Genomic DNA, 121,896 nt, shown 5'->3' on the forward strand with positions numbered 1-121,896 from the left:
TGTGTTGATTAGCCTCATTAAAAGTCCAAGATCTAAGGCTGGTTTTTCAAATATTTGGAAATGAATTAATGCGTACCAATCATTATATCTTAATCATTATTGCAAAGTAGTTGGAAAAGGAGATCAAACCTTGTTCTGGTTTGATAAATGGCTAGAAGACCTTGCTCACTAAGATTCTTTTGCTGAGGTTTTCTCCAAAGTCAATAATCCTTTGGCCTCAGTGAAAGATCTCAGAGGCGTTGATTTTACTAATATTGTTTGCAAGTACATGAGGGCTTTCTTTCATGAGTTCCAATTGCTTATAAATTTGTTGCATAATTTTTTCTATTCCCAATAAAGATGATCAATTGGTGTGGGAATTCACAGCTTCAGGGGATTTTTCAGTTAAGTTTGTCTATCGATTGTTGTATGAGGAGACTCACAGAGCAACTGATAATAGTTTAGCAAGAATATGGAATTTGTAGGTGCCGCTCAAGGTTCAGTTATTTTTATGGGTAGCTTTTCAAAAAAACTACCTATTGTAGATAACCTTCATAAGAGAGGTTTCATAATTGTCAATATTTGTAGCCTCCCTTTGACGGATATCAAAAGTGTGGACCATATTTTTTTACATTGCCCTTTCAATCTAAGCATGTAGGATTGATGTAGAAAGTTGTTGAATCTAAATACTTTGGTCCCACAAAGCCTAGAGTTTCTCCTCTCTCAACAGATGAACTCTAGTTTGTCAAAAATTGGCACTATAGTACGAAAGCTTTTTAGGTGAGCGCTCTTTAGAATACTTGGATAGAGAGAAATAGAAGAACCTTTGAGGGGACACAACTGTGATATTGAAGTATTGAATTCTCACCCCTTAGCAACATCAGCTTAATGGTTTTCAACAAACAAGGATTGTAAGTTTATTACAAAGTCACATATTTTTTAGAACCCATCTGAAGTTGCTAAGCTTAATAATATCGATAGATTTGTAATGCTATTTGGATGCTTCCTCATGAAAATTTCGTAAAACTCAACTTTGATGGAAACTCGAATGGTAACCCAGGCCTAGCAGGTTATGGCAGTAGTATTAGAGATCATATGGGTAATTACAAATTCACCTACTCGGGACCATGTGGAGATACAACATTGAACGAATTTGAGGCAAGAGCACTTTTGGAGGGTTTAAAGATAATAAAGAATCCTGATGCTAAATGAAGCCATCTTGGACATTATGCAGCATTTTCGACATAATCTTTTTTATTTTAAATAGTGGTTCTTTTGAGTTATATCATTATTTTAGACAGGCTAATATGGAAGCTGATACTTTAGCAAAGGGTGGTGTGCACCAGCATTCATTGGTAGTTACATCCTTTTATTCTTGAACCTCCTTGTAACTGAGTTAAAAAAAATAAAAAATCATCTTGAACATATCATTTATCTAAGTCCTTCGTTGCTAACCATATGTTTTCTCCATGTAAGTCCTCACTCTATAACTATATACATCTTTTCTAATTGCTAAAGAATTCTAGAGAGAGAAAGGAACTTTTGAGAAGATAATTGTGCCCCACATTGATTTCTTCCAAAAACACAGGTTCCTTAAAAACACCATGCAGGAAAGCATTTTTTACATCAAGTTGTTTGATAAGTCAATGGTGCACAATAACTATGATGAGCACAATTCGAATACTAACAGGTTTAATAAAAGGACTGAATGTTTCAAATAAATCAATTCCAGCAACCTAATTGTATCCTTTAGCAACTAATCTGGCTTTAAGTATCTTTGACTTTCATCAGAGTTTAATTTAGATATAAATCCAATAACAACCAATAACATTCATACCTGGAAGGCGTGGAACTAGCTCCCAAGTTGAATTAACATATAGGGCTTTAATTTCCTCTTCCATAGCACGATGCCAACCCAAATGACCTAAGGCAAACTTAATGGTTTTAGATTCATAAGGGATAATTTCAAATGTAGGAACCCTTGATATTGCTACCATCGATAGGAGAATTTGAGGTCTTCGAGTATCATCTTGAGATCTTGTAACCATATGATAACGAGGATGATCAAATATTGGTAAAAAATTAGATTAATTGGTTTCTTGAGCAGCAACATTTTCATCACCATGGTTGTGTGATGCATCATCCTGGATATGTTAGATCGGCGTTGCAGTGGTGACATCTCCCTCCTCAAGAGAAGTTGGAGAGCTATCATTGGTGATGGAGCTAGATACATCAAGGGAGTCATGCATCGATGGTTCATATGGAACTGATAAATCAAAAGAGGAAGGAGCTTGTATGTCAGGCTCAAAACACTCAGACCATTCTGCATAGGTAGATAACTCCCCTTGAACCTGAGCACTATCAAACAAAGAATTGAGATTAGCATAAGGAAATATATTTTCATCAAATACAATATGTCTAGAGATATAGACGCGTCCTGTGGGTGGATGTAGACATATGTAGCCCTTATGCTGGACACTACAGTTCAAGAATACACATGAAAGATATTATGGACTAAATTTGTTTGCACCATAGTCTCGAAGATATGGAAAACATCGACAACCAAATATTCAAAGTGAGGAGTAGTCTGGTAAGCGTCTAAACAATAATGAGTATGGTGAATCCATTTTAAACTAGTAGAGGGAATTTTGTTGATAATAAATATTGCAGTATGAAAGACTTCAACCCAAAATCTTTTATGAATTCTTGCATGAAACATATTGTAAGGCCCAATTCTACAATATTTCGATGTCTCCTTTCAGCTATTCTATTTTGCTCAGGGGTTCTCGGACATGATGATTGTCGCAAGATACCATTGTCATTAAAATGATCAATAAATTCTTTCTTAGCAAATTCGGGTCACCTTTGTTGGCTCCAAAAAAAATTTGTTATCCAACAAAAGCCATATTTTGATTTGGATATGAGTGTCTGTCAGAGATATAGGATTGATTTCTAATCTCATGACTTTAAAGAAGAGGTATAATTTCAGAATATGAAGGAATCAGAAGCTTAAGCATAGTGGTCACAAAACTCTCATATTTTTTACCAAGTCCACTAAGAAGCCAAAATACCTTATTTTCATCCAGCACAGGTTTTCCAATAGCCACTAAATCATCACAAATATTATTGAATTTACATATGTATTATGACATGGGTGAATTCTCTTTCTTGCAGATCACAAATACTATTGAATTTACATATGTATTCTGATAGGGTTGAATTCTCTTTCTTGTAGATTTGGAGCTGCTGAGTAAGTTGAAACTCTCTAGCTTGAGAATTACCTACAAAGGTATTCTTCAGGTATTTCCAAACTTCTGCATAAGTCTTAAGGCCAACAACAATGTTAATGCTATTTTCTAAACTTCTGCAAAAGTCTTAAAGCCAACAACGATGTTAATGCACTTTTCTAAACTTCTGCAGAAGTCTTAAGGCCAACAACAATGTTAATGCACTTTTCTGATATTGTCACTATCTATGATCCAGGCTTTAAGAAGCCGGTCGGACTTTAGCCATAATTTGTAATCTGGATTTTCGATTTCACTCTTACCATCAAGAGAGTCTATTGGAGCATAAAGATTTTCGATAATAGAGAATAATTGATATTTTTTTTTGTTTTGAGGTTTCGGGTGTGTAAGAGTATGGGTGTTGATGTTATAGATACTCTTTATATGGGACGTGAAGACAAACATGTTGTGAAGGTTTATGTAGACGTGAAGACAAATAAATGATCAAAAAGACTTGAAGACAAATAAATGATCAAAAAGTTTATGTAGTGACGGCACCTATCAATGAAGGGAAGCAAGGAGAGCGAAAGGATTTTTTTTATTTAGGAGACAGGGAGAAATACTAGATGGGAAAATTAAGGACGAATTGAGGAAGAGGATGGGACTGACCTTTAAAGACAAATAAAAACGGAAATACTTGATTCCTCTCTAAATTGTCTTTCTATGTCGACTCTACTTCACGGATCGATTGCGCGCTAGCAACAACTACTTTGATACCATATATAAAGAATTTTAGGGAGATACCATAAATAATTATAGAGAGAGAAGAACTTTTGAGAAGATAATTGTGCCCCATATTGATTTCTTGTGTTTTTTTTATTGTATATATAATAGTAATACAATGGTAATATATTTTTTTACTAACTGCAACTGTAATATCACTCTATCAGTTTTTCTTTCCTTAAATATTACATCCTTTCAGTATGATGATATAACCAAAAAACCATGAACACGTATCCGTATTACATAGGTGCCCAACTTTCAAAAAACAATAAACTTTGATTCTTTTGATTTAAATAATAAGAATGAAAAAACCTACAAAAAAAAAAAAACTATAATGAAGAGAAGAAATGAGAATTAATCATTATATTATAAATTGGGCTATAATGGTTTACATATAAACCCTTACAGGTTTCTTTGCCCATTACAAAAGAGTGGTGTATGCCCTTTAACCTAAGGTTCCAAGCTTGAAGATTGTGATCCAAAGCCTCCAATCCAATCCCTAAAAGGTGATAGAGAGAGAGAGTAGTAATGGATCAAAGGTGAGAAAGAGAGAGAGACAGAGAGAGAGAGTAGTAATGAATCAATCGAGGCATGGCTTGGGAATGACTTGGCCTTTGGCTGAGCCAAAGGCATTGAGGCAATAAGACACAGTCTTCTCCCCATCAACTGTTTTCAGGTCTATGCCATCAAGAAGGATATTAGTGCAAGCCACACTCTTAGAGCAAGCCAACGTCACTGCCTCTGGTCTGACTGAAGTTCCCCTTACTCCAATAAATTTCACCCCTTTCACTTGAACAGCTGATGTCTATAGAAAACCAAACACAAGATGAACAGTCATTCCGAACTGAAACAATATTTTATAAAGAGAAAGTATCGAGAAGATGGTTTTCTTTTGTAAAATATATCACAATCATTTCTAGCTGTCAAAATGAAGTGCGGCTATTGCCGATGTGCCACTCACCACACTCAAAATCCGAGAAAATATTTCTCATAAAAATGATACCCCACCTACCTGATTTCACATCTAACGGCTGAGAGTGATGGTAAGGTAAACATTCTTATACTTACAATCTCTTCTAAGAGATTGCACTCATCTATATAAATTCAATGTATATCACAAGCTTAATGTTGCAATTTACCAATTTTAGTCAATAATTATTTTAGATGATAAATTAAAGTTTGTGAAGAGAGTTTATGACACTCACTTTATTTTGGCAACGATAATTAGAATCACAATAGTATTGATCAATAATGATCGGACGGTCCACATTGTCCATGGTTATTCTTTCAAAGGTGATGTCACTTACCGTCCCAGCCCCTCCCTAAAAGAAGAAAGAAGTTAGAACATGTTAGTTAATAGCTTATTATAGAATATAGACCTTTATGGTGCTGCTGTGATTTGTTCGTGAGATTGTGGCAATTGTGTTTTCTGGTTGTGCATTGTTTAATTGTCAATTAAGGGAAAAGGGAAAATTAGGGAAGGGATTTTCATGCCTGAATACAATTTATTTATTTGAAGATCTACAATTGTTTGATCTCTATAAAACAGTTGAAAGTGAATTAAAACCAATGTTACACACTGATGCCATTTGCAGTAGACATTGTTGTTAATTCAATCCCGGGTATTTCATCAAAATTAGGGCTGGTACAACATGTCTTGGGTTATGCCAAAGCTGGCGTAGGTTCGTAGAGGAGGCGATAAATGGCCATCCGAGCTTCGCCTTTGGCCAAATTTTGTGCCGCCAGCCCAAGCCATCCAACCCATTGTTAGCCCTAATCAAATTGAAATAACTGCATGTCTCTTGTCACATAATTTTATTAATTTTTATAAATTATATGTGTATAGAGGTACATACAGAACCCCCTCCTAACTGATTTACCAAAAAAATTCACTTCGATAATTAATCTTACCTGCCACGTCTTAATACGGACTCCATTTGTTGTTCCTGTCATGTTAACGTCTGTCACGTGCACACCTTGAACGTTTGCTTTTTCTGTTCCCTTCCCCAAACTTCCAATACTGTGCATACACAGAGAAATCGTTCTTAAAATGTTGACCCATTTAAAGATGAGCACGGCCACATTATTGACTTACTCCATCAGGGAAAAAGTCCTGCCCTATCAATGGGGATTTTTATTTTTTAGAATCATCAGATGAGTATTACTTTATAAAAAAAACGAGATTCCTACAAACAGCGTCGGATATGACCATTCAAACCTTGGATCGCCTTTATTTAATCTGAGACGGTTTTTCATGCACAGGGAGAGTATGTTTTATTTTTTTCTTTTTCTTGCTGAAAAAAAAAAAAAAAAGCTTGTTCCACAATGAGATGTATAATATAAAAATATATATATATAGATATTGAGTATTAGAAATAGTGCATCTTGTAAGATATTATCTAGATAGTCCGTTTTTAATATTTTCATACGTTTACATATCTACTTGACTTTAATCATTTTTTGAGTTTAAAATTTTATAATTAGATATAACAATAGATTTTCAGATCAGCCTAAGAAATTTTTTGAGCCAAAATTATGTGTTATGATAAAATTTAGAGGTGGGGCTTAATTGGATTGTTTAAAGATACAACCTGATGGAAACCACACCCTTAAAATATTATTACTACGAGCGACGAAGTAAATGTACATTATGCTCACAAGTATTTGAATTTAACAGTTTAGTACTTATTCCATTGACGGCCAAAATTCATTTACACTTGCGCTTAAAAAAATTTCCCACCAACCGCAGGAGCATGTAATCTTTTGCATTAAAAGAGTCTTAGTTCTCTCCTTTTGTTTTTCCAAAATCCAAATTGTAGAATGAGCTGTGATAGAGAGAGAGAACAAAATTTGCTTTCAAAGAATTGTGAAGAGAGAGAGAGGGAGGGACCTTATGCCATGACCAGGGCCGCAAACTATGTGAGAGATATTGAGATTGGAGCTTCCAGGTCCAATAGAGATGCAATCGTCTCCTGAAAAGTGAATAGCTAGATATATTAGAACTTATATTGAAATTTTTAACGAAAATTGCAAAAATTATGAAAAATCAAGAGACTCTGGCCATTGAATTGAATAAGCCCTTATGGAAGGGTTTTTTGCCCCAAATTTGCTGGGCTCCGGATTTCGAATCCGTAACTGGCTATTTTTAAAACAATGTAATCAACAAAATTAAAACCACAAACCTGTTCCTATGTTGCAATTCTCTATGGTTACTGAGCTAGAGCCCTGTATGTGAATCCCATCTGTGTTAGGGCTATCTCCTGGTGCCCTTATGGTGAGATGAGATAAAGTAACAGATGTGGATTGCTCTATGCCCATATGCATTTGTTGGCTGTTCACAATATTGAGCCCACTCACCCTCACATCACTTGAATACTCTACCGTAAGTGCCTGTGATCAACATTATAATGATTGTTATGTTCATACTTGTTAGAGCCCATAATGAAACGAATAGGAATACAATGAAACAATTTTCAAAAACCATGTTGAGGTCCAAGTGCCTGTGATTAATTATGTTAATATTTGTTAGAGCTCATAATGAACCTGTTGTATAGTAACATAATGATACGATCTTCAAAAATCATGTTAATGCCATCATTTGTTTGATCCAAATTTTAAAATATATACTCTTTTCATTTAAATGGAAAATTAGAAAACAAAACAAAAAAAACAAAAACAAAAAAAAAGAAAACAAAACAAAAACAATGTAGAAAGTGTTTTTTAGCCCAATTAACGTAGGCCGTCCATTTTGGTTAGATACTTAGATCTAGGCCTTAAAAGTATATTTTTTCTTTCCAAGTTTTTTAGATAGCTTTATTATCATTAGATTTAAAACGTTAACAATAAACAATTGATTTTGAATTCATAAAGGACTAGATCTTGAAATTCATCAAATGGACGATCTAGATTCATTGTTGGAAGGGACTCATTTTGACCATATATAAGGTGTAAATTAAATGTTTTTTTAGATAAAAATGTGTGTGTCAAATTTTATATCATGCAAAGTTGAAATTGCTGAAATGGTTAAAATGTTAAATAGTTGATAAATTACGTGTATTTTGTATAAATTTTCCTTGTTCGTAATGATGATAGTATGTAAAATATTAGTGGGAAAAAAATAAAATAAAAGGGGCCTCAGACCTAATCTTTGATCATTTCCATCTGGTTTATTAGCTGATTAGTAGATACTTAAAAAGACGGCATATTTCTATAGGGAGAATTCCAAAAGGCAGGCACAATCTTGCATTTAATGAAATGGATCATGAGAAAATAAAGTTAGGAATGAAATTAGGTAACGATTAATTGTGACAAAAATGTTTTGTTGCAAAAATAACTGGCACTTCTAGCTGTCAAAGGCTACATCCGTAGCTTCCTCCAAGGAAAGGGCACTAACCGTTGGATTTGCACATATCTGCAAAAAAGAAAAAGAAAAATACCAAGAATTAAAAACTATTAAGCCAAGTAATTTTATAGAGTGACTTTTCTATTTACTTCCACATACATAATCATTTATATGCCTTTCAGTTAGGGGTGGCAATAGATCCGGACTCGACCTGGACCCGTCGGGTATACTCGATACGGGTCCGGGTATGGATCCAACATTTGGACCATGTGGCTCAAGTCCGCGTCCAAACCCTGGACTCGAACATTATTCAGGTCCAGGTCCAGTTGAACCCGATCCGTACCCATAAACCATTGGAGATAAGATACTTCAAGCCCTATCCGTTTGGGTTTATTAAACATCATAAGTAGTAAGAACTCGTAGTCATCTTTAACTATTAAATGACAAATCAGATGGTTTGAAATATAATGGCAGGTGATTGTGACTTTGTTGCCAATAATATAGATATTTGTTGTCAATAATATTATATGATGTAAAAAAAAAAACTAATTCTCAGGATGGCAATGGATTGGACCCGAGACCCGGCGGATATGGGTATGAGACAAGTGGGGTCCGGGTCAAAAACAGGGACCCGAATAGTATTCGGGTCTGGATCGGGGTGACCTGACCTATTGCCACCTCTAGTTTCGGTAGATCTAATTTTTTGATTAAAAAAAAGCAACTTGAGAATAAGGTGACAATAATATCACAAATTTGTTATGACCAAGCAAACACCTCTACCGAGGTCTACCGAAACTAGAGGTAGATCTAATTTGATTAAAATAAGGCAACTTGAGAATGAGGTGACGATAATATCACAAATTTGTTATGACCTAGCAAATCTAATTTGTGGGAGCCTGTAATATTGTTTTTCAAATGAAATAACCATAATACCCCAGACACAACAATCTATACGTGCATGTCGACGAACACCAAAAAGATTAGCTTTCTCTATGTAATTCTTCAAATGAAATAACCATAATAAAAAATAATGCATAGACACTTACGTCTCCCTTGTTCTGTCTACAAGCCTGAGCCCACCAAGCAGGGCCATGACCATCTATTTTTCCAGACCCATCAACTATAAGCCCATTAACATGGGAGAATACAAGCCATGTTTCTTTACTAGCACCTTTCCATGAAGAAGGAGGTGGCCCCACAATATCTCCTTCCACCTACACAAAAATTTCAATATTCATTACTTTTGTAACAAAAAGGTTTATGACAAAAATATACTATACAAAATGTACCTAAGAGATGAACTATTTAGTCTTGTACTCATATTTTTTATTTAATTTCAAAAATCTCTTCAAATACACATGATCTTGAAATAATTGAAAATGACTAAAATGTCAAAAAAAATCAATAAGCTTGGTGTATTTTGATAAATTTCTATAATTATAACTTAAAGCATACAAATGTGGAAAGTGTACTATAATATATGGAGTGAGTCCACAGTATTGGAAGAAAGTTATATGTATTTACAGTAACATGAACATGATTGGATTCACATGGTCCTGTAAACTGAATTGGTCCAACCCTGAACAAGTTTCCTGATGGAATTATCATCTCTGGTGAGCCTTTTGCACTGCAAGCTGCATTCCATGCCTTGGCAAATGCCTGTAAAAACAACAAATGTGAGTCCCAAGTCAATCAAAATGAAGCAAGATTTTGAGTTTTGGAGTTTGGACATTGTTTTAAAACTTGGTCAAGTCAACTCGGACCTATTTGGGCTTGGCAGGGTGCTGGGAGCGTAAAAGAACCAGTCAGACTCAGCCGGTTCTTACGGTTTAACATTACTCGGCCGAGTCTATAAAGAAGACACAGACTCAGGACCCTGTCGTGTCCCAAGTCTGAGCCATTTTTTAAAGTATTTATATTTGGATGAATAGATGTCAAGAAATGGTAGAAAATTTTGAGATTTGGAAGAGTAAATGTATATGAAAGCATGAGTTAGAACATACATCAGTGTCATCTTTCATGCCATCACCCTTGGCTCCATAATCCATGACATCAAAGCTCTTGGAAGTAGAAGTAGAGTCCGATAAGGGAAGAGTCCTAGCCCCACATAGACCAGCCAAACCCCAACACATGAATAGAGCAAAAATTGAGTATTGAGCCTGCAAGAGAGAGAGAGAGAGTTAAAACCCCATATTAGAGAGAGAGAGAGAGAGTTAAAATACCATATTAGAGTGAGAGAGAGAGAGAAGAGTAAATAATTGGAATCTGAAAACCAAGCAAAATTGCCAAGTTTTTAAGCTCCAAAAACACCATCTCTCAATGTAGAGTGGCACTAAAATGAATGTGGGCAGGAAGAAACAACACTAACCATTGAAAACAATGAGAGGGGAAGAGTGAGAGAGGCAAAAGTAGAGATAGAAAAAGAAGAGAGAGATAGAAATCAATAGCTCTTAGTTGCATGAACTAAAGGTTGAAAGGATCACCATTATATAGAAGCATGGACTGCACAGCCATATCCTAAGTATAGGGACTTAGATACCCAAATTTAGCAAAATCAGTTATTTGGTATACATATGCAGGCTGGAGATTCTACATGACCAAAATACCCTTTTGTTTAATTTTGAAATGACTAACTTTCCCCAGCCTTTTTCTTAATTAATTTCTTAAATATAGCTTAATGACAATGATTATTAACTAAGAAGGTATTTTGATAATTTGGCCCCTTTGATGTTGACTAACCGTCAAATTTAATAAACGATAGTCAGGACGTTAATCTAGTAATCAATCGAATTGAAAAATAAGCGGTTAATCCGGGATGTTGATCTAGTGCTCAACCAAAATGGGCCATTCAGTGCTAAAAAGGGTTGCATTTTCTCTAAGGAAAGCTGGACCGCATGATTGCATATGCGGTTCAAAAAAATGTAACGCATCCATCTTTAAGATGGATGCAAGTAGATGTTTCATCTAAAAACAATGGAAACTAACGGTCCAAATGTTTTCTTACTAAAAGTATTATATCTAGTTTTTAAAATTTATTTATTTTTGTATATTCATGATCTTCTTGTTAGAGATTACATGTCCTTAAAAATTAAGTCCAAAAATCCATCTCAAAAATAGATTTATTAAGAAATCCGCATTACTACATATACGAGCTTGGCCGCATAGAAATCGGGTCCTTACTCTAATGGGGGTTGATCAAGAATGGGTTGATTCAAAATTTAAATTTTATTTTTATTAAGTGCATAGTAAGAATGGGTTGATTCAAAATTTAAATTTAATTTTTTAATTAATTTTAAGTTTTTTTCTATAGAAGATATGAAGTGGCTTAAATTTTGCAAAAGTCCACTCTTTATGCAGGAAGGTTGAATACGTTTTGTTTTGTAGGGGTAGGGTTGAGGTAGGTTCGTCTTTAAGGATTAGAGGCCTACCTCTTAACACTACCGTGTAATTACCGTGAAAGGAAGGTTTCATTCTTAGTTGGAAAATCTTTATACATATATCCTTTTTAGAGGAGGAAGAGAATTTGTTTTAAAAGATTGGACGTTAGGAAAGTGGCCGGGTATGGTAGCATCCCAATATCTACTTATCACGGTTTTCATTTCTGCTGAAACTATCCATTCACACCTTCAAAAAACAAAACTCTCTCCCTAATGTATATGAAAAAATGGGTAGGGGCTGTCTTCCCGATTGAATTATCAAAAATAAATATATAAAAAGATTGGAGGTTATCTATTTAGGTAAGAGGTAGAAGCAGTGTAGGAAAAATAGAATCGGAATAGTTAACCGGATATGGGCTCAAAAGCGGTTCAACTGGCATGACCGTTAAACTGGCCAGTTCAACCGTTCTAACCGGACAAGTCCCGAGTGGTCAAAAAAGTGTTTAAAGCAAAACAAATCTAATAAAATATGAAAAGTATAATTAAATAATGATCTAACGGGCAAGTCCCGAGTGGTCAAAAAAGTGTTTAAAAAAAAATAAATCTAATAAAATATGAGAAGTATAATTAAATAATGATTAAAAAGCACATCTAAATGAAGTTGAAAATTAATGAAAAAAAATAGATTTTAAAGAATCGATTTGTGTTTAAAGGTATTTTTAAAATTTTTCAAAAAAGATGAAAAAATATAAAATAAGTATTAATAGCCAAAAATATTTCCAGTCTATGCCAAAATGATTAAAAAAAAATACATTAAGATATATTACAAACAAAGCTCCTTTTTTTTTGGAATTTTATATATTTTTTTATTTTATTTTTTTAAAATACCCAGCCGATCATCAAAATCGATCGAAACCAGAACCAACGTGTGGCCGATCCTGATCAAAACAGGCAGCTATCGGTTAGACAGATTGAGTTTTCCTTCAATGGGTAGAAGTATAGAGAGAGACCTTGTAGTGTACTGGAGAAGCTCACATCTCCCCGCAGTTTTACTATTTTCTTGTGGATTTCTTGTCAATTGACTTTTTCTCTCTCTAAAACATGATTGTATTTGGTTGTTCGTTGCCGGTGAATTTTCAGTTACGTCAGGTGGTATAAAAGCGTCGGTTCTTGTGGGATAGTAGTGTTTGTCAATAAGGCATCATGGTTGGTGGACACAGTCGATAGGCCGATACTTGGAATGAGCCCATCCATCGAGAACAAAAACTCCAAGACATTAAAATAAAAGATTTGATAAGGCAAGTTGAGGAGTTATGGCGCAAAACCGTGCCCACACACTCCACGTCGGGAGCCTCATATTCAAGATAACATATTATGGGATGTAATTGATCGACATGATTTGAAAACAAATGAGGTTAATGCTAACATAGGTTACATAAAATTCAACAGGTTGTGGATTGGGTTCACCTCTAATGTTTGATATTTACTTAGATGAAGAACAACATTTTATAAGATATCTAATTTACAATGATGATCAAGATTTCATGGTTAAACTGATATTTGACAAACAAAACAAAAGACTCAAAGAAGAACCAATAAGTAAAGTTAGTTCAGTTATCAAAAGAGCTCATCTCAAAGATACTCTGTTGTTATGTTTTAAAAGTCCTATCTCGAAGATGCTCCGTTGTTTGTTGTTTGTTTTAGGGTTGAGCATAAAAACATTAAACGGATTATATGGATGAACTAATTATATGGCTGAATATAATCTGTTGTCATACAAGGATCCTTTGTTGGAGGGTTTCTCAGTTTTGATATAAAATCATTGTATTTTGATTAGTGCAATAACCCACAAGTCACAATTATGTTTTCAATATTTGAGATGAAGAACGTTATGGGACTAATACAAATTTATCTCCGAGTTTTTTCCAACCAATAGAGAGTAATACATATCAATAATGGGTTGAATCAAAATTAAAATTTTATTTTTTTACTTTTTTTATTAAGTTTTGTTTTAGAATATATGAATTGGCTTAAATTTTGAAAGAAATCATTTTTTTAATATAGGAAGGTTGAGCACGTTTTTGTTTTTTGTTTGTAGGAGTTGGGTTTAGGTAGGTTCTATCTTGAGGATTAGAGGCCTACCTTTAATATTACCGAGAAAGGAAGGATTTCTTTAAGCAGGAAGGATTTCGTTTTTAGGGAGAAGATGTTGATATATATAATGGAGGTTATCTAATTGGTTAGGAGGTAGAAGTTTCTTAGATGATAGAAATAGATTTATGGGGCTTGTTTTTGTATTAAAAAAAAAACAGTTTGACGTGTATAGGGAGACCATTCTGTGGTTTTTTACCTTCTCTTTTTTTTATTCTTGTGGTGCGTAGGGGAGGTCTTGACCGCCCGTGTTTTGTACCCTTTTCTTGCGGATTTTTTTCTCAAGACACTATTTCTCTCTCTTTCACATATTGAGGCCCCATTTAAATGTCCAAGTAGTGATACCCCAGCCTCATCTTTACTAGCCTTATGCCACAAGCATGAAATTCCAAACTTTATAATTACCCTAACCAGTGCTGCCCTCGCCCTTTCTTGTTACCGGTAAAAGAGGTAGGTTTCTTTTTGTTGGTATTCACAAAAGAGAGTATCAATCGTCAAGTTATACCCTGAATAGTAGCGAGCCAAACTAATGCATCACGCATTCTGATGTAACTCCACGAGGAACCCCATCTGGATAGGCTTTGATGTGACAAAGAGTTGAAATTCGATATTTTTTGCTCCATAACTGTAGAGAAAAACAGATGTCACAACACCATAACAATTCGCTTCTCAATTAATGTAATATTATCATACTAGTCCAAAACTCATTACCAAATAGAAAAAAAAAGAAGAACCAAAAAAGTTGGAAGAAAAAACTAATCTTTCGTTCAAGAAAAACATGGCCTACACGAAGGCATCACAATCTTGACATCCAAGATTAACACAGGTGACGCGGATTACAGAAAGACGTTACAATCTTGATATCCAAGATTACCCTTAAACATATGTTCTAATTTTCCCACCACAAACCTCTTTTTTAAATAGATGTTTTTACGACCATAATTCCTACAATAACTACCCATTTATAACTGTAACTACTAACCTACACCAATAACTACTAACGACCTAATAGTTTCCCAACTTCTTATTACACAAACTCACAAGTACAACGTCACTACATCATTGATAATGAAATAACATAAAAATTAATATACTTTCTAGAAAATAAACTTTAACAATTTTAACATCCCCTCTTAAAGTGATCATTTTAGAAAACTAGACTATGTGTACACGATTATCTTCATCATTTCCCGAAATTGAAAATCCGGCCATTTAGCAAGACACCAAAAAGATTCTCAGATTCCACCAAGTAGAGTTGCATAACCCACCCTAGAATAGAGGTAACGTTGAGAATATATTCCCTCTTTAACCTGCCTCCAAATAGGTTCTTCCGCATCAAACCATTAGACCTTCCACTGAATCCATTTTCAAGGAGAAAATTGATCTTTTTCACCGAGAAAATCAAAGCAACATAACCACCACCATGTGGCTCTGATACCATTTAGAGAAGATGGATGACAAAACCCTGGAACAATCCGCTCCTCAATTAGTGTAACATGGTACACTAACTCAAAACTCACAACCAAATAGAAAGAAGAAGAATAACTAAAATGAGGTGGAAGAAAAACGAATCTTTCATTCAAGAAAAACATGAAGTACACAAAAGCATTATAATTTTGACACCCAAGATTAACCTTAACACATGTGACCCCGTGGTACATAAAGGCATTACAAGCTTGACACCCAAGATTAACCTTCAACATGTGTCTCAATTTTCCCACCACAGACCTCTCTTTTAAATAGAGGCTTTTACAACCATATTTCCTACAATCATTGTCCACTTATAATTATAACTACTAACCTACAACAATAACTACTAACCACACAGTAGTTTCACAACTTCTTATTACACAAACTTACAAGTACAACTTCACTACATCATTGATAATGAAATAACATAAAAACTAATATAATTTCTAGAAAATAAACTTTTAACAATTTTAACAATAACTCTTACCTTTCCCAAGACACTAAAAGGCCATTTGGCTCCCCGGATTTTTCAATCATGTGGAAAAGTGTATCCTGAAATTGGTATTTAGTGAAATTAGTATTTCCTGGAATATAGTGTATACTATTTGGATTGCACCTCGTAGAAACCATAAAAAAGTAGAGTTCATTGTTTGGATTGCCTGAAATATTTTTTTAAAAAAAAAATGCAAATCCTCTCTCTCTCTCTTCCCCCTCTCTCTCTTATTGCTTCCTCCATGCAATGTCAAGAAGCGGTCTTCCTCCCTTTTCAAACACCAAGCCCAAGCCAGATATCTCTCACTCCAGAATAACACCAACATAGATAACAAAATTTTATATAATTTCTCTCTCTAAAACTCAAAATTTGAGATAGTCTTTCTTTAAAAATTTGATATAGTTTCTCTCTATAAAATTTGATGGGGTTTTTTCCCTAAAATTTTAATACACTTTCTATTTCTAAAACTTAAAATATAAAATAGTTTCTCTCTCTAAAAAATTTAGATAATTTCTCGCTCTAAACATTTTAAATATTCTTTCTCTAAAATTTGATATTGTTTCTCTCTCTAAAATGTTAATACAATCTCTCTTTCAAAAACTTAAATTTTAAAATAACTTCTCCCTTTACAATTTTGAGTTTGTGTAGAGCTGCAACTCAAATCTCATTGAAAAGATACGTTCTGGCACTATAAAATTCTTAAGTCGATCATATCAACCTCAACAAATATAGATCTAATATATATATATATATATATATATATATTTCAAACCCTAAAATAGTATATCTTTTTCGGTAAAAAAGTAGTATATCTTGTTACTCATTGTTTGGACTGTAGCTTTGTAACAATCCTAAAATTTCAAAAAAAAAAAAAAAAAAGGGGGGAAATGATGCTTTTAATAGGTGATGGTCTGATTGAGTATGATGGTCCTTGGGGACCATCACTATTTTCAAAACTTTTGCTTTGGATTAACTTTTGCTTTGCCTTTACTTTTTTCCTTTGCCAGCTTTTGCCCCATGCTGCTTGCAGCTGGCAGCGTCCTTTAGCGGACGTGGTTTTCGTACGATAAAAGTCTGCTTTTAACGCGACACCTCAGGTATGAGGTAGAGCGTAATAAAATAATATAATAATACGTTATAAGAATTTAAATAGGGGAGGTGAGCACTTTTACCCTAGAAAATTTTGAGATCTCTCTCTCTCTAGCAGAATTTTATCGATGTTCCCTCTCAAATATTTGTGGGTAAGTGATATCGTCTTCCTGAAAAATAGTATATTTTTAATAAATAGTGATATTTCCGTCTAGGATCTTTATTTTATCAGTTTTGTGTGTAAGTGACCTCATTGTCTCGAAAAATAATCCATTCTTTTTAAAAATAAAATGAAATAATTATTTCTGCTTATTATCATGAATTTTAGGCGCGATAAATTTTATGCGCACGTGACCTCATTATCTTGAAAAATAATCTTTTTAATAAACATTGTGATATTTTATCTATGTTAGAAATTTTGAATGCTGTAAATTAGAAAAATAAATTTATTTATTTTTCTTGTCTATTGTTAGAAATAAATGTGATATTTCTGCTTTTAGTAAAATTGTGATATTTCTTTCTACTGTATTGAATATTTAGACATTGTAAAATTCATGTGCCAATGACTGCCTTATTATTTAAAAATTGACATTTTTGCAATTAATTATAGTATTGTTGTGAAATGTTTATTTGTGAATTGATATTCCATAAATTGTGATAATTCCGTATTCTTGAATTTTTATAAGAGTTTTTCTATACATATTAAATTGGCAATTATGCTAGAATGCCTTTACAAACTGCTACCTTTCTAAATTTGAGCCCAAAATATTTGATTGGTTATTTTTGAAATATTATAGAGAGTGACTGTTATTAATGGTTTAAGTGAAATTCATATTAATGGTTTCAGTGATATGTTGAGTACATGATATTGCTGCTTTCGAATGTTTAAAGAGATTTAGAAATAATTTAAGTATGCAAGTGGACTCATCCGGTTCGTCGGTGAGGTATAAGTGGACCTATCCGGGACGTCGGTACGGATTAAGTGGACTCATCCGGTACGCCGGTGAGGTATAAGTGGACCTGCAAGGATTAAGTGGACCTATCTGGGACGTCGATAGGGATTAAGTGGACCTATCTTGGACGCCGATAGGGATTAAGTGGACCTATCAGGACGCTGATGGGGTATATAGGTGACCTACTTGGGACGCCAGTAGGGTATTTTGTGAAATCCTTTGAATTATGCATTGACGCGTTAAAGTGTTATGTGCATTTCAATTATTCGGATTATACTTAATTATGCATTTATTGAAAGTGAAACTGTTGATGCATTTCTGTTAATAGATCTTCTTTTTGAAAATATTGATATCTTTCAACCATGATTATTTTTAGAATTATGATGATCACTTACTGAGTAGCCAAACTCATCAAACAATGGTAAACATTTTTCAGGATAACTGCGGTTTCATTTGTGTCCTCGTCAAGATCAACTTTGGGAAGATATTGTAGTTTTGCTTAAACCTTCTTTTGTTACTTTGTAAGACCTCGCCACTGTAAATTTATCCTATCAATAGATGTATATATGTTTTGTCTGTCACATTTCGGGGTGTGACAAGCTTTCACAAAGCCACCCAAATTTAACCCATTTTGAAACATTAGATTTAAGTTAACAATTCACAATGGACATATAGTTACTGGCATGGCTTTGAGCCGCGGCTCCACTTTTGTTGTAAGACCGCGGTCTCACTTTCATTAGTGAGGTTGCGGCCTGGGGCTGGGAATGGGCCCAAATCCACCCGAATCTAGATTTAGGTCCGAAAGGCATATAAAAGATCCAGATAGATACAAAATAATATATAAAAAAATATTATACAGCATATATACATATATATAAAATAATATAATATATTAAAAATTAAGTTGAAGTTTTGTGAGATCCATCTATATTCAAATCCAAATCTGAGTTATCGGATCCAAATCTTGGATCCATACCCAGATCCAAATAAAACCTAATCTGACGATGGTAAATATATTCTTACACAGGGTAGATTCTCAGCCCCTTAAGCTAATTGAACCACGGTCAATATATTCTTACACAATGCACGTGTAAACTCACACGTTTGCACCATGCTCTCTCTCCTCCCTCCTCGCTGCATTTATTCCCTCTCCATTTGCAGGCCTCCAAAGGTAATTTCCCATTGTTCTCCTCTGAAAATTTCTAGGACTTTCACTGTGAAGGCCATGAATTCTATCAAACCGGAGGAGAAGGAGAAAAGTCCATCAAAAATTGAAGAAAAAGACCCTCTGGTTCAGTACGTGGTTTTGAGAAGAGACCTCATTGATTCATGGCCGCTTGGTAGCGTAGTAACTCAGGGTTGCCACGCCTCTGTTTCCGCCATTTGGTGTTTCAGGGATGACCCATTAACCAGTCGATATTGTGCCCCTGATGATATTGATCACATGCGTAAGGTTAGCTCTTTCTCTCTTTCTCTATCTATCTAGGTAAAAATTCCCCTCATTCTCTGACATACACTCTCTCTACAATCATTTTCTTGTTTTCTCTCTCTAGAATGGGTCCTCTGATTTCTAGGACATGGTTAATGGGTTTTCTGATTTTTGTGTTATGGTTTCTCAAGTAGTGACATTTATTATGAATAACAGTGGCTAATTCAGAGTATTTGATTGTGGTGAGATTATTAGTGTTTTTGGTATCAATTTTTCAATTTTTTGGAGAACTTTAGGGCTCTAGGTTTTATGACAAGGTTTGTGAAATTGTCTAATTTATGCATACAAGAAAAAAAATGTGAATGTAGCTAATGTGCATTAAAAAAAATGAAGAATAAAAATAAAAGGTATATACTTGCCATTTGGTCTTTTTTTATTCTTGTTTTTTACTTATTGGGGATCTTTTTTGGTGATGTTGGGGGGTTTCCATAAAAAAAATTTGAAATTTTTTAGTACACAGTAAAATTTTGTTTACCTCAAAACCTTACATTTCACTGTCCTTTTGTTGCTTATCCTGGTGAAAACTAGTAGTGATAATGTTAAATAAACTGATATTTAGAAGTAATCCAATAAGCAATTTGCAATTGAGTTTTTGTACATTGTGAAAATTGAATCCAAATTTTTGTTGATATCACATATGGTATTGTTTCTTAACCTTGACCTAGTTTCTTTGCAGTAGCCTTCATCTCATGATTTAGTTACCTTCTAATCTTGCTTATTATTTCTTTGGTATGCAACCATACAAGGATAGAAGAGAAGAAATTATAGTGCATTTGTTTATGTTTTGTGGAACAACTAAGTAGTATAAGTTGGGAGATTTTAGTTAAATGAAAATTTGAGCTATGCCTTGCACCCCAATTGAAGTTTGAAACAAGCATTAAATATGAAGTTGAGGATCTATTTTGTAGAGAACTTGAGCTTCCTTAGTTGAGTTAGTTGGAGATGGATGGGATCTAGTGTTACACACAGAGTAAATATTAAGTTTTGGCGTTTGTGATGAGAGGATTATTAAATTTTTTGGATAGACTCGTCATCATCATTAGAACCTTTTTCCTAAGTATTTGGGGATAGACTATTGAGAATAAAGTTTTATTCTACTTATTTGAAGAAATCGTTACTGCTTATTATCCGAAAATCTTATATAGTTTAGAAGGTTATAGATCTATTTCCCCCAAATTTCCAATTGTCATAAAAGATGGTCTAGATTTGTCCTTGTGAGAACCTCATATTTTAGTTATGAGATATTTCAGCTAAATCCTCTTGCCATTCCTGTTATCAAGCCTTTGTAGGTAAGGCACACCGTTCTTACAATGAACTAAAAAGTTATGGAATGATAGAACACTTTGTTGGTAGAATTTTTTAACTGATCCGTTACCCTTGCATCAGCACCTTAGAGACCCACTTGAAAAATGTCACATTTATCTGGCCTTGAAAGAAATTTTAAATTCCATTTTGGTAAAAGATAGTGTGTTTTCATTCATTTCTAGAATTCATTTGCACTTACCTTTGGTTTGACCATAAAGTTGTGGTATGAAATCTCGGATTTTTATGGCAGATGTTTGATGCGTTAAAGAAAAAGGTGCTACAAAAGCCCCATCTGCTACATGTTTGACACTAACTTGAGATGAACTTCATAAATCCTTAGTGAAGGTTTAATTTTTTGTTGCTGAGACTTGAGGACCTAAAACTTCTTCAGAACTATGTTCAAGGACACGATATGAGAATCCATCACCTAACCTTGCTTTTCACATCTAATGGCTAATGGTGATTGTGAACTCTTTGCATCAAAAGTGAAAGAAAAACAATGCACTTGTCCAATTCATTGACACTCGGCCCCAATGGTGCAGAGACATGTCTTACAAAAGGACATGCATGTCTTACAATGCGGACACGCGTTTTACAAATGGGGGCACTTGTCTTGTTTGTCCAATCTGTGGACTCACTGGTCCAGATTGCAGAAATGTTGTGTTCCCCAATCCAGAAAATTAACTTTCCATAATAAAAATGCAGTCATTTAAAAAAATGTGAATCCAAAAAATGACAATTTTTTGAGACACATATCCACACAGATTTCCCATGTTTGTATGTATATGTTGCATGTTGACACGTGTGTCTGGTGCATTGCTGTGTTTGATTCTCCTAAGTACACGCAACACACATGTCATTGTTACATAGCTTAGTAATATGCTCATTATAAGCAACAAACAATCTATATCTTATGCTACTCTTTTTCCTATCAAGTCTCTCTTGAAAATCAGAAAACTGGAACTCTCACTTTAGGCCAAAAGAACATCCTTTACATAAATTGCATGTTTTTCTTGTCCTGAATGTTTGGATAGAAAACACGGATCCTTGGATTTCCTTACTGTCTATTGCTTATCCAACAAGAAAAAGATGAAAAGAATAATCAAGTAGACATAAGTTAACTTTATGAAGAAACAGATCAAACATTAGCTTTATATGTGTCACCTTGCAGGTCACTCTTGAGGTGAAAGGAGAATCCCAAATCCTGAATTTATCCGAAAAGCTTAAAGCTGGTGGAATCGACCATAAATTGTGGATCGAGCAACCCGAAAACATTCCCACCTGTCTGGCTACAAAGCCTTATCCTAAATCTGTAGCTTCTTCATTCTTCAAGAAATTGAAGCTCTGTAAGTGACTAAATTATTACTTAAAATTTTGAGCATATATCCTTGTCAACATTGAAAAGAACTCGAGCTTCAAAGCTGAAGATTCAACCTGAATAACTAGGGAAAGAAAACATTTTGAGAGGTCATATTTCATTACTCTCTCTGGGTCTTTCTCGTTCCTTCGAATGCTCTGCTGCATGATTCATTTTGAATAGATGATGCACCTTAAGAGGTGGTTGCTTTGTGGTGTTCCTCCAAAATCTCATCTGAGTTATAATGGAATATTCAGATTGTATCGTAGAGCTTTAGTACCATTTTTGCGATGACTCTTTTTTCTTTTGGAACAAGTGTTGTCAAGGTCAGTTGTTTATATGTCATGGTTTTTCAACTATCCGTTTTCCAGTTCTAGCTGAGATTTTAACTTTGATTGGAAATATTCGTTGACTAAAATTGTACGAGATTCAAGATTTTCTTTTCTTTCTTGTTTTGGTGATCCACTGAGATTATTTAATAACTCAAATGTTAGGAACAAAAATTAGTGAAATCATGAATTGAAATATGAATTCAATGTTAGGAAATCAGGCAAAACTTAAGCGATAATTCATTTTTGCACCAGTGTTCATTCTTTTTCAAGTGAATTACCATTTGAGAGCGACTGATCAGCTTCTATTTAAACATATGGGGATTATCATTTTTGGTTACTCTTTTGGTACAAGAAATTAATTTGTTTTCACTCATAAGAAGAAACTAGTAAAGGAGCATGAGAATTATGACCACATTGTATGTAAAGCATTCTCATTTAGAAACCGTGAGGGTGCTGATCTCCACTATCCATCATTTCGAACTAATTGGTGTCGGTTATATGAATCATGGTATCCCATTCTACTCTATCTCCACTATGCATCAATTACTTTAAATATTAATAACTTTTGTCAAGCTGTAACTAAAGTTGCATGGCCTTTAGTCAAAATTTCATCGTGTGATGGTGGACAGTGGAGGTCATATGGGATTGTATACAATGAGACTGTTGCCTCTTGTGCGTAAATATAAAATATGCAAACACCTCAAGCTATCAAATGAACTATTCGACAATTGGGGCCTGTTATTTCCCTGTAATAAATTTGAGGAAAGTTCCTTAAACTTCAAGCATGACTAGAGGTGCACACTATCTGATGACTCTGACCTGTAAACCATCTCTTATTATATACATTCGCTTTTCATTTAAGATTTTTCATTTTTTCTTGTATAAGAAGTTCCCTTGTCCTAATCAAACCATATATTAGTCAACATTTCTCAAAAAATCAGCCATATATTATATGGAGATAAAGGAGTCTTAAGTTAAAGGATGCCTGATATTCTTTGAGGTTATCTTAAACTACAAGTATAACAAAGCAGTGCTTAAGTTTGGTAAATATTTATGTGCCTTCATAGGCAATATATTTTATGTGTTTAGAGACTCGCAGTTGTTTGATTTTAATTGGATGGTTATGAGTGAACCGATGATAATGTCACGTGCTTCAACTACATATATTTATGAGTTAAAAAATTTTTGGGACAAATGAAAAAAAAAAAAAAAAAATTTAAAAATAAAATATTATTTTATGTCAAGAAGTAGTGAAGACTTTAAATTTTGACTTAATTCAAACCCTGATAAAAGAGCTGGGTTGTGTTAGGCAAAACAACCAACATAAAACTTTGTCAAAATTTTCTATGAATCTTGAATCTATGTTATCTATTTATGCTAGGGTTTTTTTATAGCCTCACTGAGGGTATATCTTTTAATAGAGCAGAATGGCAGACTAGGATTCATGTAGCTGCTCTCAAATAGGTAGAAAAATGTTATGATGATGATTATTTTAATATCAGAAATTAAATGAGTGATAAACAACAAAGAGATGAAATGATGAAGTTCATTTTTTTGGTTTTAGGCGGCTATCGCTATTGATGAGGACGCCCACGCCCAAGTGGTGAATTCAAAGGGCGAGCTATTAATTTCTTAAATATATGATTTAGGGAAATTTTTCTAAGTTGCAGTAACATATCAACTATTTAATATTTTTATCTTTTTCAACTGTTTCATGTGTATTTTGATAGGATTTTAAAATAAATTGGTAAACTATTAAATATGGAGGAAAAGGTTTCTATACTTCCCCTACAACATAGAAGAACTATCCTCCCCTACCATCCAGCTGTTCAATTTTGATCAAGAGAGCCACTCACCGTTTGATCATAGATCCTACGTCTCAAAGTATTTTATTTTTCTTTTTTTTTTAATACAAGTTATATGAATATGAAATTTGGTACGTGCTATTTTTTCATTGGGGCACACCTATGAAAAAATCATTTTTTGATAAAATATAATAACCAAAATACCTCTTGAAATTTTTAGAAGTATTTTAGTCATTTTATTTTATTGGAAATATTTTTTTTATATTTTTCGCTAGTGCGAGTTTAATAGATGATTGGATGTCCAAAATTTGGTGTCAAAATAGTTTATAGAAAAAAAATTAAAAATAAAATAGTTTAGAGTCGTGACATTGTGATTAGGGTAATCTTAGCCCTCCATTTAGAGTGGATGGTTGGATAAGGGGAAGTATATAAGTTTTATACCGTAGGAGAAGCATAGAAAGCTTGCCCAAATATGGAGGGGCATTTTGATAAACTTTCCTATAATTTATGTTACAGTCATTCAATTTTGATAAGACAAATAGCAGTCGGCCAATAATAATTTTACAAAGTAATTGCAGTTTAACAAAAGTAATTCACACTAATCTCTTACATTATTTGCAGCTCACTGCCTATCGTTTAATCAAGAATAAGTTGTCGTCACCCTTCACAAATGTAAACTATATAGGTATAGAAAACCAACAAATTAAAGGGAAAGTATACAATGCGATCGTTTATCTTTTGTACAAAGTGAGCACAATTAATCATGACCTTTAGATGTGAAATTATTTCACTAACCACAAAGTTTAAAAGAAAATTTCTTGAACTTTATAACACACTCAAGCTATCAAATTTCATAACGGATGGTTACAAACAATTGTGACTTCTTTGTACAATAGTCGCATTGTATCCAATCTCATAATTAAATCGCCTGCAAAATTATAATTTCTTGTCTATTAAGAATAAACTCAATGTTTAAACCTTGTTACCCACCCCCAACTATAAAAAATAACATAAATGCATGTATCTATAATTTCCTCCAACATGTGCTCTGAAGAAGTAATCTCGGTGGTCATCTGCCCACAGTAGTGAATACTGCTCAATTTCCTCACTTTTGGGGATAAAAAACTTATGAACTATTGACAATCTATATATTATACAAATATATATCATGTTGGGTCGACCCGGACCTTGAGCTTGCTATACCCGATGAGCTCTTGGATTGACCCAGATCCGGTCGTGTCTAATATCTAGACTCCAGGCCTAGTCGGGTCAACTCATCAATCAAAGAGACCTGATTTTAACCCCTGTACAGAGGATTAAGTATGAAGTCATTAAGAAAAAATATAGACTTATTATGTTAACTAATCGTAATAAAGTTTTATAATATAAATTTTTTTTTAGACCTTTAGAGAATTTTTAAAGATTGCAGTTCACATAGTTAAACTTCATACCACCATGAGATAAAATGTTATAATTTTTATAATATTTTCAAGTGGCCTGAATCCTAAATAGGTTGGATATAGCTCGGATGTGGACAATGATTTAATTGGGCCAAACCAAACCATGACTTAAGGGATAACATTTTCTTAACATATTTTTTTGAGAAATTAAAGCTCGAAACATCCGTTATGACGAGATTTGCCCCCGAAATTTTGTATTTTACATTCATACTCATTTTTTCTACAATACCTTGATTTAGACCTAAAAATATATATATGAAAAAAGTTTATATAAAGATGCAACCTTGTAATGTAGAACTATGGATGCCCCAAAAAATCCATCGGAAAATGTAGTTTTAATGTTGAAAAACCTTTTGATTGATCATCTCGACTTCGAGATGTATGACTATGAAAAATAAAAAGAATTTAAATCTCATAAATAATGCGTCTTACAACATATTATCTACACCGTTCATTTTCAAGATTTTCATATGTTTATAGATCTACTTGATTTTTACCATTTTTAAAATTTAAAATTTTATAACTAAATATAAAAATAGATTTTGAGATAATCCTAAGAACATTTTACATCAAAATTATGTACCATAATAAAATTTGAAGGTACATCATACCTCTACACCTGTATGCCAACTGCACCATATATATATATATTTATTTATTTATTTATTTATTGAATCTTCATTATCCAAAACCAAGTTAAAAATCTTGACTTCCAATCGTTTATCCGAAGTCCAGACCCAAAACTCACTTCAAAACTTAAAGGTCCTGACTTATAGTAAAAACATACTTTGTTGATCTCGATATGAAGTCCTTGTCACTTTGGACCTATTCCAAACAAAATAAAAAATATATAAAATTGAAATACGAAAGTTTGAGAAAAAATTGTAATAATTGATATAGGGCGGACAAGAACGTAAATTTCTAAAAAAAAAAAAAATTAAGGATTAGGAGGTCATATTCCAAGTCGAAATTTCGATACCGAAATCGATCTTCCGCCGAAATATCGGAATCACTGAACGCTATAATTTTGGGCCCAGCTCCCCTTTCTTGGTTTCGCTTCTGCCAAGCTCTCTCTTCCTCTTCCATTCTCCATGGCTCCCAAGGCCGAGAACTCTTCTCTCTCTACTTCTTCAGACACCGAATCCATGGATCCCCTTCTCCATCTCTTGAAGATCCTCCCTTTCTCTTTCCTTAGAGTCCCAAAACTCAGGCTGAAGCTCCCCTCTCTCTCTCTGCCCTCGTCCATGACTGTCTTCTCTCTGGTTTTGCTCACTTACTTCCTGGTTATCTCTGGTTTCGTCTATGACGTTATAGTCGAGCCTCCTGGCATAGGAAGTACCCAAGATCGAGCTACTGGTGCAGTGAAACCAGTGGTTTTCATGTCAGGTAGGGTTAATGGCCAATACATTATAGAGGGCCTTTCTTCTGGCTTCATGTTCGTCCTTGGAGGAGTTGGGATCATTTTAATGGACCTCGCGCTGGATAAGAACAAGGCTCGGAGCGTTAGGGTTTCTTTTGCAGCGACTGGTATCACATCGGTGCTGATTGCCTATGTTATGAGTATGCTCTTTATTCGTATCAAAATCCCTGGATATCTCAGATAGAGAAGAGAAATGGTCATGTTCCATGTTTTGGTTAGGGTTTCTGCCCTAGAAAATGTGGTGGATTCAGGAATTTTACTCTTTTACCTGTGTTTTACATGTGTTATTAGGGTTTTTGAAGCCTTTTGTGTTCTCTGAGGCAAATTTTGGTGATTAAGAAATGCTTACCTTTCATTTATTTGTTAGTTATTTTAGCATATGCAGTGAAAGGTGATAGGAAACCCTAAATGTAGGTTTTCTTGATTGGGAACGGATGAATAATACACTGAAAAAATTGTAGGTTGTTGGGTTGTTACTGCTTCTTTTTCTCACTAAATAGTGTGGTATTTCTCCGCTTGTTATGAGATCTTTATATCCTGCATGTTTTTTGTTGAGAAATTGGGGTTTTCTTGCCTTTACTGTACCTACTAAGAAATTATTTGAATTCATTTTTGCAATTTCCTCTCAGCATGTGTGATTTGTGGAAATGATACTCATGATAGGCTTAAATAAGTAAGATTGTTATCTTGTTCCTTTCATGGGATTGAATTTTCTATACAGAGTAGTAACCTATAGGTTTTGTATTAGTTTTTCTTAACGTTAACTGTTAGTAGTGTGTTAGCAATTTTTGAAACCATTAGTAGTTTTCGAAAGGGGTTAGCATTGTTAGGAACGGAAACGAAGACTTGTGGATCTTTATTCGAAATCATGGATTGCTTCTAGTAATGAAACTAATTTGGGGTGTAATTCTATCTTTGATTTTTGTTTTGAGGCTGGTAAAGTTTAGTCGATGTCATGTAAAAGACATCTGGATACCTGATAGTTGCTTTGTTATATATTTCTTTTGAGAATGTTAACTTTTGTAGTAATAAAAAGAGGCAATTACATGAAGAGGAGACTACCAACGGCATCCCACATATTGGGTGCTCAAATTGCATTCAAAACAAACAGAAAGAGCAAAAAGTGCTCACGGGGGAGAAAGAGAAGGTTTCTTTATTATATATTTGTTGCGATTATTTTACTGTGGTGCAATGTGTGTGTTTGTTTATTTCAGGTTTTACGCATACTAGTAACCTGAAAATTACTTAGTCCCTTAAAGCTATGAGTAGGATTAATGGAATAGTAGGTTTCCACAATTGGTCACACAATCATCACTGAGTGTATTTAGTATGCACTTTTTAAAAACCTGGATCAGCTGGGTGGATTAGCTATCTAGACAACGATCCGGATCGGTGGATTAGAGATACAGATCGGTGGGATCAGCTCGACCAGACCGATACGGCATTAAAAGAATTAAAGAAGTTCTTAAAAATCGTTCCATATATTGTCTTGGGGTTTTTGAAAACAATGGGGGTAATGCATTATGGATTTTTATTATTTTGCAAAAATACACGAATATTGAGAGGTGGTTTCTTGTTTGAATGTTTGTTGACCATTACATTCTTTTCATAGTAAAAATTGAACATAATGTTATCTTGATTATGAATTATACATGGTAAAAAATAGAGTATTAAAATATGACATGGTAAAAAATAGAGTAACTTTAAATATGTGTTCTTCCTCTCGATGACATTATCTCCACTAGTTGAATTCTTGAGACAATTCATTGTGTCGGTTAATGTGTGACCTTGATGGTTTAGAGTCATTAGTAGCCAGCTGACTATTCCCAAAACCCCTGGGATTGGTGACGGCTCTCATAGCCCGAATATTTTGATATAAATATTTTGTTTGAAATGATCCTCACTCATCTCTTTACAATATTTTGAATCAATTATGTAGATATCAATCTGTTACTATGCAGATCTTGCTGGAAAAAAAATCTCTGGTTTACGGTTTTTGCTTAATGTTTTTTTCTTCTTGTCATCATCTGCCATAGAAGAAAAATCTTTAGACTTAATGTGTTTATCTTGACATTGATTTGGGTATTTCAATCTAGGAGTTCTTCTTTCATCTAAAGTATGGATCTCTAATTTTCAATTATCTATTTTTTTACGAAATTGTTTTCTTGGGTTTACCTATTCCTATTGATTTTTTCATTATCTTGGCACAATCCAGCATTTGGCAAATTTCATGATGGATTTTGAACCAAATTTGTGCAAATTTTGATCAAAATGATCTTCATTCGCCCCTCTACAATATTTTTTAATCAATTTCATAAGTCTAAACCTATTACTATGTGGATCTAGGGCAAAAAAGCAAGCTTTTTTTTTTTTCATGTTAGGGTTCTTGAGTTAAAGTTGAACCATTTTTTTAATGTTGGACTAATAAAAAAAGGGACTACCCAACGCCTAGGCGGTCCAGAAGGCTTGGGCGCATCACTCAAGCCTAAGCGGTCAAACTAGGCGGTCTTCCTTGGGCGGTCGCCTAGGCAGTACGGAATCCACCAGGCGAGCCACCTAGAGCCCAGCCCTGGGAGGCCGTCCCGCCCAGAGCCGAAAAACTTTTTTTTTTTTTTTCATTTTTTTCAAAGATATAAAAGTTAAGAATGATGGATTTTAGGTTCATTTGAACCCTAAACCCATCAAAACCCCTTTTAGAGTAACAAAAACCTCCAAAAAACTACATTTCATTGGATCGAATTATTGAAGTGTTTCCCAAAGTTTGAAGCTCAAGCAACCAAAGTAAGTGCATTTTTTAGATTGCTTGTTTTATTTTGAGATGTCTTCTTCAGGAGTTAGTTGAAGTGGAGATCCGCGTTGGAAATATGGATACAACCCGAATTCAAATGACAAAAGTTGCATTAGAAGCAATTTTGTAAAAAAAATACAAAAAGAGGCAGAAACCGGTTTAAAAAACATCTTGTCAGTATTAAGGAGGATGTTGCCCCTTATAAAAATGTTCCTGAAGCTATTAAGGAGGAGATTAAGCAATTTTTAAGTTTTGGAAAACAAGAATAAAATTATTGTCATAGATCTATTTCTGCTACTCCTAGAAAAAGTGATCCGGGTTGGAAGTATGGGTACAACCCAAAACCAAATGATAAAAATTGTATAAGGTGTAATTTTTGTGAAAAAGATAGCAATGGGAGTATTAGCCAATTAAAAAAACACCTTACTGGTGTTAGAGGCAATGTTGTTTCTTGTACAATGGTTTCGGAAGCAGTTCGAGATGAGATTAGACATTTTCTGAATTTTGAAGAACGAAACAAGAATGAAAATAAGCCTTGTTCTATGGAAGTATCTTCTCCAGTTTTTCTAGTTGGAGTGGTGATCCGAGTTGGAATTATGGTTATAACCCGAATCCAAGTGATAAAAATCGTATTAAATGTAATTATTGTGGAAAGGATACTAATGGGGGTATTTACCAGTTTAAAAAACACCTTGTCGGTATTACGGGGGCTGTTGCCCCGTGTAAAAATGTTCCTGAGGCTATCAAGGAGGAAATTATACAATATTTGAGTTCAGAGAAGCACAAAAAAAAAGGGTAGAGTAGCCAAGACTCTTAGGGCCTCATTTGCACAGACTGCACATACTAGTAAGAGGAAGGTAGAAGAAGATGAGGATGAAGAGGCATATTCAGAAGAAACAGAGGAGGACGAGCATTATATTGAAGAGGGAGATGACTCTGATGATGATGGCCTCGATTGTGATGCATATGATGAGGCTTGCCTTATTGATATTTTTTCTGATGATGATGACTGAAGACTCTTGCCTCTTGGTGCTGACTGTTGAGAGTTGAGTCTGTTGACTGTTGTGTTGAGTCATGAGTGTTGACTTTTGTTAGACTGTATATTTTCTAAATTTCTGTATATTTCTGTTGTATGGAGTGTTGACCGTTGACTCTTATATCCTACACTTGTATGGTTTTACAGTTTACTGTTTTAACAATATGGATAATCAAAATGCTCTTCTCGACTTCTATCTTCTTCTTTTTTTTCAACTTGGAATATGGTATATTGGGATTTTTACTTTTTTTTTTCAACTGGGCAGCCGTCCAGGTTCTGGGAACTCGCCTAGGTGGCCTGGACCCCCCAGGCCGCCTAGCGCTTTTTGATACACTGCTGATATTACAGTTTCTTTTAGTTTAATGTTATTTATTTGTTTAATTTTTGTAATTTAAATTTTTTATTTAGGTCCCATTTATTTAAAAAAACATATTTATTGACATTTAAATTTTGTTCTAATTTTGTTAGAAAGTAAATATGATTTCTTTTAATCATTTTGTTATGAAGAAAATGAAATTTGTGTAAAAAATAAATTAGTAAGGATTTTGTAGTTTCTAATTAAGAGAATATTTATATTGAAATATTCGGGCGAGGAGAGCAATTCACCAGCCTTGGGGATTTGGGTATAGTCAGTGGACTACTAATGACTTTGAACTCGAGACTCGTACATTAACCAACTCAATGAATTATCTCAATAATTCAACCATTGGAGATAACATGATCTTGAGGAAGAACGTCGTCGTCGTTTGTTTTGGTATCAGATTGTATCTTCATATTTGTAAGCTCCATTTCAAACATTACAACCTCTCATTATTCACATATTTTTGTAAAATAATGAAAATCCATAATGCATTACCCTTTTTTTTGGACAACCGAAAAGCAATATTTATTACTATTTTAAAGAATTTTTTGGAGTTCTTTTAAGGCGGATCCAGCCAATCCATTGATCCAAACCAGTTTTCTGTACAGCCATTCCGGGTTTTTAAACACTGGTTATACTGATTAAATTGCTTGTGGAGATTTTATTTGAAACCACATTAGCTTATCCCTTCAAACCTATCCATGTAGTGGCCTGTACATTGATTTGCTAGATGGTTTTAATTATAATCGCAGTAAACATGTGCTTTATGAATGTGGTGATCAATTTTGTATGCAGACAATGTATCATCATGTTTATTAGTGTGCTATTGTTTGAGTTGCCTATGTTTCATTGAACGGGATGAGTTCCAAACAACTAAATCGGCAGATTGTACACTCCAAGATATTGTCTAGGCCTCGTAATTGGGTCTGTTTGGTCCAAATCTGGCTCTAGGTCCAAAAGCATGCCCCCGACTATATCCTCAGCTTGGTCTAGGTAGACCCAACCCAAGCTGACCAGGGTGTGTGTACATACTTTTATTCCAATTTAAAGCCGGCAACTTTATCAAACGAAAGAAAAGAAATAAAAAAAAACAAAAGAAAACTTTCATTCTAGATAGACAACTGATCTCTTATGACTTGTGGCTAAACTGACTTCCTCGCTATGTGCACTGTACATATTTGATGTTGTGGAGGCATCGTGTTTTCGTAACCAATCTGTAAAGGAAATTGATCAGTGTTAGATTATTTTGATGGCCCGAAGAAAGTTTATATGACAAGTATGGAAACTTCTCCAAATTTTGGTAATTTGTTTATCTATGGTCTACAAAAGTTATTTTGATATTTCATCAAGGATGGCTATTTTTATTATTTATTAACTGGGTGTATAATGATTCGTAACATAGTGTCACAGTGTACCTTGCAAAACCATCCATATTTCTGCTCTGGATGAGGGTTAAGGTTGTTTTGATATTTATTTTGTTTCGATACTTGTTTAGTTTCCAAAGGCTTACTGGCACTGTGTTACTCGAAACCTATTACGGTTCTTTTCATCATAATATACATAGCTTTCAACTGCATGACCAGACAAAGGCGGTGTCCTAGTTGGCTGGATTTTCTTGTCCATAACGCCTTCTTTTCAGCCACTCTATCGAGAGTCTAGTTGATGGTGGTTAGTTTGCTTATGTATGGTGAAGCTAGCACTAGGAAGTCATAATTCAACTAAGTGTGACTAATGGTTGGAGCTCTTAGGATCTAAGTGAGAGATAGTCTAGAATGTATCTCAAGACAAAAATTTGAACAATGTTCTTTCCAAATAAAAAAAGACAACAATGTGGGGTGCTTTTAATTTGGAAGGTGTGTCATTCATCACTAGTATGAAATGTGGTAAGCTACCCAACATCCACCTTCCATTCCTAGCGGTGGATAGTGGATATTATCCATTATCAGATACGTTCTTCAAAAAGAACTTTTTCTAGATTGCTTCTAGGTATTTCGCCATTAGGTACGGGTAGATTACTCGGGCATTTTGCTGCTAGACTTGTTGTACAGTGTGAGGGATTGTTTGCTGATTTAGGAACTATGTTACATTGGAAAATATCCAGCAAAAGATAGAGTAATTGGACAATTGGAGCTTTCGCATTTCCAGATGAACTCAATGCATTATTACCTTTGCTTCTTCGCTTGTTAAAGAAGTCCTTGATTGTGTGGGCACTCTTCACTGACAATGCTCCTTGTGCATTTTTATAATAACTTCTCCTTCCATATATAGGAAAGCCACCTACCATCTTCTTTAGCTGATAATGAGTTTGAGATCTACTTAAATTATTGTTTTGATCATGGCTTCATCAAGGTGACTATCTTATGATCTTTCTTTGGAAAACATTTAGCTTTGTTATTGTTTGATTATTCTTTTATCTATCTGGAATGATCAATAATTTGGACCTTCGTGAATGGTCTATGCTGTTTGATTCCGACGTCACTACAATAAACAATTAGTTTGAAGATCCACCCTCTCTAGTACTTCCTTGAAATCTCTCCGGGGCGGAATGATATGCCATGCAGTTCTTTCAGACTCAGGCGAGTCAACTCAAACTCCAAGCCCAAGGCCGTCCCGAACTTGGGGTAATATATAAGTGATCTATAATTATAATGGGTTGATAATGATTTAATCATTAAATAAATCAATTATTGTTAAGAGCATCAAAAAAAATAAATCAATTATTGTTAGCAGAATATAAATAAATAAATCAATTATTGTTATAATTAATTTCCTGTATATTTTTATGGATCTACGATTTTTAATATTTTTCTTATTTATTTCTGTTTTTTGAGAAACTGATAGTTAACAGTTCTCTTTCTTTTACATTTTGGAAACTTTTTTTTCATCTTCTATATACTGCTTCTTGTGTTTATTATTTTTTTCCTGATTTTTACTGATTATACAGATATTTTCTTTTTTTTTTCCAAATTTCTTTGCTCTTTGACCAGCTTGGGGTGGATTGGATGAGTCAACTTGGCTTGACCGTGTAACACCTTCAGGCTAGAGCCCAAGTTCCAGGCATGAGCCAAGTTAAAAATATTGATAGTATGAGACTATTAACCTTTGGTAGAATTTAGTCACAATGACCCCTAGTTAGCAAATGTGATCCCAGGCGGCTGTGGGTGTGCCATTGACAGCTTTTGGATGATTGTGACTTTCTTATATACCAAAGGTAAACGGTCTTGTTGTACACTTTCCATTTTTTTCATAACTCGCATCTTTTTTTTGTATTAGACTTCTTAATGTCCCAACTCCTAGCATCTTTTTTTGCTCTACTGCCAGTAAGTTTCTTTTGAAGATTATTGGTTAGGGAAGAGAACATGTGGAGATCTTTGACTCTCACACGGTAATAGATTCTACAATTCTGTCTTAAATTTCCACCCATGAAAAATAAAACCATCACTTCTTTGGTGACTTGATTCTTGAGTAGGCTTTGCTGCATATGGTTTGTTCTAATCATGCGAGTTTATTTCCTATTTGCGGATAGATTCTTGAGCATACTAATCTAAATTTCTAAAATGTGTTAGAATTTTTTCTTTTTCTGATGGGTAAGCTGGGATTTGAACATCGGAGATCAGTGCTGTGTAGGCCTGCTGCCTGACTACTCAGTCATGAGGTCAAAATCCAATTCTGTTTATCCTCTCTAAACCTTTTCTCATTCTCCTACTCTAGAAAAACTTATCTTCTCCTCTTCGAAAATAGAACAAAGCAAATCCGACGATCTCAACTTGTATACCCTTCATGGTCCTAAGAAAACATCATGTAATTGCTTGCAATTGCCAAGCTTTAGTAGCATCTGCTTATGCTAGAATTTTTTCTTTCCTGGTGTTCTTGGACGATCATGAATTCATGTTGTGTTTTTGGATGAAAGACAATAAATCAATACTTCCACTTTAATGAGTGGAACGCCACCATATATCTTACAAAGTATAAAACAGGAATGAGTGGTCAGCTTGATTGCGTTTGTGGTCATTATAAATGTTGTGTGTAATTCAGCTTCTTCTTTTTTGGGTTGTGATTATAGCTGTGGTATAGGTTCAATGGTTAATATGATCTGGCAGATTGGAAAATTTGTTTACTCTTTCTCTTGATACAAACGTTAACAGATTCAAGGTGGGGGGGGGGGAGAGAATAGATTAGAAAAATCATCTGTTGCATTTTCTTGAAGGCTTTCTATTGGTTAATGCAATTTAGTTGGACAAAAATGCCATTCAATTTGAGTGAGTACGGACTATTTATTTTTTGTACGAAGTCACAATCATTCTTGTCCCTTAAATTTTGAAATGGGCAGTTGTATCAAGAATGTCATAATGGCATTGAATAAACAAAAAGTTCCAAAAAAATTTTGTCAGATTTCATATTTCCTTCCAAGCCACAATTTGACATCTAATGAGTGGGAGCTTCCAAAGCTTCCAAGTGTGAAAGATAGAAGGTCTCTTTGTAGGTTATCCTTAATAAAATTTCACCATAATGGATATGGTCATTACAAATTTACAAATACATGGAATTGCTATTTATGCTTGCCATTTGCAAATATCATTGCCCACTTTGTAGTAACTAGTGTGAAAAATGTGCCCAAGTAATGTGCATAGGGTGAGTCCTTTTGCAAGAACACTAAAAAAGTGGGGTTTTTATTAACATTCACCATATGTACTTACAATTCACCCTAATATTATAGATAAAAATTAATTTGAGGTGTAGGGGTATTACTATTTAATATAACAAAAATTTGAAAATATTACTAATTGCACATTGGCTTTTTGATTTAGTGCCACATTAATCACACATTAAATGTTTGGAGCCCCATTGTCCATGAGAATTATTGCATTTATCCTCTGTGAGTGAGAGAGATATTTTCCTTTCAAATTTTTTTTCCTCTTTCAATTCCTTAATAAAGAAGCAAGTCTAGGCAGAGGCTGACTCAAACTAGAAACCCAAGCCAGCATGCGATAGTTCAAAATAAATCATCTATGAACTTGTTCATCTCACAAGCTAAACCTAAAACCACAAAGTATAAAACAAATTCCACAGACCCAAAACCAAATCATAAGTCTAACAACAGTGTAAATGCATAATATTGACACCCAACATGCTAAAAGAAAACCCCCATTCTCACTCTGCACATTCTCTCTCTAACCCCAACAAATCTCTCTCATCTTGCAAAATGATGCCTTGGAGAAAAGAGCCTCTTAGGAGAGAACATCCCCAGGTAACCAGGTGAAGAGAGCCCATCAATTGATCTATAATCCTTCGAAGGCAAAAACCCTTCTTTCCCTGTAGCATTCAGCATGGATCCATTGAAAGTCCCACACTTAACCAGCTTTCCAATCCATGACTTCTTGGCTTCTTTTCCGTTACCATTCATTTTATTCAGTAGATACTCTTTCACTGCCTCAATGCTTTGCTCTGTGACTACAATGGGAGGAGAAACCAGAGGGTTCCCTAGAACACACAGCTTCTGCAACTTCGTCAACCCGGCTATCGATTCGGGCAAAACCTTAATTTTGTTGTAGCTGACGTCGAGGTCTCGAAGAGAGAGCAAGAGACCTATAGAATATGGCAAGGTTTCTAAGTACTGAAAGTTTTGGCTCACATTTAAGACCTCTAAGTTTACTAGGTTTTCCAGGTCTTGGGGTAAAGATCTCAGGCAATTGAGGCGGATGTCGAGAACTCGTAGGGAGGTGAGGTGAGAGGTGGAGTATGGAAGGTGGGGGAGCTTGTTTGAGCTCAGGGAGAGCTTCCGCAAGTTTAGGAGCTCGAATCCGATGGTGTCAGGGAGCGTTGTTATGTTATTGAAAGTGGCATTCAGGTCTTCCAATGCCCTGAGGAATGTCAGAGAGAGAGAGAGCAGTGAATAGCTGTTCCTTGTGTGTGTATGAGAGAGAGAATAGATGTGACTGAGAGCAAGAGCGGTTATGACGTGTTCGTGCGTGAGACAGAGATGTGAGAACCAGAAAGAGGGTGATAGCAAGAACATTGATGTGCTTGTGTGAGAGTGAGAATAGATGTGTGTGTCTTGGGGGGAGAGAGTAGATGTGTGTGTGCTCTGTGTGAGAGAGATGGATGGTTTGTGTGTATGTGTGAGAGGGATGGATGGTGTGTGTGTGTGAGCAAGCAAATAGATGTGTATGTGTGTGTTAGAGAGAGCAAATAGATATGTGTAGATGTGTGAGAGAGAGCAAATAGGTGTGTGTATGACAGTATGAGAGAGAGAGAGAGGTAAGTTTAGATAAGATTGTACCAACAATAGTAATGGAGATTGAAAATTTACTTGCAATTTTCAATGGTTTTTGGGAGTGTTTCTAGTAGGTTCGCAGAAACATTGAGGACCTTGAGCTTAGACAAGCATCCAATTGAATTTGGCAGCAACCTCAACTGGTTTGAGTGCACATCCATTATAGCCAAATTTAGCAACCTCGCTATTAATGACTCGGGAATGCTCTGAAAATACAACAAAAAAATCATTACTTCTCAGTATAAACATGTACTAGAAAAACCATTTTATTTTCGATATATATCTCAATTATCCCTGTTATTTATACAGGTCACAATGGGTTGGGTCGGGATCCATCGCCACCCACACTTATTTACTGTCTCTCTCCCTCTAAAATAGTTGAGTTATTTGTCGTTTGTGGAGGAAAATCCCAAATGGCATGCAAAAACGTAGGGTATCCTGTCTTCTTTATGGGGGCTGCCATTTTCAGATTCGGGACCAGAAAAACCAAAAGCAAAATACAAGAAAAAAGGTAATTAAAGAAGGCGGTGTATAGGCAAACGAGATGAACCCAAAAACACCGGAAAGTTTATATACGTGCCGAGGTTATTTTATTTTATTTTATTTATTTTTATTTTAAGAATAGGGAGTGAGTAACGATATTTAGGTGGGTATGGGTTTATTTTGTGTTTGAATTATATTGATTAATTGGGTTGGTTACTTTGTAAAAATATATATATATAAATAGCATAAAATCAAATCTAAGGGTTAAAATCTAAAAAGAGGTTTTGGATAAATCGTGGGCTATTTATTTAAAAGCAAATCTCTTTGGCACGTGAAGTTAAGAGAGAAAATAAATTAAAAAAAAAAAGGAGAGATAAAATAAGATAGTTTGTTTTAGTTATTATTTTATTTAAAAGATATCTTTTTTTTTTTTTTAGTCTATTTAAGGGAGATCTTCTTTTATTATAAAAAGGAGTGAATGAGTTGTTAGAATTAGAAAGGGTTTCTATGTTTCCCCTACAGCATAGAAGTTCTATCCTCCTTTTATTATTTGATCAAGAGAGCTACTCATTGTTTGGTCTTAGATATGACGTCTCAAAATATTTTATTTTTAATTTTTTATTCAAATTGTATGAATATAAAATTTGGTACATGCCAAATTTTCATTGGGGTGCACCTATAAAAATATTAAAAATTATTTTTCGATAAATAAAATGACCAAAATACCCCTTGAAACTTTCAAAGGTATTTTGATCATTTTATTTTATTAAAAATATTTTTTTATATTTTATGAATGGCCATCCAAAATTTGTGTCAAAATAGTTTATAGAAAAAATAAAAAATAAAATAACGTAGAGGCATGACATTGTGATTGAGACAATCTTAGCCCTCCATTCAGAATGAAGAGTTGGATAAAGAGGAGGATAGTTCTATGTTATAGGGGAAGCATAGAAAGCTTGCCCATAAAAATTTTTTCTGAGATTGCTTTTGGGATAGATTTATTGCTTTTGGGATAGATTTACTTGTAAGGTATACTTTTTTAAATCATTTTTTTTTGGTAGATTCCCTCTCAATGGGAGGGGTAAGGTATATTTTTTAAATCATTTTTTTTTGGTAGATTCCCTCTCAATGGGAGTGGTATATTGTGGTTCCCTCTCAATGAAAGGGGTATATTGGGGTTTTTTCTCTCAATGAAAGAGGTATATTCTGTTAACTTTTTTTTTTTGGTTTTTTATGGTTTTATTTTCTCTGCATCAATTGGTATCACAACAAATTTGATACCAAAAGCCATCAATAATCAAGCTAACCATGTTCATTGTTGGGGACGAGCTAATCCTGCTAATCGTTGGGGACGAGCTACAGAAATTTGACTAAAGCCCTAAAGGATTTCGATCGGAAGTACTCAATTGGTGTCACGAATTTGGCCGATAAATTTCTTTGTTATGCTAAATCAACACTCAAGGTTTGTCGTGGTGTTACAGACGCAAGATTAATAAGGATGTGAATATCTTCTTCATGAGGTAGATTTTTCTCCAACTGTTTGGATCTTTAATTTATCTCTATGTGAGTACCTTCTTAACAAAACCGCCGGATCGAAATCCTCTAGGGCTTTAGTCAAATTTCCGTATCGAAATCCTCTAGGGCTTTAGTCAAATTTCTGTAGCTCGTCCCCAACGATGAGCATGATTAGCTTGATTATAATGGCTTTTGGTATCAAATTTGTTAAGTATTATTAAGTGAGGATTTTATGGAATAGATTAAGAATAATTAAAGATCATGCGAGAATGAGGTAGCTATTTTGGAAAAGTTGGTGAGATTTAGAGATAAAATAGGGAGATAGCATGTGAGGAGATAGGGAGGAGATTTATGTGGAAGTTTGAGAGCAAAAGAGATAAGAGAAAATGGTACGGAGACTTTTAGAGAGATAAAAGAGTTTATTTATAGAGAGTTTATTTATTATGGATTTTTTATTTGTTTTTTTTTTAAAGTCTATTTAAAGTGAAGAAGTCCTTTTATTATAAGGTAGTGAATGAGTTTAGTATAATCCTTCTAGACTTTTGAAAGAGTCCTTTCTTTTTTTTTATTTAGCCTGAGGAAGAGATTGTTTTTTTAGGTGGATTCTTTCCGGATCTTTCAGATATGGTATATTCTCTCAATTTTTTTACGGTTATTTTTATTTTGAGAGAGAATATATTCTCTGAACCTTTCTCATGGGATCAGAGAGGCTCTAAACATATAAGGCCGCCTCAAAAAATTTCACTAGAAGAGATTGTTTTGATGCCCAAATATCACCAAATTGAATTCACCTAAAAAAAAATTGGTGCAAACTCACCCAAAAAATAATAATCATCAAATTGAACATCTTATTTGAAGATATTGAGGTCAAGATGTATAGACATAAGAAAAAAAATTAGATTTCAAGTTTCGATAATAATGTATTTTGTAATGTATTTTTGGACGGTCAATTTTCAGGATTTACAAGTTTTCATAGATCCGTTCAATCTACACTATTTTTAAAGCTTTAAATTTTATAATTAGATATAAAAATATATTTTCAAAATATCACATAGATTTTCATAACGATAACCACATTTTTTTACTTTTTTTTTACTTTAATCGTTAGGTGACCACATTTTTTACTTTAATTGTTTAGAGGCTCAGCCTTATACAAACCGCATAAAAAAACAAACAAGACAATACAAGAGAGAAGGTCAAAGATAGAGAGAGAGAGAAAGGAAAAGCCAAAAATAGAGAGAGAACCCACTTAACTGACAGCAGTAGAGCGTGTCAAGCGGACCACCCCAAGAGAGAGTAAGAGAAAAATACAAAAGCAAAACATAGAGAGAGAACCCACTTAACTGATCGCATGAGAGTTTCAAGCAGACCACCCAAGAGAGAGAGAGAGAGACCACATACATGAAGAGAGAGGGAAAGAGAGAAAAATGCCACATACATGGAGAGAGAGAGAAAGAAAGAGAGACAAATACCACATACATGGAGAGAGAGAGAGATGGACATGGGCAACATGAAAAGATAAGCGTGTCTATAAACTGCACTAGATTCAAAAAATGATACTGGAGAATTTTCATCTTTTTCTACTAATGGTGATGCTTTATTGGTTTAAAATCTTTCAATTTTTTTACAACTTAGAAGAGAGAGAGAGAGATTGCACTCTCCACAAATGCTGCAACAAAACACCAATTATCCACTAGAGATACAAAAAAAATAGAAATGCTAGAAAAATCTCTCTCTGAAATTTTTTCTTAAAAAATGGAACTCCACAATGAGAGAGAGGATGCCAAAAAAAAAAAAATGAAAAAAAGAGCCAAGGAAACAGACAAGTACCTCTAAATTATTATTAGAGAGGTCCAATTTACTGATGACTGCCAAATTAATGGAGGGGGATGAGGGAACCTTTTCCAGCCCCAAGCCGCTCATATCCATGGCCTCCAATTCCTCCTCCAAAACCCTACTGTTTCTCTCTCCTCCTCTCATCTCCACCTTCACTTTTTTCTTAATTTCTCCCATACACGGCCAAAAAAAACGCACACAGAAATACAGGAGAGTTACACAGAGAGATAAAAAGGCAGCTGGGGGGTCGACTGGAAAACCAAGAGACCCTAAAAAAAACAAGAGAAAGAAAAGCCCAAAAATTGAGAGAGAGAGACGAAAACAAAGAGAGATACAGAGAGAAAACCTGAAATGACTATGAGAGATATGGCGAAAGACTGAGATAGAGAAATGCTCTGAGAGAGAGTTAAAAAACTACGATAGAGGAGAGAGAGGGGTGAAAAACCAGAGGGAGAGTTAGAGAGAGAGAGAGGCTGAACGACCAATTGAGAGATGCAGAGGCTGAAAAGCCATGGACAGAGGAGCTGAAAACCCAAAGAGAGCTAAAGCTAGAGAGAGAGAATGCTAGAGAGATACAGAGGCTGAAAAAGCAAGAGAGAGAGAGAGAGAAATGGAGACTGAAAAAGCAATAGAGAGTGGAGAGAGAGCTGAAAAACCAGAGTGAGAAAGCTAGAGAGAGAGAGAGAGAGAGAGACTGAGAGGAAGGTGAAGAGGGATTGAATGGCCCTCCCTATCATCCATCGTATATAAGCAGTTCGTACGTATTGAACCTTGCAAGTACAACCGTACACGTGTTTCTGACGTCATTACGGATAATGTACAGGCCGTAGAGGTTGCATGTTGCGCCACGTGGATAACAATGTCAACTCCCTCGGTTGTGGCAATCGACGGCCCTCCGTGAATGACGGCGATGGTTACCTTCTCTCATCTTATTTCGCGTGCCGTTTTAAATTGGAAGTTAGGACAATGACAAAACTGCCCACTAGGAGCAAGTCTATTTCCCTAGATGAACCTCCTTTTTTTAAAAAAATGGAAAATTAGAATTGTAATTAAAAAATATTGGAAAAAAAAAACACTTGGTTTTAGATTAGAGAAGCGACTTATGGAGATGATTCTATGGGCCGACTGGCCGATAGCACACTGTAGAGCAAGTAGCCAAGATTGAAGAAAACAGATGATGGGCTGCTTCAGTCATTCCTAACAAAAGTTTCTGTTGCCTATCTAATACAACCTTCATTCTTTCTCATTCGGGCTTAGGACAATTGGTTTTAGATTAGAGAAGAGAAATATGATCCAAAAGTGAGAGATGATTCTTTGGGCCGATAGCACACTGTAGGTCAAGTAGCCAAGATTTAACAAAATATACGAAATGTGTAGTTGAGTCATTATTATTAGAATTCATAACAAAAATTTTATGTTAACTGCCAATCTAATACAACTTTTTTTTTATCGAAGCTTGGGATCGGCAATGACAGAATAATGATATGACAATTTTCTCCTTTTTCATCGAGGCTTGAAATTCCTTTCAAGAATAATGATATGACAATTTTCAAGAATAGATAGGTTTTGAGTTGCTAAATAGTTAGATTTAAACCTCTTTAAAATTAGATAACATATGCTCAATCTGAGGTGTATATATATAGTGGCATTTAATGTTATATGTGGGTTATGCATACCCATGTAGATGACATCACATCTCTGCTAATTATTAAAAATGCTTTTATTAAAAAAAGCTCTATATATAAAATAAGGGTTTGTATGTGTCCAAATTTTGTAGAGTATAATGATACACCCTAATACATGTTATTTTATTTTATTTTTCATGTTGATCACTATATTGAAGATGACGCATTTCAAATAGAAACCACAACATGATAACTAGGTGCTACTACCACAACCTCAACCCTTTTTCCAAAAGGGAGGGCTTTCTATGTGATCCCACCCACATATATAGTATTAGTGACCCCGGTTTCAACCATCAGATCTGAGTAGATGGCTGAGATGACTTGAGTCACAATGTCACAAGCTAGCACTTAACCGTCAGATCCTAACTAGGCGGCTCATAGTGTTTTATTTTTATTTTTATTCTACAAATAATTTTGAAGCAAAATTTGGGGCATATATAGATCTAATAAAGGTGCACTTGACAAAAATATTAAAAAAAAAATATTTCCGGTGATAAAAATTTACCATAATACGCCTGAAAATTATAAGGGCATTTTGGTTATTTAATTTTACATAAAAATATTTTTGTTTTATTTTTTCCATGTTCACCCTATTTGTCTAATGGGACGCCCAAAATTTAATATAAAATTTTTTATAGAAAAAAAATGAAAAATAAAATAGTGTTTGACGTGATATTGTAGTACGAATCATTGTAATAAATGGGTCACATTTAACTTATATATTGTTCGGCCACATATAAACATTTTCTTTCCAAAAAAAAAAAAACTGGATAAGATAACTTCACTTTGTTGACGTATTGGAAGATAGACACCACTTAAATAGTTCTGACTTTGTATAAAATTTATCCACTCATTTATTGAAACATTCTAAATACACATCTGTACGTCAATTTTGGAAGTAAATACTCATGCGAAAACAAATAAGAAAAATTTATATCAAAACAATCCTCAAAGATGAAGATTTTTAAATTTAATTTCAAATTACCCATCAAATACACATGATCATTACTTCAAATAACTGCAAATGGATAAAATGTGAAATAATTTATAAATTATATATATATATTGATAAATTTCTCAGTAAATAAATATGCTCCCGCAGGACTAGATAATTTTTTGGTTTTTCCTAATAATATTTTTATCCATTTAATTGTCTTTTGGCTTTGAGTTCGTAGGTTATTTATTTGGTTTTTATATCTATTTTTTTGTCCTTTAATTACATTCCCAAAGAAAGAGAATCTATTATGTGACATGTCTTCATTGACTTCTCTTCATTGCCGAGTCCTAGAAATGCCACGTGTCATTATGAATATGATACGTGGTGTTATCGATTATCGCCGTACATTCAGCGACGACTTTTCCCTCATTCTTTGATCGGCTCGGCTCTGGAAATAAATAAACGGAAAAGTTTTTATAGAGGCGAGGCTCTAAACAATCAAATTACAGCCACTTCAAAAATTCCACTAGAACTGATTCTTTTGATGCTCAAATATCTTCAAATTGATTATCTTGGCATCAAAATACACGGACAAGAGAAAAAAATGGATTTCAAGTTTTGGAAGTAGTGCATCTTGTAACGTATTTTTGGACTGTCAATTTTCATATATTTTTTCAAGTTTTCATAGATCTGCTTGTCCTACACTATTTTTGAAGCTTTAAGTTTTATAATTAAATATGAAAATATATTTTAAGGTTATCACAAAAATTTTCAGTATTGAAACAACATTTCTTGATACTATTTGAAGGTGGGCTTTTATATTTTGATTGTTTAAAGCCTCGGCTCTATAGGAACCACACCCATAAATAAATAGATAAATAAATAAGAGGCACAACATGTGTGATTTTGTTAATAATTATATATATGTATAGAAAAATGGGATTGTATATAATGAGACTATTTACCTTTGATAAAAAGTTTTCACAATTATTTACAACCATTCGTAGTGAAATTTGATTACTTGGGTCTGTCACAAAATTCGAGAAATTTTCTTTTGAAGTTTAAGTTTGGTTAATGAAATAAATTCAGCCACATAATTTCACATCTAATGATCAAGATTAATTGTGACCACCTTATACTAAAGGTAAAAAAATTCTATGCCTTTCCAAAAAAAATTTGCATAAGGTGGATACCTAAAATTAAGGTGTATATATACATATAAGCTATTTTATGAGGATAAGTATTGGATAATTATCAATTAAATGATCAAATCAACCTAAAATTATTAAAGTAGTTAAATTTCACTTCACAGTCAGAGCAATTATTTTTTAAATTTCTAATCCAAGCAACTACCTTTTTTAAAAAAGGATGAGAAATAATCAAAGTGCCTATGTTTAGGATTGTCAACCTTAAACAAGTAAAATATTTGGTGGTTTGGCCCACTTAAGAAGCCCAAATCACGTAACATAAACACCCCTAATTGTTCGAAGAATACTGTATCTTAATTTCAAATTTTGAAAAATAAATTTCAATAACAATACGTTTTGGGTTTGAAACCCATAACAAATGAAGGTAAGTCATCTTGCTGGTCCAACTTAAATATTTGTAGGGCGTTTGACCATCTTAATAATATTGTCTAAAGCGTGCATTCATTTAAGGTATTAGCCTTAAAAAAAAAAAAATATGAAATTAAGATGCATCTTCAAACTTTATTAGAAGATGTACTTTTGGTGTCGTAGGTACCTAAGACGACCTCTAAATCTATTTTCACCCTAAATCTAAAATTTAAAGTTACAAAGATGGTAACAATTGAGCACATCTACAAACACTTGAATGTCTTGAAAATAGAATGTTTAAATAATATATCATAAAATGCACTAGTTTTACAACTATTATTTTTTATTTTTATATCTATGTACGTCAAGGTCAACATAATCATTTAAATTCTTAAGCATCAAAACAACGTTTTATTATAGATTTTTAAGGTGCGGTTATTATTATTGCCCAAGGTTGACGCCTTGTATATATATTTTTTGTCGAAAAGATAACAAAAAGAAAAAATGGGTCGAAGGATTAAAAGATTCGCTTATTTTTAGTACAAAGAGATCATAATCATTATTGTTCATTAGATTTCAAATCAAATAGTTGTGAGTGAACTGTTGGCTAGATTCAAAGTTTAAAAATAAAATTCTTGAATTTTGTGACACAGCTTAATACATTCAATTTAACATCTGATGGCTATGAGTAATTGTGACCTCCCTAATAAAGATAAATCATTAATGCACAATCCCAACAAATAAAACAACATTCAAAAAGTAAATAAAATAAAACAAGAAAAATTGTTTCGTGCGGGCTAGACTGCATTTCTACATATACGGTTCCGAAAGTGGGTGTTCCATCTAAAAACAATAGAAACTATCGATCCAAATGTTTTTTTACTAAGAATATTATTTTTACTTTTTAAAATTTATTTATTTATTTATATTTATTATCTCCATGTTAGAGATTGCATGTCCTTAAAAAAACTAAGTCTTGAAATCCATCTCAAAAATAGATTTATTAAGAGGCCAGGATTTCTACATATGCAAGCTTGACCGCAGCTCTACATATGCAAGCTTGGCCGCCTAGAAACCGTGTGTGCTTCTTGCTTGGGCCAAGCCTAGAGCCAGTGGGCAATATTATTTTGGAATTTTAAAAATGAAGTTGGTGAAGATTCGTTTACTCAAAGGCACGGAGCCGTACTGATTTTTCCACCTCGTTATGTGTATAAAATTTATTGCATTATTTATTTTGTTCCTTAAATTTATTATTTCTTAAAAGGGCACCTCTTTCTTTAGGTTTAAGGTTTCGAGTACAGCTACGATATGTGAATGCATCCAATCCGTCGCGACAAAGGATGAGAGGAGTACGTAGAATCATAGTGTGGTCCCGCATGATCATATTGTATAATTACTCCTTCAAGTAAAGAAAATGAAGTTCTTTTTTGTTATGTGAAATTTTAAGATCCATATCAGAACATAAGATGATTATTTTTAGAAAAAAAAGAAAATCCAAGTACTGTAGTACTTGGATCTTGCCTTTCAAAAATTGGATAGGCCATGTTCAAATTTTGGGACTTTTTTCAAGCACAATTTGAATTTTTCTTTAGGATTTAGAGGTTACGCCCCCAGATTTTGTTGTCAAAGAGTACTCTTTAGGTGGGTTCTGCGTGAGTGAGTAAATTGACATTTTGCTCTAGAGGGAGCATGAATTCTCTATAGATTTTAAAAAGTACAAGAGAGAGAGAGAGACTTTTGTTTTTTTATTTTATTTTTGGGTAAGCCTTTCAATGCTTCCCTTCCATCATAAAACTTAAATGTTTATCCCTATCCATCTGTTATCCATCTGCCCATTCTAAATGGACGATTAAGATGACCGTAATCACAGTATCACGTTTATGCTACTTTATTTTTAATATCCTTTCTACAAACTATTTAATACCAAATTTTAGGCATCCACTCCTCTTTTAAAGTCATACCTATAAAAAAATATTCTCAATAAAAAAAAATGAACAAAATACTTTCAAAGTTTTAAGAGGTCTTTTGTTCAGTATAATTTATCAAAAAGATGTAAAATTCTTTTAAGTTCGTCACAATGAGATGATGGCATGTACCAAGTTTCATATTCATATAATTTATATAAAAAAAATAACAACAAAATACACCAATACGACGGATATAGATCAAACGGTCAATGGCTCAGTTGACCTAAATTGGACGGCTGGATGACGGGGAGAAGCATAAAACTCGCTTGACCTAAATTGGGCGGCTAGATGAGGGGAAGAAGCATATAAGTTCTATGTAGTAGGGGACATATAGAAACCTTTCCTTTTTTTTAATTGTAAATGTAAATAACTTTTCAAAGTATCGAATCTACAGTATAGGTCCAATAAATCTTTAACTATACACTTGCTCCTGGTCACCCAACCTGTTAACTAACAAAAATGCTTGGTTAGTAGTGGGTATTTTAGGGTCGTTGAGAAAAAGTTGAGAGAGAGAGAGAATTGCATTATGCAAGTTGTTGTAGGTGAGGAGAGGTGTACAGCCACATATAAGGGGAATATTATATTTTAAGGTGTGGTGTATAATGAGACTTTTTATTTTGTGTTCTCACTTGAACAAATTATACATTTGTTCCCTCCGCCAAACAACCAGTTTAGAATGACACTTCGAGAGTACGTTTGATTTCGGGAAGATGCATGGCATCCTCTCAAAGTTCGGAAATGACAGCTTCCACGGCGAGCATCAAGGCTGCAGTTCCCATTTTTCGTGTTATTTTGGAAGTCGCAGGAAGTGGCAACTTCCAAAACTCCGTGGCACTTCCCAAAATCAAACGTTGGAAGCGCTACATATTCGGGAAGTTGTGGCTTCCAGAGCCGCATCCACCAGAAATCAAATGTACTTTTCTTTAAGGTTGGTAACTAGGTTGAGTAGATCATATGCCCAAAATTTGGGGGTCTTACAAACACTCCTGGCGATTGCTTTGAGGGAGGGAGCAAACATACATTTTGCTCCTGCCGGAGAATAAAATATTTTTATATAATCGAAATTTCTTTAAATTTTTGAACAAGTTGTTAGTTGGTCAATAAAATATCTTCAAGGACATGAGGAACCTACAAAACAAGTTGTTCATTTTTTAATTTCTTGATAATTTATTTTAAATAAAGTTAAGGTGATTTTATTATCATCACAAAGTAAACCTTGAGAAAGTGTGTTCCCTTGAAGACTAGGTAGATGAGGCCTGAGAGTGACCTCCACGAGTGGAAATAGGAAGAAAACAAAACCCTACTTGTCTCTTGGGGTTTGACTATACTAGGGCAAATAATATCTCCTTTGGATTGCTTGCATTGAAGTGGCGTACATTATGAGTCAGGACAAGGTGGCCTGCACCAAGAATAAATCAACTTGGGGAGTATGATGGAAAAGCTTGACCTTTGGTTCATGTCTGACTCATGCATTTGAGTACAATACAAAAAGGTCGGTAGATTTAGGGGTTATAAAGGAAAATATGGTTTTTGTATGGAAAATCTTGAATGTAAATATGTTTTGTTTTGTAAAATTTGAAGATCAAAAAATGATACACATTTGTGAAAACTTGACAATTTTGAGGTTCCAATACCCGTGGCAAATTTATTTGATTTTGTTTCAAATGCATTATTACATAGAAAATGCATTTTTTGATGCGATTTGAGGTACAAATCTATAAATCCATGGTCCTACATAATGCTTTATTTTTGGAAAAAATAAAAATATACAATGTGACTATTGACCTTTGGTACATCACAATTAATCTTGAAAATTGGACGTGAATTTGGGAAGCTACATTTATTTCATTCATCGAGCTCAAAGTTCAAAAAAAAAGTTTCTTGAACTTTGTGATACATCCAAACTATCAGTCCCTATATATAATTATGATCTTTTAGTACTAAAAAAAATAGTTTTATTATATACAATCTCTTAAAAAAATGGCACCAAAATCAGCCTAATATTTTGCAAGGACAGATGCAACTGAAATCATCTTTTCCTTTTTCCCTTGTCCAAATTGAGTTTTGATTCTACAAGGTTTGAACTTTGAAGCCCTTCCAAAACCTCTCTTACCTACCCAATTAAAATACAAAAAATAAAGAAATATGAAAAGAAGCCAAAAAAAGAAAAAACATAGAATGCCCCTAGTGCATTAGACCTCTAGGTGATAATGAGTGTTTACCTCATTTGCAATTAATTAAGCACAATGTTTTGTCCATCATTTTCACTCAAGTATAGTTTTTGGTGAGCAAAGGTGTAAACCATGTCCACATAAGGTCCATTCATCAAAGTTGTGGTTGAAATTGTTTTAAAGTTTATTTTTGAATCCTGAAGGATTTTTCTTTGAGTGGAAAGTATATTGTAAAACCATATTGCAAAACTTTATAAAAATTGCAGTTTTGGGAATGGAAACTTGTAATTTGCTCATCTCCCCCTTATCATCATGAATTATAAGAAAGTATGGATTCCAAACCCTAAAATTAGTCAATCTTGAGATACTTTTATCTGGCCTGACTATTTTGAAGCCTTCACAAATTTGTCATATCTCTACCATTTTTTTGAAGCTTAATACTCCACAGGCAAACAAATTTGTGGGAGCCGCTTTACCATATTTCATGAACCCGAGGTCTTACGAGGAATACACCTTTCTTTGAGGGCAGGGACAACAAAGTCCACTTATTTCCAAGAATATAGCAAGTTACCATACTGATATATTATATGACTAGTGCTAGGGGTGCATATATTCTTGTTAGACCATCTTTTAAAGTTGAGAAGGGAGCACAAAGAAAAACACAAAGAAAGTATTATATGAGGCTGAAAACCACACCTCAAACATTGCAAATAAACTATAGGTCACAAAACCGAAAAACCTGCATAACGATCTTCTTGATCTCAACAATCACATATTTGGGAAAGACAAAAGATTTCAAGCTTTAATAATGGTTTATTTTGTAACAAGTTTTCTACTCTATCATTTCAAGTTTAGTAGATTATTTCTGGTGCCAAAGTTGTGTTTTTTGTCAAGGTTTTGAGGTGCAATTATATTGAATATCGAACAGCTACACCCGACAAAAATGTATCTACCTTCTTTTAAGTTAGTTCCAAAAATCATGTATAATGATTGAAACTCATAGTTTTCATGGAAAAACCCTAGAAACATGAAGTTCTTTTGTCATATCTTCCTACCTAGGGTTTGAGAAGAAAGAGAGACGTTTCATCTTCACATGCTTTTTATAAGAATCTTTATTAATCGATGTCAAACAAGTTTTAGGAAAAGTTTTCTAGGGCAGTCTTTATATGAGAAGAATTCTACTTTCTCAAGTTTTCTTTTTGTGGAAGATGACTCCACCTGCACTCATGCTTTCACTTTGAACTGATTTTATCTTTGTCTCTGAAGGGTAACTCAAATATAGTGGGGAAAATTATATATACCCCCTGGATCATACTTTGTGGGCATGCTTACCACCACTATGTTTTAATTGACTAACATCAATATTATTTATTTTTGCATCTAACCCTTAGTATAAAAATAATTTTTTTTAGAATAAAAATGCCCACAATGCATAAACACATATTCATTCCGATTCTTTCATTCCCTCTGGGGCTTTTAAATTTGTATAAAGTTTCTCTCTTCAAAAACTTGAAATTCGAGATAGTTTCTTTCTCTAAAACAATTAAAGCTAGTTTTTCTTTTGAGAATTTGAAATTTAAGATAGTTTCTATATTTAAAAATTTTAAGGTAGTTCATCTCTCTCTAAAAATTTGAAATTTGAGATCGTATCTTTCTAAAAGTTTTGAGATAGTCTCTTTCTAAAATTTCAATGGTAGTTTCTCTTTCTAAAATTTCAAGTTTTTAGAGAGAGAAACTATCTTAAATACATTGACGTGTTTTCATCCTAAAAAAATTACTTTTTTATTTTGGCGGGTTGGATGCAAAAATGAAATAATATTAAAGCCAATCGTGTAGTATCAAAAGTATAGGGGCTTTAAAAAGTGTGGTCATTGGGGTATCTATAATTTTCTTATTTATGTTCCAGGCAGATAATAAGAATGCATTAAATTTAGGAGATTTGTTCTATCCATGTATCTGTCTCTCCCCGTGATTACATTAAATTTAGGAGGTTTTCTCTGGCACACTCTTCCCTCTCTATCCATTAAATTTAGGAAGTTCTATCTGTCTCTTTAGCATTAAATTTGGAGATTTATCTCCATGTATCTATCTCTCTCCACCCCCAAAAATACTACGTCTCTCTCTCATTATTTTTAGGAGCCTTTATCTCTTGTGTCCTATTTGGGAAGCACCTACCCTACAATCTCTCTACATATTCTCTAAAGCTTGAACCCTATATTCCAAATTAGAAAATGTAGATCTCTCTTGTGTCTATTATTTGGGCTACATGTGACTATTTTTTAATATTATTTTGTATCTTCTCTCAAAATAAAAATAGGAAGTGAATGGTACAATTTGGCCTAAATTGTTTGAATGTGTAGGATATCTACCCTTTCTCTTCAACTCAAGATAGGGTTCATTTTTATTATTTTTCTACTTGTCAACCACATTAGGAGGTTTCTTTCACTCTCTCTTCTCTCTTTATCCATTAAATTTTAGAGTTTCTATCTGCCTCTTTAGCATTAAATTTGGAGATTCAGCTTCATGTATCTATCTCTCTCTACCCCGAAGATACCACATCTCTCTCTTATTATTTTTAGGAGCCTTTCTTTCTTATGTCTTATTTGGAAAGCACTACCTTACAATCTCTCTACATATTCTCTAAATCCTGAACCCCATTTTTCAAAATTAGAAAATGTAGATCTCTCGTGTCTACCATTTGGGGTATGCGTGGCTATTTTTTAATATTGTTTTGTATATTCTCTACAAATGGGAAGTAAATTGTAAAATGTGGACTAAATTCCTCAAATGTCTACCATACCTAGCCTTTCCTTTCACTCATGATATGGTCCCTTCTTATTCTTTTGCCATGTGTCCACCCCTTAACTCGCTTAATAATGTAGTATAGATATAGATAAGGTGCTAACTTTAGAATATACAAGTTAGGCACACCTCAAAAATCCATCGAAAATTCTTGTTCTTTTGCCATATGTCCGTCCCGTAACTCTAGCTTCATAATGTAGTATACATATAGATAAGATGACTATATAAGTTAGGCACACCTCAAAAAACTATTAAAAATTATTGTTTTTTGTGTTAAGAAACCTTCCAACTGATCATCTCGGCCTCGAGATGTGTCGAAATGAAAAAAAAGTAATTTTAGGATATTGAAAATAGTACATCTTTAAACGTAATATTTGGACCATCCATTGTTTAGATTTTCAATTCTTTATAGATATGCTTGATTTGCAATATTTTAAGAGCTTTAAATTTTATAATTAGGCGTGAAAATAGTTTTTTAGCTATTGTAGGCATTTTTTGGTCCAAAAATATATATTTTTTTATATGATTTGGAGGTGCTCCTTACTTTGATTATTTAAGATTGAGACCTTCTATAAACCACACCTTTAAAAGAATCCACAAATTGGATCAAATTTCCTCTTGAAATCGGAAATTAATCTATTCTCTACTAAACCAATTATTCCTCTTCTATAAAATTAAATCTATTAGTCCCCTTCTACAATATGATGATTTGAATCAAGGTTTAAAAAAACGAATCGGTGACCTGGATCGACCACCCTAAAAATCGTGTCGGATCAGCGGATCGACAATCCTGATCGGAGAATTGGTCAGTTTCAGCCTAAATGTTTTTTAAAAAAGTATTATAATTTCTCAAAAATCTAGTTTTTTAGGTTTCTAAAAGAAATAACGGAAATTATATTGTGATTTTTCATTATTATGTAAAAAATATGTAAATACTGAGAACATGTCTCTTGTTGAATGTTTATTGTCTATTAAATTCATTTTATAATAAAAATAAAGTTTAAAATGTAACATGAAAATAAAATAAATCTCTCTAACTCACTTTATTTATTTCGTTATTGTATTAACTTAAGAGTTTTGATTTATTAAAAAAGCAATATGGAATAAATTTAATGGAAGATGTTGTTAGTATAGAGAGAGAGAGAGATAGAGAGAGAGACTTTTAGTGGAATTGTTTGTGGATCGGACAATTTTGATCTAGATTGTCAACTCGATCTAGAATCAAACGATCCAGATCAAGAATCAATTGGATCGTCTCGGATCCAGCCATAAAATGGGATTCGTTGATTTCTCAGTACAGACTCGGTGTGCTGACATCACGACATGGCAATTTGGTGTGCTGATATCACAACACTGCAATTCTGTAGAGTGAATCGCTAAGTCCACTGATTCCACTACAATGAACAGAGAAAGAATTTCAAAATGAGAGTGAATTATTGATCATTTTACAACCTTTTATTGCATTATAAACGAATCTCTGCTTGATTTGAGATCACAAATTCAATTTGCATTCATAATTTTTGAAGAACAAATAACTGTTTTTTTTTTCACCATTTAATCGATTCCAATCAATTTTGGATAAATTTTTGGTTCATATCAGAAGGTTCATATTCTCGATAGTGTTGTTGAACAGATATTGTGACCTTTTTTCATGATTTTGGTCGATTGTTGGTCGATTTTCGATTTCAAGTGACGTTTTTTGAAGAATATGTAACTTTTTTCCCCTCTATTTAATCGATTCCAGTCGATTTTGGGCAAATTTTTTGCTCATATCATAGGGTTTTTGTTTATGATAGTGTTCGCCCTTTTTCGTGATTTTTGGTCGATTGTTGGTCAATTTTCGATTTCAAGTCACATTTTTTGAAGAACAGTTAATTGTTTTTATTTTTCTGCCAGTTAATCGATTTTTAACGAATTTGGGAAAAATTTTGGTTCATGCCATAGCGTTTTTGTTCTTACTAGTGTTCTTGACCAGATAGTGTCGCCCTTTTTCGTATTTTTTGTCGATTGTCGGTCGATTTTCGATTTCAAGTCACATTTTTTGAAGAATAGTTAGCTGCTTCTTTTTTTCCGTCATTTAATCGATTACAGTCTATTTGGGACAAATTTTTTGTTCATATATCCCTTTTCCGTCATTTAATCAATTACAGTCTATTTGGGACACATTTTTTGTCTCATAAATTTTTATTTTGTTTTTTTATATGATTTTTTTATTGACATGCTCTATGGTTTGAAATCCAATTTAGGGTTTTTAAATAATTACTTTTAAATTGCCGATTCTCTTTTCTAATCTACCGATCCAACAATCTGACATGGGCATTGGTGTGAACGATTCGGGTCACCGATTTGTTTTTTATGTTATAGATAACGAGGATGATCAATACCGATTTTTTGTTTTCCTTTATTTTTACTTTGGAGAAAATTACCAAATTACTCATAATAGATGGACAATTTAATATTGAGTAATGATCCTATGAGACCCTCCCACGCCTGTGTGCAGGACGCCAAAGGATTACCATTAAATTGGTACAGATCTCTAAAAAAATTATCACATGGGTATGAGACTTGACTTTTCTAGATATGTGTGCTAAATTTAATGGTGATCCTTTAAGGTCCTACACACATGGGTGTGGAAGGGTTTCATAGGATTATTACTTTTTAATATATTAGCCATATTTTTCATTTAATTTCAGAATAATCATAGAAAAACACATGGCCTTGAGTAGGAATCATTGCAAGTGGGTAATCATAAAAAAAAACACATGGCTGCAAGGCAAAATGCTAAGTATTTCATCATTTATGGGTATTTTGATAATTTTCCTTTATTTTTTGTTTTTTTTTATTTTTTGCTGGATTGCCTATTCGATCAAAATCAAATGATTGGGTTTACCTGAATACCGATCCACACCCATCGAATTGTGTTCTTAAAACCCAATATATAATTAATAAACTGCAAATTGTGTTCTTAAAACCCAATATATAATTAATAAACGGCCCTTGACTATAAATTATTTTATTTTATGTATATTTTTTATTTTATTTTATTGATATATTAAGGGTGAGAATGGAGGGTAGGACATTGTGTTGAGGCATCACCCCCTGCTTTAATCGCCTTTCCTTATATATGTTTCTCCCTTAGAAAAAAAAGAAATCAACAAAGAAAATTGTTAATTTGTAACATCTATGGAAAACTGTGGGTTTCGTCTTAGTGTTTAGGTGTAAGGACGCCAAGGCAATTTCCTTTCATTTCTCGGCTTACTTACCCTAAAGAAATCATATACATAACAAAGTTTATGATCACTTGAGAATATATCCAATATACATAACAAAGATGGGCAAGCTTTCTATGCTTTTCCTACAGCATAAAACTTATATACTTTCCCTTATCCAACCGTTCATTCTGAATGGAGGGTTAAGATTGCTTGAATCACAATGTCACATTTCTATACTATTTTATTTTTATTTTTATTTTTATAAAATATTTTTGACACCAAATTTTGGACGTCCAATCCTCTATTAAACTCGCAATAGCAAAAAATATAAAAAAAATATTTTCAATAAAATAGAATGACCAAAATACCCCTAAAAGTTTCAAGGGGTATTTTGGTTCTTATTTTTTATTCTCAATTTATTTTTAATATTTTTTATAGGTGTGCCCCAATGAGAAGATGACACGTACCAAATTTCATAATCATAATAATTGTATAAAAAATAATAATTTGAGACATCAGATCTAAGATCAAACGATGAGTGGCTCTCTTGATCAAAATTGGACGGCTGGATGGTAGGGGAAGCATATATCTTATATGATGTAGGGGAAGTATAGAAACCTTTCCCGACAAATATGATCACTAAGGAACATATCCAATAAAGGTGGCATGATCATCTAGAGACTCCAAGTGGGCCCCACAATCCCATATGCATATCCTATACAGATCTATGGTGTGTCCCATACCAAACATGCTTTATAAAAATATAAAATTGACTTTTAAAATATAGAAAATAAAATTGTCTCCTGGATGTTTAAATATTGAAAATTGAATATCTCCATTTATAAATCTATGTTGTTAAAATAAAATATCTAGACACTCACAAAAATTCAAATAATCAATCTAAAAATCATTAATCATTAAAATAATTAAACCCATATAATTTAGATGGGAATCGGATCCGTCTAGATCTAGGGATTATAATATTATTGAAGCACTTCATCTACTACTGTAGACTATAATCTACATTTGCTTTCTTAAACTGACCCAGCATTCCCATGATCCATAAACTATGGCATGGGTTCATGATTGGGCTACCAAGGTCAGCCAATGGGCAAGAGGACACAATCCCAGTATACGGATTGTAAGATTTCCCTTAGAGACGAGTCTAAAGTCCGATAAACCTGATGCAACCACAGCTCTATAGTGCATAGGGGTAATCTCTCGTGTATGTACGTGTTTCACCCGCAATGGTGACTCGCTTTTTCGATATGACTTTCATATGTACATGTCATGTGATGGTTCAATGATGAGGCTTTGGCCCTTGTTTCTAAAGGCCAATCATCACACGCAATGGTCACATAGTCACTTCACTCATACACCGAGGCAACTCTGACCTCATCAAGGGGTAACCCATAAAACCCTCTTCAGTTTTTATTTTATGTCCAAGTAACAAAGGTAGCATATCAAGTCAAGTTTGATTATCGGCAAATAACATTTGCCTATCTCGGTCCCTTTAGATTATAATCTCTTGGTCCTTTAGGATTATATTCTCTTGGTCCTTTAGGATGATATTCTCTTGGTCTCTCAAGACCACAGTCTCACTAGAGTTTTTGTTTCACTATATCAAATGCTGATTGTGTGCTTTTATAAGGCCTTTAATGGCCACATAAACCCGACAATTGTATACAATGAGACCATTTATGTTTGATATAAGGAGGTCACAATTGCTTACAACCATGCAATGTGAAATCTGATAGTTTAATTGTGTCACAAAGTTTGAAAAAATTTCTTTTGAAGTTTGAGCTTGGTCAATGAAATAAATACGACCGTCTAATTTCACATCCAAATGTCAAGGTTAATTATGACCACTTTGTACCAAAGATAAATAGTTTCATTAAAAACAATCACTCTAGAGCCTCGATGTAGCACCAATATTTTAATTGATACTACTACATCTTCTTTATCCTCGATTTTTTGAAAATTTTAATTTTACGATCTTCTTCTTTAACACCAAGAGGATTTGTGCCCCAATTTAGAGCGAAACAAATGCTCCCAAGGCCCCCAAAATGGAGGAGCATGAATACTATCCAATCATATTTGGTAACTAGGACAACAAGGAGAAAAACCTGGTTTTTCAAATTCATATAGCTTTCTCCTGATTGATACAAGAATGTTACAACCCCCCTTTAGCCATTAGGTATGAAATCAGATGGTTGAGTTCGTTATTGACTATGCTCTTAAAGATTTCACATCAAATGACTAAGAATGGTTAAAACCTTTAGCGCTATACCTAACCAATATTGCAATAAATATACAAGCTTATGTTATTGTGTTTATGTGCATGTAGAAGTGAAGGTTTGCACAAGAGAGAAGGTGAGTTCAATTAAGCCAAAAGATATGATAATCCTGTAGGTGCATACTGCTCATTTACTCTCTTGGGTATTCTGAAGCTAGGTATATTTTTAGGACATGTAACCAACCTCCCGAAAAGATTTATGAAGGTAGGTATATTTCTAGACTGTAGCAACCAACCTCAATTTTTTTTTTTTTAGATTGAATGATCTATATGCTTAAAAAAGATAAGAACTTGAGATTTAGCAAGGAGAACCCAATGAGATCTACGTATTGAAGGACTCAAAATCCACTTTTTTTCTTCTTGTTCTTGTGAAAATAATCATTTGGTTTTCCGTAGTTAGATCCCAAAAATTTGAAAAATAAAATAAAATCCAAAGCATCTCTTTTACCTAGGGAGTTAATGTATAGTATGCTCCCATGTGAGAATGCTATACTCACTCCATTTAAAGCACATCATAAATGACTTGTGAATCGAGATTAGATTTCTCCTTTTTTAAAAAAAAAGCAAAAATAAAACATCCTTTAACTTTTGATATTTTAAATCTAAAGAAGTCCCTGAGTGTAAAAAATGACCTTTTTCATGTTAACCATAAATAAAAACTTTTGATATTTTAAATCTAAAGAAGTCCTTGAGTGTAAAAAATGACCTTTTTCATGTTAACCATAAATAAAAAATAGAATAATGTGGGCCTTAATCATCATCAAAATCATAGTATCTATTAAGAGCAAAGAGTTCCTTCAAGATCGCAAAAATATTAAATTTAAAAGAAAAAAGGGCATTTTCCATATCGGAAGATATTGGATCAGAATGGGCATATTAAGATGGATTTTGGATCGAAAATTTCACATATTTATTGTTTCCACTAACAGCACCATAATAACTCTAGAAATAAAATAAAATATAAGAGCCTTTAAAATAATAACTTTTGTAATATTTTTGGATAAATATCATCAAATCTTTTTTTTTTTTTTTTTGACGTTAACTAGAGCTTCATTGAGAATGAAATGGAACAAACAAACAAAATAAAAGGCCAAAGAAAAAAGAAAATTCTAGTGAGAAAAGAGCAAGGGACAAGTAAAAAACTCTATGACTCAAGAAACAAAGCCAAGAAAGATGGTCGTTTTAGCTAGAATATCTGCTTGATTCTGCTCCAAGTTCATAAAGCAACTGCTCCAAGTTCATAAAGCAATTCGGTGTATCGGCCGATCAGAGGAAGATTTCGGAATTTTTTTTAAAATATAATATAAATACTGTATATATTCATATATAAAAATATATTAAAATTATAAAAAAAATTAATTTAAAAATTCAAATAATAATAATAAATTAATAATAAAGATAATCATGTGCTTCGGCCTATATTTCCAAATTAGACCGAATTAGTCCGAAACACATAATTGTATTAAAAAAATACAATTTTGTACTTCGGCCAAAGAAGTCTAATATTTAGTCGAAGAGGCCGAATCAGACGGAAGCGGCTCGTAGCAAGCTGAAGCTGATGCACTTCTCTTCACTTGGGTCTAAGCTGAAAATCGAGTGAAAGTAAGTATTGAATCTCATCAGATTTTTTATATTTTTATAGGTCAAATTTCATATATTATGAACTAAAATAGACTTCCAGTGATTTAGGATGTGTTTGAGTCCTAAAACCATTGAAAACCGCAAAGACCGCATTAGCCCTTGCAAAAACTTTTCAACATTCATAATTCATCGACATTTATTTTCTAAAAAATATAATGACTATAGAAAATTGTGGTTTTCTAAATTGTAGAAAATCATGACTTCAGGCACGCTCCACATCTTGCTCATGATGCCCCCATTTGGGGAATATAATTTGTGCACAGGAAAGGGCCACCAATAAATAAAAAGTAAAAAACCAATCATGGGGCAAAATGGTCCACTCAGAAAGTAAGGGCATCCAAGTCATTTGAAGTACGGAAAAGTTTTCATAGAGCCGAGGCTCTAAACAAACAAATTTGAGCCTACTTCTAAAATTCACTAGAAGAGGTTATTTTGATGTCCAAACATCTTCAGATTGATCATCTTGAACAAAAAGAAGAGGTTATTTTGATGTCCAAACATCTTCAAATTGATCATCTCGAACAAAAACTCATCTCTCTAAATTATAAGAAGATTATCTATTCTATTCGTCATGATAAATATTGGGTTAATTCAATTTTCATCTTTTTAGAAAGGAATTGTCTATTCCATATACCCATAAACACTTGAAAAAATACACACCATATCAATAGCAGAAAACCAGAGAAAGTTTTAGGAGAATAGAAATAGAAATAAAAATTTCATAAAATTTAGGAGAATAGAAATAGAAATTTCATAAAACAAGAAAGAGCTATTGAACTTTCCAAAAAAATAAGATGATTATCTCTCTAAATCATAAGATGATTATCTATTATATTCGTCATGATAAGTATTGGGTAGGTGAATTCAATTTTCATCTTTTTAGAAAGGAATTGTCTATCCCATATACCCATAAACACTCGAAAAAATATACACCATATCAATGGCGGAGAACCTGATAAAGTTTTAGGAGAATAGAAATAGAAATAGAAATTTCATAAAATTTAGGAGAATAGAAATAGAAATAAAAATTTCATAAAACTGAAAAGAGATATTGAACTTTCCAAAAAAAATGAGATGATTATCTCTCTAAATCATAAGATGATTATCTATTCTATTCGTTATGATAAGTATTGGGTAGGTGAATTCAATTTTCATCTTCTTAGAAAGGAATTGTCTATCCCATATATCCATAAACACCCGAAAAAATGCACACCATATCAATAGCGGAGAACCAGAGAAAGTTTTAGGAGAATAGAAATTTCATAAAATTTAGGAGAATAGAAATAGAAATAGAAATTTCATAAAATAGGAAAGAGATATTGAACTTTCCAAAAAAATAAAACGATTCTCTCTAAATCATAAGATGATTATCTATTCTATTCGTCATGATAAGTATTGGGTAGGTGAATTCAATTTTCATCTTTTTAAAAAGGAATTGTCTATATCCCATATACCCATAAACACCCAAAAACCTATACACCATAACAGTTGCAGAGAACCGAAAAAAATTTTAAGAGAATAGACATCGAAATCAAAAATTTCATAAAATTTAGAAGAATAGAAATATAAATAGCAATAGGAATTTCATAAAACAAGAAAGAGTTATTGAACTTTCCGAAAAAATAAGATAATTATCTCTCTAAATCATAATATGATTATCTATTCTATTCGTCATGATAAGTATTAGAAAGGAATTGTCTATCCCATATACCCATAAACACTCGCAAAAATACTCACCCTATCAATAGCAGAGATATTTAGAAGAGTAGAAATAGAACTAGAAATTTCATAAAACAGGAAAGAAATATTGAACTTTCCAAAAATAATAATCAGAGTATATTAATAAGAAAGATTTTATCTCTTTCCAAATAAATAAACAGAGTATATTAATAGGAAAGATTTTTTGAAACGATTTTTTGAAAATTTGAAAAAATCACGTTTTAAACTTTTTCCTGAAAAAATTGCATATTTTTACCGATCTATTAAAAAAGTCCCAGATTAAATCATTTTTCAAAAAAAAAAAAAACGCGGCCTTTTAGAAAAAGTCGCCTTTAAATGGGCAACTTGCTAACTATGGTCGGACCTAATTTATCGGGTCCTAAAATTAGAACCATACCAGGGCCCGAATTCGGTTCTACGCGTTGAATTGTGCGTCTAGTCGAGTCTATTGCCCCCCAAATCAAAAGTGCGAAAAAGACCATTTTAACGCGAATCAAGGAGCTCTATCGTTTTCCTACTGAGGTGTCGATGCAATAAACAACTAAGGAAGCGAGTCCTACAATGACTCTGCAACCTGTAAAAGAACCATTTGAGCTAAAAATAAACGCATTTTAATGGAGAGTAAAATTAGGGTTTTTTTGGGTTTTCTGGGCTCCATTGAAGTGAGGTGTCACTTGTCCTGTACCATTTGTATAGCTGGTTAGAGAGAGAGAGAGTGTGTGGAGAGCGAGGTGTGATCTGGTTTAAAATGCCTGGATCTGGCTAGATAGAGAGAGTTTTAGAGAGAGAAAGAGGTGGGGTTTTGGTTTTGGGATTTGGAAATGGCTGTGGATCCGAGGCAGGTGGTGGGCGCTTTCTTGACGCTGTCCATGTTTGCAATGTTGGCGAATATGATAAAGAAAGATCATTTTGATACAATGGAGGTGAGTCTCTCTCTCTCTCTCTCTCATTCTATCTCTCTCTATGATGAAGAAAGAGAGTTTTGATAAAATGGAGGTGAGTATGTTTACTCTCTTTTGCACAATTGAGTGTGCAGGTCTATCTCTGCATAGTGGCACCTTCTCTCTCTCTAGAGTCTTTGAGTCTGGCTCAGTCTCTCTCTTTAGTACAGTTTGCCGCAGTGCACGCACGTACACAGTTACAATCAATTGTTGTCTCTCTCTCTATAACACATTTTACACAATTAAGGCTCTCTTTCTCTCTCTCTCTCTCTCTCTCTCTCTCTCTAAAAGAGGGGCATTTCCTTTCCATTACTGAGTTCTAAGGGGTTAAATTGATGTGTTTTCAAATTCAGGTGAAGCTACCAGGGACCTCAGGTGTGCACCTTGATGTGTTCCCTTCTGTTGCAGAGGGTAGAATAGAGACCATCCACACTGCAAATATTGTGAAAGGGCCATGGAAGCAAAGCAATTTTTTGAAGCCTTGTTGGACCAATCCTGGATCAAGTATTGTTTAGTTCATTTCCTTTTTTTATAATTTCATTTTTCAATTCATTTGAACCTCTTATTTTTTTAAATTTGAATGCAAATTTTACTACATAATTATTGTTTGTCTCCCCTATAAATTGATTAATTTTTTTTTAAGAGGATTCAAATTTCCTAGTATTTGAAGCTCATATTTGGAACTTGAGTGCATGTTTTATTAAGCTATGTTTCCCTCACACCCTCTCTTACTAAAAATTTATTGTTTATCTCTCTACAAATTGATAAGTTTTGCAGAGTTAATTTTCCTAGTAATTAAAGCTCATGTTTCGGAATTTGAACGAAAAATTTATTAAACTCTTTCTCTCTCTCTCTCTCTCTCTCTCTCTCTTAAAGGTATTGTTTCTTTCTTTATAAATTGATAATTTTTCCAGAAGAGCCAATTTTGCTACTATTTAAAGCTTATATTTTGGAATTTGAAAGCAATTTTTATTGAACTATACTTCTCTCTCTAACTCAATTCCTCTTTTCTCAGAAGAAGGAGATCAAGCAAAGGGTTTTATCACATTCTCTTTATCACATGGTCCACATTACCATGTCTCTCAGGTATCTCAATTGGGTTGCTTGCTGATTCCAATTTGATATTTTTTAGTAAAAATGACCTATACATCTACCAATAAAAAAGAGAAAAAATCAGACTCTATGGTGTAGCAAACTGTAAAGTCTATCACTGCCAGTCATGTATAAGTAGTTAACTTGCTTGGATATGATTTACTATTTGATAATGCAAATACTAGTCTCTTTTTTTTTTTGAGCAAATAATGCAAAGACTGTCATCGTTAGGCTCTAGTTAAAGTTTGCAAAGACTATCACCACAATCAAACAATGTTTTCTACTTGAATGAATTGCTCTGTTTTCCTTCTTTTTTTTTCCCTCTATATTTCTAGTAACATGGCTAAAGAGTACTAACCTTCCCCTTAATTTGTGTTTCCTTATTTATTTAGTAATTTGCAATTCAAAGCTTTGTATTCCTTTCTCCTACCTAGGATAATTTAAAGGTAGAATTGAAGCTTTGAGTTTTGGATTTAGAGTGAGGCGGGGATTGTCATCCACCTGTTAATTTGATTTTAATTCTTATCCAGGTTGCAGATGCAGTAGTCGTAGCTAGATATTTAGGTGCAACACTGGTAATACCTGACATTAAGGGGACGAAAACGGGGGACAAAAGGTAATTATCTTGATACACACTTAAGCTGTTCATTGAAGACTTATTTGATTGCTTTTTGTTATGGGGGTGAGATGATAGTGATAATCTGTGACTCTGACATGAGAGTATATATTGGTAAGTTTATTAGATTATATATAGGCTTTTTGTGTTTGTTGTGAGCCCTTAACGTATTGTATTGTTTTAAGCTAATTTAGCCAATTTATAAAATTTATAAAATTTTTAATGATGTAATTGGGATAATCAATTATACATTCTTCATATAATGCTCATGGTGTGGCTTAGATATATTTGAGAGTTTGGCTTCCGTAATCCTTTAGGATTACAGAATAAATGAAATCAGAATTCTTTGTCAATTATGCCAAGTTAAGATATGGACTTTGAATGTTTTTTATACTTTTTCTCAGGAATCAAGGATCTTCAGTCAATTTTTACTATAAAAAAACTTTCATATCATGGATATTGGTGATCTTGACTAGCTAAACATTCATGCACTTGGAAATGACATCGCAATATAGAGCTTTATGCCAGTCTTGATACTCTTCGGCTTCTTTTTGTAATTCTGTAACAGTGTCCATTTTATAGATGTTCAATTACTATCAGGAAAAAATAAAATACATTATAATCCTTTTATGTACATGACATTTTTTTTTCTCTTGGTTAGTAGAATGCACTATGCAGGTCCATGTCACTGCAGATATGCTTTTTCTTCTGCAGCAATGTTGCTCCTTGTTGCATCAAATCAATTCTGATCTTCATTGAACTATTTAATATTATACAAGGAAATTCTTGTAATTTGAACAAATTCACATCTGCCTACTTTGGATTCATTTGCCTTACTTTTAAGTCATGGCTATCTTTTTTGATATCATCAAAAGCCCCAATGATGACAGTATTTGATTCTCAAAATCGTCTCGTTGCAGTCTACGTCTTTCTCATTTGTTTCCGCCACTCTCAAAATAATTTTGAAGACAAAAGAAAATTATACACTGTAAAAGTAGGAACATGGCTGAAGTTACTAAAATTCCATAAAGACAATATCTCTATAAGAAGATTCACTAAACAATCCTCCCTTCTACCCAAAATTTTGATACAAGTAAGTAAGGGTATTTTATCTATTTAAAGCTAATGGTGAGCTGATGTCATAGCCATGGTAAACAAATCTATATGTGTTGGTCTATATATATGAGAGGAAGTGTGATTAAGGTTAACCTTTTTCTTTTCTTTTTCTTTTTTTAAGTATGATAATGCTAGCTGTAAGTCACTCAAAAGTATGAAAGATCCGACAAGTGGAGAACCAGACGATACCCTCTGGTCATAGTGAGTGTTTTTTCGGAATTGGTTCTTCTCATGGTCTTGAACCTTATATTTGTGATGGGGTGATGCCTACCTATTGTTAACATTTGAATCTATCTAGATTACTTTCAAGTCCATCTTGAATCATGATTGCTCTGCTGATGATAGAGAGTTTTAAATTGACAAGATATGACAGAACAAACCTGCAAATCTTAAGAATGAACTTGCAACATGCTAGTTGTATTCTTACGAAATGACTAGAGATCAAAAGAGAGAGAAGGTCCCTTGAGACATTTACCTAGTAACTTACTTCATTCGGGATACCTTAGCAAAATAAAAGTTCATCTGGAAACCATGCCAAAGATATCAGAAATTCATAATGCTTGCTTAGAATTTTGGTATGACAATATGACCTCTAGTGGTTAGAACATAGGTGGTTAATTTTTATAATCATCTCAGAATATTTATACCAATATTGATGGCTAGAAATCCAGAAAATGAAAACTTGGTAGCAATTTTGCATTATCATTTTTGTGCACCAATTTATCTTGAAGTTTGGATGGAACTCATTTCCAGCGCATACTTCTCCTGCCTATTAAAATTAAAAGCTTTTCCATTTTTTTTCTCTCCATTAGGTTGCTGTTCTCAGATTTCTGCTTTTTTCTCACAGGAAGTTTGAAGAAATCTACAATGTTGATAAGTTCATGAAGAGCCTGAACGGTGTAGTTAAGATTGTGAGAGAAGCACCGAATGAATTAAGAACAGTAAAACCAGCACCCGTGAAGGTCCCCAGTCAAGTGACTGAAGACTACATTTCTGAACACATTGAACCAATATTCAGAATGAAGGGAAATCTGAGACTAAAAACTTTCTTCCCTGCTGTTAATATGAAAATAAGAGAGAAGAGGAGTGATATGGATTCAGTGAGGTGTCTTGGAATGTTCGGGTCTCTCGAATTGAAGCCTGAGATTCAAGAAGTGGTAGACATGATGGTCCAAAGACTAAGAACTCTAAGTCGTTCTTCGAATGGTAATTTCATTGCAGTAGATTTGAGTATTGAATTGCTGCAACAAAAGAGTTGTCAAGTTAGTCAAAACGATAACTTGGCAGGAAGGAAAAGGTGTTATACCCCAGGAGAAGTTGGCACTTTCTTAAGGCAAATTGGCTTCCAAAGTGAAACAGTTATCTATTTAACTCAGTCTGGATGGCATGAGAGTCTGAGTACCCTGAAAGAAATATTTCCAAAGATTTATACCAAGGTGTGTTGAAAATATTTCTTTTTTCTGCTATTTGAATTCTTCTATCCTGTATTATTATCATTTGTATTACAACTCTTGCTTTTCATGGCATAAATATTATGGAAACACTTCTGTTTTTATTTTTATTTTCTGAAGAAAACCATGCATATACCTCTTACCCATAGTGGTTGGCTTTTATTCACATGATGAAAGGAGCAATTGGATATTCCTAGTTACCTCCAATCTTCCAACTCTATTCTTATAAATCATTTCCCTAGAAAACCAATTTTTTAACTGATGGTTTGGAAATCCTTCCTAGCTTGATAACTGATTTTTCAGAAAGTGTTTTGTTAAAAGATTGTGCAACTAAATAAGGAAACCCCTGTCCTCAATCTCACTTTGCCTTCCCAAACAATGAATAAATGCTCCCTAGATTTAGCTAATTTCCACTGAAATTCAGGTATAATGTCGGTATACGGATGTTTGCATATTTTTCTTACGTACGGGTCATAAGTGACTGTCAATCAAAATTTGGCTTGTATTCATCTGAAACTTTTGCCCATGGCTTCATGTTTGTGTCAATTGCTCCTAAAGAAAAGCAGCTTTGTTGGAAAGTCGGATGTTCTTGTTCTCACTCTGATTTTTCCATTCCTTTGTCCATAACCATCTGAAGAGGTTACAATTCCCTTTCATTTTTGCAGGAAAACATCATCCCTGCAGAGAAAAAGGACAAGTTCCTCAAATCAGGAAGCCCAGGTTTGGAGAAAGCCCTCGACTTCCATATTTGCTCGAGAAGCGACGTCTTTGTCCCTGCCATTTCTGGTTTATTTTATGCCAATGTTGCAGGCCAGAGAATACCTTATGGAAAAACTCAGATTCTGGTACCAAATGGATCCTCCACTTCTACCTCGGCCACGGATTATTTGTCGGCTTTTGTATCCCAAAAGAGTCACCTCGCTTACTCATGTTTCTGCTAAAATCATCGACAAACATAGTGGCGTTTCTCTCATGGTTAATTCTTTAGAAACATGGGCTTCAGCCTTTTCCTTTTCTTTCTCTTTGAGTGTGAAACACTGGGTTTTAGGGACCGTTATTCAAATTCAACATGGTCCACGGACCCCAAGTCAAGCTTTGAGTGTGCAGAAAAATGATATACAAAAGAGTTCATATTGTACTGCCAGTTTGTGAAAAACAAATCAGTATTTTTTTTTATTATTTCTTTTTAGAAAGTTCATAAGAAGTCAAATAAGTTGTAATTGTGTGTGTTATACTGTACCAACAGTCTATGAATGTTGCTGTAATATGTAACATCTGAGCAGGATCTTCACATTTCATTTGCCTCTCATAATGAAGAATTCATTATAAACATTGTTATTTTTCTTGTTCTTTTTGTTTGTGAGATTGTTTACAATGAGTCTGGTATCTTTTATAGACAAAGGTCATAAACACTTCAAGCTGCCGGATGTAAAATCGAATGGTTGGGATGTCGTTTCTCTGCACGAAGTTTGAGAAATATTTTTCTAAACTGGAGCATGATAATGGTACAACCCATGCGGCCCAATTTCACAAATGGCTGGGGATGATTTTGGCCTTTTCATGTTATACTAAATGGTCGTACTGTGGGCTTTTTCCTTTGGACTTTGGAGCACTCCACAAAATTGAGCCAAGTTCATGAGTGGGTCTTCAAGTTTAGGTGATCTTATTCTTGATTTTAATGAATTTATAGGGTTAAAATCATAAATAGTTATAATTTTTGTGCCATTTTTTAGTAATTGAGCCAAATTTGTGAAGGAAAATTGTTCCATGCGGGCTGGACCGCATGACTACATATGCGATCCAAAAAGTGTAAAGCATCCATCTTAAAGATCGATGCAAGTAGGTGTTCCATCTAAAAATAATGGAAACTAATAGTCCAAATGTTTTCTTATTAGAATAATTATTTTTAGTCTTTAAAAATTAAGTCCAAAAATCCATCTCAAAAATAGATTTATTAATAGGCCCGCATTTTTATATATGTAGGCTTGACCGCATAGAAACCGGGGCCATTTGTGAAAGGTGTGGTGTCCTTCGATTTTTTCCCAAACGGTTTGAATACTATTATTTAGTTTTCTAGCACACCCACCTTCCTAACTACCAGATATGACAATGGACGGTTGATTCACCCACTCAAAGTCCATTAAAATTTAATCGACTTTGAGCAGAGGCAGAGCATGCCCCAACTGTCTATTGTTGATATTTGGCAGTTAAGTGAGTGCTATGAAACTCTAGGAAACGCAAATGGTAGCATGGCATACAAAACTTTTTAAATGGTCTTAATTATATTTCATATATACTTTTTTTTCTTTTTTTTTTTTTTTTGGGTATAGTTTGTTTCAAATATACTTCATGCATTGCATGCTATGATACCATGTGTATAGAGCGAAGCCTTTCCAATGGTATAAATTTTTTATGTTGGGTGATTTATTCAATGTACAATAGCTGTTACATTCAGATAGTTGTTAAATAGTTGTCAATGTGTCGACAACAATGTCACATATTACTATCAATTATTATTTTTATTGCAAATAAATTATTGTATGATATAACTTTTGGGCCGTTTTCAAATATGACTATCTAGCCTTGTGCATGTATACCAATTAATGCTTAACATTATTTTTAACTCATTGCCAAAAGCTCTCCTTTGCTAGTCACACATTGCATGTTAACCCGGAAAAGGATTATATAAAGTTGCAACTTTACTTGTAAAGTAAAGTTGTAGTAATATACATCGTCCACACTATCTAAACAATATAAATTTGATATTATTTTAAAAGATGTGGTACGTTTTAATGTTTTGAAAGACGTTTTAAATCTACACTATACAATTAAAATTGATAGTACAAAGTATCACAATTTACTTTTACGAAAAAAAGTTGCCAACTTATATGGACCGCACCATGTATGTAGCAACATTTGACTAATTTTCTACTTAGCTGGTAATTAATGTATGAAAATGTCTAAAACAATGAGGATTATGATTAGATACTTTATTATATAAAGTTAACTATTTAAAGGAAATAAATACTTTATTGTAAATCTTTTTTGTGTGTGTTAGAGACTGTTAACCTAATTTTATCAGGGGATAAATATCCATAAAGATACCTATCCGTATTGATATGTCATACATATCCAAATGCTAACATAGACAAGCTTCTTTTGTAATTGAGGCACCTTTCTTTTGATTTTTTTCCTTTTGAAACAAAAAAAAACTAATGTGGTCCCCTTGGACTGGTTACCCTCTGAGCTGGTAATAAAGTATTATGATACTTCATCATGAACATCCATTTTGCAATAGACAAGTTTATTGTTTTATAATTCAAGCACTTTTTTTACTTTTATCCTTCTTAAAGGGGTAAGGTATTTGAGCAATAACGTTGGGCCATTTTTAAATGCCAATCGTTCATATTAAAATCCTTAAATTTCGGTTATCTAACTAGAAATATATCACTCGTAACTTATTCCCTAGTTTAACTTTCTAATGTCAAACAACCTTTCATGATCAACTAATTTATCTAAAAAAGTGGTCATTTTGAAAAGATAATTTAAGTCGAGTACCATTTCAAGTATTTTGTGCAAACATCCAAAATGCTTTTATTTTTTTTTGGGTTTAGAGTCTTGATCATGCAAAAGTGATTTTGATAAGGGCGTGGTTTTGTAAAGAGCAACAATCAAAAGTAAAGCACAACTTCAAATGGTGTCGAGAAATGTTGGTTTTAATATTGAAAATCTTTTTAATAGCCTTAAAATAGATTTTCATCTTTGATCATAAAATTTAAAACTTCAAGCAGATATATGGAAACTTGAAAATTTTGAAAATTGATGTTAAAAAAATACATTACAAGATGTACTATTTCTAAAACATGAAATCCATTTTTTTCTCATGTTCATGTATATTGACGTCGAGATGATCGATTTGAAGATATTTGAGATCAAAACCTCTTCTAGCAGAAGTTTTGAGGTGGGCTTTAATTTGATTGTTTTGAGCTTTGGCTCTATGTAAACCTTTTCCTTATGATAATTTAGCGTCAATTAAGTAGGCTGAGCCAAATGATAAGAACATAATATATTATTTTCATTGAAAAAGATATATATATGTCATATGACTCAAGTAGCTCGAGTGAAATATCAAAACTTTTCTTTGAGTTTCAAACCTAGAATATGAACTATTCTCTCTTTCTTTTCTTTTTTCTTTTTTTCTTTTTTGAAAGTTAACAAGATTTCATTGAGATAATAGAATATATATAATATTCTCATCAGAGAATTTTGATATTTATTTGGAATCGAGAAAAGTGTGCATGGAAGTTCATAGATATAAAAGTAGTACATCTTGTAACAAGTCATCTGGATCAATTTTTTGAAAGTTTATATGGATCTACTCGGTCTTAATTAAATTTTAAATTTATAATTAATACTAAGGGAAAAATTTATATAGAGCCGAGGCTCTAAACAATCAAATAAGACCCTATCTCAAAAATTTCACTAGAAGAGGTTGTTTTGATGCCCAAATATCCTCAAATTAATCATCTCGACATCAAGATACATGGACATGAGAAAAAAATGGATTTCAAATTTTGAAAATAGTTTATTTTTTAATGCATTTTTAGACCGTCAATTTTCAAGTTTTCACTTGAAAATTTTGAACAGTGATGTAAATCTTCGGTTGGACTTAAAAGCTGAGAGTCCCGCAAGCTCAACAGAGCGTCTTAATGGAGGTTTTGAGGTCGTCGATTCTTGGTTCGCAGCAACTGTTCCCTCCATTGAAACTGTATTCTTTTAAAACCAGATTTTCTCTCTCTAAATTGATCCCTTTTTCTTCTTCTCTCTCTTCTTCCTCCTCTCTCTCTTCATTGAGAGAAGATAGAGGCAAGTTTCGCTCTTTAATTGAATCTTTTGACCCTAAGACTCCATTAGAAGAGGCCTTCACTCCACCAAGCTCATGGTACACTGATCCTTCATTTTATGCCCTAGAATTGGAGAAGGTTTTTTACAAAGGATGGCAAGCAGTAGGTATAATCCTTTTGACTTTCAGCTCATTTCTCTCTCTCTCTTATCCAGCTGTCTTGTCTGGTGAGAAGTTTCAGATATTTTCCATATATTTTTCCATATTTAGCTGTTCTCAGTCTTTGAAATTACGTCGGGAAAGTATTGTTCCTTTTCAACTGAACCTCTTTTTTTTCGTGTGAATGATTACTATCATTGGAGATTTAATGAAATTCATGGCCGAAGTATAAGGACTTTGATATTTGTTGTTGGACCATTCGAGGCCCAAATTTTAGTTGAAGAATATCATAAATTTATTGGCCTTCGATAAGTTTGTTGCTTAGTCTTTTATTTTTCTCTATTTTCATTAATTTTTTGGACTAATTTGAAGTCTATTTGATATGAATTACTTTCTTTTTTCCTCAGTTTCCTCGGTTCTCTTTTGGATATTGCAAAAATTAAATGATTACCGAGGTTTTTTAGCATGGTGAAAATCGCGTGGGTGTATGCTATTGTCATCTGAGCTTTACTCTGATAGGTGGCATTAACTTAATTGCTGTTTCTTTGATGTTCAAAACCCATTTGTTGGATTTTCATTTACTTGGTTTGTTTCCTCATGCAATGCATATCAGTGAATTCTCATAATCAATCAAGCTAGAGCATCTTGCCATCATTTGGTATGCCTATACTTTTCTCTTTTGAATATTTGGTAAGTTCTAACATTCTAATAATAATAATGATATAAGTAACTATTTAAAGAAGAACAGGAATTGTTGTTTGGATATTGATCTCATAATTTGAAGTTTTTACATGTTCATTTTCCTAATTCTTGGGTAAGTTGGTTGTTAATCTCGTAAAATGAGGTCCTCATTTTGAATATGTGTTGCAATGCGTTGATGCAAGTTATCATTTATTTGTTTGACGTCCTTGAGTTCTTGGTCATACTGGAGCCTAATTCTTTTCCTTTTGTTTTTTTCTTCTCAATATCTTGGGGATTTGGTTTTCATATCCTTGCTGTTCTCTTTTTCCGTGTTTTCATACATTGCTATTGTCTGCTGTTCCAATTACTGAGTAGAGATACTTGCATGAAGGAGTTTTCTAAGTTGTTTTTCCCACCTTTAAGTTCCTAAATTTCTTTACCAATCATATTATTTATAACTCATCTCAGTAATTTTCATCTGCTAGAGTTTCTGTAGGGAATTTCCTTCGTTCCACGTATTCTGATCATGCGGAAAGTCTACAAAAGGCTACTGTCAAATGAGGTTAAGATGGTGAATCATGGTGGAACCCTTTTGATAAATCACATGCCTCTGAGTAACATTATTTTCTGTCTTTTGTAGGCTATGTTGAACAAGTCAAGAGTAGCCATGATTTCTTCACTGGAAGGTATTTTCAATCTTTATCAACCAGAATTGAAGAAGCTATATCATAGAGTTCGTCGAAGATGACTATGGCACTAATTATCCTTGTGAAATAGCGCTGAATTTGGTTTTGGTAGAATTATAGCCAATTTAACACTTAAGTTTGTTTATCTTGTTGTTGTGTATTTGGAATATTTAAAACCACATTTTTTTTAATTTATTTTTTATTCTATGATAACTAATCAGATATTAAAGCAGATTGGGAAGTGTACAATTTGTGATCTGTCGAGATGCAAATGGAGACCTTCGTGCTTTCCACAATGTGTGTCGCCATCATGCTTCTCTTCTTGCTTCAGGCTGTGGTCAAAAGTCTTGCTTTGTCTGCCCTTATCATGTGAGTGATGATGATGCTTTTTAGTGAAATATCATTTTTATAACTCAGTTACAGGTTCACTCATGTGTGCTTCATGAGTTTGAATTCCTTGTATCATTGTTTATGTTGGCACTTGTAAAAATCAATTAGGCCTAGCAATGTAGTGCATGGGTCCATACCTTCTTAGAAAACTATGTTTGCTATATCACCCATTATATGTTTAGCTTTGCAACCATTCACATCTGAAGAGGCTGATCACCTGATGATACAACCATGTTTTGTATCTTTTTTTTTATCTTTAAAGAGCCAACTGATGCTGGTGCATGGAATAAAATTCTAATTTGGGTGTGTGCATATTTGCTTGCCAGAATAAGACGGCAATCATCAGTAATTGCCATGCAAGCTTATACAAAACTTATTTTCATATGTTATTATCTAGGAGGGTTATATGTAACAAGTATTTGAGGAAATAGATTTGGGATTTGAATCTAAACCAATATTCTGCTATGAAGAACGATGCTAAATAAAGATGTGAATGTCATGATCACTTCGTAGTATGATGCTTCCATCATAATATTAGTTACATGTTCTCCCCTTCCATGTAATAGATGAAATTTAATTGTTTATTTTTTTATTTTCGTGGATGTGTCTATTTATCGTAAGTGATAAAATGTTTGGATTCAGCACCTTGTCATGTATATTTTAGAGTCTTTTTGCAAAGCCCACACCAGCGAAATCAAGTTTTACCCATAGCATCCATTCACATATGAAGGCCATGGGCACTTAACTTACAACTTGAACTCTACTTCATCCCCCTCATTCCTTCACCTCATACATACTTTGGGGCATTTGAAGCTTCCATTTTGGGTATGGTTCCCTGTAAGAATGCTATCTGCAAATGTTAACCTCTCAATTCCGACCACCCTCAGAGGGGAATGGACCCACCACATCAGTTTTGTTGCCTCTGCTAGGATTACAAAGCCGTCGTTGTTGCCAAACACAGATCTCTAGAACCAACTGTCCTTCATATGACAGTACTGCATCTTCATATATTTATCCAAAAAAATAGCGTCTCTATATATTTATAAAAAAAATGACATGAAAAAAAAGTTCATGCATTACTTGTATTTTAAATAAATATCATTGAAAGTCAGGGCAAACAAATGAGATATTAATGTAACCGTGTTCCTACATGATGAATTTTACTTTGGATGGTGACGCATATTTTCGCAGGCATGGACCTATGGGTTGGATGGTAGACTACTCAAGGCTACTCGAATTTCTGGGATTCAGAAATTCAATGTACATGTGAGTAATGATTTTTAAGGCCGTAAGATTTCATGTTTTCAATATGTTATACCTCATGGTTCCTTTATGACTTGTTTTTATTGCCTTTGTGAATAGGATTATGGGCTTCAACCTATAAATGTGGCTACTTTGGGGCCATTTGTACTGATAAATATGGATAGTAGTAATACGAATTCAGCAAATGAGAACTGCAAAAGAGTGGCAGAGGAATGGCTTGGCAGTTGCTCAGAGATTTTGAGCACCAATGGGGTTGACCTTTCGCTCCCCCATGTTGCTAGACGCGAATATTCCATCAACTGTAACTGGAAGGTTTGACTAGATTCTGAACATTTATATTCAGAACAATATATTGCTTTGTTTAACATGCATCACTCTGGTCTTATTTCGCAATCTTTTCCTGAATCTTTTGGTTTTAAAGAAAAAATAAACCATCCTTTTCTGGCTAATCAGTGGCAAGTTTGTTTTTGTCATCTGCAGATCTTATTATATCTTGGGACTGTTTTCTTTCTATATAACATATTTTATATAAAAATATGCATAATTTAAAACCAAAATACCATAGCAAATAATAATTTGTTGCCAATACATTCATAATATCTTTTGCTTCCTTGCTCATACCTCATGCAGGTATTCTGTGACAATTACTTGGATGGGGGATACCATGTTCCATATGCTCATGCAGCTCTTGCATCTGGTCTCAATCTCCAGACATACTCCATAGATGTATGCCATTTACCTAATGATATTTTGCTAATATGACTAGTTGATTTTTACATCATTAAAGTTTGTTTCTTTTTTGGCATGCATCAAGGCATGACAATGAGTTGATAACATTAACTTATCCGGTTGCTATGGGAATTCTCATCACAGACCACACTGTATGTTTTATATGAATTCTGATATTCATTCCGAAATTTCAAATAAACTTGTTTATATTACTGATCTATATACTAGTGGTTTCATATGATGACTGATCTTTCTATTTACCTAGCTAAGGATTATTGCTTGTTCAGATTTTTGAGAAGGTTAGCATTCAGACATGCGAAGGTATACAAGAGGGAAGCAAAAAGGATTTTGATAGACTTGGATCAAAAGCAATGTATGCTTTCATTTACCCAAACTTTATGATCAACAGGTAATCGCCTCAATATTCTCCGTTTCTATGCTGTATCCCATTACATTCTATGATCCATTTTATTGAATCTTATGCATTTTTTTGTTCTCTTATTGGTAGGTATGGACCATGGATGGATACAAATCTAGTCCTACCATTGGGATTCGATAAATGTCAAGTCATATTTGACTACTTCTTAGATTGTTCATTAAAGGCAAGACTTAGGTTTCACTTTCATCTAAGATGATCAAAATTGCACATGGAAAATTTGCATCTAGAACATCTCCCAAATAGTGAGAATGGAAACTATATACCTGGATTCTCAGCCATTCTAAGCACTTCTTATTAATTTTATTACAAGGATTGGTGTATTTGGTGGGTGGTCATTATGCCTCGATGCTTAGGAAACTATTATTTTTCAAGTAGTGATCTTGGAATGACCATCTCTAGAAATACCCTGATACTTCACTATGGCTAATGTAACAGTATAAATACAGTGCAAATTTTTAACTGGTATTGGATACTCTTAGGACACTTATGAATATCGAATCTTGTAAACTTAGGAAATCTTATATATATATATATATATATAATATAACTTTATGTATGTATACTAATACAATATATTTGAAGTATAATATATCCAATATGTACAATATTAATACGTTAAATTATATCAAAGATATAATTTTACAAGTGGTACACTTACAACATCGATTGAAGTTTTACAAGAATGATTGAGGTAATGTGGTCTTATGTTATTTTAGTTCTCTTTTTTTGTTCCATTTTCCCAATTATGAAGCAATTCAATCTAGTATCGGTTTGATTTTCATAAGCTATTAGTATCCAATGCAAGAAGTAATGGCACTGTAAATTTGGTCATAATAAAAGCCTCATGATAGGGCATTTTGTTGGTGGATTTCCCATATTTAGCCATTGATTCTTGATACTACATTTTTCCTATGCCCAGGATGACAAAGCTTTTATTGAAAGAAGCCTAGAGGAAAGTGAGAGAGTGCAGGTACCTCCAATGCACAAAAGTTTGGATTCACTTTGTTTCATGGAAAGTATACTCATAGACAATATCAATATGATGTATTTTCCCGGGTAATTTATGTGCATGGGGACTGATCTGACACCTTGCATCGAGATCAAATGGCTAGCAACAAGCTGATGACAATGTTAAGGGCTAGCGCTACTTGTTCCTATCAAGCCTCAAGTAATGCGCGACATTATTGTCGGCTTGTTACTAGGATTGTCAGTCCCGGGCTCATAAAAACATAAAAAACTCGCTCTACTTTTCCTTTGCTTGCAATAAAAGCGAGCTTCTATGCATCTCCACACATGGAATTTATATATATCATGAAACATATAGCCGTTTGCTATCACATATTAATTATAGCTTGACAAAAACCAGTTAAGCCTTTAGACATAAATTATGTTGTTGGGGACTCGAGACGTTTCCCTTTTAGTATCTTCACAAGTTATGATTTTGACTAATGAGTGATGAGACCAAGTGTATGATTAGATGGAAGACATCATACTGTGTGAAGGAGTTCAAAAGGGCCTTGAATCACCAGCATATTGCAGTGGTCGCTACGCACCCACAGTTGAGCATGCCATGCGCCATTTTCATTGCTGCCTCCACCAAAACCTTATATGAATATATTTTCCCATGAGACTTTTTTTCTTTTTTTTTTTGGAGCCAAGTCAAGATACATATTTACATGGATTTTCCTTTTTTCTTTCTTTTTTTGTGCCGAAGACAAGGTACATATTTTTTTGCATTGATATGTAAAACTATATGCATGATTGCTGTCAACAAACTTGTTAGAAGTAAAGTACACCTCATAAATCCACCTTAAAAGGTTCTTTCAAAGTCGAAAAATCCTACATTGATCAATCTCTAACTTGAGATGTATGGATATGGAAAAAAAACGATTTCAAATTTTAAAATAGTGCATTTGATAACATATTATCTAGGCCATTCATTTTCAAAAAATTTAAGTGTCTATAGATCTACTCAATTTGTATCATTTTTGGAGTTTTAAATTTCATAATTTGATTTGAAAATGGACTTTTAGGTCATCATAAGGGTTTCTGGCAGTAGAATGGAATCTTTTAGTAAGCTTTAGAGGTCCTTTACGATTGACACTCTATACAAGCCACCCCCTTTTCTTATTTCTAGAACTTAATTAATCTTAGTAGAAGAAAAAAAAAAAAAAACATAAATGCATGTTTGTTTGATACTTCAAGGTGAAAAGAGTATGATTCATATGGTCCTGATGACAACATGACCTTGTGGGTTACATTGGTCTATCAAAAGGTGTGGTTTCTATAATGTTGCAACTTTAAACAATCAAATTAAGGAGTACCTCCAAATTTTATTATAAAGGGACCTAAAACAATCAAATCAAAGTGTACCTCTAAATTTTATTATAAACATAATTTTGTTGTAAAATAGGTGATAAAATGATAGTAGATTTAGGTGGGCTGATTATGTGGGACCGGTCAAGAACAACATTTGTTCGGAGGTGTTAGTTCAAGTAGGATTTAAAAAGGCAAGGGGTAGGTTCAAAAGGATGTAGTTGGAAGTAGTTCGAAAGATATAAAAACTTATGACCTCATTGTGGGTATGACTTTTAATGTAGTATAATGATAGATCAGGATTCGTGTACTTGACTTTAATTAATTGGGAAAATGTTATGATGGTGATTTTGGTGAAAAAAATTCTTCAGATTGTTTGAGAATTTATTTTCTATCTCTAATTACAAAATCTTAAACTCCAAAAATGGTTCTATTCAAGTCAATCTATAAATAATTGAAAATCTTGAAAATGGACGGTCTATATAATGTATTTCAAGATGTACTATTTTTAATACTTTAATTTTTTTTCTTTTCATATTCATGCGTTTCGATATTGAGATGATTCGTTAAAGGGTTTCTAACATCAAAACAACTTTTTATGATGGATTTTTTAGGTGCATTTTAATTCTGTATTTAAAAATTGCGACCTTGTATAAACAAATTTCCTATATCAAATGCAATGTATGGTGATGATGAAGAAACAACAATGCGTGTAAATAAATTGATGGAAGTTTCATGGGGTCCACTTTGTCGCTGGATGATGTTATCATGAGAACATGGATCATATTATACAGGCCCTCTAGAAGTGTTTCCTACTTTAAAAAATTTATGTAAAGTTACACTATAAAAGTAATAGTAAGCTGTCAATAATATACTAGGAACCATTGTTTCAAAGTTAGAAAACCTTCTGATTGATCATCGGTATAAGGGAAAATTAAATAAATTGAAATCTTAAAAATAGTTCATCAAGTTATTTGAATTATCTATTTTCAAGATTTTTTAGTGTTTATTGATATGTTTAATTTAAATTGCTTTTAAAATTTTAGATTTTGTAATAATAGTGGAAGATGGATTTTCATGCTAGTGGAAGGTTCCCATTGAAACTATATCTTTCAATAAAATTTAGCTGAGCGCCTTACTTCTATAAGGTGGTCACCTTATGTATCTCTCTCTGTTTTTAATCCTCATTGGATAGTGTTATAAATAAAAGTTCTTAGCATTTGTCAAAAAAAAAAAAATGGTCACCTTATATAAGCCTCTTCCTTATATTAATCTACTAAAATACTTAAGAACATTGTTTCAATGAGTCCATGTAGAAATGAGTCACCTCTTAAGAATCTATTTTTGAGATTGATTTTTGGACTCAATTTTTAATGAACGACAATATCTAATATGGAGATTATGCATATAAAGATAAATTGATTTTAAAACTTAAAAATAGTAATTTTATAAACAAAAAAAATTAGACTGTTAGATTCAATTGTTTTTAGATGGACCACCCATTTGTGTCCATCTTTAAGATGGATGCTCTATACCTCCGACGCAAATGTTGAAATGCTTTCCCCAATGCAATGCATGGAACAATTTTTTAACATTTAATGCCAAATTTTGAAAGCCAAAAGATATTATACTCTTGCATGAGTATATTGTTTATTTGCTAACCCAGTTAAAACCCAGTCTAGAATTAATTTTAGGACCTCAAATTTGAGGATGTAACATCTTCAACCCATATATTAACCTCAATAAAAAAACATTTCCAAATTGTACCATCTATGTACTTAAAAAAAATAATGTCATGCTATTAAATAGAGGCCATCTAATTTTTAGATGGTGAATAAGTGTTAGAAAACTCAAATTTCAAAAACAAATTTTCTGAGAATAACCCTTCCGTCTTTCTGAAGATTTAGATTGAAAAAAATCCTCTTGTGACTGGGGTAGAAGAGTATACGTGCCCATTTTGAATTAAGTTACCATAGAGAAAAGAGGAAGTGATTAAAAAACAGGTGACTTAGGCTCGGAATTGCCGAATCACTCAAAATCGGACCCTCTGATGGTCTTGACTCACTAGAATTGAGATCCTTGATTTCAATCTAAACTGACCTGTTTTTTTTTTTTTGTTGAACTTTGCTTTCTTAGCCCTAGTAGAGTGGCCATGACTAGCTTTTTTATTTTTGGAAAATGGTTTGATAGGGCTACAGCCCTGTCAAAATAAGTAAATCTTCCTTTTATAACTTATAAAAAATTGCAAGTCATGTATTGGAAAATGATCATCTCAAATTGAAAATTATGGTTGTGAAAAAAAAAAAAAGATTTCAAGCTCTAAAAATAGTGTATATTGTAACAAATTATCTAGACTAAACTATGGTTGTGAAAAAAAAAAAAGATTTCAAGCTCTAAAAATAGTGTATATCGTAACAAATTATCTAGACTATCCATTTTGTTTTAAAAATAGGTGTTTATCATTTTTTGAGTTTCAAATTTTATTGTTGGTGTTGGAAATTAATTTTAAAGCAATTATAAAGATTTTTATTGCCGAAAATACTTTCTAGAAGAGGATTTAAGGTGAGGCTTGACTTGGTTTTTGGATAGCCTAAGCCTTATGGAAACCTCATCCTTTATTTTATTTTATTTTTTGTCAAAAGACCTTCTTGCAAGAACATTTCCTCTATTCGCCTCTCTAGGAGTATTGGAGTGTTCTTTCAACCCTAGAGGTTGACAATATAACTTCTTCAACCTAGATGCTGACCTAAAAAAATAAAATAAAAGGAGAAGTATCTTATGAGGTCGGGAGTGCAATCCTATATTCGTGCCCCTTGCATAAAACATCTACCTTAAAAATGGATTTAAACCGGTGGTTCCTCAAAAACAAAACAAAAGGAAAAGAAAATCCAATGTTCTAATCTTTTTTAAAAAATTATCAATTTTAGTTTGAAAATTTATTTATTTCGACGTATTAATGATCTTGATGTAAGACTCTTAGAAAATAAAGTCCAAAACCCATCTAAAAAATAAAAAATAGATTATAAAGAGGGGAGGAGTATCTGTAATGCAATGTGTAACGTGGCTCTCTCTCTCTCTTCTCCCTCTAAGTTTTATTTTATTTTGATATTTAAAAATAAGGGTGCAGTTAGAATGCGGATGCATCCGTAGCTGTAGAGGTGGGGTGCACCTTCAAATTTTATCATGGTATACAACTTTGATGTAAAATGTTCTTAGGATTATCTCAAAATCTATTTTTATATCTAATTATAAAATTTTAAATTTTAGAAATGGTTAAAATCAAGTAGATCTATAAACATATAAAAATCTTGAAAATGGACGGTGTAGATAATATGTTATAAAATGCACTATTTCTGAGACTTAAAATCATTTTATTTTTCATGGTCATACATCTCGATGTTGAGATGATCAATCAAAGGTTTTTTCAACATTAAAACTACCATTTCTGATAAATTTTTGAGGTGCATCCATAATTCTACATTATAACATTGCATCCTTATATAAACCTTTTCCTAAAAATAATCTCATATTTATATTTTACACTCGAGGTCCTATTTTTTGATAATATAATGTATTGTAAATTAGAAAAAGTTTATATCAACCTTAAAATGTAGAATTAAAGATGCACATCAAAAATCCATCGAAAAATGTTGTTTAAATGTTGGAAAGACCTCTAAGTGATCATCTCAACATCGAGATGTATGTATATGAAAAAATAAAAATTTTGAGTCCCATAAATAATACATCTTGCAATACATTATCTAGAAATTTGGAAGTGCACTATTGTAGAAAGTTGCAACCTTATAGAAACCACACCCTTGTAAATTTATAGAGTAACGATCCGATGAGACCCTCCTAAACTCATATGTATAAGACTCAGATCACTATTAAATTTAACACAGATCTCCCAAACATAATTTTTTTTAGATGTTTGTACTAAATTTAATGATGATCCTTTAATATCCTGCACACGTAAATATGAAAGGGTCTCGTAGGATCATTACTCAAATTTATATCATTATCTTTAGATTTGGTATCAGCTCGTGCGTACCTATACTCACCTTTATGCAGTTATAAAATAATGTTAAAAAATTAAGTTGAGACAAATAAAAACACCAAACTATCCCCAAATAGTATAAAGGCATTTTGATAATTCTATTTCTTTTAAATTATTTTTAATAGTTTTAATAAATGAAAAATAATAAAAAGTATGGACATGCCAAATTTGAACATAAAAATAATAATTAAAATACACTATTATGTTCTATAAAAAGGATTTCATGGTAAAATATGAAACATAAGATGCTGTTTTTAAAACTTAAAAATAAAACAAGATTATATGTAAATTTCACCGCATATAACACAATGTACAATTTCGTACACAATTTCTCAACACATTGTGTATTGTAGCGGTCTCTCTCTCTCTAGCTTACTAAACAATGTGTATTCATAGCACACATTCTCTCAAGCTTACTAAGAACCTCCAATGTGGTACTCTCTCTAAAACTCAACGCAATGTGCATTGGGGCTCTCTCTCAAAGTCACTAACGCAACGTGCATTCTCTCTCTCTCTCTCTCTCTCTCTCTCTCTCTCTCTCTCTCTCTCTCTGTAACTCTCTCTGTAATGTGTCTACATTTGAGCATTTAGTTCTCACTTCAAAATCCAAACCACAAAAGCCTTATTAAACCCCTGCCACCATCACATGTGTCAACCCAATAACTATATAATTCTCGACGAAAAGTTGACAAATCAAAATTTAAGGGGAAAAGAAATAAAAAAAATCTGAAATCCATTTACATTTATGAGAAAATATCTATACATCTTGAGTTAGAGTAAGCAGAAATTAGTGGATGGCGTGTTGAACTTCAATCACGGGATGATGTTAAGCAAGAAAAAGAAAACAGTTTCTATAATAAACATAAAATGCACTCACTTCAAACATAAAAGGCAGTCACACAAGAACCACCACCAGAAGACCACAGAAGCCCAATCCTTCTCTACTCGACACAATCTCATGTGAAAAGGACTTCAGTGTAAGCCACCATCCGGCCTTCAGTTCTCTCCATGTGCTGAACAACAGAGTCAAAATCGTGAGATGCAGTATTTAAAAACCAGCCGATGCAGATTGGGAATCAGCCCTCTCTAAAACCCCCTTTCATAATTTTTTTTTTTTTTCCTTTATTTTAAAAGCTTATCCTATCGCTTTCTTAAATCCCCACCAAATCCACCCCAACTAATCCCTATTTTAATTTTTTATTTTTAATATTTTTCTGGATTGACAATCTGAAACAGATTTGCGGGGTGGACGATCCACCACAGTGTTTCGGAATTAGAATAAGATGCATAAAAAGTAAATAATATAAGGGAATTATAATATTATATCAAAGTAAGTATAGATTAAAGGGAAAATGACCTCTACCCCCTCGCAATTTCCATCTCTATTAACCCTTTGCGTTCACCAAAATCCCTTGTAGCCCCTCATGTATAAAATTTTGAGACCTTTAGCCCCCCAATTATGTTTTTCTTTGTCCATTTTACAAATTTGATCTTTTTTTTTTATACAAAATGCTAAACCCACACATTAGTTATCTATATTTTTTTTTGTGACTTGATATACAAATTGCATTGATCATAATAACAATAATGATAATTATTATTATAATAATGATAATAACAACAACAATATATTAATTGTTAAATAATTCATCTCCTATAGGTATTTTGATAAATTAATTTAATAAATGAATAGATAATAATAATAATTTATTAACAATAATAATTACGATCTTGATTAATCATTTTTCAAGTTCAAAAGATATTGATGCAATTGTAAAATAGGTCATAATATTAAAAAAAATAAAAGTCTAAATTTGTAGAGTGGGGTCCACGGAGGTAAGATTGGTTTTGGGCAAAGAGAAGAGAAAGTGAATGGAGTTGACTGATGGATGGTTGTGGCATTTTGTAAGAAAAAAAGATCTAAGTTGTAAAAAGAACAAAGAATAACATAATTGCGGGGACAAATAGTCTCAAAGTTTTAAACTTGAGGGGGTACATGGGATTTTGATGAACTCAAGGGGCTAATAGGGATGGAAATTTGGGGGAAGGAGGTAGATATCATTGTCCCTAGATAAAAATTGTTCTTATAATCAAGAAAAACTTATCAAAATACACCTAAAATATCAACTATTGTAACATATGATCAATGTACTTTTATGAGATTTTTGAAATTGAACAAAAAAATTCAATTGTTAGATAAGTTCATCTCATAGTTATTTTTTATAAATTTCTCTATCATCCTTAAATTAGAGAACTGTGAAAGGTTAGGCATCACAAGAATGAATACCAGATGATGGTGAAAGCGCATCTAGCGGAGTGTGTTGCTTCTTGCGAATATACTCCCCAATTGGTCTTGCAGGAACTGGAATCACCTTTATAATGAAAGCCAGGGGCCAACTAAGGAAGAAATGATACCGACTTAGTTGTATACGAGGGGAGAGAAAAAGAGAGAGAGAGAGAGAGAGAGAGAGAGAGAGGAACTATTCAAGAACCATCCATTGTTAACTTTTGCAGACATACATGCGAGAACGCTCATTGGAAGTCATGGCAGGTAAAATGAACTTCATGTTATTTTTCTCAAAAAGCAATGGCAGCTTCACTCTCTTAACAAACCTAAGAAAATAAGAAGAAAAAAACTCGGGCTGAAATTTTCTTTTTTGCGGCCCCCAAAAGAGCATTAGAAGATTCGGGATTTAGAACTTCAATGAGTTTTTTCATCATATCCAAAAACTTTAAGATTCAACCATTTTCCATACGGATAAGAATTTTTTTGAGAGTGAAGAAGAATTCCCATGCACATTTGCGGAAACCATGTCTCACTAATTAATATTCACAGAAAGCATATGGTAAATTGATCAAGCCATGACAAATCAAGTAATCATTAAGAAATCACTAAATTCCAACAAGAATTGAAGAAGAAATTCAATATAAAGGGCCAACCATCAATTAGAAACACAACATACCTAAGGAGGCCGATCGCAAGACAGATGAGCCAATAATACCAAGAAAGTCTGACAGTAGAAGTGAACTTTCCAAGGACCTCAATGATCAAAATCTGGAGCAGAATATTTGAGCGTGATTGCTCGTGTTGAACCACAAACAGAACAAATAGAAAGTAGACCATATGCCATGGAAGAACATTATACATACTTCACAGGAACTATCCACCATTCATTCATGTGAAGGACAGTGGCGAATAACAGTAACTGGGTGAATGTCACCATGGCCCTCGCCACTGGTAATCTCCACTGCATGTCATTGGAAATGGATGCTGGACATCCCTTTGGAGTCGGACATATAATGGATATAGATTTCTAGCGCAAAAACCCAAAAACATTATGGAAAAACTAAAACAAAGAGAAGTGATCTTACCTGAAGAACCACTGTGAAACTCACAATCCCCATAAATAATTTATTTTTTAACACCCCCTCAAAGATGTTCAGCTCATCCGGCTTCCTAGCATTAAATTCATTGAACACCTGCAAATCAGAAGGTTAAACGCATTATCCCCTAGGAAAATTAACAAAAAAGGAAAAGAAAAATTAAAACTTAATACGCATAAAATGGGGGGTTAACCTGAAACAAAGTAACAAACTGAACCATCATACAATGATCATCATTTATGCAGGCGTCCAATTACTAAACTATGTACAAAGGAAAACCAAATATAAAGCAAATATTGCAAAAGAAAGGACACCGGTAATAGGATAATCACGACTTGCACAAGAAACTACATGGAGAAAAAACTCTTTCTACAAAACCTTTACAAATAGAAAATAATTCTCTCATTACCAGCAAGACCCTATAACTTACTTGGCAAAAGACAAATGCGTTGAAAATAACGGTGTTTTTCACTTTATCAGCTTCTGCCCTGGGTCTGCTCTTCAGCCGTAAGATACTTGTACCATCAAAGTGGAGGATTAGCAGAACAGCCACTTGATACAAAGCCTAAACACCATAAACAAAAAATAAAAAGTCCAAATTGTTGTGCTGAAATATTACACAACGAAACTCAGCCCAAATAGAAGTTGAGAAAAATAAGAAAACACGGAAATTGAAACTGCACCTGGCCAGTTAAGTTTCTCCACATGACATTTGTAATTAGAGGTTCCCTGAGAAGACAGGATAAGAATGACAACTATTCATGTTAAGACAAAAACATCTCACACAAAAAAATGGTCAAGAGTAGGAACTACAAAAAACTTCTCACCACCATTTAAAGTAGCTGAGATCCTGGAAGCAGTAAGACGGTGTATAATTGAATATTGAATATTGACTATTGAGTCATGTTGGGCTCTCACCATTTAAAAAAGAATCAAGGAAATGGGCAAACAGTTACTTCATATCACTCCCTTAAAATGTACATGATAATGGCTAGAGAGAGGGTGATTAATATGGTCCACTGAGAGTGCTAGCTCTCTAACTAGAATGTCATAGTAGTATAGAGGAGTTGACCATTGATTGGGACCTTCATTCCACTTGCTTAACCCTTGTTGCTTCAGAGAAGGTAATGTCTCTCTTAATAGTACATAAAGTTATTTAAAACGGATCTACCAAAAATAACCTTCTACATCCACTACTCCGAAATTAAAGCTTCTCTCACCTTCGACCAACTGGAGCTCTAACCATAAGGTGATCTGTTGGTGGTTCAGTGGCCAATGCAAGGGCTCCAAGAGTATCCATGATAAGATTAACCCAAAGAAGCTATGATAGAAACCAAAATAAAAAATCAAGCAACAGATAAATACATTAATAAATGATATAACAAAACTAAGCAAAATAAAACAGTTGAGTTAGCCAAAATACTAACCTGCACCACATTAAGAGGGACATTTCCTGATGAAACAGCAGCAACAAAGTTTATAACAAGGGCTGCAACATTGACGGTGAGCTGGAACTGAATAAACTTCTGAATATTTGCATATACTGAACGCCCCCAACGAACAACCTGATAAACACAGCAAGAAGAGAAAATCTATTACTCACACTGCTATTTGTAAAATAAAGAGGAGATCTTCACATGCTCAGGACCCCATACTAACCTTCACAACAGATGAAAAATTGTCATCTAGAATGATAATATCTGAGCTTTCTTTTGCAACTTCAGTTCCTTGAATACCCATTGAAAGACCTATATCTGCCTAAAGTTCAGGTTACAACATGTAGTAAGCTACCATTTAAAACAGCAGACTGGTACAGAGAAAAGTATGCAGAATTATCTAGTAAAAACTGACAAAGTTCAAACCTCATGCAAAGCAGGAGCATCATTAGTACCATCTCCCGTTACAGCAACAACATGCCCCCTCTTTCGCAAAGCTTGCACAAGTAGAAGTTTGTCATTAGGAGAAGATCTACCCATAACCTGCATATAAAAAACAAGCACAAGCATGTGGTCACGTCCTGCAATAGTGCAAAGTGAACAAAACCAAACCACCACGAAATAACTAAATAAAGACTCCATAAAAGATGTCTATAGCATACAGTTATTTTTGGTGCAATTTGCTCCCTGCCTTTTTCATCATAGCTACGAAATGCTTTTCCCTCAATTATGTATGGTGGTTCACATGGCATTCCGGTGTCGAGTATCCCACTCTCCAATGCAATTGCTTTTGCTGTTTGAATATTATCTCCAGTGACCATGCGCACCTGTTAAAACACAAGGTGCATGTTGCTTTAGTCTAAAGTGCTTAAGAAATAAGGAATGAAAACAGATAATGAATGAAACCAATAAATGTAAGGATTAATGAAATTAAAAAACAAATCAAGGTATATGGAAACAAAAATCTCTAATTACACTAATAGATTATGAAAGAATATCCATAAAATAAGGAGAAAAGAAAAAACTACAGGTAAAATAAGAAAAAAAAAAATAGTTGCCCTTCTCTGCAATAAAAACAGTTTCTATTGGAATGGCCGTTAAACCATATCAATTCCTGACTACCAGACAACTGAGAGAGTGAAATCTCACCAGAAAAAAAGGTTAGCCAGCAATTACCTTTACACCAGCACGTTGGCACAGCCTCACAGCTTCAATCACACCTGGCCGACATGGATCCTACACATTGTATGCAAGATTCTTTCCATTAGAAATTGTTTCAACAAAAAGAAGTAAACCAAACAGAATCAACGTTAAGTTCAGCTAACATAAAACAAGAATTACAAGAGAGAAAAATAGTGAATGAAATAGATCTTGTTTAGATAAATGCAAACTGTTAAGTGTATGTTTGTGTATGCATGGAACATGGTTTAGAAACTCACATTTGCCTGAGTTGGCTCAGCCAACTGCCAAGTTTATGATGAAAAGATAAGGCATGGCTGAAGTCTTAAGTAATTTCTCTAAATCTCTCAAATTATTTTTTCTTTAGTTTTAAGACTCACGAATTTCTTCTTCTTCTATTTTTTTGATAAAGTTAACAGCGTCTTAAGATAAAGAGAGATTACAAAATGCAGACCACAGCGTGGCTGCACTATACAAAATTACACATGCCCACTGTAACAAAAAAATTGGGGCACTCAAAAAATGCTATATAGCATGATATGAACAGAGCTACAAAAAGGGTGGGCCAAGCATTTGGGACATTAGATCAGAGAGCTTCTTGGGCTGTTCCCAAAGGACTGCTCATACAGGCTCCTTCTCCAGGGAGGTTGTCTGCGACCGAGTTCGCCTCGTGCCAGATATCCTTCCATAAGACGTGTATATCCCTGCAAATACGGGCAATTTCATCAAAAAGATATAAAGCAATCTCCAAGGCAAGGAGTGAGATCCAAAGCCCAGGAAATGACATTCTTGGAGTCGCCATCTATGATCAAAATGGGGCTCCAAGCTGGATTGAAGCTCTTGAGACCTACTAGGAGAACATCGGCATCAACCGTTGTTGACTCGGCCTGCCCAATTGGAAGGGAGAAAGAGAGGAGAGTGCGACAAAGGTGGCCACTAAAGATGCCCCCAATTCCGGCCGGGCCGGGGTTACCCAACGAGCTCCCGTGAAAATTGAGTTTGACCAGACCAGACTCAGGTAGTCTCCACAAAGAGGAACGAGAGATGGTAACCGACTTTAGATAACGAAAAGCCTGCCAGTTTTGGAGGAAATCTGCATAGGATGAATGCTTGAAATATTTGTGATTGGTAGCCCAGAAAATGACTGATGAAAGGACCCTGTTCTTGATGTCCTCGATAGAGACTTTGAAGCCTCAGAAGGTCCTAATTGTTTCTTTCCGTCCAAATCACCCACAGATTCACGACCACAGAAGCTCTCCAAAGGAGGATTCCAGATTTACACCAAGGGGCTCGGTGTAGGGAGGTGAAGAGCTGAGCAACCGAGAGAGGTGTTACCCAGGTCAATTCGATGCATTGGAGAAGGGCTGCTCAAAGAGCTTGGGCTACAGTGCAGTGGTGGAAAAGGTGCTCGTTGGTTTCTTCCTCTGCCAGAAACATGATACAGTGGTTTGGGAGCGGTAGCCTCTTTTTTGAAGCTGGTCAATGGTTAATGCTCTATCAGACAAAGACGTGCACGTAAAGAATCAGATCTTTGAGGGTATAAGGGTGAGCTAAGTTTTGGAGTACAAAGACCGAGAGGGTTCAGATGAGATGGGTGGTTGTTGGAGGACCTGGTAGAAGGATGAAACCGAGAAGGGGCCCAAGGAGTCTGGGGACTAGATGATTGAGTCTTGACCATGAATGGGGAAGGTGATGGAGTGAAGAAGGGTGGCTAAATTCAGGAATTCTTCAACTTCACTCACCACAAGGAGACTTCTAAAATTTGGGTTCCAACTCCTGGCTGAACCTGTGTGCTCAAGTTGGTCTGCCACCGAGGCCAAAGGATTCCTGCACAGAAGAAACAATCTCAGGTAGCAGACCATTAGCAGGTGTTGTCAAGCCAAGTATTTGACCAAAATTTGATCATGTTGCCTTCCCAGGGGTGAAAGCAAATGTTGGTGATAAAAAATGCAAGACTTCAGGAGATGGATCTCCAAATACTCGAAGGTAATGTTAGGGGTAGGGAAGCTATAGGTCCAGTTAGACCCATTGCCACAGAACTTACAGCATACGACCACTTGCGAAAGTTGATTATCCAGAGTGGCCATGCACCACCACCACTTACGAAGGAGGCGATATTATTCAGCTTTATAATTCGGATGCCTAAACTGTCCTAGTGTTTGAATGGCAGACTCTGTCCCAAGAAATGAGGTGGAACATTTTGGTCCCATCCACGCCCAAACAAAGAAAGTTTCTCATGAGCTGTTCTAGCCCGACCACATTGGAGGACGAAACAAGGACATTTAGAATATCAAGAAATTAGCAAGGGTGACCTTGATGAGAGTGAGTCTACCCGCTGAGGAAAGGAACCTGCCTTTCCACCCTGCCAGCTTACTCTCCAATTTGTTGACCAAGTGGCTCCAAAGGCGTTTTTTGGGCTTGCCTATGCACAGGGGTAAGCCTAGATAAGTAGAGGGGAGACTGTCCACTTTACATGTCTGCTAGTTGGGAAATGATATGGTCATTTGTGAGAACGCCCAGCAACTGGGTTTGGTCCATGTTTATCCTAAAACCGGTGGCCAACTCGAATAGTTTAAGGAAAGGAGGATATCGATTTGCTAGATGCAGGCAAGGAAGAATAACATGGTGTCATCTGCGTATTGTAGGTGAGAGATTACAGTGCCAAGATGCCTGGTTTTGAAACCCTTCAGAAGCCCCTCACATACAACCTTGCAATGGATTTGCTGAAAATATCAGCTACAACTGTGAAGAACGGGGAAAGACAATCTCCTTGTTTGAGCCCTCCGGAGGAGCTGAAGAAACCTGCGAAGGAGCCATTGATAAGGATTGGGAAGGTTGGCTTGGATATGCAGCTGTGAATCCATTTCCTTCACCTCTCGTTAAAGTCCATTCCGAGGGTTACAACCAAGATGGCTCATTCCACATCATCATAAGCCTTCTCCCAATCGAGCTTGATGATCACACCAAGGGTTTTGGACCAGTATCTCGAGTAGATGCATTCGTGTGCAATAAAAACTCCATCGAGAATTTTGCAATATTTTACAAAAGCCACCTGGCTATGGGATATGATACAGTGTAAGACTTCCCTAAGCCAAAGAGAAAGGACCTTGGAAAGTATCTTGAACAAGCTGTTGATGAGGCATATAGGGCAAAAATATTTTAACTCCTAGGCCCCTTCCACCTTAGGGATCAAAGTGATGACTGTTGCATTCATGACCTTATGGATGACGGTCTGGTCATGGAACTCAGAGAAAAAGGCAAGGATATCAGGTCTGAGGGTGTCCCAAAAAGTACTAAAGAGACAACCGAGAAGCCATCAGGTCCCAGGGATCGGTTTAGGCAAGAGACTTAATGGCTGAGAGAGTCTCATCCTCGGAGAAAGGACATTCTATGCTGGCAGCAATGTCCAGGGGAATAGATTGGAAGGATAAACCAGCAATTATAGACATAGGACTAGAGGGGGCCCAGAGAGCTCCCTGAAAAAGTCAAGGATAGCTTGTTCAATGAGGGGAGGCTATCCAAGATTCGGTTCCCTACTTTGATCTATGAGATAATGTTATCCCATCCACGGCAGTTGGCTATCTTGAGGAAAAAGGCAGTGTTTTGGTCACTACATTTGAGCCACTTGACTCCGGACCGTTGGTGCCAGAAGATTTCCCCTTTGTGGAGTAAAGCCTGAGAATCGATTCTAGTTTGAGTTCTCAAGAGGCTCTCATCGGGGGAAAGCATTATGCTCTCCTCAAGCTGGTCCCACTGTTGGAGTGAATGGAGAAGGACAGCCTTTTGGCCTAGAAAGTTACCTGGAAGCTGGCAGCTAGAGCTCTTGAGGGAGTTCCTGAGCATCTGCAATTTACGCTGCAAGCAGAAGCCAGCCCAACCTTGGACCGTGGGGGCAAAAGAGGCCCACCAAGAAGGAATGAGGGATAAGAAATTAGGTTCCTTGAGCCATGCTAATTCGAAATGGAAGGGGGAGGGCCCTCTGGTTAGATGCTGGGTATCTAAGACAATAGGCTTATGGTCAGAGGCGTTTTTTGGAAGGGCCAGGGCATGAGAACCAAGGAAAACCTCATCCCAGCCTGGTCTAATAAGGAATCTGTCTAGTTTGGATAAGGATGGGGAGGATGCATGATGGAACCACGTGAAAATGGCCCCTTGAAGGGGAATATCGAGTAGATCATTCAGTGAAATGAAGTCGGAGAAGTCCAACATTCCTGGGGAGATACGACCGTTTGAGTCTCTTGTGTGACCACCTAGTGATGTTAAAGTCCCTACCAAGGCACCCAGGGGGGGGGGGGAGGGATCTCATCCAGTTCGTTCCACAGTTGGGTCCCAAAGGGTCGAGGAATTGGGACCATAGACAGCTGAAAACTTCCATTGAGGCCGTTGGATACTCTAGTGACGGCGACAGTGACAGAGAAGTCTGCTACCCTAGATGACGAGAGGGAGTGGAGAGTCACGTCCTAAATGACCCAGATTCCTACTGAGGCCCCAACGGCTTCGAGTAATTCCCATTGACGGCCCCAGACTTGAAAGATTTGGGGGAGGGAAGGGGAGAGCAGTTTGGATTCCAGGATTGCTAGCATGGAAGGCGAATATTGGAGGCTTAACTCTCTAACCGCCCTGTGTTTCTGGGACTGGCCGAGGCCCCTGATGTTCCAAACACGGACTTTCATCCGGTGTGGATTTTGAAGATGAAGGTGCATCTAGGAGAGCGCCTCAGGGACTAGCTGAAAGGCAAGGCCGGCTCGACGGAAGAGGAGGAGGACAGGTGGGAGGGGGGGAAGGTCTGTCTCTATCATAAGAGATGCTAGTGTGCAAATTGGATAGCTCCCGAGATGCGTTGCCACCTACTCTGAAGACTTACTGATTTCTTTAACTTGCTAAAATACATACAAACACAAGAAAAGATGCACATTCAAATATTTATATCCTACAAAATTACAGACATATGCTTAAATATCTGTACATACTCATGAACATGTACAAATACAACACATACAAATACAAATTACTGTAAACACACATGCACGCACAAATTGTGACTAAAGAAAAAGCCAGCACACCCATGCAAATTCACATTCATGCATAAATGTGAGCATCCATATACCTTCATGTATATGCAAGGAATCTTATGTTGATTTAAACACAAATAGGAAGACAAGGTCCTACCTTGATCCCTACAATTGCTAATAAAACAAGGTCATCCTCGGGCATCGCCCACTGCTCCAACTCTTCTTCACCCTGTGGAACCCCTTCGACATTACATACCCTATATGCAAACGCAACACAACGCAAACTAGCTGCCGCCATCTCGTCAATAGCTTTCTGAAACTCCGCTATCTGCAAATAAAAGGACATGATTAGACATCAGATCTTCATTTTCATCACCACAGAACACAATTTTAATACCAGAATTTTTCAACCTTATCACCATCCATTCGATGTTCTACTCCATCTTTGTCAAGCCATTGAGTGCAGGAAGCCAAGATTATTTCTGCAGCTCCTTTCCAATGTATATGGACTTCAGATTCTGACTGGAAATGAGAAAGGAAGAAAAACAAATTAGCATGTAAAATCAATAAAATAAGTATCAAGCATATCATGTTACACCAACCATTGATGTAAAAGAATAGATATAACAACCAATACCAAAGAAAGCAAGGACAGCACTCTAAAAAGAAGATGTGATATGCAAGACTAAGCCATGCACTTGCAATCACTTCAGAAACACAGGCTTTTAACCCTAAAAGGTTTTGTCTGTTGTTCTTGTTTCTAATTAATATTTCTCCTCGTTTATCATTTGCCTTGTTTATTGTTTTGATTAATTATTTTTTATCAGAATGAGTTCCCACAGGGTTCCAGCACTCCTGTCCCAAGCCCAAACCTTTGAACTTTGACTTTTGACCTAAGGCTGTCATTAGCATGGCCAGCAGGAATATCTATTTACAGTATCAACCTGAATTAATACAGCAAGATGAAAGCCACTTGCCAACTGTTTCTTTGAACAAAATATAACCCAGAAGTATCCTCTTAGATTTATTTCCACATTTTCGGATGAAGAGGTTCAATACTTCCCCTTAATGGGGTGTTGGGGAAGGTTCTTTTTAACCTGTGTTTCTGCTCTAGCTAGATTCAAGAGATTGGAGATAGCGAAAAGGCTTAAACATAGAACATGTAGCTTGGATCTAGGATTTTATATGTTGAAACGTTTTTTCCAGTGCTCACATAACAACAAGCCAAGTCAATAGATGATGTGCATGGTGTGAAGATTTTTGGCAAACCCTCTTTCCCTTGCATTTCGAAAGGTCTTAGAAGAGCAAGTTTTTGTGCACCAATGACTATATAGTGCGTTAACGACTATCTAGACATAATATCTTGAGCATGTTCCCTACTAACTGGGAATCTGTACAAGCCACTACAGTTGCAAAATGAATACATTATGGGCTTGTTTGGATGTACTGATTATCACTGGTGATTCATTGTTTAAATAAAAACTAATCCTGATAATGATTTAACCATTGTTCGGTAGAGTCCCTAATAAATTATCCTGAGATAAAACTTATAGACAGTTTTATATATAAGTTTCTCTTTTTGTAAAGCTAGTTTTACTTCACTCAAAAGAAATTTGTTCAAAATCAACGTTTTTAGCTAGAAATAATTAGAAATAGCTGAAAAACATTAAAGAGTAAAATAATTAAATAATATTGTACAGAATACAAAGTACATACTAAACAGCCATTAGAATAATATCATGCAGAATATTTTAATTTTAGATATCATAGAACATATTAATTTTAGATAACATAGCTTACATAAGATTAATCATCATCCAAAGAGGCCCAACAAAGGCCCTATTAATTTATTATATAATTGAAAGTAGACATAAGCAGTGTTATCAAATGCAGAAGCATAACACATTGTGCAGGCACCCTGAGGCACATGGCCACCCTTGCGCATGTGGGATTTAGCAATGTGTCCCCATTTGCGGCCCATCTCTAGCATATGTGGGCACATCGTATTAAGCACAATGTGCCCGCATATGCAGCTAACTGACCAACTACACATCGCATAAATGCCACAAGCAGGAGCATTAAGATTTAGGTCATCTGTTAGTATAACGTGGGTTTGCAGATATATTATTTAATATTATCTACAGAAAATAATAATATATTTCTATTATTGTTACTACTCATAATATATATATATATATATATATATATATATATATATATATATTTAATATTTAATATTGTGCATGTTATTCAATTACTATAATAAGCATTATTGATACATGTTATTGTTTTGTTAATTACTATAATAATTTCCAATAATGTCATTGATATTCTTTATTATTATAATTATACTGTTATATATTATTTTGATGTTGATGATATGATTAATCTACATATATGTATGCATATTATTTGTAACTAGCAATAGAACGTGCCTTGCATGTTCAAGATGCGCACTGTTTTCATAAATAATATACTGCCACATTGTTATTGTTAAGAAATTTCTGTGCATTTTCAATATAAACATTTCATGTATTTTTGTTAATGTTTTATAATGCAACTTTGAAATTTTCAATGTCAACTAATACGTAGCTAATTGCAAAAAGAGAATTCAATTGCTCTCTCTCAAAAAATCATCCTTCTCTCTTCTTTTTTTCGTTTTCTCACTTCAGTGGTAATACCCCAATGAACTAACCTATGGAATTTTTTTCATTTCTCACTTTTTGCTCTATGTTTCCTTGTTATCTCTCTTCAATTTTGTTTAAGGTTACCCAAAAAAGGTAGCCCTTCAATTTTTTTAAAAAAAAATTATCTAAAAAAGCTAGTATTTTTATGCCAAGTGAACTCATAACATTATTATCGAAAATAAACAAAGACCAAAGTATATGAAATTATAAAATGTACTTTTCTAATGCATGGTTTTGAAAACCATGATGCGTAAATCTATATGATTGATGAAATGGTTTAATCACAAACATAGTGAAACTTTCACCAAAGCATATTTATCATCTTACTTATTGTATATACTTGAGTTTATTCATTTTTACTCTTCATCACAATAAATTTTTTTTCGTGCGTGAACTTAGAAGTTAGTTGCTTTTATGTAAACTAAATTTCTAAATTCTTTTAGGAGAAAAATAATATCATCATCGTCAAAGCCTTTTCCTAATTAATTCGGATCGGCTAAACGAATCCTGGTCCGCTACTATGCTCTACTAAGGGTCATACCCTCAATGCGGCCATAAGTTTCCATATAGTTTCTCACTACTTCCAACCGTGTCCTTTTAGGCTATCCCTTAATATTTTTGAGTCTTCCACTTGAACTAACTCGCACCTCCTAACAGTTATTGTACTTGGTTCACGCCATACATGGCCAACCCACCTAGGTCTACTCTCTCTCATCTTATCGTCTATTGGTGCCACACCAAAATTATTCTGAATATATTCATTTCGAATTCTATCCCTTTTTGCCTTGCCACTCATCCATCTCAATATGCTCATTTCCTCTACACTCATTCTATGGGTATATTGTTTTTTGACCGCCCAACATTGCATACCATAGAGTAAAGCTGGTCTCACAGCTGTCCTATAGAACTAGCCCTTCAACTATATTGGTATGTGACGATCACAAAAAATTTCGGTTGCACATCTCCACTTCGCCCATCCAGTTCCTATTCTATGTGCGACATCTACCTCAATCTCCCCATTTTTTTGGATTATCGACCCAAGATATCGACAGTGAGCTCTTCTTGGTATTTCTTGGCTATCAATCTTTAACTACTATCTCATCTCTACTCCTATTATTACTAAACTTGCATTCCATGTATTTTGTTTTAGTCTGGCTATTTTTAAAATCTTTTGATTCTAGAGCATCCCTCCAAAGTTCTAGCTTTGTGTTGACGTCGTTTCAGGTCTCATCGATCAAACTTCAAAACTATGTCATCTGCGAACAACAAGCACCACGGTACCTTATTTTGTAGGTGCCTAGTTAAGTCACCCATAATTAAGACAAAGAGGTACATGCTCAATGCTAACACCTAATGTAGATCTATTGTCACCGGAAACTCACTCGTCTCCCCACTAGTTCGTACACTATTCAGCACTCTATGATACATATCTCTCACCAAGTCGATGTAGTGTCTGGAGACTCCTTTCTTTTCCAACACCCATCAAATCAAATCTCGAAGTACTCTATTATAAGCTTTCTCTAGATCAATAAAAAACCATGTGGAGGTCTTTTCCCTTCGCCCTAAATTTCTCAATTAGTTGCCTAAATAGGAAATTAGCCTCAGTTATTGACCTCTATCACATAAGCTGAATTGGTTTTTTTATACTAAAAATACTATGCCACTAAACAATTATTGCCAATGAGATATTCATAGTTTAATTGTTTACTAAATTCTTGTACTCTTTCAAAAGTCTAAAAAGTTGGACAAACATTTTTGACATAAGTATTTGATATACTTACAAATGTTTTATAATATAATTTGGGATTGTCTACAAAGAGACCATTAATCCTTTGCACATGAAGGTCACAATCATTCTCATCCCTTAATTATCCAATTAGGTGGTTGTAAGGGTGTCATTGAACAGACACAAAGTTCCAAAAAAACATTCTCGAACTTCATGACTCATCCCAAGCCATCCAGTTTGACATCGAGTGGGAATAATTGTGACCTCCATGTACAAAAGATAAATGGTCTCTCTTTGTAGACAACCTCATGTAATTTTACTAGAAATAAATATTAGATTTTTGAAAATTTGACATTTTAAAATTTATGATAATTAAAAATTATTCTTAATATGATTCAAATTTTCAAAACTTTCACCCTCTATATAAAATTTAGCGAAAATTGCTTAAAACCCCCAAAAGTAGACTTTCTAGGCACTTTACCCCATCCTAATTTTTCTTAGCATATTTTTCCCAAAAAATCAAGTTTTATAGAAAATACCCCGCCAATACAAAAAAATCATTTTTTTGACGAAAATACCCTTCCCCATACATAACAAATCATTTTCAGATCCCAATGAAAGGAAACGCCGAACCACGGTTGTATCTTGTCGGACCCATCCATTCTGTCAGACTGGAACTATACACTGCCAAGCTACCTATTCTAGACACAATTTTGCCAGACCGTAGCTTACAAATGTTGGACCGCTCAATAATCCAGAAACAAATGCCAAACCACACTTGTAAAACGCCGAAACGACCGTTACTCCAGTGACAATCGCCGGACCACCTCTTCCAAATGCTGGACCGCACACTCCAGTGACATAAGTGCCAGACCGCCTCTTCCGAACTCCGGGCCGCCATGGTGAAGTGTTTGAGCATTCCAAATCAGTGACTTAAGTGTCGGACCGCCTCTTCCAAACGCCGGACCGCCATGGTGAAGTCTTTGACCGTTCCAAATCAGTGACTTAAAATGTTGGACCGCCTCTTCCAAACGCCAGACCGCCATGGTGAAGTGTCAGACCATCACAGTGAACTGCCGGACCGTTCCAAGTGTCGGATTGTCATGGTGAAATGTTGAACTGTTCCAAAAATAGTGACTTAAGTGCCTGAATGCCTCTTCCAAATGCCGAAACACCATGGTGAAGTGTCGCACAACCATGGTCAACGTGTGAGGTAAGGGAGGGGTATTTTAGTTTCTTTTTTTTTTTTTTTTTACTTGGTGGGGTATTTGCTAAGAAACATGGTTTTGGGGGAAAAGTTGCTAGGAAAAGTTAGGTTGGGGGTAAATTGCTTAGAAAGACCATCTTTGGGGGTTTTATGCAATTTTTCCTCAAATTTATAGCTTTTAAAACAAATATTGACAAATAATATAAATGTAAAACTTATTATTTCATTATATAAATTTAAGTTTTTTAGTGAGGTACTCCTTTTAATAATGGGTGTGGTTTGTATAAGATTGAGGGCCTAAACAATCAAAGGGGTACTTCTAAATAGTGTCAAATGATGATTTTTCAGTCGCAAAAATCTTTGTAATGGTTATACATCTCAAGATCAAGATGATCGATTTGAGGGTCTTTCGACATCGAAACAACCTCTTCTAGTGAATTTTTTAGGTGCACCTTAATTTGATTGTTTAGAGCCGCAACCTCATAAATTTTTTCCCTCAATAATGTAAAATATATGTAACTAATAAATATTTAATTGAATTAATAAAGAAAAGTATATTGGTAGTGGTTGTTTTGGAAAAAAAATAAAAAATTAATCCTTATGATGATCATACATGCCTCTTGTCCAGCCAAGGTACCCCCCAATGGGGTAAAAATATTGTCATATGTTCCCTTAGAAACACAGTATACACCTAGTCCCTTGGAAAAAGAACTTATTTAATAGCATGATACTAGACCTAAAATTTGGGGTCTACTCTTGATTGACGCATATGACCAGTTTTTAGGGAAAAAGAAAGAAAGAAAAAGTTGAAATTTGTGTTCTAAAAAGCCTACATAGATTTTTTGGATGAGGGATCATGCACTTTGAGGAAACATAAAATCAACTTAGTGTATAATGATCTTATTTTTGCTTAAATTAAAGTACACTATTGTATAAAACACAAACCTACAAGACCCTACCGTCAAAAGCTTCCAGTATATTTCTTGTGCACCACATGGTTGCCAAACCATGTGGCGTATTATATATAGTAGATTTAAAGTGGTGACTTTCATTATTTATTCGTTGATTGGTGTGTTCATTAATATACATTTATTTTATGGTACGTAGGTATTCTCATCATTGTTATTGTCTACAATATGGAATAATATATATCATATATATTCATAAATAAGTAAACCAATAAATATCATTTACTATATTCTATTACATTATATTACAACCAAATAATACACTAAGATGATACATGAAAATAATAACTATAATAATAATACTATTATTTAACAAATAATAATAAGTGAGAGAGAGAGAAGTTGACATGCAGCTTGCATCCCAAATGAGTAGATGTTTGCTTCTGCATAGTCATGTGATTCATAATAGTCATGTGATTCATAATGCAAGTTGTTTTCTTTCTTCTTCTTTTTTTCTTCTTTTTTTTTGTACTTTGAGATAGGTTTCGAGGTACTTTTTTGCTTAGTAATAATTTGAATTTAATGAGAGAAAAATCACCAAACAGCTTTTCCTACCAGACAACTCGAACCAAAGTTTGTACAGTCAAGTATTCAAACGACCCATAAATCTTTTCCTCGGTTCCAAAGTTTCCAAAAACACTAGTGGATCCTTTAGTCTATCATTTGAATCGTTTTAGCTCTACAACCTCGGCTTTGGATGTTGGAGATGCGCATATGATGGATCATATGACTTGTATGATTGAGAATCGAGATATTGATTACATTTATTATCTCTATTTTATATGTCATGAACTTTTTGTTCAGATGTTATGTACTTGTGATAGATTCTACAATGTAGCACTACCATACTTGCTAGTACTTGCCAAATGCTAATATAGTTTCTAAGTTCTTGGTTGGTCACATGGTAAATTGGTATATGTTTCATTTAATTTAATGAATGGAATGAATTACTTCGTTGATATGTTTATTGAATTGTATTAGAGAGCATATAACATGCTCCCTCAGGAGCATACTGTACAACAACTCCCTCAAGCAACAGAATTTTTTTATTCAAAATTTTGGGATCCATCTAAATATCACCAGAGGATTATTTTCAAATAAAAAATTTAGATATTGAGATCTTGAACATCTAGAACTTCCACTCCAAAAATTGGAACGACATTTTTTTAGGCACATAAAAAGTGCAAGGTGATTCTTTTTCTTTTTGAGGAAGGTCATTGAATTCTAGAGATTATATCCCCAAGGTCTGGGATCTAAAAAATATTGCTAGCATGAGTTTTGCCCAAGGGTAGATGGATAGTGAATATTCCCATGGGAATATGAAATCCTTTGGCATTAGACAATTAGAGGAAGGAATATACCGTATTCCCACCTGCATATTGTCCATTACTCCCTTGGGCAAAAGAACTACTTGGGAGGAATTTTTGACTATTAAATTTTGGAAACTATATAAGAATAACTAGATGATTATTTTCAAAAGATAAAATTTTAATTTTAAGTTCTTCAACAGTTAGATCTCACCCTCAAAAAATTGGATAGTCCCTATTCAATCTTGCGATACTATTCTTTTCAAGTGCATAGAGAGTGCAATTCGAAATTTTTCTTCCTTTTAGTCTATGAAGAGGTTGCAGAATGGCAGACCAGGATTCAAGTGGCCGATTCTAATTAGTGGGGAAGTGATTTTGATGATTGCGAGTCTATGAAGAGGTTAAATCCCCAAAAGTTTGGATCTTAAAATTCCTCCTGGAGTGGCTTCTACCCAAGGGAGTAAATGGAGAGCATGTTCCCATGGGAGCATGAAATCTTTTAGCATACTCTGTAGTTTTTTATCAAGCTACAACTACAACAAGAGATATATTTGAGATAAGTACTACATTCACCAGCCTACTATCATATAAATCACATATTCATGTTATTCTATGCATACTTATATTTTTTAAAAAATTTAATTTATTGACTGCGTCAGAGATGATGCGCCTGCATTGAACATAGCGCATCGGACCCCGATCGATCGAGTCTTCATTAGCATTTGATAACACCGGTTGTAAGGTGAAGAGAACATATTAAATCCTTGGTTCCAAGAACAGCATGAAAATTATCAACCCCCTTTCAGTACCCACAAAGACTCATCAATCACATGAAAGAAACAATTGGTAATAAAAAATCATTACCAGCTTGATTGCAACACCTCCCCGTTTTTTCTCTGAATTGAAGGTGAAGACATGGAGAACTGAAGAAATAGATCGCAAGACATCAAAATCCATTCTGAGCTGAAAAGAAGTCCAGATAATCAACATCAACAGTCAGAGACCAAAAGAATAATAACGACGAAGTATATTGGACAGTTGTAGTCTAATGGACCATGGAGAAATCACAGTTTGTAAGCTCATCACTATAACATGATTTACAGTTGAGGAGCGAGAGTGGAACCTCCCATTGGGAACCTGTCCTAGTTCAGAGGGTTCACTCAGTTCTCATCACAGTCCATTTGAGACGATAATGGTGACCCAGTGGACTATGGCTTTTCCATGGCTTAATTGGATTGTCTTCTGCAATGGTAGTAGGAGGGCAACAAACCTGCAGACCCCAGGAGAGGATAGCCCTCTCAGTTGGTGAACCAGTGACATCTGGAGCTCTGCCTCCCTTAAAATAAAAAATTAATTTGTTTCAGAAGTTAGCAAACCCAATTAGATATGTCGAAGAGTAAAAGTAACTCAGTGTGAGCATGCATAGTTGCACATACAGCGAACATGAACAAGTACACGTGCAAATATGCGGAGCATGCACATACACATGCACATGGGTACAGACAGCACATGTGAATGGCCACACATAGACAAGTAGATATACGACACACAAAATGCAATATATAAAATGCAGGTATGCACACACACACATTCATCCATGTGTGATAGTATGTTTAGAGTTTGATCATGGGCATAAATTGTTTGGTTGATGAGCAATTCACAGAACTATACCTCTTCAACATAGAGACCAGCAAAAATGGACGAGACTAACCTACTATCCTAGATGTTATAGGCCATTTGCTACCAGCAGTAGACATACACAACATCCTAACACCATGTGCAGAGCATTTTACCTCCGGAATAAAGACGCTGCCTGTAGTATTCTGAGCTATGCCTTCAGTTATTAGAGAAGCTACCTTTGGAGACATCTTCTCAGTGTTTTCTGGTGGATGTACCATCGCCCCACCAACAAATGCCTCAACGACAGTCATCTGCAGCAACGAAGTATGGCTGAACATGAAGCAACACGCAACTGAAAGGGGTTCTCAAGAAACTCAAAGTACAAAATCAGGTGACATATTTTCTGTTTAGAAAGAAAATTTCACTTGAGTTAACCTGATTTAAGGTCAGCGTTCCTGTTTTGTCACTACATATTGTTGTAGCAGAGCCCATAGTTTCACAGGCTGAGAGCCTCCGAACCTGTGATAACACTACTCTCAGTAAAGAAAACACCCAAATAATACCTCCATATACAGCAGAACAACTCAAAATAAGAATCTCACCAAGGCCTTGTCTGCCATCATCTTTCTCATAGAATATGCTAATCTGTTATCAAATTGCATGAAACAAAGAAAACAAAGATGAAAGACTTTCCTAGCAAAATCATCATGGAAGCACTAATATACCCATAAGAAAAAAAGAAACCAAACTTACGTTAAGGTAACTGCCAGTGGAAGCCCTTCAGGAACAGCTACAACAACGATAGTGACCTGAAATTGAGATATGGTGATTCTTTAGTCGCAGAGCCAATATATGATTATAGATGTCAACAAGTTCAAAAAATGAGATTACGTACTGCAATTGCAAATATTTTGACACAATCGTCGAGGATAGTGCTAGTTTTTGTCTTTCCCTTTATGAACTGAACAGCACCACCAGGGTCCTTTGTATTTCCCGTGAAGTATCTAAAAGCAGAGATAAAATTTATCAGGAATATTCAAAAAATCATTGTCAACCGATAAAGCATTTACAGCATTAAAGGCATGAATTTACCTAACCAAAAGGATACCTAGAACAAGAACGGCTACAGAAATTCCAATCGCACCAATCAAAGTAGCAACACCATTCAAGCGTACCTGCATGAAGCAGTTATTTAATTACTGCAATCATTGGAAGGAAAACACATAATCTTTAGGAAAAATAAGAACTTAATTTTTTGGCATGGAACCTGCAAAGGAGTTTCTTCGCCACTGTCCTCTGAAATACTAGCCATCAATAGACCCCATTCAGTATTTAATCCTACAGCTGTTACCTGTAAATAGCATTTGTTAGCCAGATGAAGGAAACCTAGATGAAGGGGAAGATATATACAATTTATTGACATAACATGGACAAAAATGTAGGACCTGAAAGGTGGATACTACAGAAGCACTTCCACATGCCAGTACATATGACTTGCACAAAAGGATTAATGCACTGATATATTTTACTGCCAACTGATTTATATAACTTGCAAAACAGATGACAAGATATAGTGATTCGCACAAGATGTTCACATTAATGTATCACCTTACAACTGCTTATTGACTCAACATGTATCACATGAATGAATAGACTCAACATGTCATAAGACTTCACGGAATCCGAAATGTTTCTTATTAATGTGTTTCCCCTCTAGTGTTTTTACCAGAACCCAGCTCATAAGGCCCAACAGGTAACAAATTCACTACTCACTACGCCTGCCTTCTCAAAACCAAACCCAACTACTCCCCCCCCCCCCCCCAACCGAAAATAAAATAAAATAAAATGAAACACAAAAAGAGGGCCAAAATCTAAAGAATAAATATGATCTTGGAGTTTCTTATAGAAACAACTTTTTCTGCAACAAAAAGAATCATAGATTGAAACTTTCTCTGCAACTAAAAGCATCATATATTGAGACCCCATATTTCATAGCCACCAAAATCTAAGAGATTCTTTAGCTAACTACTTGTCTCATGTCGTCAACATCATTTCTCTTGGAAAATTGGTACAAATCACACTACCATGTTCAAGAATTACGCTGAAACTTATTTTGGAGAAATTTTTGTGGGGGGTTTGGACTTATTTAAGAGGATTGGCAGGAAGTGCATGAGGGGATAAGTGGAGTGCTAGTATGTGGGTAGAGAGAGATTTGGAAGTTAAATTTTCTTTTAAGTTTGTATTTAGGAGGGACGTTCCCTTGCATGCTTAGACGCAGTTTTTTTTTTTTTGTGAAGAACATTTTCAATAAAGAAGAAAAGAGCATCTTCTTCTACTTGGATTCATTTACAACTATATTTCTTTCCTTTTTGTTGCTGATTTGTGTGCATTCTAAGATCAAAAGACGGCTGAATTTCGTTTCCCAGGCTCCTTTCCATATCAAGTAGTATTAGAGAAGGATTAGCAGACGATCAGTGATAATAGGCTGGTTGTGGAGGTCGTGGAAGTAAGAACGCCGATCTGACCCGAGTGCGCAAGAAAATCCCACAGTAGGAATACCAATGTGATTTGAGCACACAAGAAAATTGACAACTTGACCAAGATGGTTACATAAGTGCTGCATGAGCAAGATCTGCAACAACTTGCCCCTAAGGTTAACAGAACACCATGGTTGGATCTAAATCATGAGGGTTTTATATAGATTGGAAACAGAGCCCGAGTCTATGTGGGAGCGAGCTAAGGGCGTGTCTGATCATCTAGATGGGTTCGATGGGCGATGGCATCACCAGGAGCACGAACATGAAAAAGGTTCGGACAACTGCCCACCCTGAGGCCAATGTGATTGGCATGGCGGCATGGATAGGGAAGAGGGGGGGTATACATGATCATAATCGTGATAAAAGAAGATCCAAGGAAAGAGAGTTTGAACCAATTATTAAAGTTGATTTCCTTGAATGTTATCAAACCCTCTCCAAGGCTGACCACGGAGGAAATATATTTACCTTTAAGGCTTTAATTAGTTTCCAAAATCAACAAGTCATAGATTGGTAGTCCCACCTATAGTTGTTGGAAACGTCTGTGATTCTGAATCATTTCTGGAATCACGGAATCAGAAGTTTCGAAATCTACGAATCGTTGTCTATACGATTCGGATTTCAAAAAAATGATTCTCACTATTTCGGAATCACGATTCAAAAAGTTAGGAATCGATGTCCCTTCATGTTGGAATCGCGTTTCATACCTATATGGAATCACACATGACCCCACTTGTTTCGATGATTGCTGGAATCATGATTCCTAAAAATATGGAATCGTGATTCCTAAAATTCTATAATCGTTGTCCCCATCAACTTCAAATTAACATTCTCATCATTCTGGAATAGTGATTCTCCCCATATTGGAATCAAGATTATCCCCTTACTAGAATTGCGAACCAATTCCCTCCGCTATATGAGAGAAGTGTTCAAAAAATATATAAATTTACCCATTACTACAACATCGAATTTTGATCTATATATACTCAGTCCAAGACTCCCAGTACTAATGTCAACCTTTATGATATCTTTGTGGACAATCCCATACAATGGACTCGGTCTACCGATAACCTTATTATGCCTGCAAGGTCTGGAGCTAGTCAACGACATACAAGGAGTGAGAACACGAGCAAACTCCCATGATCTCCTTTCCTTGAACTATAAAATAAGTACATGACATAGTAATCCGTCTTTGTTAAATGTAGTTTTGAGTCTTTTGACTTTTGAAAATTAAGTTATTCAATTTTTAGTCAATTTCTCTGATATTTAAAAATTAATTTAACCTAAAACACCACACATGGCACTTCGCTCATATTCTTATTATCTTCTTATTTTACTTAAAGAAAAGAATTTTTATCCTCTTATTCAACTTGAAGAAATGACGGTGTCAATCATATATTAAACATTATTACATTAGAAGTTTAGTACCCACACCATTTACCAAACATTATTAAATTTGAAGTAACATATTTTTTAGTATCAGTTATTATTGGTAAGAGTTCTTAAACAGTAACATGGAATAAAGGATGGAAATTAGTAAATAAGAAAATAAAAAATTTAACATATTACTTATATTTTAAATTTTGATTTTATTGCAGTGAGCAACAACTTCAAATTCTCTCACGCTCTCATATATGTCGCGCTCACTCATGATTGAACACACATCGAAGGGTTTCTGCTCTCCTTATGCTTACATATTACTCATATTTTAAATTTTGATTTTATTGCAATGCAAGAACTTCAAATTCTCTCACGTTCTCATACATGTGGCGCTCACTCATGATTGAGCACACATCGAAGGGTTTCTGCTCTCCCTATGCTCACATTGCTTCCTGCCAACATGGATTCGCAATTCCTTAATACTTTGAATCAACGTTTAGCATTAGTAGAATCGCATTATTGTGTAGCAAGGAATAATGATGTTTGCGATATGGAAATCCAAACAACATGGATTCTCAATTCAAAAATTTGGAATCAATGTTTCTCACAAGCAGAATCGCATTCTAGTGTAGCTAAGAATCATAAAGTCCTCGATATGGAATCTTCATTCCAGCAATCCAAGAATCGAGATTCCTAAACTAAGTGGAATCACATTCTGCAAAAAATGGAAACGTGATTCCTTTCTTTTAGAATCGACTTTCGCCCGAGGAAACGCCTAATCGAGATTCCAAAACGGTATCGTTACCCTCATAGGCGATTCGGGTAACTATAGTCTCACCTGATCCGTAGCGAGAACTGTTACGAGGATACTGAGTTTGTGAAAAGTTCAATTTTTTACTACTCGTTGGAGTTCAAGGAGTAGAAAAAAAAATTTTAAGAGGATGTTGTTCTCTCAATGTCTTGTCCACAACAAGGAACTAATGGCATTTTCAGCTTGGTTTCTTGCTGGTGACGTCGATGAAGACAATGTCCACCTAAAACTCGGTAATATTTTCTTCCATGCTGGAGAGGCAGGCTGGGCTACTTCTGTGTTTTAAGTGGAGAGCTTCAACTGCAACTTACCATGTTCGAATTAAAAGAGACTATATGTTGAACATGGGACTTATCTTAGTCAACCTCAAAATCCGTGGTCGAATTTTCTCGAGTTTCTTTGATAATGGGTCACAATGTTTTATGGAGACAGAGATCCATGGATTTGGATTTTTCCATTCTCCTCTTGCTGGTGTATTTGCATCAGAGTACACACCGCAGGTATGGAGAGTACAAAAGCCATTAAGGACACACGTACGAAAGCTCTAAGATGTGGATTCAGTAATAATCTTTGCATTGCCAATGCATTCATACCACCCCTCCGCAAAGTTGACAAGCTTCCTATTGCAAACATGATGTTTGATTCTATGAAATACAGAGGTGAATAATCTTGTGAGGTTGTAGAGTGGACTTTCAAACAAGGAAGTGATATAAAAATCATTTCTCTTAAGATCTGCCATGACCTTACATCAAGTAGTTTGGCTTTCCCTGTTGTTATCAACATGTGCTCTTTCTTGAACTTAAGACATTCAGTCTTCGGTGTTCGAGTTCATAGGTGTTAAGTGGGGCTTAGGTTCAAATGATTCCATGGGGTATTCTTTTACTGCAGTCTGTGTCAGGTCTAGTTCCTTGAGGACTGCATGGTGGCAAGACCGAGGTGCTTTTAGATGGGAATTTCAGATAGGACCTCGTGTTGTCCATAATCATGGAGGAAGAACTCTAAATTTTCTTTGGAAATTCATGGCTTTGGGCTTTGACAATAAGTAAGCTGACTTTTGCTAGCTTCTTTTTGGCATCCGCAACTCTTGTCATTCTCGAACATGTAAAGCGAGACCATGCTCTCAAGATGAATTTAAGACCTCAAGCGGGTATTGAATCAAATGAGATTGTTCTTACCATGCACTATAAACCCAGAAGTTCGAGCTTTTTGCATGTACCAAATTTGGAGGAATCAAATGGTGTGGGTCGTTTCTTTGATCCTAGCAATTGAACCTTTACGAAACAGTACTTGTTTTAGAGAAGTACTCCATCTTTTTCCTGATCCATATTGAAATTTACTGAGAGTTCCAATGGACTCAATACTCGCTATGCGGCTAATGGTCATGTGAGAGGTGCAGGTGTTGGTGTTTGTCATGTTGTTTACTTAGCTGGGGTCTTCAGTGCTCTCTATGCCCCTGCTGAAATTGACAATTGGAATTTGCCAATGATTTGTGTGGTTTATGAGCTACTTCCTTTCTTCCTTGCATCTACAGTGAGATGTTCAGTAGGCCTCGATGCCGCTATCAAAGCATTCAACAAATCCTTGAATTGGGTAGTAAAATCAGTGATGACGTGTGTCCCAGTAGTTTCACAATCATGCACAACATTCGCCCATTCATGCAACTATGCTGGCAGTCATGCCTTCCATCGATGTTCTCATTTCTGAAGTCCTACATCACATAGTAGGGGACCTAATGAGGAGCACCAAGCACTACATTATATGCTGCAAATTGCGGATCCAGATAGTGCCTACTTATTTGCAAGGAAATATTTGATGACTGTAACTTAGTTGGCTATTTTTTTCTTCTAAGAACAAGAATTGAGAGATTGCACTTGGGAGAACATTTCTTAGATCAGACTCGAACTTCTTCAGTGTGGGAAGCAACGCTGCTTCTTGAGTGAGGGTATTCAACGTTGAACTCTCAGTCAGCAGCGCTTTGCCAATTATATATTCCAAATGGATAACTATGATAGACACACCAGAGTGTTCAGCCTCATGCCTCACAAAGAACTATTGCATGGAGTCATGGGACTTCACCATCAGCTAAGGGAGGATGATGGTGCAATAGCAAAACCCCGAGGGTGAGATTTCTCATGACTGGTGTGGCTCAAGAATCACGCTGATTTATTTTGGAGAAATTCAAGTGGAAGTTTGGACTTATTTATTCGTTTTATTAGCATTAACTTTTGGGAATTATAGTGTAAGGGTTAAATTGGGTTTCATTTATTGTCATGGGAAAAGGTGGTCAAATTCTTATTTACTAGGATGAGGGTTTTAGTTAGTTTCCTTTTTTTTCCTGTGGGAGTCTAATTTGGTGGGAGTAGATCATTGTTGGAGTTCCTAATGGGTATCGTCATGGCATTAATATGGGGTGCAAGATTATAAGAACGAAATTAGGAAGAAGATTAAAAGTGAGGATCAAAGGATCCTGGTGAAAGATGACAAGGTCAACAAACTGTGGAGAATTCACTTTTAAAATTTGTTAAATAACAAACATAATGGGAACACAATATTACAATGAACCTTTGACATAAATGAGGGCGAAAGTCATAATTACATTCGCAGGATTAAGATATTCGAAGCAAAAGACGTTTTGGGAAAGATAAAGATAGAAAAGGCTTTAGGACCAGATGCCATCCCGATAAAGGTTTAGAAGTGCATGGGGGAGATTGGCATATGTTGGCTCACCAACTTGTTCAACAAGGTGTTGAGAATAAAGAAAATGTCAAATAAATGGAGAAAAAGTATTGCCGCACCTATTTATATGAACAAATGGGACACAAACTTTTACGAACTATTGATGGATCAAACTTATGAGCTACATTATAAAGCGGTGGGAGAGAGTGGTAGAGCAACGACTAAAACGTGAAACAAATGCATTAGAAAATTAGTCCGGTTTTATGCCAGGGAGATTAAATATCGAGGCCTTTTTCTACTTAAGCAACTGATTGAAAAGTTTAGGGTGAATGGAAAAGACCTCTACATGGTTTTTATTGATTTAGAGAAAGCATACGATAGGGTACCAAGAGATCTAACTTGGTGGGTATTGGAAAAGAAAGGAGTCACCAGAGGATATATTGACATAGTAAAAGATATGTACGAGGGGATACTAACTAGTGCGCAGACAACTAGTGGAGAAATAAGTGAGTTTTCAGTGAGAAAGGCCCTACATCAGGGGGTCATTTTTTAGTACATATCTCTTTGTTTCGGTTATGAACGAGTTAACCAGGAACCTACAAGACGAGGTACCATGGTATATATTGTTCGCGAATGACAGTTTTCATTAATGAGACTCGAGGCGTTGTTAATGCAAAGTTTAAACATTGAAGGGATGCTCTAGAATCTAAAGATTTTAAAATTAGCCAATCAAAGACAGTATATGGAATACAAGTTTAGTAATAATAGGAGTTGAAATGAGGAAATAGTTCAGATCAATGATCAAGAAATACCTAAACGAGAATATTTCCAACATCTAGAATCAATAATTCAGATGAATGGAGAGATTTAGGAAGACGTTGCACATAGAATTAGAGCTGAGTGGGTGTAAGTGGAGATGTGCATCTGGAGTTTTATGTGATCGTCGCATGCCATCAAACAAGGAGCACAAGCAAGGCTTAGCCAAATAAAAAAATTACTCATTGCTGACCATGGTAGTAATGATATTGGCAGTCCACATCGATGATTAATTCATCACATACAAATTTAATGGTATTAAATAGACCAATCTTAGAGATTCACATGACAGAGTTGAGGCATCCCCGCTAGGTCAGGAAATTAAAGTAGCAAACACAGGACATGATAATACTTAAGTAGCATACTTTTTTCAGTCAACCAAATTTACAACAGGCGTGCCTTTGAAAGACAATTTTGAGACAAGATCCAAATTTTATGTTTAAGAGCAATCTCATATAGCTACGCAATATATGGCAAACCATAACTAATACTGTTCATGATGTCTGCAAATTTAATGCAAACTCAAAAACATGTCCTCTGAATGGTATCATATTACAGGACAGGTCAAAAAAATCTGAAACCTTTGAAATCTATCAATTGCACTTATGCTATTCAGGAATCGAGGATCAAGACATCATTCCTGACATACACGTACAGTTCACCCTGGGCTCCATACCCATTTTGGAGGTGTTTCCACCTTGGCATGGGTATGGGTTTATACTATTCGTACTAGTATTTAGGTATCATTTCCAAAGGAAGAAAGTCATATCATCCTATTCATAATATGAATGAGTTTCTTTACTTCATAACTTAAAAGGAACATCACTCCATGTCATTGATGCTGAGCAAAATAATGATTTTTTTATAATTGATAGATGCAAAGCAAAATTTCCCCTTAAAAGCCCCGAGTTTTGAAGCTATTTTCAGTCCCAACTACTATTTGCCTTTCTAGAAATATTTGTCGAGTTCTGTGAGTACATACTAGAATACTGCCATATCCATCAACCACCTTGCAACCAGACATCATAAACGGATCTCTTTGATCTTTGTGAACCTGCATTTTATTCCTTTTTATAAGTAACTGAATGTATTATTTAAAAGGAAATTGCGCAATTTAAGAAGAAAAGAGGTGCCATGAAGATGACCAAATAACATCTGAGTTACAATTTTAAAACAGGCATGGAGCCAAGAAGGATGAAAGAAGATAGACTTACTGTCTTGCTCTCCCCAGTCATACTAGATTCATCAATTGCAAGTGAGTGTCCAACAATGAGGACACCATCTGAAGGCACCTGATCATAAAGAAAACAAACATCGGTAACTAGCACTACACAAAAATAAGATCAATGAGGAACTTTTGTTTACCTGATCACCAATTTTAAGTGGTACTACATCACCAACAACTATATCAAATATTGAGATATGGAGTCTCCTACCGCCCCTAATAACCTTCAAAACCCAAATGGACCCAACAAACATGATTAATAATAACCAGAAAAATTAACAAACAACTGCAACTAAGAGCGGCACTCACCTCGATCCTTATATTCCTCTTCTCATCATTTAAATCTTGGAATCGAAGAGATTGTTTGTAGTCACTTATACCTGACATAAAACAATAAATAAACCAATTTCCTCAGGTATAATAATTCAAATCAAAAGTGAATATCTTGATTTTTGTAGCTAATTCCCTAAAACAAAAGTGATAGCCTATACAACTGCGTAAAAACTGCAAAAAATGAATATTTTCTGCTAAGAAAACAACTTTTGCGGTTAAGGTAGAGAACTTGAACATGTTCAGATTCCAATATCTGATAACACTATCGAGTTTGTGAACAAGGAAATGATCAGATTTTGTATGACCCATGCGCATCAGCAGCATCCTAATTGGCAAAACAAAAAGAGAGGAAAACATATAAAAAAAAATCCATCATGATAGGGATGAAGCTGCCAAAAGGATATTAGTCCTATGCTCTTTCCATCACCTGCTGTATCAGAAGCAGATCCTCTTTTATCAATATTAAAAAGGATCACCCATCGAGGTATTAACCAATGAACCTAAAAGTTATGTTTATTTAATATACATTTCCGAAGAGGTACAACAATTTAAAATTTATGAGACAGTGGCCTCAAGGGTATCTCCAGAAAGAATTTTCATCTTAGGATAGCTTTTCCAGTCCTCACACCAAGTAGGCCTTAAAACAATTTGGGACCTCCTTAGGGCTTCTAAATATCTCAAAGATGTTAGATATATTGGGTCTCAAAAGTGACCATGCTTATATCCTTTTCCTTTTAAGTAACATTTCATTGAAATTCAGAAAGTGTGTACATCGAGTTGCATTCCAGAATGCAGACAAATGCAAACTATTAATATTGGTGGGACAATTTAAAATACTAGGCCCGGAGAGGTTCTTCATCATAAAACCTATAGAACAAACCAAGAGAAGCAACAGAGAGAGAGAGAGAGAGAGAGGTTCTCCATCATAAAACCCATAGAAAAAATCAAGGGAAGCTGAGATATATATATATATATATATATATAGATAGATAGATAGATAGATAGATATAGAGAGAGAGAGCGTTCTCCATCATAAAAACTATAGGAAAAAACAACGGAAGCTAAGTGTGTGTGTATGTGTGTGTGTGTGTGTGTGTGTGTGTGTGTGTGTGTGTGTGTGTGTGTGAGAGAGAGAGAGAGAGAGAGAGAGAGAGAGAGAGAGAACAATACCAATTTGATGTAATTGCAAACTTTCAAAAAGGCAGGAAGCAGAAAAGCAATACATTGAGGTAGTCATCCTTTGGGTTTTCTAAATGAGCTTTCTGGATTGGAGTTTCAACTTGGTTTACTGGATCCATATGGGACCAACATTATGACATTTAACATATCCCTTTTCTTTTCAACAGCAGAATAATTTTCTTATTCTAAGGGAATATTTCTTATAATTTTAGTTGACATTATTCTGTTCGTTTCAATCAATAACAAATCCAATCAGCAAGGCAGACCGTGAGCATCAATCTTTTGTTATTGACTCAGTCAAATATGTGAGAAGTATGACATTTCTATCTGCAAGTAAAACTCTTCTAATTTTCCTTGAAAATGTCATTTTTATATAACAGTCGAAAACCCACTCTTTAATAAGTCAAATCAGTTTTGAAAGGCTAGGCATACATTTCATTAATATCAAAAATTAAAAAAGACAGTACTTCATTAACTGAACCAACAAACAAGGTAGATAATCATTGATTGAAAACAAAGGAATATGGATTAAACAAGGATTGCAAGACATTTTCCTTTCATAACTCAATTCAGTACACACAAAAATTCTATACCAAGAAGCCTCAACAGCTAAGTTAAGGTCGGTGTAACTTTTCAATAAACCAAATATTAGTTTCAATAAACCAAATATAGAGAGAGAGAGGGAGGGTGGGAGGAAAAGGTGGAAAGCAAATTGGAATCTGATAGATTAGAACTATTAATCTCTAGTTTCACCATAGATTGAGCAACATACCAGTGACCAGTATAACAATAATAACAGCTAAAGCTATGCTCCCCCCATCATACCATCCTTCCTTGATGCCCTGTAATTATAAGAAACATGATAACATATGAAACTAAACTGTAGGGCTCACTCATCTATGAAACATCAAAGAAACCTAGAATTGTCAACAACCAATATGTAACAAAGGAAGCCCAAAATAATCCCACCAATTCTAAATAAAGAGCAAACACATCATTATAACTGGTAAGTTGCACCTGTTTCGCAGGTCCCATTAAAAGGGTTATATAAGTGACATTAAATTCATAGCAATAATATATAATTTACACATCATTATAACGGGTAAGTTGCACCTGTTTCGCAGGTCCCATTAAAAGGTTATATAAGTGGTGGCATGAAATTCATAGCAATGATATCAAAAATTATAATGAACGAGAATATGACTGTCTCTCTTTATATTACGCAATTAAACATGAGACATATCCTTAGTGAAATGAACAAATTCTTTATGTGATGTAAAATTTAAATATAACAAACCAAATTTGATGTAGCAAATAAAACAAAATCAAGGAAATACAATTGGGATCTTAATTATTTATCAGGCCTAGGCTTTATGGAAAAAAAGTAAACCATCATCTCAAAATCTAATCTCTACAATAGATTTTACAATCAATTTCCACCACTGATAATGAACTTTGTAACTCAAAGAAGGATGCAAATCTTGCAGATCCATGAACACTTGAAATGGACAATCTAGATAATTTGTTACAAAATACACTATTTTCAGGGCCTAAAATCCTTTTTTTTTTTTACAACCATAATAATCAAGATCGAGATAATTGATTTGAAGGTTTTGTCGATGCTAGATGTGCAATTTTTGGTGAGTTTTGAGGTGAGACTTTGCTTTTTCCCATAAGGACTAGGAGTTATATAATTGTTATTATTATAACATTCATTATATTATAATTACATAATACTAATAATTGAAATTATACTATTTTTATTATTAAAAGTTTAAACTTTATCATGATTAATTTAATATTATTATTATTTCTAATTTTATTAATAAATTTTATTATTGTATTACAAAATTATATTTATAAAATATATTCATAATATTTAATTAGGATTCTACTCATTTGTGATTGTTTATAATATTCATTATAATATTACAATTATATTGTCAATATGATTAATAGTATTTATATCAATTATGTTTTTAATTTTATAATAATTATTAATACTATCAATTACAACAATCAAAATAATTAACTACAATGATTTAAACAATTATAAATAGAGTATGAGGGAGCACCATTGAAAATGTGCTCCATCAAGTTATCCCATTTCACTTAAGTAATTAGTGAAGAGTCACCATAGAAAGGGTGCATCCATGCGGAACTCATAATTCATTAGTGAAGAATCATGATGGATATGAATGAAAGGGTTTAACCCCATAAGTAATTAATGAAGAACATTGTAACTCCTGGAATTGTAGGGTGGTGTCTTTTGAGTAAGGGAAAAAATATATATATTGAAAATTAAGAGGACAAAATTGGAAATAAAAAGGACACATGACACAAACATAAGGAGGTCCCTTATCAATTAATATATAGTACATATATAGATAGATATATAGGAATTAGGGGTTTGTACAAAGTCACCTTCCACCAGTATGTAACAGTTGATAAACAAGTATCATTGCGCTAACCAAATGTCTAGAACCAGATTTACCTCAGTTTTAATACCCATTCCCAGTGAAACAGCCGCGGCTACCATTAAGATGATGAGAGTCAAGTCTTTACTGGCTTCCCAAAGGAAAATCTATTGAAACAGAGAGAGTATGCCATAAGATGATCTTTACTTTAAGAAACTGATCCAGAAAATATCAAACAGTCACGGAATCAAATGCTTAAAAATCAAGCCAAACCGTACAAAAAAATTTCGTCCTTTTTTCTTGGGATATGTGTTTTCTCCAAATGCCTTCCTGCGATGGAGAATTTCACTCTCATCTTCACCAAGACCCTTCTCCAAATTGGTCTTTAAAAGGTTCGCTAGTCCTTTGACCTGAACAGGGAGGATATTCAAGGGAATACGCAATACTTAGAAAGCAATAAACATTAAAACAAAGAAGCATATCAAAAGAAAGCCATAGACAGGACTAGAAGCTTGCCCCTCCATGTGCCTGCAAGGCAGGAAGGTTATGATCGCGGCTCATTGCAACAAGCTCATCGGGACCAATTCCGTAACCATCTGGAACTGGTCTAGTAACTTCTTGAGGAGGACCTAGAAATCAAAAGCAAGCCAAGTACATGAAAGAGCACCATAAAGTTCTTGCTCAGTCTGATAGATATTGGGCTTGGTTGATGAATGTTATATAAATGGAACAAGCAATCCCAAAAACAAAGCATCATAAGGAGAACTTAAGAACCAGGTAAACTGAACAAATTGAAGATCACATTTGGAAGGGCACCAATCCGAAATCACTTTATCCATTACACAAGCAAAGATTGCCACAAAATATCTGAAGCTTGGGTGCCCTTTTTGCACTTCCATAGCTTTTAGCAATTGGACCAAAGATCATAGTTTAGTGGACCCTCAAGGAAAGGCTAGCCAATAAAGTAAAACCTAGGAAAACTTATTAATCAAGGAATGCCCTCAATAAATCAGTTAAGGTCAATGTCGCAATATGTATTTTCTTAGAATCCGATCGATCGAGGGGAAACTCTAAAGAAATAGCGGCCGAAACCAAACACATACGCAAAGAAAAAGAGCAGGTACAAAGGACAAAAGAAGGGACAGGTGACAGTTCAAAAAAAAAAAAAAAAAAGAAGGGAGAGGTGAAGATGTCATCTTCCAATAGAAATGATATGATGCAACATGATTCCAGGTTCAATTCCAAAGGTAACGAAGTAAAAGCTTTCAGGACAGTTCAAGTACCTGGTACTTTCCCTTCACCAGCTGCCTTGAAGAGTAATGCTGCCTGACACATAATAACAATAGAAGGTTTAAAAATATACCACACAGCTGTGAGAGATTTATATCATGATCCTGAAAACCAATACTGACTCGTATAGCTTGAGCATGGGCCCTAATTTTTCTTCTTATTTGCTCTTTCTCTTCTTCCTTTTTTAAATCTAAGGTGTAACGAAACCGTCTCGAAGCATTGAGCACAAGGGCTGCTTGCTGCATTAGAGAAAACCTAATCAGTAAAGGACATAAAGAGACATAACAATATGCTTTCATTTTCAAGGAGAAAGTACAACAATTGCAATCAATCTACATGAAATAGCTAGTAAGAGTATCTTGCAACACATTCCAAGCTGCAGCCTAACTCCAGAAGTAGGTGACTCGACTATAAAGAGGTCATCCTCTCATGCATCTAAAGAATGAGTGCTCAAGATATCTCACGCAAGTAAAGTTCTGACTTAGACCCCCCCATATTTAAAGGCACATTAAAATTCCAAGGGAATTTCCCTACCATCTAATCTCCAAGACACCCTAAAAATATGCCGGACCTTTCTGCAAATGAGCAGAATGCTATTTATTCAGAACCACCAGAATATTTTAGAAATGAACTATGCGGCTTTGAGTTTTGATAAGTATCGCAAATTCGCAATTAATCGCTGATGAATAAACGAAATATTTCTTCCATTAATCAGAATCCAAAATCCCTAGAACTTTAGGAAAGGACCAAAATACTTCAGTTCCAAGACAATGGTATCAGTTTTACCTTTAGAAACAAAATAAAATGGCAACTTCTTTCTCAAAAAAAAAAAAAAAAAAAACCAAAATAAAATGGCAACAGTTTTATCTTTAAATACAAAAACAAAAATCCAAGGTTTTGATGAAAACCAAGAAATTCAGGGTTGTTACACAAATTGTCTAGAGGCAGCAATGAAAACCAATCACACAGGAACACAATTAAGAAGAAAGCCACAGCACTATTCCAACAAACACCAAGTGAAGTAAAAGCCCATATTGTTCAAGGATATGTCAGGATATGTGAATGGATGGATTTGAAAATATAAATTTTGACCAGGCACATGGATTCTTCTAAAACTGCTTCAGCAATTTTATGGCTAAGAGAATAGTATATAACTGGTATTTGTAGCTTAAAATACATGGCTTTCAAATACTCATCCATTTGGAAGGTACGAATGACTGCATAAGTTTTTTAGTTCTCCTTTAGTCAGACCAGTTAAGATGCAAGATATTGATTTAAAACCACTCTTTCTATTGCCGAAGTCCATATACTTTATTGTTGGAACAAAAGAAAGAGCAATATTAATCAAATTCCACCATGGAATGCTAATTCTAGTTCGAAATAAATGGAATAAGAAGCGTTTTAGTAGCCCCATTCTTTATTTCACATAAGGAAACAACCTTCACATCAAGCAAAGTATCAAATGAATGAACTATATGAAAAAAAGCAAAAAGAAAGAACATTTCTGAAAGAATAGCTTTTCGTCATAAAATTCACTGCAAATAGATATTCATGTGGGTACAAAGAAAATATTTTCTTGTAATCAGAGCAAACAAAATAATATATAATAAACAGAAAAAAGCAATTCCTAGATAAGGAAATATGTGCTCGACCCATGTATAATGAAAAACAAAATTTAAATAATTGAACCACAATTTTCACTCTTCTCCATACATAACCTTAAGCAGAGGCACCGCTACCAATCTAAGACAAAATCATATGAATATCACAAAATTTGCAGAAAATCATCACACCTCTAGGATATTTCTTACTGACCCAATTGTTCATCCATTTAAAACAATTTCAACAAAAAAAGTTGAAACAAAGAATTACAATTAATACAATAAGAGCAATCAATCCAAGAAAAAAAAGTACGACAATTTCCAAAATTTACAGAAATTTGCACCACTCTTCACGCCTTCAAGAGTTTCCCTATTAACACACCATACCCAAATAATGAACGAGAAAAATAATCATTATTACCCAGCAATACCAAACGGGACAATCTATTTATTGATGTAATTAGTGTAATTTTCCCAATATCACATTGCTATTTCGTAAAAATTAAAATAAAACGAGGTAATAATTTAAACAAAGAGGGAGAAAGAGAGTGTACAGAAGAAAGTGACAGAGACGGAGAGAAGAGACGATTGGGGTTGGGGGACAGAGAGAGAAACAAAAATGAAAGCAATAAATGAAGAGAGAGTCCGAGGGAAAAGATACCGAGAGAGATCATAAATAATGCATTAGCCCAGGAAATATATATAGAGAGAGAGCGCACAATAACCTAATAATTAGAGAGAGAGAGAGAGAGAAGGGAGAGAGCATAATCTGACAAACGGTGAGTACGGGAGGAAGTGATGCGTATAGAGAGACAGAAAATATTAAAAGAGACGGCAATAGTAGAATACAGAGAGAGATGAGAGGTTGGAAGAGAAAGACAAGGATGGGGAGGTAGAAAAGAGAGAGAGGAAGGAGATAAATAACGTATTAACCCAGGAGAGACAGTAGAAAGAGGCAGGAGAGCGCATTAAAATGAGAAATAGAGAGAGAGAGAGAGAGAAGGCAGATAAAGAAATAACGTGATAGAGAGAGAGGGGGAATGAGAAAGAGCAATGCATTTACCCTCCATCGCTTGAGCTTCTCAATGGGAGCTTTCTTGGCTGGAATATGGAAAAGTCCAGAGTCATCTGAATCGAAGGGCGACAAATCATCCCCATGTGCCCTCTCCTCGTCCATCTGCCTCCGATAAGGTGAAGAGTTCCAGGGAGAACTCATCGAACCAGCAACAATGGCTGTCTCAGGAGAGATGATACCGGCTTTGTAAGCACCAGATCAAATGCCACTTCACACACAAACATGTGTATCAAAACTACACTACCGAACCAGAACAACACAGAAGAGAGAGAGAGAAACTCGATGAATGACAGAACCGCCTTTCCATGAATGGATTGATAGTTACCTTGAGAAGATATTTAACGGCGGATTTGGAGAAGATAGAGCATGGAGCCGCTTCTTCCTAGGGCTTCGTGCGGAGAAGGAAACGGATGTATAGGGAGGTATGAAGTTGCAGAGGCAATTACAGAGACAGGAAGCTTCCTCGTCGCTTCCTATGTAACTGTAAAGCCGTGTCGTTGCCTCCTCTCACTTCACGTATGCGGTCCGTCTCTCTCTAAGAAATTTGCAATCTCCCTCTTAAAACCTGTCTCCACCGACGCGTGGGGTCCCTCTCTCTCTAAAAAAATCTCTCTCTCTCTAAAAATCTCTAAGCTCTCTCTCTCTCTCTCTCTCTAAATTTAGGCGCGCATTAAAAATCTCTACGCTCTCTCTCTCTCTCTCTCTCTCAATTTAGGCGGGCCTCTTCCTCGTTTACGAAAAATGAGGACGCGGAAGCGTTTTTAAATCGCTAACCGATCTGAGGAGGAATATACATACGAGCATGATCGCTTTATAGGCTCCGGGAAAAATGGCTGGTGACAAAAATACCATTCTTGTTTTTTATCAATGACATTACGATTCTTGACTTGTAATAAATAACGGTTAAAAACGGAAATAGCGGCCGTTCAATTTCATTTAACTGGATCGCACGAATTGAGGAGTGATTGTGTGTGCTATAGTACATGTACCATAGTAACAATATGGTTATCGGGTTAGCACGGCTCATCCATGGCTGGACGGTTATGATATGGGAGTCATACTACACTTCGAGATGCTAATGAAATTGGTGGGATTGAGTTTCAGCCACCGCCGTTCATACCACTGTTTCAAATGCCAGTATTAGGCTCCCTCACCAAGTTTGTCTGATTCTTAGTAGTTGCGATTCTTGAGTCATATTAGGTTATGTATAATTAAAAGGGCAAGCTTTCTATACTTTTCTTAAGTCGGATTAGGTTATGTATAATTAAAAAGGCAAGCTTTCTGTACTTTTCTTATTGTATAAAATTTATATATTTCGCCTATCCAACTGTCTATTTCATAATGTCATGCATCTACACTATTTCATTTTAAATTTTGTTTCTATCAAATATTTTGACACCAAATTTTGGATGTCTAGTCATCTCTTAAACTTGCTAGTGTAGAAAATATATAAAAACAATCTCTCATATAAAATAAAATAACAAAAATACCAAATTTTAGGGGTATTTTAATCACTATATGTATCGAAAATATTTTTTTATAGTTCTTTTAGGTGCGCCCCATTAAGATGATAGCATGTACCAAATTTTATATTCATATAATTTGTAAATAAAAAATAAAAAAAAACAATATTCTAATGCATCTGATCTAGATCAAACAGTTGGTGGCTCACTTTATCTAAATTAGACAGCCAGATAAGGGGAGTATTGTATATATATTATATACAGTAGGAAAAATATAGAAACATTTCCTTAATGAAAATGAGGGAAACAATTAAAACTTATACGACTCTTACTCTGTAGCTGACTCGGGTGATTTTGATTAGGCGAGCTCACAACTATGATCCATGCTATTTATTGTCATTTGGTTCGCAGTAATTTCCTATCATGAAGTAACACTTGTCCTATTTTTTGGGGCAAATCTGTCCATTGTCAGATTTATTAGGC

The 121,896-nt window shown here is 34.5% G+C and overlaps 7 protein-coding genes and 1 long non-coding RNA gene across 25 annotated transcripts; 4 read left to right on the top strand and 4 right to left on the bottom strand.

Annotated features, from left to right (window-relative positions):
• Window positions 1–4,334: 4,334 nt before the first annotated feature.
• LOC18435664 (putative polygalacturonase At1g80170) lies at window positions 4,335–10,788 on the bottom strand. Of its 3 annotated transcripts, none has more exons than XM_020667882.2 (10): window positions 10,697–10,788; window positions 10,332–10,487; window positions 9,853–9,987; window positions 9,375–9,542; window positions 8,380–8,397; window positions 7,169–7,376; window positions 6,877–6,958; window positions 5,898–6,006; window positions 5,294–5,308; window positions 4,335–4,791 (listed from the first exon to the last, which is right to left on the bottom strand). In XM_020667882.2, the coding sequence occupies exons 1-10, from the start codon at window positions 10,697–10,699 to the stop codon at window positions 4,567–4,569; spliced, it is 1,119 nt and encodes a 372-aa protein (XP_020523541.1). In that variant the 5' UTR covers window positions 10,700–10,788; the 3' UTR covers window positions 4,335–4,566. The 3 variants fall into 3 exon arrangements, with proteins under 3 accessions (XP_020523541.1, XP_088709236.1, XP_088709237.1); XM_088853110.1 differs by having other exon boundaries at window positions 5,192–5,308; XM_088853111.1 differs by lacking the exon at window positions 5,294–5,308.
• An 8,171-nt stretch (window positions 10,789–18,959) lies between these two features.
• LOC18435665 (Peptidyl-tRNA hydrolase II (PTH2) family protein) lies at window positions 18,960–22,280 on the top strand. Its single transcript, XM_006845708.4, has 2 exons — window positions 18,960–19,314; window positions 21,827–22,280. Exons 1-2 carry the CDS (start codon window positions 18,973–18,975, stop codon window positions 22,007–22,009), a joined length of 525 nt encoding a protein of 174 aa, XP_006845771.2. The 5' UTR covers window positions 18,960–18,972; the 3' UTR covers window positions 22,010–22,280.
• Window positions 22,281–26,639: 4,359 nt separating this feature from the next.
• Window positions 26,640–27,526, top strand: LOC18435666 (Oligosaccharyltransferase complex/magnesium transporter family protein). Its single transcript, XM_006845709.4, has one exon. It carries the CDS (start codon window positions 26,701–26,703, stop codon window positions 27,211–27,213), a length of 513 nt encoding a protein of 170 aa, XP_006845772.1. The 5' UTR covers window positions 26,640–26,700; the 3' UTR covers window positions 27,214–27,526.
• An 8,580-nt stretch (window positions 27,527–36,106) lies between these two features.
• LOC18435667 (plant intracellular Ras-group-related LRR protein 6) lies at window positions 36,107–42,029 on the bottom strand. The gene is made up of 3 exons (XM_006845710.4): window positions 41,317–42,029; window positions 37,525–37,694; window positions 36,107–37,075 (listed from the first exon to the last, which is right to left on the bottom strand). Exons 1-3 carry the CDS (start codon window positions 41,497–41,499, stop codon window positions 36,406–36,408), a joined length of 1,023 nt encoding a protein of 340 aa, XP_006845773.2. The 5' UTR covers window positions 41,500–42,029; the 3' UTR covers window positions 36,107–36,405.
• Window positions 42,030–61,803: 19,774 nt separating this feature from the next.
• LOC18435668 (protein MANNAN SYNTHESIS-RELATED 1) lies at window positions 61,804–67,854 on the top strand. Of its 2 annotated transcripts, none has more exons than XM_020667838.2 (6): window positions 61,804–62,304; window positions 62,603–62,753; window positions 63,265–63,335; window positions 63,872–63,957; window positions 65,921–66,509; window positions 67,190–67,854. In XM_020667838.2, the coding sequence occupies exons 1-6, from the start codon at window positions 62,272–62,274 to the stop codon at window positions 67,463–67,465; spliced, it is 1,206 nt and encodes a 401-aa protein (XP_020523497.2). In that variant the 5' UTR covers window positions 61,804–62,271; the 3' UTR covers window positions 67,466–67,854. The 2 variants fall into 2 exon arrangements, with proteins under 2 accessions (XP_020523497.2, XP_011623883.1); XM_011625581.3 differs by having other exon boundaries at window positions 61,804–62,231.
• A 3,368-nt stretch (window positions 67,855–71,222) lies between these two features.
• On the top strand, window positions 71,223–77,542 carry LOC18435669 (choline monooxygenase, putative (CMO-like)). Of its 2 annotated transcripts, XM_006845712.4 has the most exons (10): window positions 71,223–71,534; window positions 72,848–72,893; window positions 73,127–73,262; window positions 74,475–74,549; window positions 74,646–74,858; window positions 75,177–75,272; window positions 75,563–75,684; window positions 75,784–75,877; window positions 76,634–76,684; window positions 77,192–77,542. In XM_006845712.4, the coding sequence occupies exons 1-10, from the start codon at window positions 71,234–71,236 to the stop codon at window positions 77,324–77,326; spliced, it is 1,269 nt and encodes a 422-aa protein (XP_006845775.1). In that variant the 5' UTR covers window positions 71,223–71,233; the 3' UTR covers window positions 77,327–77,542. The 2 variants fall into 2 exon arrangements, with proteins under 2 accessions (XP_006845775.1, XP_020523782.1); XM_020668123.2 differs by lacking the exon at window positions 75,784–75,877.
• A 5,261-nt stretch (window positions 77,543–82,803) lies between these two features.
• ACA10 (autoinhibited Ca(2+)-ATPase 10) lies at window positions 82,804–120,480 on the bottom strand. Of its 14 annotated transcripts, none has more exons than XR_016045446.1 (35): window positions 120,276–120,480; window positions 119,939–120,108; window positions 117,397–117,513; window positions 117,268–117,310; window positions 116,501–116,613; window positions 116,263–116,394; window positions 116,062–116,151; window positions 114,340–114,409; window positions 112,365–112,435; window positions 112,196–112,279; window positions 112,045–112,122; window positions 111,813–111,884; window positions 103,881–103,964; window positions 103,706–103,788; window positions 103,509–103,617; window positions 103,367–103,422; window positions 103,216–103,258; window positions 103,049–103,132; window positions 102,787–102,924; window positions 102,264–102,329; window positions 101,858–101,916; window positions 93,510–93,620; window positions 93,256–93,426; window positions 88,084–88,143; window positions 87,570–87,734; window positions 87,334–87,450; window positions 87,131–87,225; window positions 86,899–87,036; window positions 86,692–86,792; window positions 86,155–86,200; window positions 85,902–86,036; window positions 85,460–85,567; window positions 85,051–85,142; window positions 84,375–84,484; window positions 82,804–83,100 (listed from the first exon to the last, which is right to left on the bottom strand). XR_016045446.1 is itself a non-coding variant. In XM_011625582.3 (35 exons), the coding sequence occupies exons 2-35, from the start codon at window positions 120,089–120,091 to the stop codon at window positions 83,084–83,086; spliced, it is 3,255 nt and encodes a 1,084-aa protein (XP_011623884.1). In that variant the 5' UTR covers window positions 120,092–120,108; window positions 120,276–120,480; the 3' UTR covers window positions 82,804–83,083. The 14 variants fall into 14 exon arrangements, 8 of the variants coding, with proteins under 8 accessions (XP_011623884.1, XP_020523595.1, XP_088709241.1 ...); XR_016045444.1 differs by having other exon boundaries at window positions 87,131–87,229; XR_016045442.1 differs by having other exon boundaries at window positions 101,858–101,956.
• Window positions 88,405–89,913, bottom strand: LOC148779640 (uncharacterized). The gene is made up of 2 exons (XR_016045448.1): window positions 88,938–89,913; window positions 88,405–88,790 (listed from the first exon to the last, which is right to left on the bottom strand). It is a non-coding gene; the product is annotated as an uncharacterized LOC148779640 (long non-coding RNA).
• Window positions 120,481–121,896: the final 1,416 nt, after the last annotated feature.

This window comes from Amborella trichopoda, chromosome 12, assembly GCF_054954075.1.
Source record: "Amborella trichopoda isolate Santa Cruz 75 chromosome 12, AtrichopodaSantaCruz75HAP2 v2.0, whole genome shotgun sequence".
Classification (NCBI taxonomy): Eukaryota; Viridiplantae; Streptophyta; class Magnoliopsida; order Amborellales; family Amborellaceae; genus Amborella; species Amborella trichopoda.

Coding starts and splice junctions, on each gene's coding strand:
- LOC18435666 (XM_006845709.4), top strand. CDS start 26,701: ATGGCTCCCAAGGCCGAGAACTCTTCTCTCTCTACTTCTTCAGACACC.
- ACA10 (XM_011625582.3), bottom strand. CDS start 120,091: ATGAGTTCTCCCTGGAACTCTTCACCTTATCGGAGGCAGATGGACGAG. Junction 116,395..116,500: donor CCTTGCAGGCACATGGAGGG/GCAAGCTTCTAG, acceptor CTCCCTGTTCAG/GTCAAAGGACTAGCGAACCT. Junction 86,793..86,898: donor TCCCTCTTAATGTGGTGCAG/GTTAGTATTTTG, acceptor TTTCTATCATAG/CTTCTTTGGGTTAATCTTAT.
- LOC18435664 (XM_088853110.1), bottom strand. Junction 6,007..6,876: donor GGCCCTGGTCATGGCATAAG/GTCCCTCCCTCT, acceptor GTGTATGCACAG/TATTGGAAGTTTGGGGAAGG. Junction 4,792..5,191: donor ATTATCGTTGCCAAAATAAA/GTGAGTGTCATA, acceptor GGTTTTCTATAG/ACATCAGCTGTTCAAGTGAA.
- LOC18435665 (XM_006845708.4), top strand. CDS start 18,973: ATGCTCTCTCTCCTCCCTCCTCGCTGCATTTATTCCCTCTCCATTTGC. Junction 19,315..21,826: donor ATATTGATCACATGCGTAAG/GTTAGCTCTTTC, acceptor GTCACCTTGCAG/GTCACTCTTGAGGTGAAAGG.
- LOC18435667 (XM_006845710.4), bottom strand. CDS start 41,499: ATGGGAGAAATTAAGAAAAAAGTGAAGGTGGAGATGAGAGGAGGAGAG. Junction 37,695..41,316: donor TCTCTAATAATAATTTAGAG/GTACTTGTCTGT, acceptor TTGTATTTTCAG/AGCATTCCCGAGTCATTAAT. Junction 37,076..37,524: donor AAAACCATTGAAAATTGCAA/GTAAATTTTCAA, acceptor GACATTCCTCAG/GGCATTGGAAGACCTGAATG.
- LOC18435669 (XM_006845712.4), top strand. CDS start 71,234: ATGGAGGTTTTGAGGTCGTCGATTCTTGGTTCGCAGCAACTGTTCCCT. Junction 75,273..75,562: donor TCCAGACATACTCCATAGAT/GTATGCCATTTA, acceptor TTGCTTGTTCAG/ATTTTTGAGAAGGTTAGCAT. Junction 75,878..76,633: donor TCTTAGATTGTTCATTAAAG/GCAAGACTTAGG, acceptor TCCTATGCCCAG/GATGACAAAGCTTTTATTGA.
- LOC18435668 (XM_011625581.3), top strand. CDS start 62,130: ATGGCTGTGGATCCGAGGCAGGTGGTGGGCGCTTTCTTGACGCTGTCC. Junction 62,232..62,602: donor ATCATTTTGATACAATGGAG/GTGAGTCTCTCT, acceptor TTTCAAATTCAG/GTGAAGCTACCAGGGACCTC. Junction 62,754..63,264: donor TTGGACCAATCCTGGATCAA/GTATTGTTTAGT, acceptor CTCTTTTCTCAG/AAGAAGGAGATCAAGCAAAG.